At 45.5% G+C, this 144,179-nt stretch overlaps 2 protein-coding genes across 7 annotated transcripts; one reads left to right on the forward strand and one right to left on the reverse strand.

The window, feature by feature from the left end:
• Window positions 1-1,186: 1,186 nt before the first annotated feature.
• On the reverse strand, window positions 1,187-73,568 carry PGPEP1L (pyroglutamyl-peptidase I like). 5 transcript variants are annotated; one of them, XM_068272453.1, is made up of 6 exons: window positions 73,454-73,568; window positions 43,135-43,184; window positions 9,993-10,045; window positions 8,371-8,487; window positions 3,604-3,830; window positions 1,187-1,440 (listed from the first exon to the last, which is right to left on the reverse strand). In XM_068272453.1, the coding sequence occupies exons 2-6, from the start codon at window positions 43,169-43,171 to the stop codon at window positions 1,254-1,256; spliced, it is 621 nt and encodes a 206-aa protein (XP_068128554.1). In that variant the 5' UTR covers window positions 43,172-43,184; window positions 73,454-73,568; the 3' UTR covers window positions 1,187-1,253. The 5 variants fall into 5 exon arrangements, with proteins under 5 accessions (XP_068128554.1, XP_068128555.1, XP_068128557.1 ...); XM_068272454.1 differs by lacking the exon at window positions 73,454-73,568 and adding an exon at window positions 51,054-51,136; XM_068272456.1 differs by lacking the exon at window positions 73,454-73,568 and adding an exon at window positions 51,103-51,131.
• LOC137561188 (protein FAM169B-like) lies at window positions 50,713-120,059 on the forward strand. 2 transcript variants are annotated; one of them, XM_068272451.1, is made up of 8 exons: window positions 50,713-50,800; window positions 76,998-77,131; window positions 91,764-91,863; window positions 93,501-93,586; window positions 99,554-99,731; window positions 114,864-115,043; window positions 118,097-118,221; window positions 119,436-120,059. In XM_068272451.1, exons 1-8 carry the CDS (start codon window positions 50,752-50,754, stop codon window positions 119,634-119,636), a joined length of 1,053 nt encoding a protein of 350 aa, XP_068128552.1. In that variant the 5' UTR covers window positions 50,713-50,751; the 3' UTR covers window positions 119,637-120,059. The 2 variants fall into 2 exon arrangements, with proteins under 2 accessions (XP_068128552.1, XP_068128553.1); XM_068272452.1 differs by having other exon boundaries at window positions 119,439-120,059.
• Window positions 120,060-144,179: the final 24,120 nt, after the last annotated feature.

Consider the following 144,179-nt stretch of genomic DNA (forward strand, 5'->3'; position numbering starts at 1 on the left):
ATCAAAAGAAAGCTTTATTAGTGACAAGAAAAGGAGCCAAAATTCATTTAGGTGGTAGGTTGTATGAGCGAGCAATAAACCGTGAAAGCTGCAGTGGTCTGAATGGAAAAAAAGTGGCCGGTCCTTAAGGGGTAGAAAGCCCTAGGTCCTCAAGTGGTTAAAGTACTAATTCATTGTATTATCTGTTATGACCTTCTGCCTCCATTGACTATTCTCCTGCTTGCTGACTCTGTACCTCTGCCTATCTGATTCACGTTGCCGACCCTGCCTGGAAAACAACTTTGAATCAGTCTTCTGTCTTTGTACCTCCTCTGACTGTTCGTTGCCAACTCTGCCTGTCTGACCTCTCTATCCTCGCCAGTGGGCCTAGCCACTGGTGAGGGATCTGTAGCCGTCACCTGCTCCTCAGGTGAAGCGTTAATGTGTTACAGTCTTAGTCACCTGCTCCTCAGGTGATCACCTTTTCAGCTTGCCAGTGGCACCTGCTCCTCAGGTGTCTCTTGGCTACAGTACTGTCTGAATCACCTGCTCCTCAGGTGATTAGCATTGCAGTATACTTGTAGCTCCTGCTCCTCAGGGGTTCTTTAACAGCTACGCAGCCGGACTCGCCTGCTCCTCAGGTGATCCTTGGCTGCAGTATTGTCTGTAGTCACCCGCTCCTCGGGAGACCTTATCTTCCTCATTACTGTTGCACCAATCACTATCTCACATTGGTAGTCTTGTGTCTGGCTATACTCGCATTATTGGTGATACTGCAGATCACCAATAATCAGAAAATTTGTTTAGCTGACACCAATCGTTACAGCTACACGTTACAATGCAACGCTAACGTCGCACTGTGAATGTCGCATAGAGTTTTAACTGCTTTGCGGTAAGCTGTGTTATAAGACTTTATGCAGCGTCCTACTGTGAACCTAGCCTAAGTGGCTGTTCAAAAAGATCAGCTATCATTTTTTCTAAACTAATTACACATGCTCTATTGCACAACAAAACACTGTGGGATACCCTGAAATGCATGGTGTGAGTTGCAATTATAAAACAAAGCAATATAAATGTTCCCAGTCCCCTCTCCGTAGAACAGTACATGATGCAGAAAGATGGATCGAGATTGTTTCATTAGCGTTTAAAGTATGTGGCCAGCTTAAGTGTATTATTTTTCTGTTTAATCTATAATCAAGACCATAGATTGTATTTAAGATGCATTTATTTTAGCATTCACAAATGATAGAAGGGCTGGTACAAGGCGTGAGTCGTTATTCTCGGATATCTGGAGAATCTGGCTGGCTTGCTAGCTGTTTCAGCACCTTGTGAATGATCATTTGTAAAGCTTGTCCTAGCGTTTCTTTCGTAAATGTGGTTGATAATTGGGGCACATGAATAAACACAGCTCTGCCATTTCCATAGTACAAGGATATGTAATAGGCATATTCGCAGAGGTATCTAAAGGACATACAGACAGACAGATATTAATCAGACTTAGAGCAAACCTGAACTGAAAATAAACAAATTACCGTAATTGTGGGTGTAGTAGAAAAAAGAAGTAACTTTCCTTGAGTCGTATTCTCATATTCTAAAGTGGAAGTGCTTGGAGAAATAGCTGTCATATAAAGGGATGAGCAGAAATGCTGATTCTGACAGAATTTCATATTCTGTCAAGTGTCTCTCCGATTTCCGTGGAAATCTGAATTTCCAATTTCAGTGGAATACAGCAAGGAGAGGGCCAGCACATACCACAAAGGCTGCATCTGAAATGACCAACAGCTCACATGTGCAGCACCTATAATAAGCTATCTGCACACTTCGCATTCAATTCAGATGCAAATCCTATGCATAACTACTATTACTTACCATGCAAACGGGAAACTCAGGAATACAGGCTGGAAGCAGCTAACCTGGTAGTTACATACTAGCAAAATTATGAAAAGGGGGGAGGTTGTGCATCCCTAAAAACATGCTGCAATTGACTGGTTAATCGCTCAGGCATGCACCACCTCTATTAGGCTGAAAATGCATGCCCTGCGTCCAAAACAAATGCTACATTTATTATACTATGGAGGAACTTTAGCTTCCACTATAGTTTACATGCAAAGTATAATATACTGGATACTTGCTCCACGGTGAGGCAGACCTCTGGGCAAGTGGCCTAACCTAAATTAAAAACAACATATGTGCTGGTATTGCCTGGCCCTCTCTTTGCTGTCCATTAAAATGTAAGTTACACATTTTTGCTTAGCTGCTCCCAAGGTTATACATATATTGTTTTTAATTTGGGTTAGGCCACTTGCCCGGAGGTCTGCCTTACTGTGGCGCAAGAATCCAGTATATTATACTTTGCATGTAAACTATAGTGGAAGCTAAAGTTCCTCCATAGTATAATAAATGTAGCATTTGTTTTGGACGCAGGGCATGCATTTTCAGCCTAATAGAGGTGGTGCATGCCTGAGCGATTAACCAGTCAACTGAAGCATGTTTTTAGGGATGCACAACCTCCCCCCTTTTCATAATTTTGCTAGTATGTAACTACCAGGTTAGCTGCTCCCAGCCTGTATTCCTGAGTTTCCCGTTTGCATGGTAAGTAATAGTAGTTATGCATATGATTTGCATCTGAATTGAATGCGAAGTGTGCAGATAGCTTATAATATGTGCTGCACATGTGAGCTGTTGGTCATTTCAGATGCAGCCTTTGTGGTATGCGCTGGCCCTCTCCTTGCTGTCCATTAAAATGTAAGTTACACATTTTTGCTTAGCTGCTCCCAAGGTTATACATATGTTGTTTTCAATTTGGGTTAGGCCACTTGCCTGGAGGTCTGCCTCACCGTGGCGCAAGTGTCCAGTATATTATACTTTGCATGCAAACTATAGTGGAAGCCAAAGTTCCTCCATAGTATAATAAATGTAGCATTTGTTTTGGACGCAGGGCATGCATTATTAGCCTAATAGAGGTGGTGCATGCCTGAGTGATTAACCAGTCAATTGCAGCATGTTTTTAGGGATGTGCAACCTCCCCCCTTTTCAAAATTTCCGTGGAATGTTTTGTGTTTTTTTGTCAATAAAGTAAATTGAGTAAAAAAAAAATATATTTTTTTTGCAGAATCCGCTAATTTTTGCAGATGTACACGATTATGCGTAATCCGCATTTCCAATCGACAATTGCAGTAAAGTTCCACATTCTCTGATTGGTCTCATACTTCAGAGTCTTCTAATTGGGTTAAAAATTGTGTGGTAATCTGATTTCCGTGGTACAATACTAATTCTCTGATTGGTCCAATACTTCTGAGACTTGTGATTGGCCAAAAATTACTGAGTCTCGGTAATGCTGTATTCCACAGAATCCTGATTGTCGCATACCGATTTCTGAAATTTCGGAAATTCAACATTTTTTGTGAAACCAGAAGCTCATCCCTAGTCATATACCACTACCCATGGTAATGTATAGGCTCGCCACAACTATACGAGGATATCTAAACCTACAAATGAGTTATCACTATATGTCAATAATCCATTTTTGATTTGCAGCTAAAATGCATCGTTTTGTTATACTTCATTTATAACTTGTGTGACTGCACATACACTTTGTTACTACAGAAGTTGAGTTGGTCTTACCTTCCAGCATCTCGTGAATAGATAACATCAATCCCTGGGCATGAAATCTGTCTGCAGATGTTCTTCATATTAATCACTGAGGTTATTCTATCCGGTCCTTCCTGCAAACAGCATTCTTCTTGAGGCTGAGCACCACATATATCCCTGTCTGTGTAGCCTTTGTTTCTTCCACATTGCTCCAGGATGGCTGCTTTGGAAGAGGACATCATACCAACGTGCACACATAGCTGGGGAGGTTTGTCATAAACAGTGAAGAAAAACAGTACTTACATTCAAGTTATAAATGTAAATGCATAAAAAGTTTTAAAAATACCAAAATACTAAGCGGCTGGGAGTTGGTATTTTCTCCCCATGTTTTTCCTCTTGGAGTTCCTTTTTTTCTCCATAAACCAAAAATATACAGGTAGTTTAGATGGTTTCTTCCCAAAATTGCCCCTAGAATGTGGTAGAGACAGATTCAGTATACACAATATTTCAACAGTGCTTCCTCATCCAGTCACCCCACCACCCCTCTATGATATTATCAACTCACCAGATAACACACCTCTACATTATAAGTGGAGGGGGGCTTTGCGCAGGATGGTGAGAGGTTTATATCCACTGCACACATGCTAGAGTAACACTGTATTTAGGAGTGATATGCCACATTTCTGTTTGTAAGGGCCACCCGTCTCCCATCGGGAATGAAGTCGCGGACTTGTTTTTTCGAAATCTGCCCAAGTTCTTTAGAAAACTGCTTCCGTTGCCGTGGCCCACCCAATCTTAGCAGCCACCAATTAGGCTGCAGCTGGTAAGCTGGGGGCGGGCCGCGATAACGTAGATGAAGACCAGAGCCTTGACAGAAATTGAAAAAAAAAAAAACACTCAACTGCCTAAATGAACTATGTGCATCAGGTAAGTATTTAACCCTGAGAACCACCCAGTCCTGTATCATTAAGACAGAGCCTGGCATGTCAGACTCTGTTTGTTGAACTTTAAAGAGGAACTCCAGTGAAGATAATGTAATTTAAAAAATGCTTAATTTTTACAATAATTATGTATAAATGAAATATTTCATCTCCCTGATTTACATTCAGGCATTTATCACATGGTGACATTTTTACTGCTGGCAGGTGATGTCACTGGAAGGAGATGTTGCTTGCTTTTTTGGCAGTTGGAAACCACTTTTATTTCCCACAATGCAACAAGGCTCCCACAGTGTGATGGCAGGACTTCAGTGCTGTGAGGCATTGACATCACATGTGGGAGGGGTTTCGCCACAAAATCAGCCATACAGCGCCACCTGATGATCCGTTTGAGAAAAGGAATAGATTTCTCATGGGAAAGGGGGTATCAGCTACTGATTGGGATAAAGTTCAATTATTTGTTACAGTTTTTCTTTAAGTACACTTTAATCCTGCCACAAGAACCAGAACTAGGATTAACCACTTACAATTTAGTGGTGCAATATTTGGTGAGCTAATATCACAGAACAGTGCTGTGTTGACGAGCTGAGGAAGTCCTGCCGTAATATACTGATATTCTGAACTTTTGTGAATATTGTGCTCAATGATGTGTGTTGTAGGGCTGATCAATGAGATGCAAATAATTTCTCATTCCATTCAAATTTCATGTAAAAGTGAGGAGATGTAAATGTGTAGGTCTGAGTGGAGACAGGACCGAGTGGAGGAAAATTGAAATGTTTTTTTCACTGATTTTTAGGGACATAACATTTCAGGGACAGTAAAGCCTCATCTACACGGTACAATTTTCTATCAACCGGTGATCTGATAAGAAATTGCATTGTGTGTAGACGTCCAAGTTATTAAAGATCAATTTTGCGATAGATTTTGCATTAAGTACCCAAAATCTATTGCAAAATGTATCGCAATCCGATTGGACCGGTTGGAAATGATCTAATAGATCCGTGTAATAGATCCGATCTGACGTAAAATTGTACCGTGTAGATGAGGCTTTAGTGATTTGATCTGCCAGATATTAAGTTGTCTGTAAAGCATTGCATAAAAATGTCATCACTATGTAAACATTTAATAAGTGTTGCTCCTAGTCATTTAAAATAAATGTTAAAAATTAAATTGATAGCAGATATAATGCTGTCTCACTTTTAAAGTGTTCATTTTAGAGTAAATTCAGAGAACTTCATAAATCTGTGTATTGGTCAGGTGATGGCAGTAATCAGAGCTATTCTTGGAAAGGCTTGTCTAGACTCCTGCAGCATGCTCCACTCTGTGAACAAGATATTAGCCAAACAAGTCAGATGAATAGGTGGTGGGTCAGGGAGTCTGCTGCTGGTTCTGAATTAGAGACTGATTAATAATTGCCTCATATGCAGAGTATCATGCCTTGTTTACCGCATGGCAATGGTCTCTTAGGGGAATATTTATTACGTTCTGGCATGTGAAGTATTTTTAAAGTTTTAGTTTATTTATACTTTGGTGTTGGGAAAATGTCTTAGAATGCTATGTAGTTGTAATTTAAGCTCTATTTTAAAATACTGGCATGTGACTTATGTAATTGTTAGTCTGTACTCCATACTCTCAATTAGCGAAGGTGATAAGATCTTGAGAGGAATGGTAAGCAGTGTGCAACATAAAGAAGAGAAAGAGAACTGGAAGGACTGGGGAAGATTTTAGAAGTACATTTTAAAAACAGAGCTGTACACATTGTAGCTAGTTTACTATCAGCATAAGTAAGGTAATGTAGAGATTGTAAATAAAGATCATCACTGGCTTACTTTGTAAAGAAGAATATTCAGATTTATTTATATTAGATTGGCATTACTGATATTTTTCATATTGTCTGCTATTATGCAGGGAGTAATATCTGTGATTTTCCGATTTTCCTGTGAACTGCTACAGAGGTCTGGGTTCCCTGCCCTACCCTGGTCACTTTGTTGTGCCACATGCAATGACATCAAAGCATGCGCAATACTGGGGGACATGCAAGGAACAGAAGAGGCCAATGAGCAGCCTCCTCTCAAGTAAGAAGCCTGGGGGTGGTAATCTAGGGACAGTGTGGCTGCCAGATGTAAGCTGCTCAAATGTAGCCTTATTGTCTCTGGATGTTATTTTTTTGTGCCTACCACTTCAGGAGTAATTTTAGTCACTTTTTTTTACTTTAATGTATTTGTATACAGCTTGACAGTGATGGAAAGGATAGAACTTCTAATGGATTACCTTTGTTTTCTATGACCCCATTGAGATTTTTGCTCACTTTCTGCCCTAAACTAAATGACACTAGAACAAAAAGTGAGGCGAATTTCAAAATGTTACAGATGTCCCCAGAACAGGTGATAAGAGTAAATTATTGAACACCTGTGGGAACCTCTCACTGGAGACTGACAGGAGTTCCAACACTTCCCCACACTACGTAAAGCCAAAGAAAAGGTTTTTTGGACAGTTACACTTTAAATGCAGGGTTAAATGGGTGGGTGTGAGGTAAAGAAGGCCCCCTTCCACTACTCATAAATCAGTATAAAAGAATGTCAAGTCCTGCAGTAACCCTGACTAAAAGATCTGTCATCTTCTCCTCTGAAAACTAGTCAGATCTGCCTGCCTGTCACTGACCTTTACTGTGCAGAAGCAGGCTGCCAAGCTGCCTCTGAGAATTCTTTATTGAAAGTCTCCAGACCAACATGACTCCACTGCAATAAACCACCCTCAGTCATTCCAGGATTAAAGCATTTCTTACACCCTTTACACATACTGATGCTTACTGCTCAGATTTATACCAGACGGCTAAATATAGGATAGAAATGCTGAATGTGAAATGTCTTACTTGTCAAAAGATTTGTTTTATTCTGTTTAGTCACTCCTGTAATCCAGGTAACCCATCTGCTATTACAGCTCTAAGATCTCAACGTCATTTATACTAGTATAGAAAGTCAGATGTGTCCCCATATTAGGTAGCCCCCTTCCCAGTATAGATACTTATATGTGGCCCCTGTATTAAGTTGTCCCCTCTGCAGTATAGATAAACATATGGGCCCACTGTATTAAGTAACCCTCTCCCCAGTATAGATAGCCAGATGTGCCCCTAGTATTAGGTAGTCCCCTCCCCAGTATAGATAGCCAGAAATGCCCCCATTATTAGGTAGCCCCTTCCCCGGCTCTCAGTGGCGAGCTCTGCCTCTCCCCCACCCGACCTCCCTGCATTCTGTGATGAGACATGCAGAGCCAGAAATGTGGCCAATTTTTTTTTTTTTACACAGAACGCAGGGATTTCTGGCCATGGGAGCGACAATTATTGATTCTACCTGATCCAGCTGTCCAAAGCTTTGAATATGTTAAAAGGCATGTGAGCAGCTCCCCAAATGTATGGAAGATGGTGCTCTGGTAAGGTGAAGCTAAAATTTTAACTTTAAGTCCATGGAATGCTATGTCTGGTGCAAACACAACACATCCCATCACCATAAGAACACCGTGCTCAAAGTGAAACATGATGGTGGCAGCAGGGCCTGGGAAACTGGCCTAAGTCAAGAGAAAGCTGGATGGTGCTAAAGACGGGGATATTCTTGATCAAAGCCTGTGTCACTCTGCCAATTATTTGAGACTGGGACTGTGTTAAGGTTAAGTCAGTTTGAATGGTATGGATACATTATGCTCTTATGCTATTTCTTGTGCAGTGACCATGGCTGGCTAATTTGAGGATTATGTTTTTTTCCAATTTCAACAACAACCACATTCTTCCTATGTGTTTATACTGTCCGTGACCTAAACCACAACAAAATAGTTTTATGCATCTGTAGCTATATGACCATAAAATAACCTGAGGATGTAGCTCTGACCATATCTTTGCAATCCTTGTTTCCACTTCACTATATTTCACTTGAAGTTCCAGGATTTTGAGCTGAACATCTTCACCAAGTCCGAGCTTTTCTAGCTCCTGTTGAAAATATGGTTTAAAAATGTTTAGATAATGGTTTGCTTCCTGAATTTCTACAATACCTCTGGGAATTCTGAAAACAACTATTTGATTTGTTTTACAAGCTTTTAAAGATACATTTCAGAGGGCTGAAACCCACTAGAGCGATTTTTGAGCGTTTAGGTAGCGATTCAAAATGCTAGCGATTTCCCTTAACGCTCAGCTAATGTGAATGAATGGGCCAAATTCCAATGGAGAGATTGCGATTAGCAAAATTAAAAATGCAGAACATGCAGCATTTTTCAGCATTAGCGTTTCTGCAATGTAAAGTATATAAACACTGGCATAATCTCTCATGAATTGCTATACAGAGTGATTTTGCTAGCATTTTAAATTACTGCACACTGTAAAAAAATTTAAATTAATTGAAAGGACCAATCACAATTAAAAACGCTAATTGCTACACAATCGCTGGCAAAACGCTTACACTTTTTAAAATCACCAGAAAACGCTCATGAAATTGCTTACAAACGTAGTAGTGGGTTCCAGGCCAGAAATGTGTAAAGCAGCTTTCTCTGAACTGTTTCCAAGTTAGTTCCAAGAAATAAAAGTATATGCAAGAATTTATGCTCCTGACTGAAAGAACTGCTGCAAACTCCTGAAAAGAAGGACTGCTCCTGGCAGGAAAGACTGCTGTGTGCTCCTGGTGATAAGGATTGCTGTGTGCTCCCAGCAGGAAGGACTGTACACGCTTCTGGTGGGAAGGACTAGTGCACACTTCCAGCGGAAAGGACTGCTGCGCGCTCCCAATGGGAAGGATTAGTTAAATCTTCCAGCAGAAAGGACTGCTGCGCTCTCCCGACGAGAAGGACTAGTGAACGCTTCCAGTGGAAAGGACAGATATTTGCACCCAACGAAGGACACGGCTACTGTGTATTTCTTCTGATGGGAAGTACTGCTATGTCAGTGTGTTGACTTGTTGACAGTAAAAAATAAGTAACTAAATCAGCAGAAATCAGGTTTTCCTGCTATCGCTCACCCAAAATTAGCTTCTCTTTGCTGTAGCTCATAGTTTGTGCAGTTGTTTTATTTTGCTTAGCAATGCAGAGGGAATAAATTAAACGTATGTGTTTTTCGTAAAAAAATTGTATTCACCATCAAAGCTAATGTAATCATGCCTTCTGGTGTAGTGGCCTGCAACAGATACATTACCACTTACTGTAACCTACAGGGCTTACAAATACCTGAGATCTGTATACATTTCATCCAAAAATGTAAGTAGTCTCCCCCCCCAACCTGTGGATGTCTGGACCTCATTATGGCCCCCAGCACAACCTCCAACTACTCAATGGGCTGAAGTAGCTTCAAAGACTTAACAACTCATCTTGTGCAAGAAAGCTATTTTTCCCATATTTAACACTTCAAATGCTCATACAAAACATAACTTGCCACATTGGTCAAAGTGCATTCTCGGTCAGAATCAAATTTCAGTGGATATATCTGTGGACTATATAGACCAGTTTCACCTTGACTGCTTCCCAGCTGGAGTTCACAAGATGGTTCCTAAAAGGACCAAAACCTGGTAAAAGAAAGAAAAGAAGTGAGGGAAGGGAGTTCCCATTATTATTAACACCCCCCTCCCCCCAAAAAAACAACAACAACCTAATAGTCAAATAGTTTGGTTTAAACATAGCATATCATTAGGGCTCAAACCCACTAGCAGCCTTTTTTCTAAGCACTAATGATTTGAAAAAGCTCTTGCTAATGTAATGCTATGGGGAATATTTATAAAATCACTTCGCTCAAGTGGGATCACACTCATAGCATTACATTAGCAAGAGCTTTTCAAATCACAAAGCGCTCAAAAAAGGGCATCTAATGGGTTCCAGACCTAATGCAGTGTAAGAAAAAAGTTGAAAAAAGATATCCATTCATCGAGTTCAACTAGAAGGAACAAAAAAAAACCCAACAAACACAACATCCTGAAACTGTGTTACAGAGTGGAGAAATCCGTTGACCTATCTACTGAGGTGAGGGTTTCCCATGAGCATAGTGTCTAAGTGACCACGGGTCTTCGCCTGAGCATCCCACGAGGGATGATGGATTTTGCTGCCTAGTGCCCACCAGGTTACGCTCAAGGAAAGACCCTAACAATGAGTCAGAGAACAGACCACACCACATTACGGAAGATCGGTAATCCAGGTGAGAGACTGGAAGGATCATGCAATTGGACAGTCGGAGACAAGCAATGGTCAGGGCAGGTGGCAATGGTTCTGTAACGAGGTACAGGAAAGAGGTCGAGGTAGGCGACAATGGTTCTGGAACGAGTTCTTGAGAATAGTCAGGAATAGAGATGGCCTGAACTGTTCACCCGGTGAATAGTTCACTGTGAAAAACGCGTTTACGTCAGCAGGCGAACACATGGCATGTTTGACCCACCCCCTATACATCATAATGCAGCCAACCATAAAAACGCCAGCATGGCAGCCAGTTTACAGTCTGCCTGTAGTTGCTGTGAAGGAGACTAGGGACAGAGCTGTTCTGCAGATAGGGAAAGCTTTAGGCAGTCCTCTGTTGTGTTAAGGGTCGTGCTGCTGTGATTTCCTGTGGCCCTAGAATAATGCCCAGTGTTCAGTGGTAACAAACCCTAAATTCACAAAACGCTTAGGAAGTACTTGATTGGCTTAAACGACAGCACACCCCATCTTCTATCGCTTCCTCTTGGAACCTTGACACACCATCCTCCTACAGCTCTGATTCAGGCACCCCACGACTTATGACTCACCTGACTACCACCACCACTAGCACCACAGCTGGTTAAATTGATGTGTGAGAGGAGTTATTTACATATCAGTTTGGGGAAATTAGTGATGCGCAAGCACTATTGCCAGAGGATGGAGATAAGGATATTACACCTGATATGTCAGAGGGCTGGTGCACACCAGTGCAGGTCTGTAGCGTTATTTAAAAAAGCTTGGGGATAGAAAAACGATTGGCTAATGTACTTTAACCTCTTGAGGACCGCAGTGCTAAACCCCCCTACTGACCAGGTAAGTTTTAGTAAAATAAGCCACTGCAGCTTTAAGGCCAAGCTGCAGGGCCGCACAACACAGCACACAAGTGATTACCCCTCCCCCCCCCCCCTTTTCTCCCTACCAACAGATTCTCCCTACCAACAGAGCTCTCTGTTGGTAGGGTCTGATCGCTCCCCCCATGTTTATTTTTTTTTTAAATAAATATTATTGTTAGTTTTTTTTTTAATAAAAAAAACTGTTTCTTTAAATATCTTCCCTCCCTCCCTCCCCACAGCCAGCCAATTATGGCGATCGGCTGTCATAGGCTTCTGCCTATGAGAGCCGATCGCTCTCTTGTCCCCCAGGGATCGCAGCGCTGTACATGTAAATAGACGGCGATCACGCCGTTTAACAGTCTCCCGAGAGGCTGACTGAAGGCGGGGCGGAGCTCCGCCCCCCAAGCATTAGCTGGCCCCAGGATTTTACGCCAATCGGCGTTAGGCAGTCCTGGGGCTGCCGCCGCGGCCACGCCCATCAATGTGACGCGGTTGGGAAGAGGTTAATGGGCTGGTGCACACCAGAGCAGTTAGTTTTTTCCACAGAAGCAAACTCGGGGCTGCAGCATTTTTTAGATTTCTGAGGCGTTTCTGCCTCAATGTTAAAGTATAGGAAAGTGGAAAACCGCTCTGAAAAGCTAGATCAGAGCAGTTTTCCAGGCGTTTTTGTTACTGAAGCTGTTCAGTAACAGCTTTACTGTAACAAAATATGACATCTGCTACAAAAAAAAAAAAAAACACTAGGCATGTTTAGAAAACCTCTCTAAACATGCCTAGAATCGCTCTAAAAATCTGCTGTGATTTGGGTGCCTGCAAGAAGAGATGAAGAAGCTGACAGTTCAGATGGGGAGACAGAGAGAAGGAGGAGATAAGTTGGAAGCAGGGGCAGCTTGCAAGGAGCTAGAGGCACAGGCAAACAACATGTATCGGCACCTGGGGTCAGCCAGCCAAGACGCCTGCCAAATTCTGCTGTTACCATTACCAGAATGCCGTCCTCCCAAAGCTCACCAGTGTGGCAATTTTGTGTGTGTGTGCCTCTGACAACAGCAGAGCCATTTGCAACCTGTGCCATAAGATTCTGAGTCGTGGGAAGGCCACTTCCCACCTAGGTACAACTGTTTTGCAAAGGCACCCGATCTCCCATTACAAACCACAATGGGAGCAACACATGAGGATAAGCAGCACAGAAAGTCAAAGCCACACTCCTACTAGTTAAGCTTCTTCAACCACATCAACCTCTGCACTCCTTGTCTTTTTTCAACCACGCTCCACTCCACCTCTCACCTTGACCAGTTCCTGCTCATCTGCCCACAGTCAGGTTTCTGTGAAGCAAAAACACTGATAAAAACAGTGGCGCTCGCTAGAAGCAGGGATAAGGGTGCCTAAGCCTCAAAGGATCCTCACACCTTCAGATCCAATCCATACAGTAAAAAGGGTTGAAGGCTGGCACTTCCAAAAGTAGAAAAAGCTCTTTATTGAAGCATAAAATCAGTGGTAACACAGCGACAGCCCGCTGTTTCAGGTATTAGCCTTTCTTCAAGCTCTTTCAACCACAAGTGAGATAACAATCCTATCCAATCTAGCAAATTGTCCCCTAGGGATAGCATCCTTCACATGGGAAGGATGAAAACTGTCGTAATGTAACAAAGAGTTAAGGTCTGTACCCTTGGTATAGAGGTCAAAGATAAGGGACCGTCCTTCTCTAATAATGGTGGTATCTAAAAATGTCACTCGTTCTGTGCTGGTATGGCATGTAAGTTTGATCTTGCTGCAGCATTGGGACAGGTCCACCAAAAAGGTATTAAGGGTCGAATGTGGCCTCACCCACACACAAAAAATGTCATCTATATATCTAAGCCAACATCTAGCATGTTGCTAAAAAAGGCGATTAGAATAAATGAAATCTTCCTCATACAGACCCATGTAGAGGTTCGCATAGGATGGGCCACATTCGACCCCATCGCCGTGCCCCACAGCTGCAGAAAGAATTAATTCTGGAAAGAAAAGTAGTTACAACGTAGTACCACATTAAGCAATTCAATGGCAAATAAACGCTGTTGTTTAGATAAATCTGATCTTGTCATCAGGAACAAATCAATATCCTCTACACCCCCATCATGCGGGATGGAGGTGTAGAGGCTTTCCACATCCAATGTAACCAAGAGAAGATCTTCCTCTTCTAAATCCAAATCCCCAATCCTCTGTAGGAACATATAAGTGTCCCTAACATAGGATTCCAATGTCACCACCAAGGGTTGTAACAGCTTATCTAAAAACTGTGCAATAGGGACAAAAATCGAACCCGTGCCGGCCACAATGGGTCTCCCCGGTGGACGGCACGGGTCCTTATGTATCTTAGGTAAAGTGTAGAATTTTGGTGTGGCAGTGTTCTCCTGTACTAGAAACCTAGCTACCCCTTCATCAATGATTCCTGCAATTTTAGCCTTTTCAATAATGCTTTTAATTTTCCTTTGTATATGGATTACAGGGTCCTCAGATATTTTGTAGTAAATACGAAGGAGGCACTCAATTGGCTTCAAACTTGCGTTTTATCAAATCCCAGTAATACACGACATGTTTCGGGGCATATCCCCTTCATCAGGTGTACATACATTGAATGGCACACAGTGAATAAATACATACTTCTAACCACCACACCCTAAATTGGACCACCTCCATCTTGTCAGCTGACAAGTCAGCTGATCACTGACATCACACAGTCCAAAGTCTTGTTAACCCCTTAGGGCACTGATCAGAGGCATTACTATATCCGTCTACCTCGGTAAACCTGATTAACAAATCAAATTACTGCATCTTAGGTAAACCTAATACAGACAATACTGCGAAAAACTTCTGTTGCAAATACTTGGACCACAGATCCATCTTACCACCCTCCAACCGACACCCCCAACCAATCACGATGGTGTGTGTCCCATTAATACCTGGGGATTGGAGAGAGAGAGAGAAATTAAGTCAGTAACACATAATACAGCATCATAAAAAACATTTCAAGCTGAACATTTCATTCATCCCCTTGGGGTTGATGGACTCCAACTTTCTCATCCACCGGGCCTCCTTCTGTAGGAGAATCCGGTCTCTGTTCCCACCTCTCTGCAGCGGTGGTACGTGGTCCAAAACTAGCCATCTTAACTGTGACACCCTATGTCCGCATTCAAAAAAATGTCGGGCTACTGGGGTGTCACAGCTTTTTTCTCCTGGCTTATAACCACGAATGTCACCCTTATGCTCCTGAATCCTAGATTTTACTATTCTGGTGGTTTTACCCACATAGAACATCCCACAAGGGCATTTCAAGGCATAAACAACAAACATGCTGTTGCATGTATACATTGAGTTAATCTTTATTCTGACACCAGAGTATGGATGTTCAACATAAGCACCTTTTATAATTGCATGGCAGCAATTGCACTCCAAACAGGGAAAAGTACCCCTTTTCCCTGTCAGATCACCAATACATTGTTTCCTGGTTGACAGATCAACCCTGCTCACCCTGTCACGTATTGTTTTACCTTTCTTGTAGGAGAATAAAGGTGGCTCAGTGAATAACATTCCAAAACTTGGGTCATGCTGAAGTATGGGCCAATACTTCATAACGACCCCCTTAATCATTCCAGACTGTTTACAGAATGTCTGCACGAACGGGATCTTGTTTTTCCTCTGGTTGTTCCCCTGTCTACTACTATTCAATAGGTTATCTCTTGAGATTTGAGCCACCTCCTTCTCCACTTTCTCAAGCTCACCTTTCTTGTACCCCTTCTCTAGAAATCTGTTAGTAATCCGTTCTGCAGCAACCCTGTATCCATGGTCTGTGGATGCGACTCTCCTTGCCCTAAGATATTGCCCCTTAGGGATACCTTTCACCACTGCGGAGTTATGGAAACTGTCCGTTCTTAAAAGATTGTTGCGATCAGTCGGTTTCGTATACAAATCTGTATGTAACCCCTGGGGTGAAACCGAGATCGCCACATCTAGATAGTGGATAACCTCTGTGGAGTGTTCCAACGTAAATTTAATGGTTGGATGCGCATGATTTGCCTCATCCACCATTTCCCTCAGAGTTTCCACTGGACCCTTCCATAAAATTAGAATATCATCCACAAACCGCAGATACCCGTGTATCATGTGACAATATTTGGGATTCTCAATAAACATTGATTTCTCTAGTTTATGCATGAAAAGGTTTGCAAAAGAGGGAGCTACAGGGGACCCCATGCTCGTACCCTGTTTCTGTAAATAAAAATCATCACAAAATTTAAAGTCATTATGGACCACAGATCCATCTTACCACCCTCCAACCGACACCCCCAACCAATCACGATGGATGTGGTAGAAGATGCATTACTGGACACCACAATGAACCATCACCTGATATACTTTGTCCTCGATTGCCTAGAGTTAGTACTGAGGAATAATTACTTTAAATTTTGTGATGATTTTTATTTACAGAAACAGGGCACGAGCATGGGGTCCCCTGTAGCTCCCTCTTTTGCAAACCTTTTCATGCATAAACTAGAGAAATCAATGTTTATTGAGAATCCCAAATATTGTCACATGATACACGGGTATCTGCGGTTTGTGGATGATATTCTAATTTTATGGAAGGGTCCAGTGGAAACTCTGAGGGAAATGGTGGATGAGGCAAATCATGCGCATCCAACCATTAAATTTACGTTGGAACACTCCACAGAGGTTATCCACTATCTAGATGTGGCGATCTCGGTTTCACCCCAGGGGTTACATACAGATTTGTATACGAAACCGACTGATCGCAACAATCTTTTAAGAACGGACAGTTTCCATAACTCCGCAGTGGTGAAAGGTATCCCTAAGGGGCAATATCTTAGGGCAAGGAGAGTCGCATCCACAGACCATGGATACAGGGTTGCTGCAGAACGGATTACTAACAGATTTCTAGAGAAGGGGTACAAGAAAGGTGAGCTTGAGAAAGTGGAGAAGGAGGTGGCTCAAATCTCAAGAGATAACCTATTGAATAGTAGTAGACAGGGGAACAACCAGAGGAAAAACAAGATCCCGTTCGTGCAGACATTCTGTAAACAGTCTGGAATGATTAAGGGGGTCGTTATGAAGTATTGGCCCATACTTCAGCATGACCCAAGTTTTGGAATGTTATTCACTGAGCCACCTTTATTCTCCTACAAGAAAGGTAAAACAATACGTGACAGGGTGAGCAGGGTTGATCTGTCAACCAGGAAACAATGTATTGGTGATCTGACAGGGAAAAGGGGTACTTTTCCCTGTTTGGAGTGCAATTGCTGCCATGCAATTATAAAAGGTGCTTATGTTGAACATCCATACTCTGGTGTCAGAATAAAGATTAACTCAATGTATACATGCAACAGCATGTTTGTTGTTTATGCCTTGAAATGCCCTTGTGGGATGTTCTATGTGGGTAAAACCACCAGAATAGTAAAATCTAGGATTCAGGAGCATAAGGGTGACATTCGTGGTTATAAGCCAGGAGAAAAAAGCTGTGACACCCCAGTAGCCCGACATTTTTTTGAATGCGGACATAGGGTGTCACAGTTAAGATGGCTAGTTTTGGACCACGTACCACCGCTGCAGAGAGGTGGGAACAGAGACCGGATTCTCCTACAGAAGGAGGCCCGGTGGATGAGAAAGTTGGAGTCCATCAACCCCAAGGGGATGAATGAAATGTTCAGCTTGAAATGTTTTTTATGATGCTGTATTATGTGTTACTGACTTAATTTCTCTCTCTCTCTCCAATCCCCAGGTATTAATGGGACACACACCATCGTGATTGGTTGGGGGTGTCGGTTGGAGGGTGGTAAGATGGATCTGTGGTCCAAGTATTTGCAACAGAAGTTTTTCGCAGTATTGTCTGTATTAGGTTTACCTAAGATGCAGTAATTTGATTTGTTAATCAGGTTTACCGAGGTAGACGGATATAGTAATGCCTCTGATCAGTGCCCTAAGGGGTTAACAAGACTTTGGACTGTGTGATGTCAGTGATCAGCTGACTTGTCAGCTGACAAGATGGAGGTGGTCCAATTTAGGGTGTGGTGGTTAGAAGTATGTATTTATTCACTGTGTGCCATTCAATGTATGTACACCTGATGAAGGGGATATGCCCCGAAACATGTCGTGTATTACTGGGATTTGATAAAACGCAAGTTTGAAGCCAATTGAGTGCCTCCTTCGTATTTACTACATTGAACCGTGTGTGGAGTGGTGACCCACAGAGGGATTGTGCACCGGCAACATAGACCTGACTAGGCCTATTCCACAGGGACTCGCTGCAGTTTGCTTGTTCCTCAGATATTTTGCCATAAACTTCAACCTGAGCCAGCTGGCCCCTAATTTCCTCCTCGTAATAGCTACTGTCCAGTACTACAACGGCACCGCCTTTATCGGCGGGCCGTATAGTAAGTTCCGTTCTCTTCTTCAAACCATCCAATGCCAATCGGTCATCTCTAGTTAGGTTGAACTGCACTTTTTTCATCTGTTGTTCAGTCTCCAACTTCCCCACATCCTCCATGACCCGGGCACAAAAATTATCAATCACTAAATTGCCTGATGGAGAAAAATAACTTTTGTTCCTCAATCCAAGATCCTTGAGACAGAACATAGACTCTTCCACTGCCTCACGGGGACCGTCAAAATGTGGCATAGTCCCAAAAAAATACTTGAGTTTAATTGTCCTAAAGAATCTAAACAATTCCTGATCTAATTCAAAAAAGTTGGGTAGATTGGTAGGGCTAAAGTTGAATCCATAGTTAAGCACTCTTTCTTCAGTTGGTGTTAAAACATGACCAGAGATGTTAACTACTAATTGTGGTGACTCGATCAGGGTCTCTTGCGTAACTCCATTTGACTCCTTACTGGTTCTTTTTGTGCGTTTGAGCCTGGCCCTGCTCCCACTCTGCCTACTGCTCCTCTTGGTGTAGGTGAAGTTTCCCGTGAGGACAAAAAATCAGAGGTAGAAGATCCCTGATTACCTCCCTGTGGGGGACGAGGACGTGGTAACCTCCCTCTTGGTTTATTAGGCTTGTTGAGCCTCCTCAGGGTGTTGACAGGCACCATTTTTTGCCACAAGTATACATAACCCTCAGTATAGTCTTGAGTGTCACGATGGAATTTCAAATGTTTAGTTTCTTCAATGGTCTTAGTGTATTCTGCCAACTTTGCCGACAGCTGATCCACAAACGATTGCATCTCCTCTGCTGACAACAAAGCAGTTAATTGGGTGATAATGGCTATGCTTTTCTGTTCCAGGATTGAAAACTCTCAATGAATCCACTCAATCGTGAGGATCATGGTGTCAAAAGCTGCTTTATTCCAAATCCTCTCAAAAGTTGAGTAAAAATTTGGATCACCTCCAAACAACATAGGTGAAACTTGGGAACTTACTGCCCGTGGTATTTTCCTTGAACAGCAATATTCTGCAAGAGTCCTAGCATGCATGTCCAGTTCCACCCATTTCCTTTTGGTGGCCTCTAAATCTCGTTTGAGGGGTTTAATATCAGGTGTCTGTAGGAAGGTAGTCGCTTCACCAGCCTTAGCCAAGACATTAGCTGCATGCTCCTCAGTATAAGAGAAAATGTCTGGTATACCTCCAGACCCACAATCCCTGGCGGTGCTCATCCTCTATGGTGTGATCAGCTTGCAAAAACACTGATAAAAAGAGTGGCACTCGCTAGAAGCAGGGATAAGGGTGCCTAAGCCTCAAAGGATCCTCACACCTTCAGATCCAATCCATACAGTAAAAAGCGTTGGAGGCTGGCACTAGAAAAAGCTCTTTATTGAAGCATAAAATCAGTGGTAACACAGCGACAGTCCGCTGTTTCAGGTATTAGCCTTTCTTCAAGCTGTTTCAACCACAAGTGAGATAACACATACACACAACATATATAGTGTCAGCCCACCTAATTGTCAAATCAATTAAAATCTCCCACAGCCAATCATATTACCTGAGCTCTCCGGCGGACCTGAGTGGAGACTTCATCACTAACATGCAAAACATCCTAAAGAAATAGTATAACGGAGTGTATCGGCGCTCCACGCCGACAAAGAACCACCTCCACATTCCTAGTCGTTGCAGCAGGATCATTTGGGACTATGCCACATTTTGACGGTTCCCGTGAGGCAGTGGAAGAGTCTATGTTCTGTCTCAAGGATCTTGGATTGAGGAACAAAAGTTATTTTTCTCCATCAGGCAATTTAGTGATTGATAATTTTTGTGCCCGGGTCATGGAGGATGTGGGGAAGTTGGAGACTGAACAACAGACGAAAAGAGTGCAGTTCAACCTTACTAGAGATGAACGATTGGCATTGGATGGTTTGAAGAAGAGAACGGAACTTACTATACGGCCCGCCGATAAAGGCGGTGCCGTTGTAGTACTGGACAGTAGTTATTACGAGGAGGAAATTAGGGGCCAGCTGGCTCAGGTTGAAGTTTATGGCAAAATATCTGAGGACCCTGTAGTCCATATACAAAGGAAAATTAAAAGCATTATTGAAAAGGCTACAATTGCAGGAATCATTGATGAAGGGGTAGCTAGGTTTCTAGTACAGGAGAACCCTGCCACACCAAAATTCTACACTTTACCTAAGATACATAAGGACCCATGCCGTCCACCGGGGAGACCCATTGTGGCCAGCACGGGTTCGATTTTTGTCCCTATTGCACAGTTTTTAGATAAGCTGTTACAAGCCTTGGTGGTGATATTGGAATCCTATGTGAGGGACACTAATATGTTCCTACAGAGGATTGGGGATTTGGATTTAGAAGAGGAAGATCTTCTCTTGGTTACATTGGATGTGGAAAGCCTCTACACCTCCATCCCGCATGATGGGGGTGTAGAGGCCATTGATTGGTTTCTGATGACAAGATCAGATTCATCTAAACAGCGTTTATTTGCCATTGAATTGCTTAATGTGGTACTACGTTGTAACTACTTTTCTTTCCAGAATTAATTATTTCTGCAGCTGCGGGACACGGCACTGGGGTCGAATGTGGCCCCATCCTATGCGAACCTCTACATGGGTCTGTATGAGGAAGCTTTCATTTATTCTAATCGCCTTTTTCAGCAACATGCTCAATGTTGGCATAGATATATAGATGACATTTTTTGTGTGTGGGTGGGGAAAAGTATCAGACATCATTGGCATCTTTTAAGTCTGGGTTTTCCCAATATCCCAGAGTTTAGATACCTCCCTCTGTTTTCTTACAAAAAAGCCCCCACGATTAGGGATAAGGTATTCTATCATACACCAGAGTCTGGTGAGTCTGGCAGAAGGGTAGGGACATTTCCCTGTTTGAGCTGTCACCTCTGTGGACACATCACTAAAGGATCAGAATTTACACATCCTTCTAAGGGTACTAAGTTTAAAATCAGGGATCTATATACCTGTGAGTCGAGCTATGTGGTTAACTATTTGAAGTGTCCATGTGGCCTGGGTTATATAGGTATGACTACCCAAAAGATCAGAGATAGGATCTGCTCCCATAAAAGTGCAATCAGAAATGGTGACATGAAACAGGCGGTTTCAGCTCATTTTACCACTATGCATTATAGTGTTACTCAACTTAAAGTACAAATTATTGATGGGGTACCTATTTCTTGGAGGGGAAGACATAGTAGACTCAAGCAATTACTTAACCACTTGAGGACCCACCCTTTACCCCCCCTTAAGGACCAGCGCTGTTTGTTTGGATCTGTGCTGGGTGGGCTCTGCAGCCCCCAGCACAGATCCGCGGCCACACAGAGCGATCAGATCGCCCCCCTTTTTTTCCCCCTATGGGGATGATGTGCAGGGGGGGTCTGATCGCTCCTACCTGCAGGCATGTTGCGGGGGGGGGGCACCTCAAAGCCCCCCTCCGCGGCGACATTCTCCCCCCTCCCTCTCCTACCTGCTCCCCCGGGAGATCTGGGCTGCACAGGACGCTATCCGTCCTGTGCAGCCAGTGACAGGACGTCCCCTGTCACATGGCGGCGATCCCCGGCCGCTGATTGGCCGGGGATCGCCGATCTGCCTTACGGCGCTGCTGCGTAGCAGCGCCGTACAAATGTAAACAAAGCGGATTATTTCCGCTTGTGTTTACATTTAGCCTGCGAGCCGCCATCGGCGGCCCGCAGGCTATTCACGGAGCCCCCCGCACGAGCGGCTGCTTCCTGATTAATCAGCCTGCAGCTGGCGACGCAGTACTGCGTCGCTGGTCCTGCAGCTGCCACTTTGCCGACGCACGGTATAAGCGTGCGGTCGGCAAGTGGTTAAAGGGAATGTCCAAGCAAAATATAAAAATGAGTTTCACTTACCTGGGGCTTCTACCAGCCCCATGCAGCCATCCTGTGCCCTCGTAGTCACTCACTGCTGTTCCAGTCCCCCACTGGCAGCTTTCCGACCTCGGAGGTCGGCGGGACACATTGCGTACATTTTTACGCATTCCCGCTAGTGCAGGAACATTAACATGCGTACGTTAAAAAGGGGCGCTGGGAAAAAAGGGCGCCGGGTTTTTAACGATAAGCATGGATAACGTTTAAAAATGTATTGTACTGTATTTCGTTTAAAATTAATGTTTTTTAAAATTATAAATCATTAAATAATGTGCATTAAATCGGCAATTGTAAAAACGTTAATCTTTCGTTTAAATACTGAAACGTATAATAACGTTAAAAAAAAATAATTACTAAGTAACCCTCCCTGTACCTACCCCTAACCCCTAGACCCCCCTGTTGATGCCTAAACCTAAGACCCCCCCCTGTTGGTGCCTAAGTAACCCTCCCTGTACCTACCCCTAACCCCTAGACCCCCCTGTTAGTGCCTAAACCTAAGACCCCCCTGTTGGTGCCTAAACCTAAGACCCCCCTGTTGGTGCCTAAACCTAAGACCCCCCTGTTGGTGCCTAAACCTAAGACCCCCCTGTTGGTACCTAAACCTAAGACCCCCCTGTTGGTGCCTAAACCTAAGACCCCCCTTTTGGTGCCTAAACCTAAGACCCCCTGTTGGTGCCTAAACCTAAGACCCCCCCTGTTGGTGCCTAAACCTAAGACCCCCCTGTTGGTGCCTAAACCTAAGACCCCCCTGTTGGTTTTTTCGTTTAAAAATAATGTAAAAAAAAAAAATTTGTACTGTTTTTCGTTTAAAAATAATGTTTGAAAAAAATATTGTACTGTTTTTCGTTTAAAAATAATATTTAAAAATGTATAAATCATTAAATAATGTGTAATCATGAGAAGCAGTAATAAAACATTAAGTCTCCGGGCGCCGCTTTTAAAACGTTATTTTTCACCGGCGCCCTTTTTTCCTATCGGGCGCCCATTAAACGATATTTATTATAGGAGTGAATGGCGGCGCCCGATTTGTCCACTAGCCTCAGGCGCCCGAATTTACTGTTTCCCATTAACACATACATTTTTACGCGTTACTGGTTCAATGCGTACATTTTTACGCATTGAACCAGTAATGCGTAAAAATGTATGTGTTAATGTTCCTGCACTAGCGGGAATGCGTAAAAATGTACGCAATGCGTCCCGCCGACCTCCGAGGTCGGAAAGCTGCCAGTGGGGGACTGGAACAGCAGTGAGTGACTAGGAGGGCACAGGATGGCTGCATGGGGCTGGTAGAAGCCCCAGGTAAGTGAAACTCATTTTTTTATTTTGCTTGAACCTTCCCTTTAAGAGGGAGGCAGGGTGGATCAAGAGATTGGGTGTGCTTGGGGAGGGCAGACTTAACAGAGAATACGATTTGGGGTTCTGTATTTAATCTGTCTTGATATACTGCATGCTCTGATGTTTTTATGTTGCTCTTTATTACAGAGCTTTCATGTTGCCTGTGCTGGAGGAGTCTGGGTTGAGATATTGCTAACTTATATTCGGTGCAGCGGACTGGGTAAGTGATTTGAATGCTTGCTAGTTTTAAGCATGCCCGCGTTGCTAGGGATGCGCTGCTATGGATACTTTACCTTGCCGCTATAGACAGCGGCTGCTTTGTTTATATGTGACGTTATTGGTGTACGCCCCTGTGGGCGGAGCATTTACTATGTCACATACTTTGCTCTATACGCACTGAGTTTGCGTAGAGCTATGTGAAGACTCCTAACAGCGTGTCCGTGGTGACGTTGGCTGATTCTTGGTCACCTGATCCTGCTGCAACGAATAGGAATGCGGAGGTGGTTCTTTGTCGGCGTGGAGCGCCGATACACTCCATTATACTATTTCTTTAGGATGTTTTGCATGTTAGTGATGAAGTCTCCACTCAGGTCCGCCGGAGAGCTCAGGTAATATGATTGACTGTGGGAGATTTGAATTGATTGGACAATTAGGTGGGCTGACACTATATATGTTGTGTGTATGTGTTAACTCACTTGTGTTTGAAACAGCTTGAAGAAAGGCTAATACCTGAAACAGTGGGCTGTCGCTGTGTTACCACTGATATTATGCTTCAATAAAGAGCTTTTTCTACTTTTGGAAGTGCCAGCCTCCAACGCTTTTTACTGAGGTTTCTGTGAAGGCCATTTTTAAGCATAAGAAGCTAATGTCTCAGAGTTAGCCCCTTGCTGGGCATCTGACAGCTGGCTTGTCGGAACTCTTAGCCCTCCAGCTGTTACCATACCAGCTGGTGGACTCTGAGGCAGGGGCGTCGCTAGCCCTGTTTTAGGGGGGCACGTGCCCCCAATCTTTCCTGGGGTGCCACGGATCTTCGCCCGGCCGCCCCCTCTGTCAAGACTCAGCGGCTCCCTCCAGCCGCCGCGTCACTGACAGTCTCAGACCTCAGGATCAGGCGGCGAGCCGGCGACCAATCGTGCGGGCGCTAGGACCCAGCGCCCGCACTGATATGCGGAAGTGACATCACTTCCGCATATCGAGCGGGTGCGTCCAGTGCCCGCTCGTACATCTGGTCGGGTCGCCGCTGATCCTGAGGTCTGCTGAGAGGTAGGGGGGGAGCGGCGGCGGCTAGAGGGGGGGCCTCCCTGTCACTCACTCACTCAAGGGGCTCCCTGGCACGCACTCACTCCCTAAAGGGGCTCCCTGTCACTCACTCACTCACTCACTCAAGGGGCTCCCTGGCACTCACTCACTCCCTAAAGGGGCTCCCTGGCACGCACTCACTCCCTAAAGAGGCTCCCTGTCACTCACTCACTCCCTAAAGGGGCTCCCTGTCACTCACTCACTCACTCAAGGGGCTCCCTGGCACTCACTCACTCCCTAAAGGGGCTCCCTGGCACGCACTCACTCCCTAAAGGGGCTCCCTGTCACTCACTCACTCCCTAAAGGGGCTCCCTGTCACTCACTCACTCCCTAAAGGGGCTCCCTGTCACTCACTCACTCCCTAAAGGGGCTCCCTGTCACTCACTCACTCCCTAAAGGGGCTCCCTGTCACTCACTCACTCCCTAAAGGGGCTCCCTGTCACTCACTCACTCACTCACTCCCTAAAGGGGCTCCCCTGGCACTCACTCCCTAAAGGGGCTCCCTGGCACTCACTCACTCCCTAAAGGGGCTCCCTGGCACGCACTCGCTCCCTAAAGGGGCTCCCTGGCACTCACTCACTCCCTAAAGGGGCTCCCTGTCACTCACTCACTCCCTAAAGGGGCTCCCTGTCACTCACTCACTCACTCCCTAAAGGGGCTCCCCTGGCACTCACTCACTCCCTAAAGGGGCTCCCTGGCACTCACTCCCTAAAGGGGCTCCCTGGCACTCACTCACTCCCTAAAGGGGCTCCCTGGCACGCACTCACTCCCTAAAGGGGCTCCCTGTCACTCACTCACTCCCTAAAGGGGCTCCCTGTCACTCACTCACTCCCTAAAGGGGCTCCCTGGCACGCACCCACTCACTAAAGGGGCTCCCTGGCACGCACTCACTCCCTAAAGGGGCTCCCTGTCACTCACTCCCTAAAGGGGCTCCCTGTCACTCACTCACTCACTCAAGGGGCTCCCTGGCACGCACTCACTCCCTAAAGGGGCTCCCTGGCACTCACTCAATGCCTAAAGGGGCTCCCTGGCACTCACTCACTGCCTAAAGGGGCTTCCTGTCACTCACTCACTGCCTAAAGGGGCTCCCTGGCACTCACTCACTACCTAAAGGTGCTCCCTGTCACTCACTATCGGGGTCCCTGTCACTCACTACCTAACTGGAGGCGCCTGTCACTCACTAGCTAACCTGGGGGTCCCTGTCACTCACTACCTAACTTGGGGGGGCTACCATATTAAGGGGGCATTCTGCCTATTTATGTGAAATGCTGTCTATTTATGTGCCTCATGACTGCTGAATGTGTCTTGTTGGGAGCCTTATGATTTGTTGGGGGCCTCATGATTGCTGAATTTGTCTTGTTGGGGGCCTCATGATTTGTTGGGGGCCCTCATGATTGCTGAATTTGTCTTGTTGGGGGCCTCATGATTGCTGAATTTGTCTTGTTGGGGGCCTCATGATTTGTTGGAGGCCTCATGATTGCTGAATTTGTCTTGTTGGGGGCCTCCTGATTTGTTGGGGGCCTCATGATTGCTGAATATGTCTTGTTGGGGGTCACATGATTGCTAACTGCGAGACTATGGGAAAAGCTGAATCCTTATCATATGAGACAATAGCATTAAACCTACTTTTTTAGCGTTTTAAAACAGAAAGTAAAACTGGGAGGTTCTAAAAAATTGAATACATTTTTCAGGAGTAGGATGGATGAAATTGTTTATCTTCACAGTTTATTTTCAACTTGGATTTTCCATAATGTTCATGTATGAGTTAAAACGTTTGTACAGTATTTAGTTTAAATTGCTGTTGCCACTTTGCGATAGATACCGGTAAGTGACTTTTGGGTTGCAGTTTGGGCACTCGGCCTCCAAAAGGTTCGCCACCACTGTCCTAATCTGATGTCCCACCATTGCTAGGTTCATGTAAATTTGTCTCCACCCGTTACCACACCTATATTCTGGTCCATGGCCCACCCATTTTTTGGTGCGGCGCGATAAGCACGCCGCACAACGTGATCGTCATATTTTTGGCACGCTAGCTGCAGTGTGCTGAATTCTGCTGCCTACAGTATGTACAGTATACGCTGTTCTCTAGTGCTTGCACTGTGTGCTGATTTACCTCCAGTGTGTACAGTGTAAGGTGTTACTCTGTGCCTTTATTGATTGTAAACCAGCTGTATTGTATGCTGATCCCTGCTACTTTCAGTATGTACAGTATTAGCTGTAAAGCCTGGTACACACATACAATTTTGATTAGCCAATTTTAGCTCTGTTCATAAAATTCATTGTCTGTTGGCCCACTTACTGCACGGGGGTGGGAAATTGGGGGTCAGTGATTGACCAATCAAAATTGTATGTGCGTATACATCTTTGATCTATGCCTATACTGATTGTAAATGATCGAAATAAAGGACAGGGGGCTCCGTCCAATATTTCGATGGGCAGGCCCGTTATCCGTAGCTTACACCGCTGCTAAGTTCATGTACATTTGGCCCCACCCATGGCCACGCCCACTCACCGCATGGCCACGCCCATTTCTTGCCGCGGCGCGCACCTCCCCGCCTGGTGCCCACAGGTGCCACTGATCTCCAAGGACCCTAGAAACGCCCCTGCTCTGAGGCATTTAAAAAATTTGTTGCAATTGAGACACCGCAGTGGCAGGTACCCGGCACAAACTTTTTCTCCAAAAAGGCAATACCGAACCTGTACCGTAATGTGTAGAGCCAAGTTACCGCATCTCTGGCACACAGTGTTGGGGCAAGGGTCCATCTGTCAAATGATACCTGGTCACTGATACTTGGACCACTGAAAGCACAGTCAAGGAAGGTATATCACCTACACTGCACATTGGGTAAACCTGCTGACGGCTGGGAAGCATGGAATGCGTGGCTCTGCAGTGGAGTTGGTGAAAGCACAACAAATTGCACATAGGTCTGCTGCCACCTCTTCTTCTTCTCCTAAACCTCCTCCATCTTCTTCACTATCGTCCTCGGCTGAGTCCTCCTCTGCTGCTGCACCCTTCTCTACTACGACTGCACACCCCCAGCTCCACAGGGCCTATTCCACATCCCAGGTACGACAGTGTAACACCATCTTGTGGATGACTTTCTTCAAAGCAGAGAGTCACACCGGACAAGCACTCCTGTCCACTCCAAACTCACAGGTCGATCAGTGGCTGACCAACTGGAGATTTAAAAAGTGGTGTGTGACAACGGAAGCAATCTGTTGGCAGCATTGAATTTGGGCAAGTTAACACGTGACCGGCGTGGCAAATGTTCTTAATCTTATTGTCCAACGCTTTGTCTCTAAGTACCCAGGCTTTCGGGACGTCCTCAGGCAGTCCAGGAAGGTGTGTGGTCATTTCAGATGTTCATACATGGCCATGACGTGCCTTGCTGAGATTCAGTGGCGAAACAACATGCCAGTGAAGTGCTTAATTTGCGACAGCCCGACTCGCTGGAACTCCACGCTCATGATGTTTGACTGCCTGCTCCAACAAGAACAAACCATTAATGTCATCTGTATGATCTGAGTGCTAGGACAGGCTCTACGGAGTTGGGGATTTTTTTTGCCACATTACTGGACGCTCATGAGCAATGCCTGCAGGCTCATGCATCCTTTTGAGGAGGTGACAAACCTGGTCAGTCGCACCAAAGGCACCATCAGTGACCTCATACTATACGCTTTCTTCCTGGAGCGTGACCTGCGAAGAGTGCAGAATCAGGCCATAGATCAGCGTGACCAGGAAGACTAAGAGTTGTGGTTGCAATCACCACCAGAAGAAACCTTGTTGCCACCTGCTGTACCTGTGGCAATGCAGAGAGAGGAGTCTGAAGAAGAGTCAGAGGAGGAAGGTGGAAGACCAACCGGAACAGGGGACCCTTGGTATTGTACGTGGCTGGCAGAGGATGAGACCTTCAATGACATTAGTGAGAACAAGGAACGGGAAATGGCTACCTCAGCATCCACCCTTGTGCAAATGGGGTCTGCAAAATATGATGTACACTGCGTTTAAGGTTGATGTCACAGCAGGACGGGAATATAACGGGGAAGAGGTGCTAGTAATCCTCCTTCCATGGTCACGCTGGCAAGGAAAGGTGCTTTACCGATGTGTTGGTGACGCCAGACATGCTGAGTTTTTTTTAGTCCATTGCATCCCCACAACACTCCCCACAACCTCAGAGAACAACTCGACCGACAGGTAGCGGACTATCTGACGTTAACTGCTGATATCGACATTCTAAACAGCGATGAACCCCTGGACTACTGGTATGCAGGCTTGACCTGTGACCAGAGCTTTCACAATTTGCCATTAAACTTTTAGCTTGCCCCGCCTCAAGCGTCCTGTCAGAAAGGACCTTCAGGGCAGCAGGAGGGATTGTCACTGACGAGAAGTCACCTAGGTCACCAAAGTGTTGATTACTTGACCTTTATTGAGATGAATGAGGCATGGATCCCGAAGAGTTGTGACTCAGTCCTCACACAGCTGTCCTTTCTCTCTGCAGGCCGCATGACTACCCATACCCAGATGTCCTTCTTTGTCACCACCAACTGGGGTCCATACCTTTTTTTGGGGGGGAGGGGGTGGAAACATTTTCTACAGGTAAATCCTGATTGTTTTTTAAGGCAGCTAACAAAACCTAATTATTTTTTCTGGCCTCTGGTGCTACACAGTGGCTGCAATAGAAAAATGAAGGCATGTACTGTACATGTCAATTCCCCTACATGATCGTTACCTTGTCGTGGTAAAGGGGCTTGCATATATCAAATAAGCAATGACCTATATGAGTGTGTTGGCACACACAATATGATAAGGTTGTTGCTTCATTGTGGACAGAGTTAATTCGATCGGCTGGATAAGTTTTGGCAAAACCTTTTTGTGGGCCCGAACCTCAGAATCAGTGTTTTTTTTAGTCGCTTTACTTTCATTGAACTCTCTCAGCCTGACCATAGAGCCTGGAAAAACCGCATCGCCTGCACTCTTGTAAACATGCGCATAAGCACGGTGACCACTACACAAAGATTGCCGCCGAGAGGGACTAACATTTATGTCCTGAGGGTGTCAACTATTGACAAAGCTCTTTGCGGTTGTTTGCTTTGCGTTAAACGGGGAGTTTGGTCTGTCAGTGGGAAGCGGGCCCAACCCTTACACTACCTGATCAACATGTACTGTACATACACACACTGCACATTTTAAATTTTTGCATGTTAACCTGTACCATCCATCATGTGCAGAGTCAACATATATATTTTTTCAAAAAACAATACTTTTTGTTATGTAAATGCCAATGCCATGCCAACACTGTTCTGGCCTCAGCTGGCCTGTTCAGTTTAGTACGCATGCAGCACCAGATACCTAAGGGCAAGGACCTCACAGACCTGTTAGTGCTCAATTTTGCGTGGCTGAATGGTCACGTAACTAGTCTGTTCGCTCCATCAAACCGTTCTCCTTTCAGTTTAGTGCACATGCAGCCCCAGACACCTTAGGGTAAGGACATGAAAGACCTGTTAGTGCTTAATCTTGTGTGGCTAAATGGTCACATAACTAATTAGCATGGAGGAGTCCAAAATAAGGCCAAAAAAAAGTTAAGTCGTACACACACGCTGGTCTGTTTGTACCATCGTATAGTTCCCAAAACAATTTTTTTCTTTTTTTGCAAAATCATGAAGTTTTCCAAAAATACAAGTACTCGGTCAGACTGTAGATCAGCAATTGTGTTACGTCGTGCTGCCGACCCGACCCACCATTGAGCCTTCCTCCCCTTGGCGGCCCGGAGCTCCGGCAAACGACTCCATATAGGAGACATGTGCGACCTGGCTGCTCGGCGACAGCGGGTTACCCCGCGGAAAAACGGCACTCGAAGTCTGAAGTGCAGTGCAGAGGCGGAAGGTTACCTCTGCGCACTGAGATCTAATAAGACACGAGTGCTGTCCTCAATGTGTGATGATAGATGGTGGAAGCCATGCTTTTTGCTAGACCCGGAGATTAAACACAGAGAAGAGTGAAGTCTGCCACAGGAGGGGAAATTGTGCACACAAACTCAACAGGGGCCCCTGTAAGGAGGTATTACCTTTCTCTATAGTTCTATGAAGACCAAAAGCTGCTGGAGGTGCGAGTATGAGTAAGGTAATATAAGCGCTGTGGACTGCTTTGCTGTGCTTCGCTTTGCTACGCAGATAGCTGTGTATTTCCATGTCGCAGGACTTGCTGAATATCAGTTACCCTGGAAAAAAACCCTCTTTTTTTGAGCTCTCAGGGACCTGTTCCATCTCTAGTATTTCTCCTGGAAGATATTTTGGAAGAACTTTGTATATCTCCTCCCTATAAGGGCCCTTGTGCATGTCGTCGTAGCTGGTTGGTGTGTCTGATTGGGCAGTATGATGCAGTTTATGTACAACAGCGCTGTTGGTTTTAAAATGATGTGTCTAGGCACACTTTTTATGCTTTGATAAGTCACAAAGAAATCAATAAATTGATTACCCTTTTTCACGTCAATCCTGTCTCAGTGTAATTGATTGGTAAACAATTGTGGCGGTTGGGTTATATATACCTAGTGAAGGGCAAGGGTAACTGGTGTTTGACTGTCTTTATTTCCCCTCCCCCCTCCCCCAATGTACGTAGTTCAGCAATAACCAGAAGCAGGAAGCGTTGTGGTCGCAATCGCCACCAGAAGGAGCCTTATCAGTTGTCACCTGCTATATAGTGGCTGAAGCAAACATTTTAAAAAAAATTGTGTATGTACTGTATATGCCAATGCAAATACCGTTATGGCCTCTGCTACAGCGGCTGCTACAATTTAAAAAAAAAAAAACAGGTAAAGATGTTCTGGTCTCTGCTGCTGCGGCTTCAACATCATTTTTTCTAAATAGATAAACTAAAGCTCTTTGCGGTTGTTTGCGGAGTGGTAAACACGGCAATTGGTCTGTCAGTGTGACCCTGGCCTAACCCCTTACACTACCTACACTACCTGATGGACATGTACACACGCTGGACATTTTAAAGCAGCACTTTATTCCACAAATTTAGGAATGTACTGTGATTTCTGCCCTTTAGAGATTAAAACACGACTCTGTGTCAACTACGTAATTTTTGGTTGGACTTTTGGCATGGATCCCCCTCTCCCATGCCACGGTCCAGGTGTTAAACCCCTTGAAACAAGTTTTCCATCACTTTTGTGGCCAGAGACAGACCCTATAGGTTTTAGAATTTGCGTGCCCATTGAAGTCCATGGCAGTTCACTCGGTTTGCCTGTTTGTGAACCTTTGAAGCAAAGTCGCGTTCATGGACCGGAAATGTGATGTTCGGGCCATAACTAGCCAGGAACAAGCCAGGGTCAGGATACTAGGTATTCAGGATCAGAGTAGTGGAGAACAAGCAGAAACACGGAGTCAACCAACACAGGCCTAATACAACCACAAAGTGACAGAAGAATCAGCAATGGTCTCTGGTCAGAGCTCCCCTTTTATGATTTTTGGGAAGGTGGTCCTTTTAAGGGAATGGAAACTTAAAGAGAAACTCCGACCAAGAATTGAACTTTGTCCCAATCAGTAGCTGATACCCCCTTTTACATGAGAAATCTATTCCTTTTCACAAACAGACCATCGGGGGCGCTGTATGACTGATATTGTGGTGAAACCCCTCCCACAACAAACTCTGAGGACCGTGGTACTCCTGGCAGTTTCCTGTATGTGAACCCTGTTGCGTTGTGGGAAATAGCTATTTACAGCTGTTTCTAACTGCCAAAAACAGCAAGCAACAGCTACATCACCTGCCAGCAGTAAAAATGTCACCATGTAATAAATGTCAGAATGTAAATCTGGGATTTAAATGATTTTACAATGGGCAAACACTGACTAAATCATTTATACATAATTATTGTAAAAATGAAGCACTTTTTTATTACATTATTTTCACTGGAGTTCCTCTTTAAGTGCATCACTGCTAAGTAAACCGCATACAAGATGCTGTCAGTTCAAGGCTGACAATTAAAGGAGGAGGTTGTACTTCTATATAGCATTTACTGCCACTTGCGTGGGAGACAAAAACGCAATGGCACTCTTTACACCTCTCAGAATTGACAGCTATGCAGAAAGCTCTTCACCAAGCATAGCATTAGGTAAAAGATGTAAAGATACTGGCTGACAACACAACAATAATTATGTTCTTGAACCACCAAGAACATTACTAATTCCATAACTAATGCAGCTGAAAAAAAAGTATATAAAAACACACACACACACACACACACACACACACACACACACACACACACACACACACACACACACACACCACACACACACACACACACCACACACACACACACACACACACACACACACCACACACACACACACACACACACACACACACACACACACACACACACACACACACACACACCACACACACACACACACACACACACACACACACACACACACCACACATACACGCACACGCACACGCACACACACACACACACACACACACACACACACACACACACACACACACACACACACACACACACACACACACTTCTGCAGTGGTGGACACAGCCAGCAGCGCGCCCCTGTGCAAAATACCAATTGCGGGCCCCTGACAGGCAGCTAAAAGTGGGTGTGGCCATAACTAAATTGTGTGTGGTTACACATTGCATACATTTACCAATACAGTCTATGGCAGTGATGGCTAACCTTGGCACTCCAACTGTGGTGGAACTACAAGTCCCATGGGGCATTGCAATACTCTGACAGCTCTAAGCATAAGTCGGGGAGGCAAAGGCATGATGGGATTTGTAGTTTTGTCACAGCTGGAGTGCCAAGGTTAGCCATCACTGGTCTATGGCAACCTTCCCTGAGGCCCAGAAATATTTCTTGATGCATACATATGACAACTGCATTATACAGCTTCCTGAACAAAACTTAACCCCAATCCTACATCAAGACAGAGCATGACATGACAGGCTCTGTCTTTTATACTTGAAAGCACACCTGAGGTGAGAGGGATATGGAGGCTGACATATTTATTTCCTTTTATGCACATTGCATAGCTGCCCTGCTGATTCTCTACTTCTAATACATTTAGCCATAGACCCTGAACAAGCATACAAATCATATGTTTCTGACTGAAGTGTGGAGCTGACTGGAGAAAATGCAAATCAATCTAGGACAGACTACTCAAAGATGGTGCAGTCTGCAGTGGCAGTGTGCAATCTAGACTACCTGGCTGGAATCTAGTATACAGGCTGAGTGAACTAGAAGGCAGGAGGTGCAGTGGGAAGACAGGACAGTGGATTTTAAACAGATTTTTTTTTGAGGGTGCTCTGCAAGTACTAGATCCACTGCAGGGACAATTGACCTGCGGCGTGCTACGCGCACTGCGGCAAAAAATTGGCTTGTCCGTGTACTGAAAAGTGGGTGCGGTAATGACGAGTCATGAGCAGGGCCAAATGTACATGAACTTAGTAGCAGTTAGTAATTCATTGACCGTGGACATAAATGGGAAACTTTGAATGGAGCCCCTCTCCTAATAAAAAATGATGTCCTACTTCCTACTTACTATACATACAGCAGAGATTAGATTGTAAGATCCTCTGACATACCTCCCAACTTTTTGAGATGAGAAAGAGGGACACTTAAGCCACGCCCCTGCCACATACCTAATCACGCCCCGTCACACCCCTAGTCACGCATACCATAAATATTTTTACGAAAAATATGTTGTTTTATAATTCAAACCACACTGATCCTTTCTATGCTGGTTAATTTCCCTTCACATTAACATTTTAAAATTAGTAATATATCAATTTAAAGGATGGGAATAAAGTTTAGAATCAATCAAACACATTTTTTCATAGAGAAATATATATATTTACATAGAAAGAGGGACAAAGTCCTGAAAGAGGGACAAATGACAAATGAGGAGGAAAGCGGGACAGAGGGACAGGGCTCCCAAAGAGGTACTATCCCTCCAAAAGAGGGACAGTTGGGGGCTATGCTCTGAGGACAGCCAGTGACTATGTACTCTGTACAGTGCTGCATAAGATGTCAGTGCTATATAAATACATAATAATATGGTAGGGCATTAGACTATGACTATGGTAGGATTAGATTGTGAGCTCCTCTAAGGACAGTCAGTGGCATAACTATGTACTCTGTAAAGCAAGGGACTCAAACTCGCGGCCCGCGGGCCATTTGCGGCCCTCGATACAGTATTTTGTGGCCCTCGCCGGCAAAAGCTTCTTTATAGTTCGCTTCAGTGCTCCCAAGTAATCCGCCGCATCCCTGCCGCTAAACGAGGGCTGCAGAGCCCCCAAATCGCCCGGGTGGCAATCCGCCGGCATTTCCTGCCCCTCCTGACGTAAATCGGATCGCCGCCTCTCCCCGCCCCTCTCTGTGAAGGAAGAGTGAGAGGGGCGGGCAGAGGCGGTGATGCGCTGCGATTGTGTAATTCCTTATGCGGCCCAGCCTCATCCTGACTTTGCCTCCTGCGGCCCCCAGGTAAATTGAGTTTGAGTGTAAAGTGTTGCAGAAGTGTTGCAGAAGATGAGTGTAAAGTGTTGCAGAAGATGTCAGTGCTATATAAATACATAATAATAATAATAATATGGTAGGACATTAGACTATAACTATGGTACCTGCATGAGCCAGAAGATCTTGGTACATCCTACTACAAACCGTGACTGCACCCTGCTGTCAGACCAAGATCTTCTTTCACAGGCTCCAGTCATGCACTGCCAAGGTCCAGCTATGAAATTAGCTGTCAGAGTTCTGGTTCACCATGAGCTTGCTGAGCAATCTGTAACTCATATCCGGCTGGACTTTTGTTAAAATCCCAGTTCTGCCTGATGAAGCGGGATATTGCCCGTCAAACGTGTTGCAATATGTCAGTTTTTTTTTAAATAGAACTCTTTTTCAGTTTAAGGCCTGGAACCCACTACAAAACGCTATCGCTAATCGCAATCGCTAGTGATTGTATGAGCGGTTTGCAAGCTTTTTCAGGAGCGATCTTAAAAAGTGTAATTAACTTGCCAGCGGTTGTGTAGCGATTAGCGATTTTAATTCTGATTGGTCCTTTCAATTGATTTAAATTTTGTTACAGTGTGCAGTAACTTCAAAACGCTACCAAAATCGCTGTGTGCAGGTATTGATGAGCGATTACGCCAGCGTTTATATACTTTACATTGCAGATACGCTAATTCTAAACGCCAAAAATGCTGCATGTCCTGCGTTTGTGGTAATCGCAATCGCTCCAGTGGAAATTGGTCCATCCATTAACATTAGCTGAGCTTTTAGGGAAATCGCTAGCGGTTTGAATCGCTCCCTAAACGCTAAAAAATCGCTCTAGTGGGTTCCAGCCCTAAATCGACTTTTGAGTCTCTTTGTGGTGGGTACCTCCTTTTTAACCGCTTGCCGCCCGCGTCACGCCAGTGGGCGTGGCCGCGGCGGCAGCCCCAGGACCAGCTGACGCCAATTGGCGGAAAGTCTTGGGGCAGCAGTTTACGGGAGATCGCGCGCACGGTGCGCGCGCATCTCCCGCTTGGTGGGCGGAGCTGAGCTCCGCCTTCAGTCTCCGAGCGGCGATCGCCGCTCGGGAGACTGTTACACGGCGAAACCGCCGTGTATTTACATGTGCAGCGCTGCGATCAGCAGCAGCGCTGCACTGGGGACAGCCGTGTGACACGGCTGTCCCCATGGGGGACAAGAGAGCGAACGGCTCTCATAGGCAGAAGCCTATGACAGCCGATCGCCGTGATTGGCCGGCTGGGGGGAGGGAGGGGATTTAGAAAAAAAAAAATGGCAAAAAATATTTTTAAAAAAACAAACAAATATTTATAAAAAAAAAAATAAACACAGGGGGGGGGGGGGGGGGGGGGCGATCAGACCTCACCAACAGAGAGCTCTGTTGGTGGGGAGAAAAGGGGGGGGGGATCACTTGTGTGCAGAGGTATACGGCCCTGCAGCTTGGCCTTAAAGCTGCAGTGGCCAATTATGGTAAAATTAGGCTGGTCACTAGGGGGGTTTACCACCATGGTCCTCAAGAGGTTAAACAGTTTTTAACTATTTTATCCTCATCTGGCGCCTCTGTTTTACCAACTGTTCTATTTGTGATGACTAAATGTTTTTCACGAAAACGGAAGAATTCTTCTGTCTTTTTCCACTTCAGCTCAGAATGTATTATCCATTATTTATAAAATACAAAGCCCTAAACAAAAGAGGAACTTACGGATCCTATCCCAGGGAGATGGAAGGGCCACCAAAGCCACTATTTCCAGGCTAATTCCTCAGCATTGGAAGGACATGTACTACCAGGTTACAAGCTCACTCGACAACAGCGGTCTCTAATTCCTGTGTCAACCTAGCATCAACCTTTAATAGACCTGATCTGCAGAGCAACCACTTGGTGAAGTTTCCACACCTTCATCAAACATTACCAGGTAGATGTTTCCCTCAACCAGGACCAATAACTTGCCAGAAAGGTTCTGTTCTCAGCCTTGGGTAACATCTGTGGGCGTTATGTGGTGGTATACAGATTGTAGCTTTGTGGAAATAGGGAACCAGTATAGTGTACTCTACCTTCATTGTCTCTGAAGCCCCTTTGTGTGGACCCAGTGCAATGTTCTCCTGCATTGAAAGCATTTCTTCCTTGGTTATCTCTGTTTACCAAATCCTGGGCCTTGAATGCCCTCACACTCCTTTATCTGCCCTGCTTTGATATGTACCACGCATGTGCACACATTTATAAAAGCATGCTGGCATTAGCAGATGTGTGCATGCAATGCCTGCATATCTGTAGCAATACTTAATTGTGGTGTACACCTCAGTGGTGTACGCATAGAAAGCTATATGGCATGCATACTAATGTGGAATAGCAGCAGATCTTGAGGTAGTTCCTCTGACTGGAGTGGGAGACTACAACTTCTGGCACACAGAACTGGTGGGCATATTCTGTTTCTGCCACTTCATCAATGAGACATAGGAAAACAGATTACATTTAGTTGTTTATATTTTATTTAAAAAGAGAAACAAAAAAAAAACCACCCTATTACTAGCAATACATTACAATGCACAATGAAAGCAGCAGCAGCAGCAGCAGCAATGTTATGATAACTGTATGCTTCTGATAAAAGTAAGCTCCTGGTGGTGAAGTGGTTTACTATGGAATCCACGCTTAAAGAAAACCCATGTGTTGTCATATGGGAGGTGAGTATGTACTTTTCTTTTCTTCTGACAAGTAATTTTTGCCTACCAGAGTTGCACCTTAAGAATTAATTTCTTACTAATATTAAAGTTTATCGAGAAGATGTGGCCTAGTAAGGCCACATCTGGAATATGGAATTCAGTTCTGGGCACCACATTACAAAAAAGATATTGCAGTTTTAGAGCAGGTGCAGAGACGAGCAACAAAATTGATGCGTGGGATGGAAGGTCTCACTTATCGAGAAAGGTTAGATAAACTGGGTTTATTTAGTCTAGAGAAAAGACGCCTTAGAGGGGATCTAATTAACATGTATAAATACATCAGAGGGCAATATAATAGCTTGGCGGATGAGCTTTTTGTCCCTAGGCCTTCTCAAAGGACTAGAGGACATGATCTGCGCATGGAGGAAAAATGTTTTAGCCATTTATTTAGGAAAGGGTTCTTTACAGTAAGAGTGATTAAGATGTGGAATGCATTGCCACAGGAAGTAGTTATGGCAAATTCTATACCTGCATTTAAAGGGGGCTTAGATGCTTTCCTTGCGTTGAAAGACATCCATGGCTACAATTACTAGGTAATGCCTAATGATGTTGATCCAGGGATTTTATCTGATTGCCATCTGGAGTCGGGAAGGAATTTTTCCCTTTAGGGGCTAATTGGACCATGCCTTGTAAGGGTTTTTTCGCCTTCCTCTGGATCAACAGGGATATGTGAGGGAGCAGGCTGGTGTTGTACTTTATACTGGTTGAACTCGATGGACGTATGTCTTTTTTCAACCAAAATAACTATGTAACTATGTAACTATGTAAGATGTCCTGCTACTTTCATATCCAGATTCCATCCTCAATAGCTCTTGGCCTGCAGGCAGGATATGGAACCAGCAGGAGGGCATCAGCACTGCACCATATCTGTGATCAGGCTCGTACTGACCCACCGAACTACCGAGGAAACATTTCGGTGGGCCCCCTTTAACAGCTGTCACATGACCTGAGAGGGCTCCCCTCTCTCCTATATGGGCGGCCGCACCTATGGCAAAAACGGGCGGCAGCCTCTTCCTGGCCGCCCGCTGCCCCCCCGGCCGCCGCTTTCTCCCCCCTCTAGCCGCTGCTTTCCCCCCCCTCTAGCCGTGTCAGACCTCGATCAGGCAGTGACCAATAGTGCGGGCGCTAGGACCTAGCACACTGCACTGATATGCGGAAGTGACATCACTTCCGCATATAGAGCGTGGTGCGACCGGCGCCCGCACTTACTGGTCGGGTCGCCCACTGATCGAGGTCTGACACGCTGCTGGCTGCAAGGTGAGGGGAGCGGCGGCTAGAGGGGGGCTCCTGTCACTCACTCACTACCTAAACGGGGTCCCTGTCACTCACTACCTAATTGGGGGTCCCTGTCACTCACTGCCTAAATGGGGGTCCCTGTCACTACCTAAATGGGGGTCCCTGTCACTTCCTAACCTGGGGGTCCCTGTCACTGCCTAACTGGACTAGCAGTCCTTGTCACTCACTACCTAAATGGGAGTCCCTGCCACTTCCTAACCTGGGGGGCACCTGTCACTTCCTAACCTGGGGGCACCTGTCACTACCTAACTGGACTTGGGGTCCCTGTCACTCACTACCAAAACGGGGGTCCCTGTCACTTCCTAACCTGGGGGGCACCTGTCACTTCCTAACCTGGGGGTCCCTGTCGCTACCTAACTGGACTTGGGGTCCCTGTCACTCACTACCTAAACGAGGGGCACCTGTCACTTCCTAACCTGGGGGCACCTGTCACTACCTAACTGGACTTGGGGTCCCTGTCACTACCTAAACGGGGGGTCCCTGTCACTACCTTACTGGAGGTTCCTGTCACTACTTTACTGGGGGGGTCCCTGTCACTTCCTAACCTGGGGGGCTCCTGGCGCTACCTAAACTAGGGGGCACCTGTCACTACCTAAACTATCCAGGCCAGCCAGCCCAGCATCAACACCAGCCAACCAGCCCAGAATCACTGTCAAAAAGGCCACAGCATCACCACCAGTCAGGCCAGCATTTACTTCAACCAGCCAAGCACAGCCCAGCATCACCGCCAGCCAGGTCACAGCATCACCGCCAGCCAACCCAGCCACAGCATTACCGCCAGCCCGGCCACAGCATCACCGTAAGGCTTTTCAGCCCACACATCATCCCCAATCCAGCCAAAAACAGTATTGCCAGACACAGCAGCCAGTACAGGAGAACTGAGAAGCCAGGTGAGAGGTGCCTACCATATTAAGGGGGCATTCTGCCTATTTATGTGAAATGCTGTCTATGTGCCTCATGACTGCTGAATGTGTCTTGTTGGGGGCCTCATGATTGCTGAATTTGTCTTGTTGGGGGCCTCATGATTTTTTGGGGACCTCAAGATTGCTGAATGTCTTGTTGGGGGCCTCATGATTTGTTGGGGGCCTCACGATTGCTGAATTTGTCTTGTTGGAGGCATCATGATTGCTGAATGTGTCTTGTTGGGGGCATCATGATTGCTGAATGTGTCTTGTTGGGGGCCTCATGATTTGTTAAGGGCCTCATGATTGCGGAATTTGTCTTGTTGGGGGTCACATGATTGCTAACTGTGAGACTATGGGAAAAGCTGAATCATCACCATATAAGACAATAGCATTAACCCTACTTTTTTAGCTTTTTAAAATGGAAAATAAAACTGGGAGGTTCTAAAAAAAAGAATACATTTTTTTAGGAGTAGGATGGATGAAATTGTTTATCTTCACAGTTTATTTTCAGCTTGGATTTTCCATAATGTTCATGTATGAATTAAAACGTTTGTATGTAGTTTAAATTGCTGTTGCCACTTTGCGATAGTGACTTTTGGGTTGCAGTTTGGGCACTCGGCCTCCAAAAGGTTCGCCACCACTGTCCTAATCTAATGTCCCACATTGCTAAGTTCATGAAAATTTGTCTCCACCCGTGGCCACACCCACATTCTGGTCCATGGCCGCACCCATTTTTCGGCCCACCCATTTTTCAGTGCGCTGCGTGCGCCGCACAACTTCACCGAGATTTTAAGTGCCCCGCACCGCTTCTTCCCCACCTTTTTGGCCCCTCCCCTGGAAAATTTTCTGCGGATGCCCATTGCGGCCGGCCCGATGCCAGTGATGTCATCACCCTAGCCATGCGCACAGCCAGAGGCCCATAAGAAGAGGCAGGCATCATCATTCTGGCAACAAGCTCCGCCTCCGTCCGCACTGCATCACGCCGCCGCCTGGCGCCAGACAGACTGACAGAGGCCTGGCTGGAGACGCCGCAGGGGGAACGCCTGGCCCTAGCCTGGACACTCTGAGGACCCTGAGGGAGAGGCAGCCGCTCGCAGCCACACACTGTTTGACGGCCGCCGCCGCCCGCCGGGACCTGCCACGCTGCCAGTCAGGCTCCGCTGCCCTCAGGTCACGTGCACACACGATGAGCTCCTTTGTGTCACAAATTGTGTGTGTGTAGTGTTGGGGGGACGGGGAGGCTCACTCAGCCCACTGAGCCTAGGCCCAGCCACAGCCAGGAGAGTGGAGAGGGAGCCAGGGACTGCTGCCAACCTGATTGCATTTTGTGGGGGTATCTGCCGCCAACCTGTTTGCATTTTGTGGGGGTATCTGCCGCCAACCTGATTGCATTTTGTGGGGGGATATCTGCCGCCAATCTGATTGCATTTTGTCGGAAAATTTGCTGCCATTTCACTACTTGAATATTTTATCTAAAATGTACCTGGTCGGACCTAATCTCTGTGAATAACACCGCTACTTTTTTTTTTTTTTAAGTCTGCCCATGACTCATCATGACCACGCCGATGTTCCAGTGCTTGGTGACACCCATTTATTTTTGCTGCTGTGCGCCACATGTGGACATATTCCTATTGGAGACTGTCCTCAGAAGTGCTCACAATCTATTCCCTACCATAAAGTCATGCAAAATTTCTAGAGTACATGTGTATGTGAGCCCAAAATGGGGGGGGGGGGGGGGGGGAGGAGGAGAGGGGGCCGACCCCTAGGCTGAAACTTCCTTGGTGGGCCCTTATGTCCCAATCAGTAGCTGATACCCCCTTTCCCATGAGAATTCTATTCCTTTTCACAAATGGATCATCACGGGCGCTGTATGGCTGATATTGTGGTGAAATCCCTCCCACATGTGATGTCAGGACCATGGTTCTGACATCACACTGTGGGAACCTTGTTACATTGTGGGAAATAACAGCTGTTTACAGCTGTTTCCAACTGCAAAAAAGCAAGCAGCATCTCCTTCCACTGACATCACCTGCCAGCAGTAAAAGTGTCACCATGTGATAAATGGCAGAATGTAAATCAGGGAGAGGAAAGATTGTACAATGGACAAACACTGACTAAATCATTTATAAATAATTATTGTAAAAATAAAGCACTTTATTACCGTATATACTCACATATAATCTGACCCGCGTATAAGCTGAGGTACCCACTTTTCCCTCAGAAACCAGGAAAAAGTGACTCGTGTATACGCCCCCTCCACAGTAGCCAGATGTGCCCCCAATACAAGTCATCCTCCCTTCCTGTAGCCAGATGTACCCCAAGGATGATACAGCTGTTTCAAGGCCCCACTAGATGGCGTCATAAATATGAGACACATCGACTGCTACACAGTAAGAATCCCCTATTATTGCACCGCTGACACTTTGCTTGCACGCTCTGCTCCACAAACCCGGGGACACAGGTAGTCCTGAGCAGTGCACTCTGCACACCATGTTGCAGGGCAGAGCCGTCTCACCCACCAGGCAGCTATAAATTTCTGCCTAGAGTGGCAGGAGGTGCCAGGAGCGCTGCTGAGAGTTGAGAGAATAAATGCCTCTCAGCCCACTTAGGTTTCAGTTTACACAGCAGCAGCTAACAGCAGCGCCTGACTGGACTCATAACTGGATTCACTGACTGATTAATTCAGTTCCTTCAGCTCAATGATTCAAAGAACCACAGTACTGAGTCAGTGAGAGAAGGCTCGGAGTACAGCATCAGCTTCTGAGTCCTGACTCTTCACTCTGATTCACTGATTCATTCAGTTCCTCTCTCTGCTACTGGTAACTGAGTGGATGTAGCCTGGAGTGACAAAATGGCTAGAGACGCCCCTGTTGCAGGGGATGGGGGGCACAGCAGGGAGCCACTAACAAAACCTGTCAGTAACAAAGCCTGCTACGCCATCTGTTTTGCTCCACTGACTCGCAAATAAGCCAAGGGGGTAACTTTTCAGCACATTTTTTGTGCTGAAAAATTAGGCTTATACATGAATATATACAGTACATAATTTTCACTGGAGTTCTTCTTTAAGGCTTCTGTAGAGACCGCAGCCATATGATTAAAAGACGCTTGTTGCTCGGGAGGAAATCTATGGCAAATTTGGACAAGATACTAAAAGATGCTGGATAAGTGTAGTTGAAATGTTTACCTGTTACGACAACGAGATTTGAGTTGGGTTCCATCATTCAGAAGAGTTTCCTGTTGAATAGGCGAGACATGAAATGCTTGTAAAATAATAGTAATATAAATAATACTCCCTCATGGTTGGGGATAATTCCACTTTACAGGAATCAATATATTCCAGTTTACTGGAACATTCCTATCATCACAAATACAGTAAAAACACCTGTTATCCAGAACTCAGTTAACCAGAAGTCTCAAGCAACCAGAAAAAAAATTCTGGCCTTGCAGAATGCATAAATCTATTTTAAAGAGAACCTGTAGCAAAAAAAAAAGTTCCCCTGGGGGGTACTCACCTCAGGAGGGGGAAGCCTCAGGGTCCCAATGAGGCTTCCCCCTCCCCTGTAGCTGCAGGCAGTCCAGGGCTGTCTCCCCCGAAGTGTCCCGGAATTCTCCCTCGACAAGCCTGACAACCGTTGGTAAGCACTGATTTATTTTCCTTTCCTGGCTCCAGCGAGGCGCTGTTGTGGCTGTCCGCATGGAGATAGGCGAAAATAGCTCTGTCGGGTCCGCTCTACTGGGCAGGCGCATCCCCGCTGATTGGGGAGCTTTATTGCTGCCCCCGTGGGACCAAGGAGGACGGGGGAAGCCTCAATAGGATCCAGAGGCTTCCCCCACCCGAGGTGAGTACCCCCCTGGGGAGGTTTTTTCGTTACAGGTTTTCTTTTAACACTTCTTTATACAATAGTAAACGTCAAAGTTAAGTCTGTCCTTTTGTCCTAATTTGTTTTTAATTACTGTATTTCAACATTAATACAGAGTTTTTGGTAAGTATACAGTGTGGGGTATAGTACTGTACTTTGTTTTAGCCAGGTCTATTTTTAACATTGACTCTCAAGCAACCAGAAACTGCACTTATCTGGCATCAGCCAATTCCCAGTTGATGCTGGAAAGTAAGGATTTTACTGTACTTTAGAGCCAAAAGGAAACCATATATATATAGAAATAGATTCTTTATAGCAGCCATAAACTAAATTGAAAAAAAAAGCTGAGGTATTGACTGGTAAAGCCGCGTGGCAAGCCATTCCCCTCATCGGGTGTTGGCACCTAAGTGACTAAATGATAGTCTTGAGAGGGGAGGGAGGGACTATGTATATCCTGAACGCATCCTGAATATAACGGTTTAGGGCCCCTAAAATGCCAGGGCAGTATAGGAACCCCACAAGTGACCCCATTTTAGAAAGAAGACACCCCAAGGTATTCCGTTAGGTGTATGATGAGTTCATAGAAGATTTTGTTTTTTGTCACAAGTTAGTGGAAAATGACACTTTGTGAAAAAAAAATAAAAATCAATTTCCGCTAACTTGTGACAGAAAATAAAATCTTCTATAAACTCACCGTACTACTAACTGAATACCTTGGGGTGTCCTCTTTCTAAAATGGGGGTTCCTATACTGCCCTGGCATTTTAGGGGCCCTAAACCATGAGGAGTAGTCTAGAAACCAAATGTCGCAAAATGACCTGTGAAATCCTAAAGGTACTCATTGGACTTTGGGCCCCTTAGCGCACCTAGGCTGCAAAAAAGTGTCACACGACGTGGTATCTCCGTACTCAGGAGACGTAGTATAATGTGTTTTGGGGTGTATTTTTACACATACCCATGCTGGGTGGGAGAAATCTCTCTGTAAATTGACAATTGTGTGTAAAAAAAATCAAACAATTGTCATTTACGGAGATATTTCTCCCACCCAGCATGGATATGTGTAAAAATACACCCCAAAACACATTATACTATTTCTCCTGAGTACGGCGATACCACGTGTGACACTTTTTTGCAGCCTAGGTGCGTTAAGGGGCCCAAAGTCCTATGAGCACCTTTAGGCTTTACAGGGGTGTTTACAATTTAGCACCCCCCAAAATGCCAGGACAGTAAACACACCCCACAAATGACCCCATTTTGGAAAGTAGACACCCCAAAAGTATTCAGAGAGGGACATGGTGAGTCCGTGGCAGATTTCATTTTTTTTTTTTGTCACAAGTTAGCAGAAATGGAAACTTATTTATTTATTTATTTTTGTCACAAAATGTCATTTTCGCTAACTTGTGACAAAAAAATAAAATCTTCTATGAACTCACCATGCCTCTTAGTGAATACTTTGGGTTGTCTTCTTTCCAAAATGGGGTCATTTGGGGGTATTTATACTATCCTGGAATTCTAGCACCTCATGAAACATGACCGGTGCTCACAAAAGTCAGAGATGCTTCAAAATGGGAAAATTCACTTTTTGCACCATAGTTTGTAAAAGCTATAACTTTTACCCAAACCAATAAATATACACTTATTGGATTTTTTTTATCAAAGACATGTAGCACAATACATTTGGACAAAAATGTATATAGAAATTTTACTTTATTTGAAAAATGTCAGCACAGAAAGTTGAAAAAAAAAATCATTTTTTTGACAAAATTCATGTCTTTTTTAAAGAATATAATAAAAACTAAAAATCACAGCAGCAATCAAATAGCACCAAAAGAAAGCTGTATTAATGTCAAGAAAAGGAGGTAAAATTCATTTAGATAGTAGGTTGTATGACCGAGCAATAAACCGTTAAAGCTGCAGTGGTCTGAATGGAAAAAAGTGGGGTTTTAAGACTGCAGTCCTTAAAGAGACACTGAAGCGAAAAAAAAAATTATGATATTATGATTTGTATGTGTAGTACAGCTAAGAAATAAAACATTAAGATCAGATACATCAGTCTAGTTGTTTCCAGTACAGGAAGAGTTAAGAAACTCCAGTTGTTATCTCTATGCAAACAAGCCATTAACTCTCCGACTAAGTTTAGTCGTGGAGAGGGCTGTTATCTGACTTTTATTATCTCAACTGTTTTCTTTTCCTCTGCTAGAGGAGAGGTCATTAGTGCACAGACTGCTCTGAAAGACTCATTTTGAATGCTGAATGTTGTGTAATCTGCACATATTATAGAATGATGCAATGTTAGAAAAAACACTATATACCTGGAAAATAAAAATATGAGAATATTTTCTTTGCTGCTTATCTTCTAGTAATTATTCATAGTACACAACCAATTCACTATATCATATATTTTTTTCGCTTCAGTGTCTCTTTAAGTGGTTAACATTGCGTCTGTTGCGTCCGAGACAGCGGACAATATAAACGTATACCAACATAATGTAATTATATTTCTATGGTATGTTCACATCAGGTGTGGCTTGGTGGGTTCCGTCGGAGTAACGCGCAGCATGCTGTGCATTTATCGGACATGCAGTCGGCAGTGAAGCTTACTTTCAAGGTAGTGTATGGTTCACTGTATGTGTCGCATCACAGGTCTAACTTACATTGACAAAGCGTTTTTGGAAACAGCCAGCAGTTTATGGCAATCCAAAAGAGCTGTAGTGGGGCCTAACAGCAGAAAACACCTTTCCAGGTGAGGATCTGGAGTTGTAGGTTTAGGCTTAAGATCTACTCCCTAAAACCTATAACTCCAGATCCTCACCTGCAAAGGTGTTTTCTGCTGTTAGGACCCACTACAGCACTTTTGACAGTGTTTTTGCATTGCTGGCGATTTCCAAAAACGCTTTGCCAATGTAAGTGAATTGAGAGGAACCCACTGGAGCAATTGCAATCACGGTGTGCATCCTCATTTGCCCCTCTTATACTTTGAAAATCAGCCTGCTATCTATTGGTTTGCTGTGCTCTGGAGGTGACACCTGACTGATACATTCACCAGCTACAACCATGGTGAAGACATATTCAGTGTACTTTGGAGAAACATCTGACGAAGAAACAGGATGGTGATCTTACTGGCTGCTGGTGTTTGGACACACCCACTGAGGATTGACGCAGACCTGCTTGAGTGGCTGAGAGGTGGCCAATACCTCAGATGTGAATGCAGGCCCATTCCGGCCGCAACGTTTGGTGAGTGGGTACACAAAGGGTGGAATTGATCCCTAACTGTGATTGCTGACATTTCTCCTACGAAGTGGTTGTTGTGTTCACGGATGCAATCTTTATCCCAGCTCCAATACTCAATAAGAATTTGCTTATTTTTAGCCAGATTGGCTTTGTATGAACTGTATGCAGCGCTTGAGACCCACTTGACTCAATATTTGTACTTTGCTATGCACCTAGCAGGGGAGCGCTCTACGCTTTGATATATCTGGATTCTATTGTGAAATTTGGCTGAGTGCTAGTCTAGTGTTTGTATTTGTTACAGGGTCATTGCCATTTTTAAAATGGAGGACGGATCAATCACAGTGGTCGAACTGAACATGGGAAAGGAGAAAGAGATTGAGGAGTAGACTACACGGGAGGTAAGTATGAACTGTATATGTTTATGACTTTTAATTTTCAGTTCAGGTTTGCTTGAAATGGGTAATCACCCTAGGATAAGTAAGCCTCTGGATCCTACAGAGGCCACATGTGTTCCCTTCAAAAGGATAGGCAACAAGTGATTGTTGACCACTTGCGCATGCCCAGTAGCATGCTCCCGCTCGGGCAGAAAAAAAGCCAAACCCTTTCGTGTCCGTGCTACCGTGTGAGCCATCTGCGCCTGCACAGTAGCACAAACCCTGATTGGACTCGGCTATTTCCACCAATGTTCAATCGGGTCCGTGGTAGTGCACAAGCTCAGTGGCACTTCGGGACAGTGACCAGATTTTTCTTGGCTCAACCTGGGACGGGGGGACGGGTGTTGGAATTAAAAATGGGCGTGTCCATGACCGTGATGGAAAAATGGGCGTGTCCATGACATGGTTTGTACGAAGCGAACTGTAATGTAGCTCTGAGGCAGTTGGCCAGAGTTTCCTCCCAAAACACAGATAGGCAAAGTGGGAAGCAGGAGATTTGGGCGCATGAGACAAGTGGACAAAAAGGGCGCCCCATTCACTCCCATTATAAATATTGTTTAATGGGCGCCGGAGATTATTAACGTTTTACAAACGGCGCCCGGAGATTTTTAAGTTTTTATAACTGTGCTTGTGATGATTTAACTTTACAAAATGAGCCCGTGATGAATAGCGTTTATAAAGATACTAAATCACTATTTCTAAAACATTATTATCCACCCAAAAAAATTATTTACATTTTTTTATTTACATGTTTTGTTTATTAATGTTTGTAAAACATTATTATCCATAGGGGGTCTTAGGTTTAGGCACCACCAGGGGGGTCTTAGGTTTAGGCACCACCAGGGGGGTCTTAGGTTTAGGCATCAACAGGGGGGTCTTAGGTTTAGGCACCACCAGGGGGGTCTTAGGTTTAGGCACCAACAGGGGGGTCTTAGGTTTAGGCACCAACAGGGGGGGTCTTAGGTTTAGGCACCACCAGGGGGGTCTTAGGTTTAGGCACCACCAGGGGGGTCTTAGGTTTAGGCACCACCAGGGGGGTCTTAGGTTTAGGCACCAACAGGGGGGTCTTAGGTTTAGGCACCACCAGGGGGTCTAGGGGTTAAGGATAGGTACAGGGAGGGTTTTTAACAAACGTAAATATAAGTTTCAGTTTAGAAACAGGAAAGATTAACGGTTTAAGAATTGCCGATCTCATACACATTATTTAATGATTTATAAATTCTTAAAACACTATTTGTAAACGAAATTCTACACAATATTTTTTATAAACGATAATACTGCTTATCGTTTACACCACGCGCCCTTTTTTCCCGACGCCCTTTTTTGATGTACGCGGCAAAGTGACCCTAAAGGTAATTAGGCAATGTTCCCCAAACGCATAAGAAAGCAGTGTTCCCACAATGATGTAGTGAAATGGGAGATTTGCATCACGGATGTCAGTCCATGACATGACTATGTACTCTGTAAAGTTCTGCAGAAGATGCACGTGCTACATAAATACATAATAATAATATGGCGGGACATTAGACTTTGACTAGGCCAGGATTAGATTGTGAGCTCTGTCAAGGACATGACTACATTCTCTGTAAAGTGCTGCATTAGATGCCAGTGCTATATAAATACATAATATCGCAGGACATTAGACTATTGCTGAATCCACACCATACAATTTTTTGGCCGATCGACCTGCCGATCGATTATTTCCAACATGTCCGATCTGAAGATCGATCGATTTTTTTGGACGATTTTCTGACCAATTTCCGTAGCAATGAATGGAAATCGGTCAGAAAATCGCTAAAAAAATGGATCGATTTTCAGATCGGACATGCTGGAAATAATCTATTGGGCAGGTCGATCGGCCAAAAAAGTGTATGGTGTGGATCCAGCATTAGACTATAGTAGGGATTAGATTGTGCGTGAAATCTGCAGAAGCTGCTGATGCTACAGTATTAGCATACCATTTAATAATCATGAGCCCCCAAAATGCTAAATGCTGCAACAATAACCCCAAAGTTTCAAATGCAGTCTCATCAAATAATAACTGCAGCAACCATTACCTCCGACACATGAATTGCAATAACCGGTAAATGAGGCAAACATTATACACATAAGTATAAAATGGTGAGGCCAATATACAGACTTATATCTATTAAAACCAAAGCACAAAAACAATGTCAAGTTTTATACTTATACTTATTTATGTGTGCTTGCTACTTTAAGAATAGTGACCACACCCCCCTATTTAGGGGATGGCACTAGACTATTTAAACCAGTGCTTTGTACTATGCTGTAAGCTATGATTAAAGTGAACCTCCGGACTAAAAATCGACTCAGCAGCACTGAAAAGGCCTGGTGTTTCTTTAACAGTTTCACAGCATCAGAACTTTGTTTCTCTTATACAAGCCTCATTTTTAGCTGCACAGACGAAAACTGCCCGGGCAGTTTTCCCCTTATGCTGTGCAAAGCATGATGGGATTTCTGATGTTGTTGCTCTCGTTCTGCTGTTTTGGTGCAAATTTTCTTTTTTTACATTTTGAATTTGACATTTGAAGCCTAGCGTGTGCAGCTGGGAGGGGTTATCAGGACACAGGACAGTTGGAACTGTGTCTCCTGCTCCTTGTCACCTCCTTTCAACCAAAAAGATGGCTGCCCCCATGACAAAGATGGCAGCCCCCATGAATCACAAACATTTGCCTGTTCTTTTAAAACAGGGTGGGTAAAAAATTATATATATATATATATTTTTTTTTTACTTTTGTACACTTACTGATGTGATTAATAAACAGAGACTTTTTTCACCCAGCTATTGGTGTAGCGGGACCTCCCTCGTTTGCTAATCCCTACTACCATAGTCTTGTCTATGTATGTATCATGTAATGTAAGTATTGTAGTCTAGGACCAATGGAAGCCAATTAACTTATCTGTATGTTTTTGGAATGTGCGAGGAAACTGGAGCGACCGGAGGAAACCCACATTTTTTTTTTCTGTCCATAAAAATCACAGGTCTGCTTTAATCAATTTAACCCAGACATTTAGGCCATTATTAGACCATACAGCTTCCACCAAACACAGCTCAATGTAACAGGGAACAGTAGGAAACAGATAGTGGCACTGGTAAGCAGCTCACACTAGGGCACAGGGCAGGAGGGTTGGCTGATACACACAAGCAGCCTGCCAGGGACATTCCCCACATTGCACTGGGGAGTAACGGCAGCCTATAGCAGCTCAGCACTGACAGCAGCTCACAGGAGACGGCTGGACCCTCCCTCCGGATGTAATGATGGAGCTGGCGAGCGTATCCAGTCACAGAGGGGCTCGGGCAGGAGGTACACAGCGCACTGGTGGGAGTGTGTTGCAGTGTATGGGACTGGGACATAGTAGTGCTGTATAATGCGGCATAGAGCGCTCTCTGGTTCTGGAGATTACAGTCTCCCGGCACCAGCAGTCAATACATGACACTTGCTGTGTTGCCGTGACCCTCTGCGCTGGCGGCAATGCTTACTACACTGACTGTATTTATATATCGGGCTCTGTAGCCCTGGAAGCTGCTTTTAATTAGGGTATTTGAGAGGACAATAACATCTGTATAGAAATGTGCCCGTCACACGGCTGTAGTTCAGCTGCATACATAGTGCCAAGTTCAAGGACGTCTGTGTTTACACTGGAAACTACGGGCGTGCAGAGAGGAGCGCATGCGCAGAAACCTGTGTGTGTTCAAAACAGGGCAGGCTCAGTAGAACAATGTAACATTACAGTAAAATGTACACCCTCTACAGTGTTGCCATTTACCTCCTGTTCCTGGTAACATTACACACAGCATGTACACCTTCTACAGTGTTGCCATTTACCTCCTGTTCCTGGTAACATTACACACAGCATGTACACCTTCTACAGTGTTGCCATTTACCTCCTGTTCCTGGTAACATTACACACAGAAGCATCCAAGCCACTTATACTTTTGTATTCCACAGTGGTGTGTAAATGCTTTCTGGACATTCATTTTTTTATTTAAATATATTAAAATACTTATTCAGTTTGTTTATGTTCACTATATATTTTCATCACAAAGCTTGCTACAATGGATAGATTGTGACAAGATCGAGTACCCCGGGGTTGGGTTATTTGTGCTGTGTTTGAGGTCCTAGGTTGTAAGGAAAGCTTTCCTAAATATTTGTTTTCCACTTCTTTCAAATTTTTCTATGTCTATCTGAAATTGCACCATTCCTATAGGAAACATTACAAATAATTATTAACCACTTGAGGACCTAGGGCTTTCTACCCCTTAAGGACCGGCCACTTTTTTTCCATTCAGACCACTGCAGCTTTCACGGTTTATTGCTCGCTCATACAACCTACCACCTAAATGAATTTTGGCTCCTTTTCTTGTCACTAATAAAGCTTTCTTTTGATGCTATTTGATTGCTCCTGCGATTTTTACTTTTTATTATATTCATCAAAAAAGACATGAATTTTGGCAAAAAAATGATTTTTTTAACTTTCTGTGCTGACATTTTTCAAATAAAGTAAAATTTCTGTATACATGCAGCGCGAAAAATGTGGACAAACATGTTTTTGATAAAAAAAAACCCATTCAGTGTATATTTATTGGTTTGGGTAAAAGTTATAGCGTTTACAAACTATGGTGCCAAAAGTGAATTTTCCCATTTTCAAGCATCTCTGACTTTTCTGACCCCCTGTCATGTTTCATGAGGGGCTAGAATTCCAGGATAGTATAAATACCCCCCAAATGACCCCATTTTGGAAAGAAGACATCCCAAAGTATTCACTGAGAGGCATAGTGAGTTCATAGAAGATATTATTTTTTGTCACAAGTAAGCGGAAAATGACACTTTGTGAGAAAAAAAAAAAAAAAAAAAGTTTCCATTTCTTCTAACTTGCGACAAAAAAAAAATGAAATCTGCCACGGACTCACCATGCCCCTCTCTGAATACCTTGAAGGGTCTACTTTCCAAAATGGGATCATTTGTGGGGTGTGTTTACTGTCCTGACATTTTGGGGGGTGCTAAATTGTAAGCACCCCTGTAAAGCCTAAAGGTGCTCATTGGACTTTGGACCCCTTAGCGCAGTTAGGCTGCAAAAAAGTGCCACACATGTGGTATTGCCGTACTCAGGAGAAGTAGTATAATGTGTTTTGGGGTGTATTTTTACACATACCCATGCTGGGTGGGAGAAATATCTCTGTAAATGACAATTTGTTAATTTTTTTTACACACAATTGTCCATTTACAGAGATATTTCTCCCACTCAGCATGGGTATGTGTAAAAATACACCACAAAACACATTATACTACTTCTCCTGAGTACGGCGATACCACATGTGTGGCACTTTTTTGCACCCTAACTGCGCTAAAGGGCCCAAAGTCCAATGAGTACCTTTAGGATTTCACAGGTCATTTTGAGAAATTTCGTTTCAAGACTACTCCTCACGGTTTAGGGCCCCTAAAATGCCAGGGCAGTATAGGAACCCCACAAATGACCCCATTTTAGAAAGAAGACACCCCAAGGTATTCCGTTAGTAGTATGGCGAGTTCATAGAAGATTTTATTTTTTGTCACAAGTTAGCGGAAAATGACACTTTGTGAAAAAACACAATTAAAATCAATTTCCGCTAACTTTTGACAAAAAATAAAATCTTCTATGAACTCACCATACTCCTAACGGAATACCTTGGGGTGTCTTCTTTCTAAAATGGGGTCATTTGTGGGGTTCCTATACTGCCCTGGCATTTTAGGGGCCCTAAACCGTGAGGAGTAGTCTTGAAACGAAATTTCTCAAAATGACCTGTGAAATCCTAAAGGTACTCATTGGACTTTGGGCCCTTTAGCGCAGTTAGGGTGCAAAAAAGTGCCACACATGTGGTATCGCCATACTCGGGAGAAGTAGTACAATGTGTTTTGGGGTGTATTTTTACACATACCCATGCTGGGTGGGAGAAATACCTCTGTAAATGGACAATTGTGTGTAAAAAAAATCAAAAGATTGTCATTTACAGAGGTATTTCTCCCACCCAGCATGGGTATGTGTAAAAATACACCCCAAAACACATTGTACTACTTCTCCCGAGTACGGCGATACCACATGTGTGGCACTTTTTTGCACCCTAACTGCACTAAGGGGCCCAAAGTCCAATGAGTACCTTTAGGATTTCACAGGTCATTTTTGTTTCAAGACTACTCCTCACGGTTTAGGGCCCCTAAAATGCCAGGGCAGTATAGGAACCCCACTAATGACCCCATTTTAGAAAGAAGACACCCCAAGGTATTCCGTTAGGAGTATGGTGAGTTCATAGAAGATTTTATTTTTTTGTCACAAGTTAGCGGAAATTGATTTTAATAGTTTTTTTTCACAAAGTGTCATTTTCCGCTAACTTGTGACAAAAAATAAAATCTTCTATGAACTCACCATACTCCGTACGGAATACCTTTGGGTGTCTTCTTTCTAGAATGGGGTCATTTGTGGGGTTCCTATACTGCCCTGGCATTTTAGGGGCCCTAAACCGTGAGGAGTAGTCTTGAAACCAAATGTCGCAAAATGACCTGTGAAATCCTAAATTGGACTTTGGGCCCCTTAGCGTACTTAGGGTGTAAAAAAGTGCCACACATGTGGTACCGCTGTACTCAGGAGAAGTAGTATAATGCGTTTTGGGGTGTATTTTTACACATACCCATGCTAAGTGGGAGAAATATCTCTGTAAATGACAATTGTTTGATTTTTTTACACACAATTGTCCATTTACATAGAAATTTCTCCCACCCAGCATGGGTATGTGTAAAAATACACCCCAAAACACATTATACTACTTTTCCTGAGTACGGCGGTACCACATGTGTGACACTTTTTTGCAGCCTAGGTGCGCTAAGGGGCCCAACGTCCTATTCACAGGTCATTTTGAAGCATTTGTTTTCTAGACTACTCCTCGCGGTTTAGGGCCCCTAAAATGCCAGGGCAGTATAGGAACCCCACAAGTGACCCCATTTTAGAAAGAAGACACCCCAAGGTATTCCGTTAGGTGTATGGCGAGTTCATAGAAGATTTTATTTTTTGTCACAAGTTAGTGAAAAATGACACTTTGTGAAAAAAAACCAATAAAAATTAATTTCCGCTAACTTTTGACAAAAAATTAAATCTTCTATGAACTCGTCATACACCTAACATAATACCTTGGGGTGTCTTTTTTTTCTAAAATGGGGTCACTTGTGGGGTTCCTATACCGCCCTGGCATTTTACAGGCCCAAAACCGTGAGTAGTCTGGAAACCAAATGTCTCAAAATGACTGTTCAGGGGTATAAGCATCTGCAAATTTTGATGACAGGTGGTCTATGAGGGGGCGAATTTTGTGGAACCGGTCATAAGCAGGGTGGCCTTTTAGATGACAGGTTGTATTGGGCCTGATCTGATGGATAGGAGTGCTAGGGGGGTGACAGGAGGTGATTGATGGGTGTCTCAGGGGGTGGTTAGAGGGGAAAATAGATGCAATCCATGCACTGGGGAGGTGATCGGAAGGGGGTCTGAGGGTTTGGCCGAGTGATCAGGAGCCCACACGGGGCAAATTGGGGCCTGATCTGATGGGTAGGTGTGCTAGGGGGTGACAGGAGGTGATTGATGGGTGTCTCAAGGTGTGATTAGAGGGGGGAATGGATGCAAGCAATGCACTGGCGAGGTGATCAGGGCTGGGGTCTGAGGGCATTCTGAGGGTGTGGGCGGGTGATTGAGTGCCCTAGGGGCAGATAGGGGTCTAATCTGATAGGTAGCAGTGACAGGGGGTGATTGATGGGTAATTAGTGGGTGTTTAGGGTAGAGAATAGATGGAAACACTGCGCTTGGGTGGTGATCTGATGTCGGATCTGCGGGCGATCTATTGGTGTGGGTGGGTGATCAGTTTGCCCGCAAGGGGCAGGTTAGGGGCTGATTGATGGGTGGCAGTGACAGCGGGTGATTGATGGGTGGCAGTGACAGGGGGTGATTGATGGGTGGCAGTGACAGGGGGTGATTGATGGGTGATTGATAGGTGATTGACAGGTAATCAGTGGGTTATTACAGGGGAGAACAGATGTAAATATTGCACTGGCGAATTGATAAGGGGGGTCTGAGGGCAATCTGAGCGTGTAGGCGGTCGATTGGGTGCCCGCAAGGGGCAGATTAGGGTCTGATCTGATAGGTAACAGTGACAGGTGGTGATAGGGAGTGATTGATGGGTGATTGATGGGTAATTAGTGGGTGTTTAGAGGAGAGAATAGATGGAAACACTGCGCTTGGGTGGTGATCTGATGTCGGATCTGCGGGCGATCTATTGGTGTGGGTGATCAGATTGCCCGCAAGGGGCAGGTTAGGGGCTGATTGTTGGGTGGCAGTGACAGGGGGTGATTGATGGGTGATAGGTGATTGGCAGGTGATTGACAGGTGATCAGTGGGTTATTACAGGGAAGGACAGATGTAATTAATGCACTGGCGAATTGATAAGGGGGGGGGGGGGGGGGTCTGAGGGCAATCTGAGCGTGTGGGCGGGTGATTGGGTGCCCGCAAGGGGCAGATTAGGGTCTGATCTGATAGGTAACAGTGACAGGTGGTGATAGGGGGTGATTGATGGGTAATTAGTGGGTGTTTAGAGAAGATAACAGATGTAAACGATACATTTGGGAGGTAATCTGACGGCGGGTTTGCGGGCGATCTAATGGTGTGGGTGGGTGATCAGATTGCCCGCAAGGGGCAGGTTAGGGGCTGATTGATGGGTGGCAGTGACAGGGGGTGACAGGGGGTGATTGATGGGTGATAGGTGATTGGCAGGTGATTGACAGGTGATCAGTGGGTTATTACAGGGAAGAACAGATGTAATTAATGCACTGGTGAATTGATAAGGGGGGGTCAGAGGGCAATCTGAGCGTGTGGGCGGGTGATTGGGTGCCCGCAAGGGGCAGATTAGGGTCTGATCTGATAGGTAAAAGTGACAAGTGGTGATAGGGGGTGATTGATGGGTGATTGATGGGTAATTAGTGGGTGTTTAGAGGAGAGAATAGATGTAAACAATGGATTTGGGAGGTGATCTGATGTCGGATCTGTGGGCGATCTATTGGTGTGGGTGGGTGATCAGATTGCCCGCAAGGGGCAGGTTAGGGGCTGATTGATGGGTGGCAGTGTCAGGGGGTGATTGACGGGTGATTGATGGGTGATTGACGGGTGATTGACAGGTGATTGACAGGTGATTGACAGGTGATCAGGGGGATAGATGCATACAGTAAACAGGGGGGGGTGGTCTGGGGGGGGGGTCTGGGGAGAATCTGAGGGGTGGGGGGTGATCAGGAGGGGGCAGGGAGCAGGGGGGGGGGATAAAAAAAAAAATAGCGTTGACAGATAGTGACAGGGAGTGATTGATGGGTGATTAGGGGGGTGATTGGGTGCAAACAGGGGTCTGGGGGGTGGGCAGGGGGGGGTCTGATGGGTGCTGTGGGCGATCTGGGGCAGGGGGGGGAGAAATCAGTGTGCTTGGGTGCAGACTAGGGTGGCTGCAGCCTGCCCTGGTGGTCCCTCGGACACTGGGACCACCAGGGCAGGAGGCAGCCTGTATAATACACTTTGTAAACATTACAAAGTGTATTATACACTTTGTATGCGGCGATCGCGGGGTTAACATCCCGCCGGCGCTTCCGTATAGCCGGCGGGATGTTGCGGCGAGCGAGCGGTGACAGGCGCCGGCGGAGGATCGCGTCACGGATGACGCGATCGCTCCGCCCATGCCCTTAAATGGACCGCCGCCTCTGTGGGTGAGGCCGTCCTGCAGGGCTCCACTTCCCCGCCGCCCCTGTGTAGTGGGCGGTCGGGAAGTGGTTAAGGTGCCCATTAACGATACAATTTTTCATCAGATGCAGTCTTATGATGCACATTTTTACGACAAAGGGCTCGTTCTCACTTGAGTGGGAATCGCGGGATTCCTGCTCAAGGCAAACCGATAGCGGTTTTTAAAAAAACACTACAATATGTAACACATGCCAGTTTTCTCACATTAACCGCGTTAACCGCAAACATGTTAGATGCAGCAGTGTGCCGGCGGTTCGCGATTAGCATGCATAGCATCGCTAATTGCTCCAAAACCGCCGCAGTGTCCAGTGATTTTTCCGCGTTAATCGCGGGAAAATCACTCCCGCAAAATGCCGGTTTCGCGGTTTTAGATGTGAACGAGGCCTTAAAGTAATCGGAAGGTAATTTTCGATTGTTCCCATAGACAAGTCGATTAGGGCATTTTCTCTCTTCAAATACGATCGTATAATCCAACTTTCGGATCGTGGAAATTTTCGATTCCAATCAACCAAAGAATAATTTCTTAACATTTTTCACCAAACACTGTGCTGTGTTCTGTACAATTTGATGAAATATTGCGTCGAAAGATCACATCCGATGAAAATATTGTTGTGTTAATGGACACCTTTAGAGTTGATTGGAATATATGTAGATCTCCACGCTACAGGAAAATGAAGAAATTGGCAGATCAAAACCGAGGGATCGTTCCCACGCCGCCGTCGTCCTGTGCCTGCAGCTTCGGGAACGAGGTCCTGTCACTTACGTCAATCGGCTCCAGTCTATGCAGAAGAAGTGCGCTCTTTGCGTATCTCTCCAGCAGCCAATTGATGGAACTGCGGGGACCCGGTTCCCGAAGCTGTGGGCAGCAGAGGACGGCGGCGTGGGAGAAATCTAAGCAGATGGGGCTGGAGGGAGCCCCAGGTATGTATAAATCTTTTTACTATTTTGAGCTCTGAGTCCCTTTAAGGTACCCATACCCTACGTCGATTTCCTGTTGAAATACAGCAGATTCAATCACTGTGATCGAATCAGCTGTGAAATCGTTAACGCGGATGTTGACTGATCGACCGATTTCCATCCAAAATTGATCGATTCAGTTGATCTGTCCAGGCGGAATTTTTTGTGTGATCGCCGGCGGGTCGAGAGTGCATCGTTAGTGGCATTCGATATGGCACGACCGACGTAGCAGTAATATCACCTGTCCGCCAGCACGAGTCCATGCAGTCTCTTATTTCTTCTGGTGTCTTCTCCGTCTTCTCTTCACTTCCTGTCCTGTGAGAAGGCGAAGTTCAAACAGTAGAGCGCCCTCTGCTTGTCACAGGACGGAACACAAAGTGAAGGGGAGAACAGAGGACGACACCGGAAGAAGTGAGAGACTGCAGGTACCTGTGGACTCACGCCACCAGACAGGTAATATCATTAGGGCGGTGAGCAGGTGGCAGTTCCACAGGTTGTGAATGGATTTCAAGCTGAAATCAATGCAAAATCTTTGTGCAGTGTATGGGAAGCCAATAGATCCCTCTCTGATCAGATTCAATCAGAGAGGGTTTTATCTGTTGGTCGATCTGGTGGCAATCGACCAGTGTATGTTAGCCTTTACTCTCACTTTGTTAGGCAGAGGCAGCTAGCGCCATGTAAGACTCTCGCCTTGCAGTGCTAGACAGCATAGTGCCCTACTCTCACATTGCAGTGCTAGGTGACCAGCACAGTGCCCTACTCTTACCTTGCAATGCTAGGTGACCAGCACAGTGCCTTACTCCCACCTTGCAGTGCTAGATGACCAGCACAGTGCCCTACTCTCACCTTGCAATGCTAGGTGACCAGCACTGTGCCCTACTCTAACCTTGCAATGCTAGGCGACCAGTACAGTGCCCTACTCTCACCTTGTAGTAGGTGACCAGCACAGTGCCCTACTCCCACCTTGCAATGCTAGGTGACCAGCACTGTGCCCTACTCCCACCTTGCAGCACTAGATGACCAGCACAGTGTCCTAGGCTCAACTTGCAGTGCTAGGTGACCAGCACAGTGCCCTACTCTCCCCTTACAATGCTAGATGACCAGCACAGTGCCCTATTCTCACCTTGCAGTGCTAGGTGACGAGCTCAGTGCCCTACTCTCACCTTGCAGTGCTAGGTGACCAGCACAGTACCCTACTTTCCCTTTGCAATGCTAGGTGACCAGCACTGTGCCCTACTCTCACCTTGCAGTTTTGGGTGACCAGCACAGTGCCCTACTCTAACCTTGCAGCACTAGGTGACCAGCACAGTGCCCTACTCTCACTTTGCAGTGCTAGGTGACCAGCACAGTGCCCTACTCTCACTTTGCAGTGCTAGGTGACCAGCACAGTGCCCTACTCTCACTTTGCAGTGCTAGGTGACCAGCACAGTGCCCTACTCTCACCTTGCAGTGCTAGGTGACTAGCACAGTGCCCTACTCTCACCTTGCAGTGCTAGGTGACCAGCACAGTCTCCTACTCTCACCTTGCAGCCCTAGGTGACCAGCACAGTGCCCTACTCTCACTTTTCAGTGCTAGGTGACCAGCACAGTGCCCTACTCTCACTTTGCAGTGCTAGGTGACCAGCACAGTGCCTTACTCCCACTTGTCACAAGAGCCCCACTGGCCGTGAACACGCAAAACCGTCCGATCCGATTCTAGCACACAGATTGAGAGCTATGGACGCAATCTGCGTAGAATTGGCGGAGTTTGAGCGTCACGACGCAGTAGGGGGCCTGTGAGGTTACGAAAATACACTTTTACTCCAACCCAGGGGTAGATTTGCCACCATCTCTGTTTTCTATCAGCCCAGAGATAACTGCTAACTGGCTATAGACCTGTGAAACAAACAACCGGTTAAAACTGTGCAATTCCTATCTATCTATCAAAACAGTAGCGTCCCTTCGGAAGTTTAGGTCTCGTCTGTGTATACTGAATAGAAGGTTTTACTGAGAGGTAAAGACCTTTTAAAAAGCCTTTATTTGTTACAATATAAATAATTAATATATACAGACAATCGTGAACAATTAAACGATGAGAGACAGTGATAACACAGTACATAAAAGAAAAAGGGATAAAAAGAACGAATACTTATGATTCTGTGGAAAGTCCGTTCGGGAAAAGACAAAGTTCCTTTGTTGCAGTTAGTTCGCAATATGGCCGAACCACATGGCCGTTGCTCCGCCTGCAAGATGGCCACTGCTATTTCCCCAAGCAGTGGCAGTCTTTTCGGTATGATGGAAAGTGGGGGAATTGGCTGGGGGTCCTCATGCAATCAGTTTTGAGCACTGACATTTCTGGGCGGAGTCTCAAGCTCAGCCCAGGGGCGTGTCAGGCAGTGAGTTCTCAGGGGAGGAACTTCCAGCCATCCACAAAATATGTCCAATTTCATACCCCGCCGGGGTTTTGTCGCACATGCAAACCGATTTCATATTCAGATTGGGCTGAGAATACACGTTCATAGGACATCAAACTTGCAATATTTGGGGCGCACGGGGACCCCATTATTCATATCTCAGCCCCTGCTCGGGTTACCTGGCTATGTCTAGTATCACCATATTCTACAGAATTAGGGAAACAAAATTATGTAATTTTCATATTCCTCCCATGGATGGTATTTGCAAAATGTGACAAAGTTATCAACACCATGCATTCCATACTCAGTTTAGTCGGTGCCGTCAAGACTGGGAGGAATGTAGGTGTCAATAGACCTCATGCTGTGCTAGCTTCCCCTGTTGAATAGACTCTGTTGGTATTTCAGCTCTGCCCAATTAGCACATTAGTGTCACCAGAGCTTTTCCGGGAGCCTTAACAGGATTTCTTGCTAAACCAGGTTGCTTTAGCCATATGCTAACGCAGGCCCATTCAGCCCTCATGGCAAAAGGGGGGGGGGGAAGGCAGGAAGGAAAAACTTCTATTTTAAAAATAAAGAATGTCAGTTTTCCGATCACGGTTGCGATCGGACACTCGGCCGCGAATCCTCGGACGACTGGGCGTCGCCCGGCGTCACACCTCCCCCTTCCCGAGCTCTGCTCAGGGAGGTGTCAACAGGACGCCTTCCGTAGCAGCTATTGGCGCTGTTGGGTCGGGTTCCCCCTGACACCGCGACAGCCCATCAGCGTTTTGGTGTCGGCTGCCTGCTTTGTGTTGGATCGTAAAGTCGTACTGCTGCAATGACAGGCTCCACCGTAGGAGCTTGCCGTTGGTTCCAGCAGTACGGTTTAGCCAACTCAGGGGATTGTGATCAGTGACGATCGTGAAGGAGCGGCCGTACAGATACGACTGCAGTTTCTGTAGGGCCCACACGATCGCCAGGCACTCCTTTTCAGTTGTGGAGTAGGCTACCTCTCGGGGCAGGAGCTTCCGGCTCAGGTAGAGGATAGGGTGTTCATCCCCCTTTCCATCCACCTGGCTGAGGACTGCGCCGAGACCGTAGTCAGAGGCATCGGTTTGCACCACAAACCGACGACTGAAGTCTGGGGCCTGAAGCACAGGGGCGCTTGCGAGGGCCTGCTTCAAGGCCTGGAAGGCATTCTCGCAAGCGGGGGTCCAGCTAACAACCTTGGGGTGCTTCTTGCTAGTGGCATCGGTCAGGGGCTTCGCCAGTGTACTATAGGCGGGAACAAATTTCCTATAGTAGCCGGCGGTCCCCAGGAACGCCTGGACCTGCTTTTTCGTGATAGGTCGAGGCCATGCCAGGATGGCGTCCACCTTTCCCGTGTCAGGTTTCAGGGTGTTACCCCCCACCCGGTGACCTAAGTACTGCACCTCGGTCATGCCAATCTGACACTTACTCGGTTTAACCGTCAGATTGGCCATGGCCAGCCTCTCTAGTACCTGGGACAGGTGTTTGAGGTGTTCTTCCCAGGTGGGGCTGAACACCGCAATGTCATCCAGATACGCTACAGCGAACCCTTGCATTCCCTCTAGCAGGTCGTTCACGGCCCGCTGAAACGTGGCGGGGGCGTTCTTCATCCCAAAGGGCATCATCGTGAACTCGAAGAGGCCGAAATGGGTGATGAAGGCCGACTTTTGCCTCGCGTCAGGTGCAAGTGGTATCTGCCAATACCCCCGGCTCAGATCCATGATTGATAGGTACCTGGCTGATGCCAGTGTATCTAGCAGCTCATCAATGCGAGGCATGGGGTAGGCGTCTGTAGTGGTGATGGCGTTCAGTTTCCTGTAGTCTACGCAGAACCGAGTTGTCTGGTCCTTCTTGGGGACCAGGACAACAGGGGCTGCCCAGGCACTACTGGACTTTTGAACCACCCCTAACTCCAGCATCTCCCTCACCTCCTTCTGCATGTCCGCCTGTACCTCGGGAGAGACACGGTAAGCGGATTGCCTGATGGGGGGATGGGTACCTGTATCTACCCCATGCACCGCCATACTGGTCCGCCCCGGGATACCGGAGAAGGTGTGCTGGTACTGGCCCAGCACCTTCTGTAACTGCTCTTGCTGGGCTGAGGCGAGCTGTGGATTGACGTTTAGGTCGCCGTCCACATCTCGTACGTCAGCCAGCAGGTCTAACAGGGGGTCTGCCTCTCCCTGCTCTAACCGGCTGCACACTGGCAGCGCATACTGGGTCCTGTCATGGTGGGCCTTCAGCATGTTTACATGAAAGCTCTTCTGCTTCCTGCCCCCCATGTTCACTAGATACGTCAGAGGGTTTAACCGCTGCACTACAGTAAAAGGCCCCTCCCAGGCTGCTTGCAGCTTGTTCTGCCTCACGGGAAGAAGGGCATATACCTTGTCACCCACATCAAATGACCGCTCTCCAGCAGTGCGGTCGTACCATGCTTTTTGTTTGGCCTGAGCCTGGGCCAGGTTGTTGGTCACTACTGCGGACAGGGACTCCATTTTGTCCCTGAACTTGAGGACGTAATCGACCACGGAGACATCAGTGGGGTCGCCCTTGCCCTCCCATGTCTCCCGCATCAATTGTAAGGGTCCTCGGACATTCCTCCCATACAGGAGTTCAAACGGGGAAAACCCGGTTGACTCCTGCGGCACCTCCCTGTACGCAAACAACAGATGAGGCAGGTATCGTTCCCAGTCCCCACCTTGCGACTCAACAAACGTGGTCAGCATTTGCTTCAGCGTCCCGTTGAACCGTTCACACAGTCCATTGGTCTGCGGGTGGTAGGGACTGGAGACAATGTGCGTCATGTGTATCTTTTTGCACAGGGCCTCCATGAGTTCGGACATAAACTGGGATCCCTGATCGGAGAGCATCTCCGCAGGGAACCCGACTCGGGAGAAAATGTTAAGTAGCGCGTCTGCTACCTTGTCCGCCCTCAGGGAGGAAAGCGCCATGGCCTCAGGATAGCGGGTGGCGTAATCCACCACCGTCAGGATGTACCTTTTGCCACTGCTGCTGGGAGTGGGCAATGGTCCAATTATGTCGACTGCCACTCTGTGAAAGGGCTCACCTATGATTGGCAGTGGACACAAGGGAGCCTTGCGGGGGTTCCCAGCCCGTTTTACCTTTTGGCAAACAGTACATGAGCGGCAATAGTTGGTCACATCGATCCGCATCCTGGGCCAGTAGAAATGACCCTGGATACGGTCAAGTGTCTTGTGGATTCCCAAGTGCCCTGCCAGGGGAATGTCATGTGCGGACTTCAGCACATGCCCCCGGAAGGCACTGGGTACCACAAGCAACTTGGTACCCACACTTGTTTCACCTTCGGTGGGCTGTACAGGCTCGCTGTACAGCTTACCACCTTCCCAATATACCTTGAAGGTATCTTCATTCGTGAGGGGCTCCGAAGCCTGCCTTCTGAGTGCTTCGAAGCTAGGGTCAGTCTGGAGTGCTTGCACAAATGCAGCACTCTCGCTCTCAGCCAGCTGGCCCGTGGCATATGCAGTTAGTGGCTGAAGGCTACCATCCCTGTGGTCAGAGGAGGGGGAGGAGGCCGGAACCTCTTCCACCTGCTCTGAGCCCAGGTTCTGAGCAGCGCGGCTGCGTGTTACTGCCAGTACAGGTACACCTTCAGACTGGCACATACTGGCATTACTCACATCCTGGCTGCATGCATGAATTACAGTGACAGGTACAACAACATTTTCATCACAAACAATCGGTATATCAAACACAGGTACCTGTGACACAGGTACTATTGGACTCGGTACCCCTGGACTGGGCACATTCAACCCACCTCCCCCCTGTTCTTGCCCCTTGGTGCAAAGTACCTTAGTGTGGGCGGAGAGTCCGTCTCCCTCCTGGCAGTCTGAGGGGCTTGGGGCAGGTTCAGAATAGGACACAAGCTTGCCCAGGTCGGTCCCCAACAAAACTGGGACCGGCAGTTGGTCCAGGACCCCAACAACCTTCTCTTGAACCCCCACCCCCCAATCGATGGACACCCGAGCCTGGGGAATGCGAGAAAGAGTGCCCCCCACTCCAGTGAGGGTAAGGTATTTGTCAGGGAGGATATTTTCCGTCGGGACCAGGTGCGCACGCACCAGGGTGACATCCGCTCCAGTGTCGCGGAAACCGGTAACAAGCTGGTCGTTCACTGTAACCAGCTGGTGGTTGCTCGTAGCGGAGTGGATCCCTCTCCCACCTGCGAACATGACGTTGTTGGGTGCTCCCGGCTGGGGTGCGCTGGCTGGCGGCAGTTGCCGTGGGCGAGGTGTAGGTGGTGCAGGAGCTGGCGCGGTCTGCCTCCGCTCCGGGCAGTTAAACTTCATGTGTCCGGGCTTGCGGCAAAAGTGACAGGTGATGCCCTCTGTTACTGCAGGCCTGGACGCAGCAGCTGCGCTGGAGGGCCTCTGGGGCGCACGGCTCACAGAGGTAGGAGAGTCTGCAAAATTGTGGGACTGACCTCCTCTCCAGCTAGATGGGGCAGTCCTGCGGGTCTCCGGCACCCTGGTCGTTGCAAAGGTCTCAGCGAGGTCTGCAGCGACCGTCGCTGACGCCGGTCGGCGCTCCAGCACAAACTGGCGTACATCAGCCGGGCAAATGTTCAGAAACTGCTCCAGGACGATTAAGTCCTCCAGGACACCGTAAGACCCTTTAGTGAGGCCTAGCGTCCACTGGCGGAGTGTGGTGAGCAGACTGCTGACCACATCTTGATAAGAATCAGTAGATTTTTTCTGCCAGGACCTGAACCTTTTCCGGTAGGCTTCTGGCGTCAGCTGGTACTTAGTGATTATAGCCTCCTTTATAGCGGTATAATCATTGTCCTTTTCCACAGGCAGCTCTGAGAAAGCATCAAGCGCTTTGTAGCGCAGCAAGGGTGTCAGATGTCTGGCCCACTGGTCTTGGGACAGACGATACTGACGGCAGGCCTTTTCGAAAGACCTCAAAAACAAGTCAATGTCAGTGTCTTTTTCGATAATAGCAAATTTAAATTTTGCACTTACTGGAGCGGCAGTCCCTTCAGCAGGGAGGCTGGGCGTTGAACTCCGGCTGGCTTGCTGCACTTTCGCCATGTTCAGCTCATGCTGTCGTCTCTCCCGCGCCTCTGCAGATTGGCGTTCCTCTCGCTTTTGCTCCGCCATGTACTGCAGGTACTTGTCCACATCAGTTTCCATCAGCTTTTGCGATGCCTGCTGCATTACTGGATCAACATAACTGGACAGTCCAGTACTGGCCGGTTCCAGGCGAGTACTTTCAGGGGTTCTGGGGTCGGGGATCACACTGACAGCCTCCTGCGTATCTGTTGCCGCATTGCCCGCGGGTTGCTCAACCTCGGTACGCACAGGATCTTCAGTCTCTGGTTCCCCTCGACTTGCGTTAGATGAGCCGGTGTCCTCCACAGTGGACACCTCCAGCGTCCGCAGATTCTGGCTATCCCATCGGTACAAGTCCGTTATCAGGTCCTGCTGTTTCTTGCCGCGGATGTCCATGCCTCTCGCCTCGCACAGACTCTGCAGGTCGGATAGGACCATGACCTTGTAATTCCCGGACATTTCCGTGCCAAATAAAAGAAAACTTAGGGGAGGGGTACTGGTTACACAGTCTCTCTGTATATATGAAAAATATATTGCACTCAGTCACTACCAACGAATTAGTTCGTTTCTCGATAGGGCTAATTCGATAGCCCTACCTGAGATACTATCAGCACACACAGATCCCAAACGCTGCCGACCACTGTCACAAGAGCCCCACTGGCCGTGAACACGCAAAACCGTCCGATCCGATTCTAGCACACAGATTGAGAGCTATGGACGCAATCTGCGTAGAATTGGCGGAGTTTGAGCGTCACGACGCAGTAGGGGGCCTGTGAGGTTACGAAAATACACTTTTACTCCAACCCAGGGGTAGATTTGCCACCATCTCTGTTTTCTATCAGCCCAGAGATAACTGCTAACTGGCTATAGACCTGTGAAACAAACAACCGGTTAAAACTGTGCAATTCCTATCTATCTATCAAAACAGTAGCGTCCCTTCGGAAGTTTAGGTCTCGTCTGTGTATACTGAATAGAAGGTTTTACTGAGAGGTAAAGACCTTTTAAAAAGCCTTTATTTGTTACAATATAAATAATTAATATATACAGACAATCGTGAACAATTAAACGATGAGAGACAGTGATAACACAGTACATAAAAGAAAAAGGGATAAAAAGAACGAATACTTATGATTCTGTGGAAAGTCCGTTCGGGAAAAGACAAAGTTCCTTTGTTGCAGTTAGTTCGCAATATGGCCGAACCACATGGCCGTTGCTCCGCCTGCAAGATGGCCACTGCTATTTCCCCAAGCAGTGGCAGTCTTTTCGGTATGATGGAAAGTGGGGGAATTGGCTGGGGGTCCTCATGCAATCAGTTTTGAGCACTGACATTTCTGGGCGGAGTCTCAAGCTCAGCCCAGGGGCGTGTCAGGCAGTGAGTTCTCAGGGGAGGAACTTCCAGCCATCCACAAAATATGTCCAATTTCATACCCCGCCGGGGTTTTGTCGCACATGCAAACCGATTTCATATTCAGATTGGGCTGAGAATACACGTTCATAGGACATCAAACTTGCAATATTTGGGGCGCACGGGGACCCCATTATTCATATCTCAGCCCCTGCTCGGGTTACCTGGCTATGTCTAGTATCACCATATTCTACAGAATTAGGGAAACAAAATTATGTAATTTTCATATTCCTCCCATGGATGGTATTTGCAAAATGTGACAAAGTTATCAACACCATGCATTCCATACTCAGTTTAGTCGGTGCCGTCAAGACTGGGAGGAATGTAGGTGTCAATAGACCTCATGCTGTGCTAGCTTCCCCTGTTGAATAGACTCTGTTGGTATTTCAGCTCTGCCCAATTAGCACATTAGTGTCACCAGAGCTTTTCCGGGAGCCTTAACAGGATTTCTTGCTAAACCAGGTTGCTTTAGCCATATGCTAACGCAGGCCCATTCAGCCCTCATGGCAAAAGGGGGGGGGGGGGGAAGGCAGGAAGGAAAAACTTCTATTTTAAAAATAAAGAATGTCAGTTTTCCGATCACGGTTGCGATCGGACACTCGGCCGCGAATCCTCGGACGACTGGGCGTCGCCCGGCGTCACACCACTTTGTTAGGCAGAGGCAGCTAACACCATGTTAGAGACTCGCCTTGCAGTGCTAGACAGTCAGCATAGTGCCTTAATCTCACCTTGCAGTGCTAAGTGACCTGCAAAGTGCCTCACTCCCACCTTGCAATGCTAGGTGACCAGCATAGTGCCCTACTCTCACCTTGCAGTGTTAGGTGACCAGCACAGTGCCCTAGTCTCGCCTTGCAGAGTTAGGTGACCAGCACAGTGCCCTAGTCTCACCTTGCAGCACTAGGTGACCAGCACTGTGCCCTACTCTCACCTTGCAGTGCTAGGTGACCAGCAGTGCCCTACTCTCACCTTGCAGTGCTAGGTGACCAGCACAGTACCCTACTTTCCCTTTGCAATGCTAGGTGACCAGCACTGTGCCCTACTCTCACCTTGCAGTTTTGGGGGACCAGCACAGTGCCCTACTCTAACCTTGCAGCACTAGGTGACCAGCACAGTGCCCTACTCTCACTTTGCAGTGCTAGGTGACCAGCACAGTGCCCTACTCTCACTTTGCAGTGCTAGGTGACCAGCACAGTGCCCTACTCTCACTTTGCAGTGCTAGGTGACCAGCACAGTGCCCTACTCTCACTTTGCAGTGCTAGGTGACCAGCACAGTGCCCTACTCTCACTTTGCAGTGCTAGGTGACCAGCACAGTGCCCTACTCTCACCTTGCAGTGCTAGGTGACTAGCACAGTGCCCTACTCTCACCTTGCAGTGCTAGGTGACCAGCACAGTGCCCTACTCTCACCTTGCAGCCCTAGGTGACCAGCACAGTGCCCTACTCTCACCTTGCAGTGCTAGGTGACCAGCGCAGTGCCTTACTCCCACCTTACAGTTTTGGGTGATCACCACAGTGCCCTACTCTCACTTTGCAGCACTAGGTGACCAGCACAGTGCCCTACTCTCACCTTGCAGTGCTAGGTGACCAGCACAGTGCCCTACTCTAACCTTGCAATGATAGGTCACCAGCACAGTGCCCTACACTCACCTTGCAGTGCTAGGTGACCAGCACAGTACCCTACTCTCACTTTGCAGCACTAGGTGACCAGCACAGTGCCCTACTCTCACCTTGCAGTGCTAGGTGACCAGCACAGTGCCCTACTCTCACCTTGCAGTGCTAGGTGACCAGCACAGTGCCCTACTCTCACCGTGCAGTGCTAGGTGACCAGCACAGTGCCCTACTCTCACCTTGCAGCCCTAGGTGACCAGCACAGTGCCCTACTCTCACTTTTCAGTGCTAGATGACCAGCACAGTGCCCTACTCTCACTTTGCAGTGCTAGGTGACCAGCACAGTGCCTTACTCTCACTTTTCAGTGCTAGATGACCAGCACAGTGCCCTACTCTCACTTTGCAGTGCTAGATGACCAGCACAGTGCCCTACTCTCACTTTGCAGTGCTAGATGACCAGCACAGTGCCCTACTCTCACTTTTCAGTGCTAGATGACCAGCACAGTGCCCTACTCTCACTTTGCAGTGCTAGGTGACCAGCACAGTGCCTTACTCCCACTTTGTTAGGCAGAGGCAGCTAACACCATGTTAGAGACTCGCCTTGCAGTGCTAGACAGTCAGCATAGTGCCTTAATCTCACCTTGCAGTGCTAGGTGACCTGCAAAGTGCCTCACTCCCACCTTGCAATGCTAGGTGACCAGCATAGTGCCCTACTCTCACCTTGCAGTGTTAGGTGACCAGCACAGTGCCCTAGTCTCGCCTTGCAGAGTTAGGTGACCAGCACAGTGCCCTAGTCTCACCTTGCAGCACTAGGTGACCAGCACAGGGCCCTAGTCTCACCTTGCAGCACTAGGTGACCAGCACTGTGCCCTACTCTCACCTTGCAGTGCTAGGTGACCAGCAGTGCCCTACTCTCACCTTGCAGTGCTAGTTGACCAGCACAGTGCCCGAGTCTCACCTTGCAGCACTAGGTGACCAGCACAGTGTCCTACTCTCACATTGCAATGCTAGGTGACCAGCACTGTGCCCTACTCTCACCTTGCAGTGCTAGGTGACCAGCGCAGTGCCTTACTCCCACCTTACAGTTTTGGGTGATCACCACAGTGCCCTACTCTCACTTTGCAGCACTAGGTGACCAGCACAGTGCCCTACTCTCACCTTGCAGTGCTAGGTGACCAGCACAGTGCCCTACTCTAACCTTGCAATGATAGGTCACCAGCACAGTGCCCTACACTCACCTTGCAGTGCTAGGTGACCAGCACAGTACCCTACTCTCACTTTGCAGCACTAGGTGACCAGCACAGTGCCCTACTCTCACCTTGCAGTGCTAGGTGACCAGCACAGTGCCCTACTCTCACCTTGCAGTGCTAGGTGACCAGCACAGTGCCCTACTCTCACCGTGCAGTGCTAGGTGACCAGCACAGTGCCCTACTCTCACCTTGCAGCCCTAGGTGACCAGCACAGTGCCCTACTCTCACTTTTCAGTGCTAGATGACCAGCACAGTGCCCTACTCTCACTTTGCAGTGCTAGGTGACCAGCACAGTGCCTTACTCTCACTTTTCAGTGCTAGATGACCAGCACAGTGCCCTACTCTCACTTTGCAGTGCTAGATGACCAGCACAGTGCCCTACTCTCACTTTTCAGTGCTAGATGACCAGCACAGTGCCCTACTCTCACTTTGCAGTGCTAGGTGACCAGCACAGTGCCCTACTCTCACCTTGCAGCCCTAGGTGACCAGCACAGTGCCCTACTCTCACTTTTCAGTGCTAGATGACCAGCACAGTGCCCTACTCTCACTTTGCAGTGCTAGGTGACCAGCACAGTGCCTTACTCCCACTTTGTTAGGCAGAGGCAGCTAACACCATGTTAGAGACTCGCCTTGCAGTGCTAGACAGTCAGCATAGTGCCTTAATCTCACCTTGCAGTGCTAGGTGACCTGCAAAGTGCCTCACTCCCACCTTGCAATGCTAGGTGACCAGCATAGTGCCCTACTCTCACCTTGCAGTGTTAGGTGACCAGCACAGTGCCCTAGTCTCGCCTTGCAGAGTTAGGTGACCAGCACAGTGCCCTAGTCTCACCTTGCAGCACTAGGTGACCAGCACTGTGCCCTACTCTCACCTTGCAGTGCTAGGTGACCAGCAGTGCCCTACTCTCACCTTGCAGTGCTAGGTGACCAGCGCAGTGCCTTACTCCCACCTTACAGTTTTGGGTGATCACCACAGTGCCCTACTCTCACTTTGCAGCACTAGGTGACCAGCACAGTGCCCTACTCTAACCTTGCAATGATAGGTGACCAGCACAGTGCCCTACACTCACTTTGCAGTGCTAGGTGACCAGCACAGTACCCTACTCTCACTTTGGAGCACTAGGTGACCAGCACAGTGCCCTACTCTCACCTTGCAGTGCTAGGTGACCAGCACAGTGCCCTACTCTCACCGTGCAGTGCTAGGTGACCAGCACAGTGCCCTACTCTCACCTTGCAGTGCTAGGTGACCAGCATAGTTCCCGAGTCTCACCTTGCAGTGCTAGGTGACCAGCACAGTGCCCTACTCTAACCTTGTAGTGCTAGGTGACCAGCACAGTACCGAGTCTCACCTTGCAGCATTAGGTGACCAGCACAGTGCCCTACTCTTACTGTGCAGTTTTAGGTGAACACCACAGTGCCCTACTCTCACCTTACAGTGTTAGGTGACCAGCATAGTGCCCTACTCTAACCTTGCAGCACTAGGTGACCAGCATAGTGCCCTACTCTAACCTTGCAATGATAGGTGACCAGCACAGTGCCCTAGCCTCACCTTGCAGTGCTAGGTGACCAGCATAGTGCCCTACTCTAACCTTGCAATGATAGGTGACCAGCACAGTGCCCTAGCCTCACCTTGCAGTGCTAGGTGACCAGCACAGTGCCCTACTTTCACTTTGCAGCACTAGGTGACCAGCACAGTGCCCTACTCTCACCTTACAGTGCTAGGTGACCAGCACAGTGCCCTACTCTCACCTTGCAGTGCTAGGTGACCAGCACAGTGCCCTAGCCTCACCTTGCAATGATAGGTGACCAGCACAGTGCCCTATCCTCACCTTGCAGTGTTAGGTGACCAGCACAGTGCCCTACTCTAACCTTGCAATGATAGGTGACCAGCACAGTGCCCTACTCTCACTTTGCAGTGCTAGGTGACCAGCACAGTGCCCTACTCTCACTTTGCAGCACTAGGTGACCAGCACAGTGCCCTACTCTCACCTTGCAGTGCTAGGTGACCAGCACAGTGCCCTACACTCGCCTTGCAGTGCTAGGCAGCCAGTACAGTGCCTTACTCACTTAGCTATGCTAGGTGACCAGCACAGTGACTAAACGTTTGTACGCATGTTAGTAGTGGATGATTGGTGTCAGGACACCTTCTGGGGAAAAGACACAGGAAACAAAAAACACGGGAGCCCAAAAGTGTAATATGTTTAGTCAAAATTGTCAATGTAGAAGATAAGAACCTACTCACAAGAGTGGGTTGCAAGGGGGCAACCGACCATAGGAAGCAGGTGGAGACAATTAACCCGACTCCACTCGGGGAGGTCACTAAGGATCTGGATGCGGTCGCTCTCCTTGGAAAAAAGAAGGGAGGCAGATGTCCACCATGGTGTAAACCACATATGTTCTGCCTCCACCCCTCACACGGGTATCGTATGGGGGTTAGGGTTGCACTAAATGGTTTAAAGAGGCGCCCTGGTGGTATATAAAAGCGTTTAAAAGCAGGAGGCTCCCTTAGCTTGCTATTTCAATTGGCCTGGCACTGCTATTGGCCTGAGGAAGCGGGCTCAGACCCGTGAAACGCGTTGCCTGTGCTACCAATAAAATCTTTTGTCCCTACAAAGATTTGTCGTCCTTGAGGTAAGCAACCTCAAACCTTTCTCGGTTTTAAACTGCTTTTAAACGCTTTTATATACCACCAGGGCGCCTCTTTAAACCATTTAGTACGCATGTTAGGATAAAGCCACCTGATATTGACGCCCTCTGCCGATAATACAGCATGTGTACAGAATAGGGATGATCAATGAGATGCAAATTGTTCTGAAATTATGCAAATATTTAGGCAAATGTATGCAGTTTGAAAATGGACCAATCAATTTAAACACAGGTTTAAATTGATTGGTCCATTTTCAAGCTGCATATATTTGCATAATAATTTGCATAATTTTGCATCAACTCAGACTAATTTGCATATCTGTAATCATCCCTAGTACAGAAGTCCCCAACCGGCCAGCGATTCACCAGTCAGATCAACTTGGCTGAGCAATGACCAATGGCTTTGTTCTCGCTGTTTGTCCCACCCACAATGTGATGTCACATCTGCGTTGCTCCACCGGTCTCCTCCCCCATAGCAACCTTGTAAATATTAGATTGAAAGATTAGCGATGTCCTTCTCGATAAATCTTAACACTATGCAGCCAATAATCGCCCTTCGCTCTTCCACCTGCCCGCTCATCGAAGATTTGCCAATGTGCCCGATCACCTATCAATCAATCCATAAAGTGCTGGAAGTTGCTTGGTCCGGCATATTTGAGGGAATAGCTCATTGGCTAACTGTTTCATATTTTTACAGTGGCTCTTGAAATGTGGGTAGAGGCATGTGCTGTGTGTTATCCCCAGTCATGTGACCTCTAAGCAATGCAGCATTCCTTTTCACTAGCGACAGTGTGAATGAGATAACTTACTGTTAGGAAATGGCCTCTGCTTCTCGTGTTTTGGGACACTTCAACACTTTAATCTCACATCAGGCTGGCTGCTTTTTCTCTGCTGCCTGTGTATGAGTAGATACCCTACAGCAGGATCTGCTGGAAGGCATAAGAGGAAACTGACACTCAGTTGTAGCCCTGTAATCACCAAGGGAACACTCTGGAAGATGGACAGAAGGGGGTTGTTTACCAGCTCTCCTCTGTATAAGATGGATGCCAGTCATGCTCAGAGTCCCCTGAATCACAAGACACTTGTTTCTAATTTTATCCTTTAGGCAGCTATAATGTGTCCTGGCTACTATTACTGTAACATTTTCTCAACGTATTACCTTCATATTGCCAGAAGTCATAACAAAACTGCATTACAAAGCAAAGCTGCATTACATAGTAATCTACAGGGCAGTTTCTAGACTAAAATGCACCCAGGGCGAGGGTGTAAAGTTGCGCCCCCCCTGCGGAGCCAGGTATGGGTGTCTGCAGTATAGGTTAGCCAGGTCTAGTTGCACTCAGTATAGGTAGCCAGCTATAGGTCCCCCCCAGTATAGGTAGCCAGGCATAGGTGCCCCAGTATAGTTTCCCCCAGTATAGGTTAGCCAGGTAGGTGCCTCCAGTATAGGTAGCCGGTATTGTTGCCCACAGTATAGGTTAGATAGGCAGGTGCCCCTAGTATAAGTTAGATAGGTATGACAAGATATATATATATATATATATATATATATATATATATATATATATACACTGTACAGCGCTGCATAATATGTCGGCGCTATATAAATACTAAATAATAATAATAATAATAATAGGTAGGTGCCCTCAGTACAGGTTAGCTAGGTGAGTGCCTCTAATAGGGAGCCAGAATTGTTGCCCCAGCATAGGTTAGTTAGGTATGTCTCTCCAGTATAAGTAGCCAGTATAGTTGCCACCAGTATAGGCTAGCTAGGTAGGTAGGTGCCCCCAATACAGGTTAGATAAGTAGGTGCCCCCAGTATAGGTTAGATAGGTTGCTGCCCCCAGTATAGGTTAGATTAGGTAGGTGCCCCCCAGTATAGGTTAGATTAGGTAGGTGCCCCCCAGTATAGGTTAGATTAGGTAGCTGACCCCCAGTATAGGTTAGATTAGGTAGCTGACCCCCAGTATAGGTTAGATTAGGTAGCTGACCCCCAGTATAGGTTAGATTAGGTAGCTGCCCCCAGTATAGGTTAGATTAGGTAGCTGACCCCCAGTATAGGTTAGATTAGGTAGCTGCCCCCAGTAAAGGTTAGATTAGGTATCTGCCCCCCAGTATAGGTTAGATAGGTAGCTTCCCCCCAGTATAAGTTAGATTAGGTAGCTGCACCCCAGTATAGGTTAGATTAGGTAGGTGCCACTGCCCCCCAGTATAGGTTAGATTAGGTAGGTGCCCCCAAGTATAGGTTAGATAGGTAGCTGCCCCCCAGTATAGGTTAGATTAGCTAGGTGCCCCCCAGTATAGGTTAGATTAGGTAGCTCAGCTGACCGCCAGTATAGGTTAGATTAGGTAGCTGACCCCCAGTATAGGTTAGATAGGTAGCTGCCCCCAGTAAAGGTTAGGTTAGGTAGCTGCCCCCCAGTATAGGTTAGATTAGGTAGGTGCCCCCAGTAAAGGTTAGATTAGGTAGCTGCCCCCCAGTATAGGTTAGATAGGTAGCTTCCCCCCAGTATAGGTTAGATTAGGTAGCTGCACCCCAGTATAGGTTAGATTAGGTAGGTGCCACTGCCCCCCAGTATAGGTTAGATTAGGTAGGTGCCCCCAAGTATAGGTTAGATAGGTAGCTGCCCCCCAGTATAGGTTAGATTAGCTAGGTGCCCCCCAGTATAGGTTAGATTAGGTAGCTCTGCTGACCGCCAGTATAGGTTAGATTAGGTAGCTGACCCCCAGTATAGGTTAGATAGGTAGCTGCCCCCAGTAAAGGTTAGATTAGGTAGCTGCCCCCCAGTTTAGGTTAGATAGGTAGCTGCCCCTAGTAAAGGTTAGATTAGGTATCTGCCCCCCAGTTCAGGTTAGATAGGTAGCTGCAAGTAAAGGTTAGATTAGGTAGCTGCCCTCAGTGTAGATTAGATAGGTAGCTGCCCCCAGTATAGGTTAGATTAGGTAGCTGCCCCTCCCCCCCAGTATAGATTAGATAAGTAGCTGCTCCAGTAGGTAGGTAGGTAGGTAGGTAGGTAACCCCCCCCTTCCATAGTGGAGGGGGGAGCCAGCCGTGGGGAGGGCAGCCCGACCTCTCCCTCCCTTCCTCTCCTGTTTAGCCGGAAGCAGCGTGTTTATCAGCGTCAATACAGAGAGGAGTCCAGCGGCTAGTGAGCGGCAAGTGGAACGCAGGGAGGTAAGTTGTGACTAGCGCTTCCTGATACAATTACTCTGCATCAGAGTGGGGAGCACGGAGGGCGGCCCTGGAGAGGTAGGGAGGGAGAGGTCGGGTTGCCCTCCCCGCGGCTGGCTCCCCCTCCATTACAGCGCCCCCCCTTGCCAATAGCGCTCAGGGCGCCCGCACGGGTCGCACAGCCCTAGAAACGGCCGTGGTAATCTATCAATGTATTTGGTAGGGAGGAGGAGGTGCATGCTGTCCACCGTATAGCACTATGCCTGTTCTGTGACCCTAGAAGTATGAAGCTGAATGGCTATGTAGCTGCGAATGGCCCTGATGCATAAAGTAGCGGTAACATTGCTGTGCGCAGGTAGCTTGCTGCTTTTTTACCAGTACAATGGGGACAGTGTGCATTACCCTATCAGCATGGTGCACGTTATTATAGCAACATGCTCGTAACCCCCGGTAATGCATGTTGCGCTAATCAGGTACTGCTCTCTGCACCCCCTGCTGTTAATGCATGGCAATTTTTACCACTGCTTCGTGCATCAGGCCAATAAGTGTTAAGTAGAAAGGAGTTTATTCAAATAGGAAGAAAATGTAATATTACTAAATGTAGTATAAGTTGAGTGTTGGAGGTAGTTTTTTTGTTTGTCCCGAGACGAATTTGGCAAACCCCTAAATATACAACTGAAACAAATACTGTGTATAGCCGCACATAGACCGACCTGCAGATAAGCCAACCCCAAACTTTTACCGTTAAAAAAAAGGTCAAAAGTGTGTCCTGCCAATAAGCCCATCACCACTAAGCCCCAACGTAGAGCGTCCAATGGACGTGAGTATGTGCTGTAGAGTTTACATTTGAAGCATGGCTGTACCTATGGTTACTAAGGAGCTCTGGGCCCCACTGCTAGTTTGACATTGGGGCTCCCCCAAGCACTCTATATATAACTTTTTACCACCTGCCATAAACTTGTTAAACTCGCAATCTTCTCTAAAAGGATTAACACTGTGTACAAATTGTTTAAACTTTGAAATACCTGGCATGCTTGTATCATTCCTCTTTATTACCTTTGTTACTATCACTATGTTCCCAATATGCACCATTGGGCTGTCATGAAAAGTAATTTCGTTGTGTTACACCATAAAAATAAAGTGCTTGAATCCTGAATCTTAACTATAAGACTGTCATTTTTCAGAGCTTTGCTTCCCAGTGGACTGGCAGCGATCATCAGATTTGCAGAGTCTTCTAGAAAGCTCGGCACAGCACTATCTACGGATTACCCAGCAGCACGGTTACTCTGAGTTTTTCTGCTGTCCGGACGGGGAGAAGGTAGAAAGGACGAGTGTACATGTCTGATCTTGCTGTTTGTTTTGCAAACATCACTGTACAGTCATTCAATAGGAAATAACACCTTTATGTATCCACAAATAAAACAAGTCAGCTGTATTACCAAGTAACGTTATGGCGCCCCAGAACCACTTTTGGTAAAAACATTGTAAAATATAAATTGCCTATGTATAATCACTGTCCCTTGTTTAAGAATGCCTAACTCACAATGTATAAACAAATTAGGATTCCTGGCCACACTCCCGTTTCACTATGAGGTGCAAATAACGATCAGTCCACCAGAGCACCAGGCAGGACACTAGTATATCAAACCACATAGATCAGAACACTCCATTAAATGTAATTTGTTTTGCTCATTTATTGCTAAAGGTATCCAAACAATATAAAACCTGGTGACAAATACCAGACACTGGTGATATATAGGCATTAGAAACTTCCAAAAACCATCAACAAGCCTGCTGGTAACATTGTCCATTAAAGGAATACTGTAGGGGGGTTGGGGGAAAATGAGTTGAAGTTACCCGGGGCTTCTAATGGTCCCCCACAGACATCCTGTGCCCGTGCAGCCACTCCCCAATGCTCCGGCCCCGCCTCCGGTTCACTTCTGGAATTTCAGACTTTAAAGTCTGAAAACCACTGCGCCTGCGTTGCCGTGTCCTCGCTCCCGCTGATGGCACCAGGAGCGTACTGCGCAGGCCCAGTATGGTCTGTGTCTGCGACATGCGATCCTGGTGACATCAGGGGAAGTGAGGACACGGCAACGCAGGCGCAGTAGTTTTCAGCCTTTAAAGTCTGAAATTCCAGAAGTGAACCAGAGGCGGGGCTGGAGCATCGGTGAGTGGCTGCACGGGCACAGGATGCCTGCGGGGGACCATTAGAAGCCCCGGGTAACTTCAACTCATTTTCCCCCGGCCCCGACCCCCCCATACAGTATCCCTTTAAGCTGTAGGAAGGTCAGAGTCCATAGTCCACAGCAGTGTCCATTAGATCATGGCGACAGACACTGGCCTAGAGCTGTTTCAGGTGTACTGCCCGTCCTCAAGCTGATAAATGTGCACTCATTATAAAGCCCAACACAATCTGCCTAAATACCCATAGTGAACCAATCACAGTAATCCATAAAATTCAAATCCACCAATAAAATTCCTCAAAGAGGGCCTGATGGAAGATTGCAAACATCTAGGGAATCGCCTGACAGAGCAGGAAAATGATTATGATCCAGGTGGTTGGAAAACAATACACCCACATGGCAAACCCATGATGAGATCCACCAATAGTGAAGGACAAAAGTTGTAAACATATAAATTGGTTGTTATGACTACCTCACCACCGCATGCCTACTATCAGACAAAAAGTCCTAATCTGGTCTGTAAAAAGCACCATGGTATGGATGTAAACACCCATAAAAAGCGCTATGCCAGCAAATAAACAAGGCTACAGAATGAACACTGCAAGGCCCATATCGTGCTTAAGAGGCGCCGATCACATGACCAAGATCACCTGAGCGCGCATAAAGGTAGGCGTATATACGCAAAAAATTTGACGTGACCATGTGAAAAATGCCACATGATCATGTAAAAGAAAACATGTACTTTATTTTAATGCATCCCATCAGCAGGCAAAAACAGTGTTAATCTTTTGTTTTTTACCTGTGTAAGTCAGACTTTCTTCATAATACATCCATAACTTTTATTTATACTAAATTGTTTTTATGTATATACAGCTGTTTCAGGATATCCCCAGGCTCCAGCTGCGTGAAGTATGGCTATATATGATTTTGTGTATACTGTAGTAAGGCTAAGTGTTCTACACAAAATCACAGTGGCCTTAGGTCACCCTAACTTGACTGTTGACCGCTATTCCTTTAAGCTTTACCACAAACAGGTTTGTACAAACCCATACCGCGCACTGATCAGGGGCAAATACCTCAAAACACCTGTATATAAGTGGTATTATTAATTCAGTGTACAGTAAATAAGGACTTTGTTTTGCCTACTTTATTGAAGTCCTGCATTATTGGTGTTGCATCATGCCAAATTACCTTTTGTTTCAAGAGGTAATACTGTCCTTCATAATAAATAAGTCTGCATATTCTCATATATTTTCACATGCTGGCCCAGTGGCTCAAAAGCATCTCAGTCTCCCCAGTGCACCTCATTGATGCCAATATATAGCCAATGATTTGTCTGCTGTGCTGCAAATCCCTCTGCAGTCTCTCCTCCTGGTGATGGCCCTCTGACTGGATCTGATGCAGGCTGAATAAAACCTCTTGCCAGAATTTCAGCTACTGCAACAACAGATTAAAAATCCAATATTTTTCTGTGTGTGAAGCATACAGGAATGTTTGGAAACCTTTAACTAAGAACTGTAGTGAAAATAATATAATCATAGCTCTCAACTGTCCCTCTTTTGGAGGGACAGTCCCTCTTTGGGAGCCCTGGCCTTGTTTCCTCCTCCTCTGTCCCTCTTTCAGCACTTTGTCCCTCTTTCTATGTAAATATATATATATATATATATATATATATATATATATATATATATATATATATATTTCTTTACTAAAAAATATGTTTGACTCTAAACTTTATTCCCTTCCTTTAAATTGATATATTACTTTTAATTTTAAAATGTTAATATGAAGGAAAATGACCCAGGATAGAAAGGACCAGTGTGGTTTTAATGATAAAACATATTTTTTTACGAAATCTTTATGGTATGCGTGACTAGGGGTGTGATGGGGGCATGATCAGGGGTGTGGCAGGGGAGTGGCTTAAGTGTCCCTCTTTCTCATCTCAAAAAGTTGGGAGGGATGATATAATGAATAAAATGGATTATTGTTTACAACACGCACTTATAATTTATTTAGTCAGTGTTTGCACATTGTAAAATCTTTTCATCTCTCTGATTGACATTATAAAATGTATCACTGGTGGTGACATCTTTAGTTCTGCCAGGTGAGCATGTTTGTTACTGAGAGTTCTGTGCACAGAGGGAGATATTGCTTGCTTGGCAGTTGGAAAAAGCCATTATTTTCCACATTGCAATGAAGTTCACATACAGGAAACTGTTAGGACCTATATGGCATTACACTGTGGGAGGGGTTTGACCACAATATCAGCCACACAGACCCCTCTCTGATGATCTATTCGAGGAAAGGTAGATTTCTTGTAGGGAAAGGGTTATTTGCTACTGATTGGGATAAAGTTTAATACTTGGATGCGATATGTTCCACCGTACTGTTTGCAGTTTACTTTGTTGAAAGCAATAAAGATCTTTTGTGAGAAAAAAAAAAAAGTTCAATACTTGGTTACAGTTCCTCTTTACTTGTTTGATTCGGATCAGTGAATAATGGCGCACAGGGCCTATGCATAAAAATGGTGCCGCATTATAAAGATATGCTTATTGCTATTTATCGTTAGTACTGCATAATAGTGGCGCACAGGGAAAAAAGAAGAAAAACGGCACACAGTAACGTTATTTATCAATAGCGCCGTTCATATGCCAAACAGTAGACGTTATTGTGCACAGTAACGTTATTTATCAATAGCTAACCTACATAAGCCAAACTGCAGAAGGTATTTAACTGCAAAGTAGTGAATGGATTTAATGTAGCACTGCCAAGGTTAGCGTTAGGCACCACCCGGGCAGATTTAGGGTTAGGCACCACCAGGGAGGTCTTAGGGTTAGGCACCACCAGGGAGGTCTTAGGGTTAGGCACCACCAGGGGGTGCTCAGGGTTAGGCACCTCCAGGGGGGTGGTTAGGGTTAGGCACCACCAGGGAGGTGATTATGGTTAGGCACCACCAGGGGGGTGCTTAGGGTTAGGCACCACCAGGGGGGTGCTTAGGGTTAGGCACCACCAGGGGGGTGCTTAGGGTTAGGCACCACCAGGGGGGTGCTTAGGGTTAGGCACCTCCAGGGGGGTGCTTAGGGTTAGGCACCTCCAGGGGGTGCTTAGGGTTAGGCACCACCAGCGGGGTGGTTAGGGTTAGGCACCACCAGGGGGGTGCTTAGGGTTAGGCACCTCCAGGGGGGTGCTTAGGGTTAGGCACCTCCACGGGGGTGGTTAGGGTTAGGCCCCACCAGGGGGGTGGTTAGGGTTAGGCACCACCAGGGGGGTGCTTAGGGTTAGGCCCCACCAGGGGGGTGCTTAGGGTTAGGCACCTCCAGGGGGGTGCTTAGGATTAGGCACCTCCAGGGGGGTGGTTAGGGTTAGGCACCACCAGGGGGGTGGTTAGGGTTAGGCACCACCAGGGGGGTGCTTAGGGTTAGGCACCACCAGGGGGGTGCTTAGGGTTAGGCACCTCCAGGGGGGTGGTTAGGGTTAGGCACCTCCAGGGGGGTGGTTAGGGTTAGGCACCACCAGGGGGGTGCTTGGGGTTAGGCACCACCAGGGGGGTGGTTAGAATTAGGCACCACCAGGGGGAGTTTAGGGGTTAGGGATAGGTACAGAGAGGGTTCTGTGTGTTAACGCTAAATAACGATAAGGCTTTAACGTTAAATAGCGATAAGCAGCAAAAGGATTAGCGGCAACACCGTGCGCCATTATTCGCAGGCGCTATTTTGGATGGATCCGTTTCATTGTGCAGATAGGGTGCAGTGCTTCTATTTGTTAGTGTCATGCTTCACAAAAAATCAGTAATTAACAAAAACCTGGTCCGCGTGTAAAATGTGAGACTGTGTGGAAAAGTCATGCATGAAGAGAATGTTGCCCCTCATGCATGAAGGGGCAGTGTTATATGGACATCACTGTGAGCTGATTTATGGTAGTTTCATTTTTGTGACATGAACAGCAGGATAGATTTTGTTTGCTTTGCTCATCACTTATTTTTTTCACGTTCTGCAAAAGTAAATATTCTAACATATCCTACTATTGGGCAATGGAGAATGCCAATGTAGCGGAGTTCTTAGTGTGTTCAGGTGCTCTGCTTGTAATACAGGAACATATTTTATGGTCTCTCTTACAGTGTGGAGTTGCTGTGTTTACTCAGCCTGCATTTTTGTGACTACATGTTTTATGCCATTACTCCGTTGCTGATCTCTGTACCTAATTTCCAGTTGTGCAACCTTAAATGAATGTGTTTGCCAGTAAAAAGGCCCACCCAAAGTGTACAGCGTTCTGCCGCCTATAAGCTGAGAGACCCTGTTTGAACCTTGGCTGGATTTTTTTAATGCCTGTTTTGGAGTCCCCCCACGTCCCTCACATATTTTCAGTTTCTTAACTATATTCACCTCCTTCTGCTGTGAGGCTCTTCCTGAGTAGGAATTGGTATGAAGCTGTTTAGCATGCTTCCAGCAGCCAGGGGCTTACCAAAAACAACACTTTCTCTGATCGCCCTCTGCTGACTTTTATTGGTAGTGGTAGTAGGGCAGGAATTTCTTACGCTGGACCAATATACATCTTTGTGTGTTACATCTTTGGGTGTAAATTCAAAATAACTGCCTGTTTTCCTACCATCTGTATAACTATGTAACTTGTAGACTGTTGCCCTGAGCAATGTGTATTAAAAGAGTTCAAAATTTAAGGAGGAACTGTAACGAAACATAGTAGAAGGCAGTCAATTATCCTTGATACCCACTTTTGCGTTAAATAACCTGGTTTTAGCATCAGAAACACTTCCTATAGCTATATGTTGATGTATATTGGTGAGTAGCCCCACCTTCTAACTGATACTTAACCTAGGCGTTTTATGATGTGGAGCACACCCCCCCCCCCCCCCGAGAATTCTGGGAGACCGGATATCTTTCCTATTGGCTTTAGAATTCTCAGTAAATAAACATTCGGAAGAGGTCCCCTGCCAGCCCAGAACTAAAGATGTCGCCATGTGATATATTTTCAGAAAGTAAATCTGGTGGAGGAAATATTTTACAATGGGCACACTTATTAAACTATTTTCAAATTAATATTGAAAAAAAAAAACAATTTTACTCATGCTATTCTAACTACAGTTCTTAATTATTCAGTTCTATGTTGCCCGCTATGTCCTGCATTCGTACGGACTGGACTGTGGGCTCGAACGTACAGGTCAAAGATTGCAAACATTTTCACCGGATCGGGTTACATTTATCTAATCCATTTTTGTTTGTTGCATTATATTGTGAAAACGCCCTGCTGCATGCATTTTATGGACAGCACGGTATAATTAGGCATTATAAAAGTTAGTGTTATGTTGGGGGAGAGTGTTTTGCCTGTCAACTTCAATAAAACTCAGATGTCAAAAGTTCCCTTGGGGAACTTCCTGTTTCACACAATTTGAAATGCCTGTCATAACCCAGGGGTAGAGATTGGGGGCACAAACTCACCCAATTATTATTTTCCGATGACATATTACTGTTTTTAAACTATCCTCAGACTCAGCTGTCTCCCATTTTACAAGTTATATCAGAGGTGGGCTTGGAGTCAGGGTTTAAAATTAACAAAGCCAAAAGTGAGCTCCTATTTCTGTCTTGTAAAGCAGATGTACCGGATTCTACCCTTCCAGCAAAATTAGTTATTCAACACATCATCTACCTGGACATTAAAATAGGCAAAAAATCCCTCCTCTCTTTATGATATTAACTACCCTCCCCTGATTAAATCCATAGCTGACCAGCTTGTCAGGTGGAGCAACCTTCCCTTGGGATTGATGGGTCATGCCGCCTTCTATACCCAATCACGTAAGGTTAGGATTAAAGAGAATCTGTACTCTAAAATTCTTACAATAAAAAGCATACCATCCCTATTCATTATGTTCTCCTGGGCCTATCTGTGCTGTTTCTGCCACTCCCTGCTGCAATCCTGGCTTGTAATTGCCATTTGTAGGCAGTGTTTACAAACAAAAGGCATAGCAAGTGATAGGCTGAGAGTAGCTCATTGTGTGAGTCATACAGAGTGTGCAGGGGGCCTGGAGAGGGTGTGTATAGCTTCTATCCAATCACAAGCAGCACAGCACATTCCAGCCTGACTGCCTGAGCTGACAGACCCGACAGAGGAAATAAGATTAGATCAGATAACAGAGATAACACAGCCACTGTGCAACTAGGAAAGGCTGCAGTTAGACAGAGCACATTCGAACAGGTATAGGAACTTATAGGATAGAAGAAATAAGGATGAAAATTTTGTTACAGAGTCTCTTTAAGCTTTAACGTTTACAATTACCTAAAGGTCTGGGTGGCCTAAATATGCCTGATGTTAGATGATATAATATAGCCTGCCTTTTTCAACATGTTCGAGATTGGCTGCCATCTACTAACTACTACTTTAATTACTTATTGGAGAGAGAGGTTGCTGCGCCTGGGGCTCTGGCAGGACTTATCCATTGTAATTGGGCAGCTATGCCTACTCAGCTACAGTTTCATAGTTTGATCAAATACACTGTTGTAGCCTGGAGAGAGATGCACAAATGATTTCATCTTCCCAGGCATATAGGGCCTTAAACGGGCACCCCGGGTTTAGACCAGCTAGCTTGTATGAAACTTTGGGAGGAAAAGGGGGTAGAAAGGTTGGGGAATCTCTTAGATCTTAATAACCAATGATGGTACAATGATGGTACACTCCACGTGAGCTTAATTCACGCCGTATAAGACGCTCCAGAATACAAGACTTCTCGCTCGTGTCAGCTTGTACCGATGACACGTCATCAGTACAAGCTGACACGAGCGAGAAGTAGCGTGGAGACCGATGTCTGCATTCACCGCTGGCGCTTGGAAGGTAAGCTGCCGCCATACATTCCAACACAGGGGAGGCCAGGAAAGACGATGGGGAGGGAGAGGAGGCTAGCAGGGGGTAGCGCGGAGGTCTGACGTCGCCGCGGGAGCATTGATTAGGTAAGTTGCAGCTATCTATGCACTGCAGCACGGGGGACCAGGAGAGGCAAGGGGCAAGGGGGAAGCGGACAAAATGGCAGGGAATCCCCAACATGGTGGCGGGTCAGCGGTTTGTATCGGCGGGCGTTCGGAAGTTGGGGATTCCCTGCCTTTGCCGTTTAAGACGTAGGGACTTTTTCTCCCCATTTTTTGGGGAGAAAAAGTGCGTCTTATACGGCGACAAATACGGTAAGTATAACATACCAGTTAAACAAGATCTGCCACTAGTCCAGATTTGTTCTTATGTCAAACGTCACTTACGTGACATACGATCGATTGCTAATGGAATTTGACACTTTTTTGTCAAACCAGGTACAGAGAGAAAATCCCTGTCCATGATCCAATCAGAATTCCTCTACCTCAAGTCACAGGCTCTCTTGCAACAAAACATGAAGCTGTGGTCTAAGTACTTTCCATCCCACAGTTAGAGGAAAAATGATAGAAGGTAACAATGTAATCCGTAAGTGTAATGGATAGCGGAGATACCGCCACAGAGGCAGGCGGCATGGTGGCTATCTCCGCGTATCAGCCGGCAGCCTCTGCCGCGCAGTTACATGCTGCTGCTCTGCCTGGTCCTTCTATTGCACATAGATTGAGGGCTACGCGCGCGCGCACCAGGCGACAGGACCTTTATGCGAATGGAAGGGGAGTCAGCTGATCTGCCAAGTCAGCTGACTCCAACAGTACTTTGGATTGGCTGAGTGATGGGGGCGGCGCTGCAGGGCATCTCTGTATATAGTACTAGTCTGTCAGTTGCCCCGTGTTTTCTGTTGCGAATGCTAACGTGTTAGCGCTCAGACCCTAGTCAGATCCCAAAGTGTGCTAGAACCAGCTGGAGCTGGGGATCCACACTTAGCTAGATTCTGTTGATAGCTTAAAGTACTAATTGCATTGTATTATCTGTTATGACCTTCTGCTTCCTTTGACTATTCTCCTGCTTGTCGACTCTGTACCTCTGCCCATCTGATTCCTGTTGCCGACTCTGCCTGAACGTGACATTGAATCAGCCTTCTGTCTTTGTACTTTATCTGTCCGTACGTTGCCTACTCTGCTTGTCTGACCTTCCTGTCCTCACCGGTGGGCCTAGCCACTGGTGAGGGATCTGTAGTAGCTTTCACCTACTCCTCAGGTGAAGCTCAGCTGCAGCACTATCTGTAACACCTGCTCCTTAGGTGTCCACTAGCTGCAGTATAGTCTTAATCACCTGCTCCTCAGGTGATCAGCCTTTGCAGCACAGTCAGTGGTCCCGCAGGTGCCCACTGGCTGCAATATAGTCTTAATCGCCTGCTTCTCAGGTGATCATCCTTGCAGCACTGTCTGTAACACCTGCTCCTCAGGTGTCCATTGGCTGCAGTACAGTCTGAATCACCTGCTCCTCAGGTGATCATTGGCTGCAGTACTGTCTGAGTCACCCGCTCCTCGGAAGATCTCCTCTTACTCATTACTGTTGCACCAAACACTATCTCACATTGGTTGTCCTGTGTCTGGCTATACTAGCATTATTGGTGATTCTGCAGATCACCACATAATCAGGTATAGCATCTGTATTATTGGTGATACTGCAGATTATTATTATTATTTAGTATTTATATAGCACCGACATATTACGCAGCGCTGTACAGTGTATTATATATATCTTGTCACTAACTGTCCCTCAAAGGAGCTCACAATCTAATCCCTACCATTGCCATGTCTATATTACGTAGTGTAAGTACTGTAGTCTAGGGCCAATTTTTTAGGGGGAGCCAATTAACTTATCCGTATGTTTTTGGAATGTGGGAGGAAACTGGAGTGCCCGGAGGAAACCCACGCAGACACGGAGAGAACATACAAACTCTTTGCAGATAGTGCCCTGGCTGGGAGTCGAACCAGGGACCCAGCGCTGCAAGGCAAGAGAGCTAACCACTACGCCACCGTGCTGCCAGATAACCAATAATCAGAAAATCTGTTTTGCTGACACCAATCGTTACAGTAGGCTTATAGTAAATGAGATGTGGCGAGGCTCCCATCTTATCTTATCACGCCAAATATGTTTTTAATATCAAGCACAAAATCGGGCCTGAAGGTTACTCAAATGTATGTCCAAAATGTGGTTTTCGGGCATGTTCACACTACAAGAGCTTTTCCAATCGCTCTGTGATTTTAAAAGCTCCTGCTAATGTTATCCTATGTGAGTGTTCACACTGGAGCGATGTGATTTTGTAAAATTCCCCCATAGCATTGCATTAGCAAGAGCTTTTCAAAATCACCAGTGCTTAAAGGGAACCAGAGACGAAGCACCCTCATGTATTTTACCATATATATCAATGGGAACATGACAGTAAACACCTACCCTGCTCTCTGTTTCATTCTTCTCTGCTAAATCTGCCTGTTAACAGCCCTGATAAGAATCCCCGACTGAGCATTCAGTCTAGCTTTCCTGGAATTATAATAGCTGAGTCAGTCTTCTGTGATGTCTTTTTAAGCCCAAGTCTGCCCCCTTGTGGCTCTGCTTTGCTGCTATTTATCCTCGAAGCAGAAAAGCAGAGCCACAAGGGGCAGTCTTGGGCTTGAAAAGACATCACAGAAGACTGACTCAGTTATAATCATTCTGGTGAAATCCAGACTGAATGCTCAGTCAGGGATTCTTATCAGGGCTGATAACAGGCAGATTTAGCAGAGAAGAATGAAACAGAGAGCAGGGTAGGTGTTCCCATTGATATATATGGTAAAATACATGGGGGTGCTTTGTCTCTGGTTCTCTTTAAAAAGCTCTTGTAGTGTGAACAAGCCCTTCAAGATGCTAATATGGTACATTGTCTTTGGTCATGTCCTCTGATTAGTAAGTTTTGGGATAATGTTATTTTATTTGTCAATGTTCTCTGCAAAAGATCTGCGGTTAAGAGTCCTTTATTGTACCTATTCAGCTAAGAAGAAACTCCTGCTAATACTACTACTGTCATTGCCAAACTCACAGATCTCGCTCATTTAATAATAATCGCTGCACGTAAAGTAATCTATAATCTATGGATTTACCCTATAACCCCAAGTTTATGAGATCTCAAGGAGGAACTGTCTCATTTGATGCCAATGGACAGACTAGATGCCTTCTTACATAAAGAATCAAAGATCAAATCCTTCTTCAAAAGTTAGACGTTTTGTAGAAAGCACATTATCAGGAGCTGCCTTAACTTCATTTATGACTTGATTTATGACCTTTCGTCTTACCTCATGCTATGCAATACAGGTGCGCTGGGAAAACTAGAAGTCCCTACCAAACGAGATCAGTATATTGAGCTATCTCTAACCCCTCCTTATTGAGCCTCTTTATCTAAATTGATTTGCTTTGATACACTTCTGATTCTAATTGGGTACTAACAGATGGTACTTGAAGAGAGAAACAACTGGGGGCAAAGGTGGAAGAGGAAGAGGGGTGATTGAATTGGGGTTTGGGGATATTTCGGGGAAGGGCTTTTGTAATTCTTGTTGGTTACTTGTTATCATTTACATCCAAATGCAGTTGTATACTCTAGCTGTATAATTTGCTAAACTCTACGGAATTCCATGTTTTGTAATCATTTGGAATCAATCCTAATAACAAAATAAAATAACATTTTGTTTGAAATGCCTGTCATGAGGAGGAAAGAGGCTGCATTTCTGCAGTGTACCAGGCAGCATTTATTAACTATGTCCACCAGGCAAAATATGAATGTGAGGGACCTAAGAGATTGGCTGTGGGAGTTCCCAAATTTGTATGACAAGGCCCCCCACAAATATAAAAACATCCCCAGCTGGACTCAAAACACTTATAGAAATCATCAGCTACTGCTTTTGTCAACCTCTATAATTCTCGGGAAAAAGCTGCACCTAAAACAAGATGCTTTTGTCAAAACTGTAATTTCCAGTAAGGCTAGATTGTCTTTTGCCTGCTTACATCTTGTCCCAGAGAAAGCAGTGACCAGCGGTTAGAGATGTAGCTATTCGGGAGCACAAGACATTAGGGATGGTTTAAAGAGACTCCGTAACAAAAATTGCATCCTGTTTTTTATCATCCTACAAGTTCCAAGAGCTATTCTAATGTGTTCTGGCTTACTGCAGCACGTTCTACTATCACCATCTCTGTAATAAATCAACTTATCTCTCTCTTGTCAGACTTGCCAGCCTGTGTCTGGAAGGCTGCCAAGTTCTTCAGTGTTGTGGTTCTGTGATGCATCTCCCCCCTCCTGGCCCCTCTATGCACACTGCCTGTGTATAATGATCTCTTGAGATACAAAAGGAAGGATGTATACAGCCTGCTTGTGTATGAATGTATTTTCTATGTGTGAACATACTGTACATCAACCTACTTCCTGTTTTGGTGGCCATTTTGTTTGTTTATAAACAAACTTTTTAAAACTGTTTTTAACCACTTTTAATGCGGCGAGGAGCGGTGAAATTGTGACAGAGGGTAATAGGAGATGTCTCCTAACACACTGGTATGTTTACTTTTGTGCGATTTTAACAATACAGATTCTCTTTAAGGCCAGTATTTCCAGACTGGATGTTCCATCTGCTGTGCTTCACTCCATATGTCCACACAACCCTCTTCCTCCAGGCAACCCTACTGTTATCCACGTCCTGTCTTCCCTCAATCTTTGGGCCGCAGCTCCACCTCCTTCAACCAGCTGTTCAGTCACTAAGGACACAAGTGTATCTGCTAAGAACACTGAGGAATGTGTTTTATCTGCAAATAAAAATTGTAAAAAAGCTAAATTAATATTTTCCATCATTCTTTGCAGTGTATACAGCTCTACTGAGGGATTCTTTATTTCTTTTTTTTGTTACCATAACGGTCACGAACTAGTATATGTCCAGTGCAACGCTAAATACGCTTTTCTTGATAGTGTGTGCTTGCTACGTTATTGTGATAAATGTATTTCAGAGTCATTATTTGAAAGATCAGTTTTTGGAATACAACCTCTCTTCTTCAGCCTCCAGTGTTATTCCATGATAAGTAAAAATATATCCTCAACTTCCTCCACTATGTCACCACATAGTTTTAGATTGCCCAGCATGCTCATGGTGAACAAGAACTCCTAGGAGTGTGTAATGGACTGAAAGAGACCAAAAGCCTCCTTACTAAAATTATATGCAAAACACTTCTGTTTTGCACCACAGAATAAAGCATTGTTCTCCCCAGAAATTTATCTTCGCTAGATGGGGTGAAGCTGTAACTGAGTGGTCGAAAAGTAGGTGTGGCAAATATTGGGCGGTTCCACATACAGCTTGTTTAGTGTGTTTCAGTGCCTCACTTGTCTAATAAACATTTTCCTGGGCTTCCTATACTTTTTCTCAGCTTCATAGTGCTCTCCAAAGTATTTCCCACGCTCCCACTGTCCCATATTGTAATGTAGTCCAAGCACACACAAATCTTTAAGAGAAAGTCATGAAAGAAAGAAGGAAGCTTCCATTGTTGATGCTCCTTGGTAAATCCCATGGTTGCAGATATAATGCTGATTTTTTGACTTCATTCCCTTCTGACAGACTTAATTAGGATAAATATGAAGATCAGGAAGGTCAGAACTAGGGATTTCATACAAATTCTGCCGGATTTGTATGAAATTCCGTGGAATTCCGGATTCCGCCGTAAAAATTAAAATAATTGCAAAAGTAACCTTGTTTATCCTATTTGGTAGCCCATAGACACTATTAACTGTTCCCTTAGTCCTTTTCTTATTCCCTTCCTCCTTCCTCCCTTCCTTCTTCCTCCCGGAGGGAGGAGGGTCTCGTCTTCCAGGGTATTGTAGTATTTCAAAAGCCAGCTTACATACCTTGGCTGGGAATTGAACCCAGGTCTGAGTGCGTGGTAGGTAGCTCACTTCACCACTATACCACCACCAACACTACATGCTGAAGCCAGCCTAGCATGTACCATTATGATATATCCAAGATAAAAATTAGCTTGCTTAAGGATTTGTAGCATGTCAAAAGCCAACTCTCATTGGCTGGGAATAGAACCCAGGCCTACTGCTCTGTAGGCTGCTATCCTAACCATTATACCACCAACACAACACACTACAATGCTACATGCTGAAGCCAGCCTGTAAATAACATGTTAAGAAAGACTAATAGACACATTCAAAGCGAGCAGAGGCAATATAACAAACAGTATAGCAAAACATACATCTAAAGGGATATCAGGATGACTTTAACTATTGTAATGCTGTCTCTGCACAGGCAGATGACTAGCATTATAGCCATACCGCACTTTTTAGGTAGTGAGCAATGGTGTCTTCCATATGTCGCTAATAACATGTGTGCATACATTAAAGGCTTCACTTTGACAGTACTTTTTTCGTGCCCTTGGCTCTTGAGTAGGGCCGGAGCTACCATAGGAAAAAATGGGCAATTGCCCCAGAGCCTGTAGGGGCCCCCGAGGTGTCCCTCCCCCATCTTAATTGTTGCTCCCCAGGGACTCTGCAGAGTCTGTTAAGTTGGGAGGATGATTGAGGGGAGGGTCAGCAGCCAGCTCTGGGACCCAGGAGGGAAATTTGGCTGCAACAAAGGGCCCCTAATGAACGCTTTTTGGTCGGGGTGTCTGTTGGGGGGGCCCCCAGGCTAATTTTGCCCTATTGCCCAATTGTTACTTTAACCGTCCCTGCTCTTGAGTATTTTTGCTACACATAAATTAACAAAAGTATCCAGAAATACTGTAATAACACATCCTGAATTTACAAGTTGAAAGAATGATTTCAGTAATTTACGTCATAGCCTGGGATGATGCTAAAATATGCTTTGTCATTTTTTTCAGGTAAATGTAGATGGGAACAGTGTTCTGCACATGCCCTTATACCGAGATGAGGAGTCACAGAAAATGCTGCTCTTGGTTCACCCTCAGAGAAGAGATGAAGGTAGCATTCATATCATGTGCATTTGCGTGCACAGCCTTGATATCCCTGATATGATGTACAGTTAGACTACATTATTATTATTATTTGTATAGCACTGACATCTTCCACAGACCTTTAGGCCTTTTGCTCACTTGCACACTGCGTTGGCCCCTGTTACTCTTACACGCCACTTACCCTGCTGCAAGCCATGTAAGTCTATGGAGAGCTACTCAGTTCACGTGATGTAGTGCGCGGAAGTATCCAAATCGTTGCAATGCTAACGCAAATTTTGCAGCACATTACCGCATGATCTGTGTGCCTACCGCACAGATCATGCAACAATGCAAGTCAATGGGCGACGCAGCAAGTGTGCATGGCGGGAAGTGTGGAGCAACAGAAATCCCAATTACATAATTCCTGCTCGGCAGGGAGTATGTCCCTAGCCTCGGGTGGACCTATGCATTTGACCTTGTCGCCACACAGTGTAGCAGGGTCTTATGAAGCTCGCACCGCATCCCAAACCTCAGGTATGCAACTGGCCTGACAGAGTATATAGTCTTATCACTATCTGTCCCTCAGAGGTACTCACAATCTTATCCCATATGTCCATAATAGTCTAGGGACAGCGTTCGGAGGAAGGCAATCAACTTATCTCTATGTCTTTGGGATGTGGAGAAAACTGGAGTGCCCAGAGTAAACCCACGCAGTTAGGGGAGAACATACAAACTGCAGATAGAGCCCTGGCTGGGACTTGAAGCAGGGATGACTGCATGCTGTATGACAGCTTTTCATAGATAATACCTTAACATATACGATGTAATATGTATGTATGTGTATACAAACACACACCAGTATGTCTGGGTAGTGCCAAGCTAGCAACTGCCGTGGTGAGGTAAGGTAGGCTTAAACTGCACAGTATTTTTAATAAATTAGACATTAGATTTGATATAAATCTAATATAAACATTTACTAAAACTTTGCCATTTATGAGCAATTTGACAATTGAAATATTGATTGCTTGTTCTTTCCTGATTGGTGCCAGCAGGAGCACAGAGGGGGAACCCATGGGTGGCCGCAGTACATGATTGAGGTTCTCATTGCTTTGTGCACCATCAGGTATTACACAGCAAGCAGCTCCAGTCAGGAAATCAATATTAAATGGACACTTTGATATTTACTGTATTCAAATGAAAGACCAGGTACGGTAAATTAATGTCTCGAAGACTTGATCTATCACAAATTATATAGGGTGTGCCTAGCATTAGATAAGATTTCTGCTGGTGCAAGGTGGTATAACAAGTAAATGATTACTATCTGGAAAATATCAATTGTCTACCTGATCTACCGCTGATCTTTATTGTGTACGCCTTTAATAATGCATACAGTCTAATCCCTGCCAATATCTACTGCTGCTTTTGTGGTAACCCTGTTGGCCTGCCAATATTTTTTGGGTTGTGAAAGAAAACTGGATCACTTGAATGACTCCCACTTAAACACAGCGAGAACATTAAAAAGTGGTGAAAATGCAACCCATGACTTTTGAATTGTAAGGCATGACTTAGGAACCCTTATGAACTGTGCTAGATAATATTCTTCACAAAGCAGTCCCCTCAGTCAGTACAGTGCAGCTGGGTGACCCATTGTCTTTGTCTTCTCAGTACTGGCAGTCTATCTGAAAGACAGGTGGTGGTGTGTTGTTGACCTGTTGCACTCCTATTTTCCCATCCAGGAAGGTCTTAGGCAGGTAAGCTCTGTGTGGTAATTATTTCTTCCAGTATGAGACTAACTCAATAATATTCATTTTGGGTATTCTACTTTTGGATGAAAGAACCACATTGTATATTTCACTGGTCTTTTCAGCAGAGTTGATTTTTAAAGGAGATATGAAGTGAACCTGGATTCATTTTGTACATGGTAATTTTAAAACAAAGACCAGGAATTCTCCTATACGATTGGATGCTTGAAGAGATCACATATACTATAAATCTTGTAGCTGTTCACCACACAACTCCTTTAGTAAATCAACACCATTCAGGTAAGTATATTAAAACTGATGGTAAGGAAAAGCAAAGGTGTCATATTTCTACCCAACATGAAACAGGAAGTGAGGTGTAATCCAACTGTAGATAATACCTTAGAACATAAGCTCTGATTGATTGAACCGCTATTATTATTGATTTACGGTATATAGCCCCAGCATGTTTTGTAGCACTGGACAGCAGAATAAATCGTATAACATTACAATATACACAATGCAACAGTTAACAATACAAAACAATGTTGGATTGTTGGAACAAATCGGCTACAGATCTTTACATAAGGGTGGTAGATATATATGCACATTACATAGCATTAGGAGACAAAAAGGAAAAATAGCCCTGGCCATAGCCGGCCTTTGATATGAGCGACCGGAGCAGTCGCTCAGGGCGCCGGATTCCAAGGGGGTGCCTATAGCTTGTTGCCTATACTGAGGGCACCTACACCTGATTTCCTATACTGGGGGCACCTATAGCTGGCTACCTTTACTGAGGGCTCCAACACCTGGCTACCTATACTGGAGGCACCTATGCCTGGCTACCTATGGGGGGATGGAGACCTTCAACTGACTTTCTATACTGGGGGCACCTATGCTTGGCAACCTATATTGAGGGCACCTACACATGAGATCCTATACTGTTGTCACCTATACCTGGCTACCTACCTATACTGAGTCTGAGGGCGTTTGGGGGGGGGGGGGGGGGATAGCCGCACTGCGGTTATAACGTGTAGTGCAAATTGTCAGTGCTGTGCTATCATTCTAAATGGGGGGGAGGCGGCTAACTGTCCCACTGATTGTTTTTATTAATATTCCTGAAATGTTCTAGCTTTCATTTTTAAGTGTATTCAGGATAATGCACTCTTTCCATCCAGTCGTGGTTATTAATAGTATTTTTTCTTTTATACATACGTGATGTGTCACAGAGATCTGAACATTTGGCGTGATGTGTCACAACGTCAAAAAGGTTGGGAACCCGTGTGTGTGTGTGTGTGTGCGTGCGTGCGTGCGTGCGTGCGTGCGTGCGTGTATATGCACGTGGGAAAAGGATGAGAGGGGCACAAAAATCAGTTTTCACTCAGGACGCTGTGAAACCTCAGGCTGGCCCTGGCCAATTGGTCTTATGGTCTAAAGGGTTAATGGATGGGACAAAAGATGAAGGGAAGCTGTGCATGAGATGGACGGTTAAATTGTGGTCAGTGGCTAAGCTGTCCTAAGAGAGAGAGTATGCTTGCCTGAAGAGGCGAGTTTTCAGGTTGCTGCTGAAAAGGGTAAGTGTGTGTAAAATATTGTTTGTAGGACCATCCAGAGGTTTCTAACCTTTTGAGGTAAATATTGGAAATTTAATGTAAAACATCTTTATCCAATGGAAAAAACATTTGGGCTGCCTGCGTCCTCAGCTGATAGTTTACTTCTATCTGTGCCTGGAAGGGCCTTTAATAAATTCTGGCCTAGAACAAACATGTTGCTAGTGAAGTGTTGCCACATCCGCCTGACGTGCTTGTTCCTGGTCAGTGACTCATTAAGTAGTGATGGAGCAGCACCCTGTTTGAATCCTGACAGGTCCCATTGAAGTATAGAGTGAACGTAACTTTGAAAATGTGTAAATGACACATAAAAGTATTTTATTGCAGGTTAAATTCCTCCTCAGCCAGCTTTATTCATGTCTTAGGAACTCGTGTGGGTGTAAAAATTAATTTCTTTTCTACCTATGAAATCACAGCCACCACTAGCCTGCGCTGACTTGTTATTTGATGGCTGAGACCAGTGACTCATGTGTACAAGTATAACCTTCACTTAAAGGACTACTAATGAGAGCTGACACACTAAATTACACCTTCCCACTTTCCTAAATACTGCCAACAATTTCACATATTGTACATTTTCTTCTTTTTAATATGATGGAAAGAGGAGGGGTGTGTATTAACCCTTAGCAACCAGCCAGTGCTTTTCAACTAACTGCATAATACTGCTATCAGCATCTCTTCTTGTGAATCAATACTTAAGGGGAACTAAGCACCCTTTCTTTCCCTGGAATTTATCCTGGTTTCTAATAGCTATTGCAGCTGCCATGTTCCCCCCTCCCCTTCTAGCTGTCCTTATTTACAGAAGTCACAGATGATATCTTCACACCTTCCCTCTGCTGGATTCTCAGCATTATCGGCCAACTCGGCCAAGTTTCATCTGGCGTGTGTACAGGCCTTCAGCCTCAGAAACTCCAGATCAGTTTGACAATCAGACAACTGCCAAGAAGAGAAGAAAGAGTTAACCAGTTCCTTTCACTTAAAGGGAGCCCGTGGCGAGAGGGATATGGAGGCTGCCATATTTATTTCCTTTTAAACAATGCCAGTTGCCTGGTAGTCCTGTTGATCTTCTGGCATAAGTAGTGTCTGAGTCAAGACCCTGGTACAAGCATATGGCTAATCCAGTAAAATCTGATTTAGAGTACCTGATCTGTATATGCTTGTTCAGGGTATATGGCTAAAAGTATTAGAGACACAGGATCAGGCAGACTGCCAGGCAACTGGTATTGCTTAAAAGGAAATGAATATGGCAGCCTCCATACACCTCTCACCTCGGGTTCCCTTTAACATGGATGATTACTTTCTGGCAAATGTCAGGCTATCTCTGTGTTGCTCCCTATAGGGAGGAGTGCAGCATAATACCATCTTATCTAGTAATTTAGTTTTTCATGTTTCTAGTTTCCACCTGTCTGTTCAACTTTATTAGGATGACCTTTGTTCTCGCATATCTGTCTCTACCATATGTATACTAGAATAATTTAGTACTGTACCACCATTTTTATCTCTGTGTGTGGTCAGTCCAAGTTATTTCTTTATAAATACATTTATTTCTAATATCTTTAGTTCTAAAGACTTGTATACACAGTGGATAATACACAAGCCAACTTTTATCTAACGTGTGCCTAGTAATCCCCATAAAGACATGCATGCTTGGTTTAGCCAAGTAACATGTTCCATCTTATGGCGCAGGGAGGAAGAGCAGGAATTCTCCCACTGTGGTGGAATGTAGTGTTAGTATCATTCAGATGAAAAATTCCAAAAACACTTGCTGGCCCCCCAAGCAGCATCCGATCAATGATTCATGTGTTTCTAGAGCTGAAAGGCCCGTACCCAGCTTGCAAATCATCTTATGATTTTCCCAACGATCTGCGATTTTTATTTTTTTTTGAGCGATGAGCTGCTGTTTCCGCAATGTCACGCCGTGGATACAGTTGCACGATCACGCAAACGTTGCTTAGCGGATCGGATCTTTAAGATTCCCAACGACTCCCATGCAGAGTACAGTGATCACTTGAAGTCTCGTCACTCCCGTCGTGTAACATCGTGCATACCCACCGGCCGGAAAATGGATAGGGGGAACGCTCGTTGTCAGGGAGAGGTCGCTGGATCAATCTTCCTGTATCGCGAGGTGAGTACTTAGCTTTATGCTTATATTTGTCATGTTGATATCTGGTCGATTTGATCACTCTGATTGAATCTGCTAGAAATTGATGCCGTGGGTGACCCGATTGATCATTCATTCGATTTTTGAACTGGTCAATCACTCCAGATGGAACATATGGATTGGTGGCGGGTCGAAAGGTGGCGGCAGATCAACGCCCGTAGTGTTGCACTGATCAATCCAGCGCAAAGCTATGGGCCATCGATCTGCATTTCCATAGATTTTTAATAGATTTGATACTGAAATCTATTAAAATATGATCCTAGTGTGTGGCACCGATCAGATAGATTCCTGTCGGACTCAGATTTGATCTGACAGGGATCTATCTGATAGTCGAATCTGGTGGCCATCTATACTGTATGTGTATGGCCACTGTTAAAGTTTATGGTCAGTTTCCAAACTATTATACACATCATCCCCCACCAACCATACAAATGAAACCAGCTACCTTTTCAGAAATAATTGATGCCTAATTACCATTTTTGCAAACCATTAAATTCTAGTCACGTGACCTGCAGATGAGGTCACTGGAGGTGCTATTGTTTACTCTCCCAGCCAAATGGGTTGCCTTTTTACTCCTCCTATGTGGAAGGTCCAGGAGTGAGGGTGGGTAAAGCCAGCTCCCGAGTGCCTCCATTCTCCTAGGTCCTAGTGTTGTCCGGTTCATGAACAATTCGGATCTTTGATCCGAATCTCTTTTGTGAGTCGAATCATCCGGATCATCAAAATGAACGATTTGGTTCACAAAGGGGGTGGAGCCAGGAGTGGCATGCCCCCCTCTCAGCGGGCAGGGGGATCCTGGAAGCAGAGCAGAGATGGATCGCTCAGTTGGAGGGGAGCCAGCCTTGCAGGGACAGGTAGATGAGAGAGGGGACATGGGTGCCACTGCCAGATATGTGTAGAGCACACGTACTGGCTGGAATGTGCTGCTCATTTTAGGCTGTCTGTTCCGTAGTGCTGCATAGTGAACAAATGGGAAACTTTTGGCTCAGAAGCACAGCTCAGTAACTTTACAATGTGGGTAATGTGTGAAAAAAACCTTTCTGCTCTCTGCTCACCCCTCTTCGTCCACCTCCTCCCTTCTCTGTCCACTCCCTGCCCTTCTCTGTCCACCATTTCCCCTTCTCTGTCTGTCCACCCCCCTCCCCTATATTGTCCACTGCAGGGAAAGTCCTGTTTTGCTAGTCATTTCACCCCCAGAATGCTTCCCTAGTAAAATGATTCAAGATTCGGTTCAAAGATCCGGATCTTTTCAATGATCCGATTCGAATAATCTGAATCATTGAAAAGATCCGGACTTCCCATCTCTACTAGGTCCCCGGTAATCTGGCTCAGCCACGGCAGGCGGGCTCTTCTGCGCACGCCCGGAGGGGCCGGGCATGCGCAGAAGAAGCCGACTGGCGTGACTGAGCCAGATTACCGGGACCGGTAGCAGGAGAACAGAGGCACTCGGTAGGACGGCAAGGGACTCAGCGGTGCTCATGGGGCTGGAGGAAGTATCAAATCTTTTCTATTTGTCATCTCGGGTACACTATGTGGAACTATGTGCCGTTTTTTCATTGATTTTTTTAAAGTATTCCCACTGTACTCCTTATTGGGGAGATAACTGGATTTAGAATGCACCTTCCTTTGAACTATTTCTAGCTGATTTTGATGTCATCCCGAGTGAATTTGTGGTTCTTCTAAAATAGTTAAAACTAGCAGCACTGAGGGCCCTCTGCAACCCTCACTTGTGTGTATGAATTCCAACAACTCATTTCCTAAACACAGGTGATGTGCAAGTAAAAAGCTTTAATTAGGCTCCAGTAACACCACATTATAGCTTTCCTTCCTGAGTTTACAGCTGAACCAGCGCTTTGAAATTGTGAAATTCTAGTGTTTTGTTAAGCTGTCTCTTAGTGGAGGCCGCTATAATGAACGCTTTATATAAACATTTATAGCAGCCAACTTAAAAACAGAGAATATCGCCAGAAGTGTGAGCTTTATTTTCTTATGACCTGTATGTCTACTTAGTTGCTGCACGACACACTGTAACTGATTAGATAGTCCTAATGTTATTTCTTTTGTATTATCTCGCCATTTTCCCAAGTACCCCAGGCACAGATCGATCTTTCTATTAGAGATTGGCAGTGAGAACTGTTCTTGTCAGCAGCTTGTGATTGTTTGGCATCCAGTACTTCCCCTTCAGCAATGAAGTTTTTCATTCCCCAGGTCCAGACGTGCGGAGAAAGGATTGTCCTCTTTGTGCTGAATTGCCTGGTGTGTGGCTTTGCAGAAGGTGGTGGCCCAGGGAACAGAGTTTGCTTCCTTCCACACTCGGCAGGGGAGCTGGCTAAGATCCTCTGGCACCGAGGAGAGGCTGTGGCATTTTACACGTATAAAATCAAAGGTGAACTTCAGAGTATTACTGACTGTTAACTGTTTATCTGTGTTTTCTTTTCCTGTACTGAATGCCACTCTTTTGTGTTGTTTTTCTGTTAAGCCACATGCACGCGCTAAAAAAAAGTATTTTAAATGTACGATTATCAAACAACTTGAAGAAATTGGACAACTTTTGTCAAGACGACAAGGCGTTATCACTGATAAGAGGCGACCAACGACTGATAAGACGCAGCTCAAGTCAGTTCAACAGTTGGATTGACTTGAGCTGAGTCTTATCAGTCATTGGTCGCCTATTATCAGTGATAACGCCTTGTCGGCTTGACAAAAGTTGTCCAACTTTACTTGACAAAAGTTGTCCAACTTCTTCAAGTTGTTTGATAATCGTGCATTTAAAAGACTTTTGTTGAGCGCGTGTATGAGCCTTTACATAGTCCTTATCTGTAATTTGTTTTTCTATCATGATAAATGGGCTCTCCGATCAGACATGGCAAATATAGTGGTCATTTGGGTGCGGATGCTGGATTATACATTGCTAAAATGCTAATGCTGGGAATACACAATGACATTTTTCAGCAGGTTTATTGTCCGATCAATTTTACGATCGATTTCCATTCACTTTTACGAGAAATCGATCAAAAAACAGTCAAAAATCAGACCGGACATGTCTGCCAAAAAATCTCATGGGGTATTCCCAGTATTACTCTTGGTGGATTTTGGAGGTCAGGGGTTAATTTGGGTGCTGGCATACAGATGTGACACGTGATGGGGTGTTAATTGGAAGTCAGTGTTTTGGTGTTTGGTGAAAATGTTCACCAACACAGTGCTTGAATTTAGCACTGGCAGAATTCAGCACTGGCATGGTGAAAGGGGAGTAGGTGACTGGAGTTAAGAGATGGGAGGATAGTTTTACTGGTTACGGTTAGATGTCAGAATGGGTTGATTTTAAGGGGCCAACATGCTGCCGGACCGTAAACGAGTTGACTTCTGACCGCAAAGCAGGCACAGCGTTATTTATGTGCGGGGCCTAGAGTGGTGATAGGCCCCCAGGTGTCCCCCCCCCCCACTAATACTGCTCCCCAGGGTCCTTACAAAGTATTAGCTCAGCAAAGTGCTCTCGTAGTCACCTCTCCAGCTGGGGTGTTTCCTCCTTTGTGCTTCTGTTATCTACCGGATCCTGTGGTGACCCGACGTACATCACTGGAGTACAGGCACCAGGAGATGGTGGTGACCCGACGGTATGCATGTACCCACGTACATCACTGGGGTACAGGCACCAGGAGATGGTGGTGACCCGAAGGTATGCATGTACCCAAGTACATCACTGGGGTGCAGGCACCAGGAGATGGTGGTGACCCGACGGTATGCATGTACCCACGTACATCACCGGGGTACAGGCACCAGGAGATGGTGGTGACCCGACGGTGTGCATGTACCCACGTACATTACTGGGGTACAGGCACCAGGAGATGGTGGTGACCCGAAGGTATGCATGTACCCAAGTACATCACTGGGGTGCAGGCACCAGGAGATGGTGGTGACCCGACGGTATGCATGTATCCACGTACATCACTGGGGTACAGGCACTAGGAGATGGTGGTGACCCGATGGTATGCATGTACCCACGTACATCACTGGAGTACAGGCACCAGGAGATGGTGGTGACCCGACGGTATGCATGTACCCATGTACATCACTGGAGTACAGGCACCAGGAGATGGTGGTGACCCGACGGTATGCATGTACCCACGTACATCACTGGGGTACAGGCACCAGGAGATGGTGGTGACCCGATGGTATGTGTTAAGCTTGGGGGTGTAATCTCCACAGTCAGCATACAACACATAAGCTGACGTGAAGGAGGTACACACACCAGCACAAGGGATCAGGATATCCCCAGTTTAGTGGTGGAGAGGACTGACTCCAATAGGAGATTGTGGTGCACAGAGCCGGTGCAGATCCGAACAGCCACAAACAACACTTTCGTAATAACGTCTCAGCGCAAAGTAGCGTTGAGCGCATAAACCAGGACGGAGGAGATCAGGACAGGTAGACAGAATGAACGCTTGCTTAACTAGCCACTACTTAGTGACAGCAAGTGTCCACAATAAAACAGACTGGAATGAGGTAGCCAATGCGTTTGCAGCAATGGCGTGCCTCACAAAGACAGGACAGGATAGTCAGGAAATAGCAGGATCAAGATAGATGAACGTAACACAGATAAATATACAATAAGTATGATTTCCTAGAGTATTACAATTACAGCTATCAATGAAACTATTTGTAACGTCTGACTAACATATGTATATATCGGCAATGAACCGATATATGACATAAGCAGGAACTCTGACTAAGACTGGAGTAATACAGGGAACAGGACTCAGAAGGATTGGCTATCTCTTCACAGAGATGAACGCAATCCACAAACAGGACCAGGAACAGGATAACTAGCTCAGCGTGCTGGAACGCTGACTAACGGAACACAGGATATAAACAGTTCGTGTACGTATATATCAGCGACACTGATGTATCAACGTAACACGAATACAAGGAAAATAATAAACGTGCAAGTATGCGTATATATTGGCGATGAACCAATATATGACACAAGACAAGCAAAGTAACAACTTCTAGAACAAGAGCAGAACTAGGAGGACTCGCTGACCCCTTCGCAGGAGTCAGCGCAGTCCACACGGACCAGGAACGAGGTGGGGCACGAGCAGAGTAACAGACTGAATCTGAGACTATGGTAGCCCATCAAGCATTGCAGGAAGCAGTTCTTTATACTGAGGTCATCCAATGGGAGCAGACCTGCAGATTCCCACACAAGTGAATGGTAATTAATCACAGGCTGGCAGCAGGAAAAGGCAGACAATGATATGCAGCCTGCAGGAAAGGGATTGCCCCTCCATAGCAGCAGACAATGTTTGTTTACACAAAAGCATATTAAACTGTCATTAACTTCAGAGCGACTGCAGATGGAATCAGCAACTAGTTTAAGTGCAAACCAAACTATGCAAGAAAATGTATGTAATGACATCAGAACTGCTTGGGTTACAATACCACTGCAGCCAGCAGTAAACGCTGCAGACATGATCATAACATTACCCCCCCCCCCCCTTAAAAGCGGATACCAGACGCTTTTCAAAACTGAAATTCCCAACAAAACAATCTGACTGATAATTCATGATGACCGGGACAGCCCGGCAAGACCAAATTCCAGAATCAGTCCCCACAAGACTGGACCCATCAGAACCAGAACCTACAGAACCATGCCCGTCAGCACTACAAGCCTCAGTGTGATACCCATCAGAACCACGACTTCCAGAAAAAAGCCCCCAGAAACTCTCTGAGCGATACCCACCGCCTTCCCGGGACTGTCCAAAAACGCCAAAGCCTTTGCAATGCCCACCGGAACTGTCCCTACCAACACAAAACCCACCGTTGAACCAGTCCAAGGTACCAGGACAAGTTTCCTCAGAGATCTCCCAGAACACTTGGAAGCTCCAAAGAGATCCCCACAGGTCAGAACGCCCCTTAGGCTCACATGGAGAACCATCAAGAACCCCTATGGAACCCAGGGCAACTCTAGAGTCAGGGTCACAAGGACAAACATCAAGATCAGTGTTTTTAGGGACCAGAACCATCTCCGGGCATGCAGGCCAACCGGCAACATCAGAACATGTCTCCACTAGGGAAGCGTGTGAGCACGCCAACACAGACACACTTGGGCATTCTGGCATACGAAGCACATCTGGGCACACCGGCACAAGAGAGACTTCTGGGCATGTCAAGGAACTGCGAACCTCAAAGTCAGTCAAGGTAGGACCGAAACCAGGACTGGGCAAAAAAAAATCATCATGACTAGACTTCACAGTTACTGGATTCTCACAAAAAAATACAGGATCAGACTTAGATGTCTCTGATTCCAGCAAAGTTATTAACAAATCATGTTCAGGGGCATTTACAAGACAGGACAAATCTTCTGATGTATGCACCGAACTAGACAGGGTTCCCATAACTTCTTCTGGACTAGACAGAGACTCATCAAATACACTGGATTGGAGCTCATGAAGGGCTGCAAAACAAGTCAGTAGTGCAGCAATCCCCACTGAACCAGGCAAAACTGAGTAACTCACTGGACAGAAAGGGGACTCTGGAACTTCTGCCACACCGGCCAGAGAACCAGAATTTTCCAGGATACAGGGCTGGGTTTCAGAAACACTCATTAACCCGGACTGAAATTCTGAGATTTCTATTATTTTTTCCAGCGAGTCAGAATTATCCATGTTACAGGGCAAGACTTTTGAAACATTCAGAGGGCAGGGCTGGAGTTCCTCGGCTGTTACAACACTGGAGAGGGACTCAACAACATTGGTTAAATCAGACTGTGTAAAGGGCAAGGTATCTAACACACTTGCTGACGAGGACAATATTTCAATGGCTTCTGCTTCGCTGGGCAGAAATTCATCGAGTTTTATTAGAGCAGACTGTAATTCCAAAACAGCTGCTAGACAAGTGAATATTACTGCAACACCAACTGAGGTAAGCAGTGCCTCAGACTCCTCTGCTAGAGGGTTTAAAGTATCCAAAGTACTGGGTGAAGCATAAGACTCTGTGACCACAGCTTCACTGGACAGGATCACTGAACAGTCCATATTGCAGGGCAAAACCATGGAAGCACCTGCTGGACAGCATAATGATTCTGTGACCTGAGTTTCATTGGAGAGATCTACTGCACAATTCATGGTACAGGGCAAATTTACCGGAACATTTTCTGAACACGGTAATAATTCTGCGATTTCGGATTCACATAGCAGACGCTCTGAGTTATTCACGAAGCTAGAGTGAGGTGTAGAAACAGGGAGATCAAAACACAATGTTTGCGCATCTAAATCACCATTCAATTGTGAAATTGGAAAATTCAGATGCTGGGGTTCTGAGGTTTCTGGACAGGATTGCTGGGACTCGGAAACTGATGTAGTGCATCTATTGGCATCTGCTGGATCAGACAGGAGTTGAACTTTATTAACACAGGTAATTTCTGCAGAAGTGTTTGCAGAGACAGGCAAGATTTTTCTGGTATCTGTTTCACTGAACAAAGACTCATGAGTACTGGCTAGGCTGGACTCAGAAGTCAGCACAGGACCTCTGGATTCTCTGCTGAGAAATTTGTGCAGGGCAAAGTTAAGAAAGTATCAGTGGCTTCTGTTTTACTGGGAAGTAACACTGAGTTATCCATGGTACAGGGTGGAGTTACAGGAACATTCACAAGACATGGCAGGGACTCAGTAACTGGAGAAGTGGGACAGTCTCCAATTGACAGTGTGTCTTCCCTGGTATCAACTGATTGAATCGCATAAAAATCGTCCAAAATCATTTTCCACACATCGATCAATGGAGCCACAAGGTCATACCCACACACACCAGTTTTTATTAGGTTATAGGCAGACTTAATGCATGCATTCAATACTAATTCACTTTTTGCACTGTAAAATTGACAAAATGAACTCGAATCATTCTTCCATTCATTGACCAGAGCTTCCATCTCTCCTTTCTCAAATGGAGGATTCCAAGCATACTTAACAGGCAGATCACAGTTTGCAAATGTGGTTTTGGCAGAAACATACATTGGATTATTTAGCAGGCGATTGGCAGATTTCTTATTCCTAAGGATCTCCAATACCTGTAACAAGTGTTGGACTGTAGTGTATGCAAATTTTTCTTGCTGCACGAATAGATTGATTTGTTCAATACTCTGTAATATATCCTCATAATCATACTCAGATAATTCTTTTAAACAAAAATCTTTATTTTCCCTAGCCAGTGATGAAAGTTCATTAGTAGTTTCATAAGTCCATTTAACTCCCCTGAAAGACAATTGCATTTCATTATCTGTTAATGGCAGAATCTCATTGCAGGTCTGATGCGCAGTCGCTAAAGATAACGATTCTGCAGATTGGACACGTTTCTTAGAACGTTTGCGTTTTGCCTTTGACCTTGCTGTTTTTGGTGATTTATTCAAAGCTGCAGGAAAATTATCAGTAACACTTTCTACTTGCTGCTCATTCTTGCAAGCAATTGAAGGAGCAGCTGATTGGCCTGCTGCCAGGAGTTCATTAAGAGGAAAAGGCAATGGATCTATGCGCAACCAATTGTGAATTACAAAAGCTATAAATTGCAAAGGACTTTGTCTAAACTGAGTGTGATCTAAGACATCGATTGCCCAATCAAAAAGTTTGCCCTTAAAAAGAGCACAAACGATCCAATCAGACCAGGTAGAAATTGCAGAAGCCCGAAAGTCGGGATTGGCCAGAACTTTAACCAATTCTGATATAAATTTGTCTGTAACTTCAGGACCAAGCTTTTCAAATTTTTTAAAGGAGCAGGACCCCTGACAAACAGTGTCATAATTTCTGGAAATTCCCCCCACAATAGGGATTGGTAATGGGGCTACCATAATGTTAAGCTTGGGGGTGTAATCTCCACAGTCAGCATACAACACATAAGCTGACGTGAAGGAGGTACACACACCAGCACAAGGGATCAGGATATCCCCAGTTTAGTGGAGGAGAGGACTGACTCCAATAGGAGATTGTGGTGCACAGAGCCGGTGCAGATCCGAACAGCCACAAACAACACTTTCGTAATAACGTCTCAGCGCAAAGTAGCGCTGAGCGCATAAACCAGGACGGAGGAGATCAGGACAGGTAGACAGAATGAACGCTTGCTTAACTAGCCACTACTTAGTGACAGCAAGCGTCCACAATAAAACAGACTGGAATGAGGTAGCCAATGCGTTTGCAGCAATGGCGTGCCTCACAAAGACAGGACAGGATAGTCAGGAAATGGCAGGATCAAGATAGTTGAACGTAACACAGATAAATATACAATAAGTATGATTTCCTAGCGTATTACAATTACAGCTATCAATGAAACTATTTGTAACGTCTGACTAACATATGTATATATCGGCAATGAACCGATATATGACATAAGCAGGAACTCTGACTAAGACTGGAGTAATACAGGGAACAGGACTCAGAAGGATTCGCTATCTCTTCGCAGAGATGAACGCAATCCACAAACAGGACCAGGAACAGGATAACTAGCTCAGCGTGCTGGAACGCTGACTAATGGAACACAGGATATAAACAGTTCGTGTACGTATATATCAGCGACACTGATGTATCAACGTAACACGAATACAAGGAAAATAATAAACGTGCAAGTATGCGTATATATTGGCGATGAACCAATATATGACACAAGACAAGCAAAGTAACAACTTCTAGAACAAGAGCAGAACTAGGAGGACTCGCTGACCCCTTCGCAGGAGTCAGCGCAGTCCACACGGACCAGGAACGAGGTGGGGCACGAGCAGAGTAACAGACTGAATCTGAGACTATGGTAGCCCATCAAGCATTGCAGGAAGCAGTTCTTTATACTGAGGTCATCCAATGGGAGCAGACCTGCAGATTCCCACACAAGTGAATGGTAATTAATCACAGGCTGGCAGCAGGAAAAGGCAGACAATGATATGCAGCCTGCAGGAAAGGGATTGCCCCTCCATAGCAGCAGACAATGTTTGTTTACACAAAAGCATATTAAACTGTCATTAACTTCAGAGCGACTGCAGATGGAATCAGCAACTAGTTTAAGTGCAAACCAAACTATGCAAGAAAATGTATGTAATGACATCAGAACTGCTTGGGTTACAATACCATTGCAGCCAGCAGTAAACGCTGCAGACATGATCATAACAGTATGCATGTACCCACCTACATCACTGGGGTACAGGCACCAGGAGATGGTGGTGACCCGAAGGTATGCATGTACCCCAGTACATCACTGGGGTGCAGGCACCAGGAGATGGTGGTGACCCGACGGTATGCATGTACCCACGTACATCACTGGTGTACAGGCACCAGGAGATGGTGGTGACCCGACGGTATGCATGTACCCACGTACATCACTGGAGTACAGGCACCAGGAGATGGTGGTGACCCGACGGTATGCATGTACCCACGTACATCACTGGAGTACAGGCACCAGGAGATGGTGGTGATCCGACGGTATGCATGTACCCTCGTACATCACTGGGGTACAGGCACCAGGAGATGGTGGTGACCCGACGTTATGCATGTACTCACGTACATCACTGGGGTACAGGCACCAGGAGATGGTGGTGACCCGAAGGTATGCATGTACCCACGTACATCACTGGGGTGCAGGCACCAGGAGATGGTGGTGACCCGACGGTATGCATGTACCCACGTACATCACTGGGGTACAGGCACCAGGAGATGGTGGTGACCCGACGGTATGCATGTACCCACGTACATCACTGGGGTACAGGCACCAGGAGATGGTGGTGACCCAACGGTATGCATGTATCCACGTACATCACTGGGGTACAAGCACTAGGAGATGGTGGTGACCCGTCGGTATGCATGTACCCACGTACATCACTGGGGTACAGGCACCAGGAGATGGTGGTGACCCGACGGTATGCATGTACCCACGTACATCACTGGGGTACAGGCACCAGGAGATGGTGGTGACCCGAAGGTATGCATGTACCCACGTTCATCACTGGAGTACAGGCACCAGGAGATGGTGGTGACCCGAAGGTATGCATGTACCCACGTTCATCACTGGAGTACAGGCACCAGGAGATGATGGCCGCACAAAGGAAGCAGAGTGCCAGTTAGAGATGTGAATGTGAGAGCCCTTTGCTGCGCTGATACTGTGCTGGGGCCCGGGCATAGTAGTGGAGGAGGAAGGGGAGACCTACAATGGCTCAGAGGGAGTGATAGTACTGTTAATTTTTAGTTTTAAATGGTTTTTATTGTTTTGTCAAAGATGACAGTACAGCATACGCTTCAGAAAAAAAACCACACGGGTTCAGGGCCGGATTTCTGGCAAGGCCGCATAGGCCATGGCCTAGGGCACCAGAAATTTGGGGGCGGCTCATTGAGGGGCAGTAAAGCTGTTCTATGCAGCCATCCCTATCTACAAGGACAGCTTTAACCTTTGAACTCTCTGTCCTGTACTTGTGTCGTCCCTACAAGACCTGTAAGCTCTATCCTGCATGTATACTTCAGCTTAACTCTCATGGTGACTCAATGGGTCCATCATTAACGAGATGGCAAGCATAAAAGTTCTTAAGGAAAACATAACTTATAATCTATACGCATATTACTGAAATGGTTATTGTCTATGACTTCCAATGATGGAAAGTAAGTAGAATTCTCGGGCACATAGAGATAACAACCATACGTATAGTTGGCCTTGGGCGGTAAAAAGTACAAATCCGGCCATGCACGGGTTAACAATTGTATAAAAATATAAAGAAGCAAGAACATATGACATATAAAACAGATGATTAATTACAGAACATTGTAGAACAAGTAAGCACACGGTATAGCTCAAGGGTGGTACACACTTCTACTAATTGAGCCAACTAGCTTACAATTCTAAAAAGCCAAAGTTGTAGTGGATGGGAAGGAGAAACAAAAGCACAAACAATCTGGTTGATCTCCAGGTTTCAAACTGTATAGATAACATAGGGGTGGTAGCAAGAGTTTAAGCGCTGCCAAAGAAAAGGAGTGGTAACCATCAAAATGAGTGAAGAACAAAGGACAGGCCCATATTGTCCTGCCATGAGATCCAGGTTTTATGAAAATTGGGCAGTATATCTGTAATTTTCACTAGACTATGCTCATTAAGCATTAGTTTAAGTGAATTAAAGACAGAACGCTGGATATAAACTGAGACTTCCAATTAGTTGCCAAGTGTCTTTTGGATTAAGCAGCAATGTGTTGTATGAGGCAAAGGGTGAGGTAATTGAACCCAGGGGGCTTGTTTCCTAACAGCATGACATATGGTTCAATGCCAGAGACAAGTTTGTAATAGTGCTAATTTTTGACCACAGGGTTCACCAGAATCTTTGGGCTAACTCACAAGACCACCAGGTATGCCAGAGATCCTCCTATCGAGTTGCACCCTCTAAAATAGAGATTGAAGTTTGTTATTTGGACTGTGTGCAACCTAGCAGGGTTATAATAGCATCTATGTAAAAGCTTAATGGCTGTTTCATTTCAGGCATAGCAGGCGCTATTGTTAGTAAAGGTAGTGAAGCAATGAGCCCATCTTTCTTCAGAGAGGGTTGAACCAAGATCAGATTCTCACTGTCATTGATTTGTAAAGCCCAATCTACACAATACAATTCTTTATACGATTCGATTACGATTTTATTTAAGACCCGATTAAATCCAACATGACCGATCAGGATTCGATTCGATTCAATTCGATTTGCCATTGCAAAACAATAGCAAATCGAATTAAATCGGATCGAATCCCGATCGGACATGTTGGATTTAATAGAACCGTAAATAAAATCGTAATCGAATTGTATAAAGAATCGCATCGTGTAGATTGGGCTTTAGTGACGGTGGTGTAAGCTAATGCAGAGTAGAGGAAAGAAATAACATCTTTTTCAAGAAGGGAGTCTCCGCACCAATTTTGAAAGAGTAAATAGTTCAGGGGATCATTGGTGGTCTTTGCAGACCGCAAGAAATCAAGAAGCTAAAATTCTGGTTCTCTCTAAGGTGTCTTTCACACTGGCAAGGAAAGTCTATGGGCCATATCACAGTACACGAGGCACAGTGCGGTGCGCTGGAAATCCCTAATCTAACACAAGCGCATACCTACGTTACCATGCAACTCCTGTGGCGACGTGTGGCAGACCGGAAGTTGTGTAAGTCTATGGCGTCGCGTGTCTTTTAAAATGACTGCCACATGCACGGAAGTGTATTTTAGCAGTGCACGTCATTGATTCAGCCACATGCTGCCGGATGGGGATTATCGCATACTAACGTGGTAATCCCGAAGGCCTATTTTTGGCCGCACCGCTACTGCCAATACACAGTGTGAAATCTGCCTCAAAATGTCTTATTGGTAATAGTACAGGCCTGATGAAACTCTTGTTTAGGCATAGCATTAAAGTGCATCGGAGATAAACTTTTACTGTGTTCCTTTTATATAGTTTATAGGGCATTCCTCAAGCCAAATACTTTTTTTTTGTTTTGTTTTAATACTCTAATTCTCTATAAACTAAACAAGCCTAGCCCACAGCTTTTCCAGAGTGCCAAGGCACTCAGTCCCAGGTAGCAAGGGCTTATGGGAGCTCAGTCTGGGCAGGAGGAGGAGGTTACTAGCCAGAGATTTCAGAGGCAGAGGAGAGGAGGGAGGAGGAGAGGGACTGAATTTGTCACAGGCTGAGGGCTGGAGATGCTATCATCGTGCCTGTGTGTAATGTGACAAAAAGAACATGGCTGCCCTCATTGTATCACAGGAATAAATAATCATCTACTGTTGAAGCTGTTTGCAGCTAGATTTGCTGTGTAAACTATCTAAACTTTAGATAAGATATATAAACAAGTTACTTGTTATAATTCGTTTTTCATCTCAGATCCACTTTAAATGCCGGACAAAGTAGACCTTTGTCCACCAGCAGAAAGCAGAGTGGCAGTGGCCAGGAGGGAACTCAGGATTTGAAAAGAGCTCAATCATGCAACAGTTTGTAGATTGGAAGTGAAAATAGAAATGAGTTGACTTCCACATCTGGGAAGAATGGGCAGACGCAGGGAAACATATTGTTAGAGTAAGGATGTTAATAAACTTGGGCCACATGGTATATGTAAACATCAGTGGAGTCATGAAGGCAGATTCTAATGTTTTCCATAGTAGGACTTCCTATTTAGCACTGGCTGCATCTAAATGTGCTTGCTGGGCTGTCAGATTTTAAATGTGGAATGTACTACACATCAGTACAATCTATTCACTTGAATCTACCTGATATTATATTCTGCCTATCACTCTATCTATTACTGTCATCTGTCTATCACTAGAATCTACTTTTATATCTGCCAGAATCTGTTTATCATTATTTAGTCATTTTACAATTTTACAGTGCACTAATGGGCACACATTTTCTAGTCTTTACTTAATGTGAATCAAGATGTGTTATAGGAGCTTCACGGTGCATTATCATTCCAAATGAAAATTCAAATATATCTTCCATACTTTGGAGGCTGCAATCTCTCCTTCCTTTTACAAACACCAGTTTTTGGGCTTCAGGGCTTTGGTTATGGCTTTAGTTTTCTTCAGTAGATTGTTTACCATATACCTGAGACAAGGCGGCAGTCAGTAGAATGAGAACAAACGATCTGTATAGAGGTACTTTGCAATTGATTCAGAATGTGGTAAAGTCAGTTTAAACACACAGGCAGATTCTCCCTCACCTACTGACCAGACAGCAAATGTGTTTTTAACAGGGACAAAAAAAGTACTTTTTAAAATTAAGTGGGGAATAAAATCTCTGTTGTGTTTTTATTGCTATCTGTTGCTTCTTTTTCTGGTGACACCACCAGCTTAGCAAGTCAGGAAGTGTGTAGAATTTTTACTGTCAGGGACCTAGACAACGGTAATAACTTTGAGAGATGAGCTTTGTACTCAAACTTCCCATCCAGCTGCCAGCTAATTAACCAGCAGCTACTGGGACTGTGTGGCCTACTTTCAAAACTGCAGAAATTTGCATTCAATTTTCATGGAACATTTTCTTGCTCAGGTCTAATAATGTGGCAAAGGTTTGAACCCTTCATCTTACTATCCAGAACTAATAAAAAAAAATACTGCAGATTTTCTCAAAGAAGCCTCTAGATCAAGCTATTGGATTGTATTATTAGGTAGGTAGTATTAAAGGGAACCAGAGGTGAGCGGTACAGTATATGGAGGCTGCCAAATGTATTTACTTTTAAACAAAACCAGTTGCTTGGCTGTCCCGCTGATTCTGTGTCTCTAATAATTTTAGCCATAGACCCTGAACAAGCATGCAGTAGATCAGGTACTCTGACTCTGGGTTAGCCATATCCTTGTTCCAGGGTTTTGACTCAGACACTACGTATGCCAGAGGATCAACAGGACTGCCAGGCAACTAGCATCATTTACAAGGAAATAAATATGGCAGCCTTCATATCCCTCTCACCTCGCGTTCCCTTTAAATAATAGCAGTGAAGGATGGATCGCTACAACCACCGGTATAGCCAACAGGAGCCTGGGATCCCAAAGCATCAAAGATGGCAGTAAGTAAGGAGGGATGTCCCGCTACACCGGTGTAGGGTAAAAGGATCTCCAACTTTATTTAACACATCAGCAAAAACACAGACAACAGCTCACGTGTATTGGAGCTCTGCATGGCTCCTTAATCACCTTTAAATAATAGTACGAGGGCAACAGTTGGCAAGTGGCAACATCCCTTCAGTCTTTAGCATGGCTGCAGCACTTTCATGTATGAAGTCATACACCAGCAGCCTAGCAGAGCATGGCACAGCTGTACTGTGCAATCCATTACCTTATGTTACTTTAGCACACACAGCCCCTGGGCTAAATTCACATATCTGTTAATAGGAGCAATGCCCCTGAAACATATTCTATAAAAAGGGTAGGTATGAGCTGTTTTTATGTTCTCTGGGAAGCCAGTGCAAGTGCTATAATAAAAAAAAAACTATTTTAGAAAAACATCGGAGCCCCTGAAATGAAATGTTTTGAAAGGGAACGTGTTAGCTTGTGGTTGTTGCCAAGCTGTAAATGTGAAATGTTGTGGTGCTATGGTAAATAGAGTGTTTTTTCTCTCTGGCCAGCAACAGGCCCTTCTCCTTGAGCTTTGCCAGCACTTAATGATGCTTAAGTGACCCCTGTTGTCCAATAATGACATGTTTACTGTGAGTCTGCAGCAAGATGTCAGCTTGCTGAACATTGTTTGCGAGCGGCTGGGGCTGCATTCTTGCTTGGTGGTGTCAGTGTTTTTAACAAACAGGGTCATTTTTTGGCAGTGAGGTCTCCCCTGGCCTCCCCTGTGCCAAGGCCAGCATTAAAGCAGCAGAAATAATTACCTCCTGTTGACTGTCTCATCAGGCCTGAGGTGACAGCATCCACTGTGTGTTTTGACAATATGTGCAGTCTGCTGACAAGCTCAGGCATACAGTACACAACCTCCTGGCAAGCCCTACTCTTCTTAACCCCCTCGTTCTGTGTAGAGTTAATTATGTAAGTGGCCCATCTCTTTTTCCCTACACGACCTTTTTTAAAGCATTACTCATGTTTTATTTTTCTTCCCATGGGCAAGTTTAAAATCTAAAAATATAAATGTATATTAGTTCTACTTTACATAAGCATGCATGGGGTCCTTGCTTACCGGAACCTCAAAGGAAACCTGAACTGAGAGGGATGTGGGGGCTGAAATATTTATATCTTTTTAAACAATTCAGATTGCTTAAAGAGAAACTCCGACCAAGAATTGAGCTTCATGCCAATCAGTAGCTGATACCCCCTTTTACATGAGAAATCTATTCCTTTTCACAAACAGACCATCAGGGGGGCTCTGTATGACTGATATTGTGGTGTAACCCCTCCCACAAGAAACTCTGAGGACCGTGGTACTTCTGGCAGTTTCCTGTCTGTGAACCTTGTTGCATTGTGGGAAATAGCTGTTTACAGCTGTTTCCAACTGCCAAAAAAGCAGGAGTTCCTCTTTAACTTTCCTGCTGATCCTCTAGTTCTAAGGTCCCGTTTCCACTAGACGCGTTGCTATGGGGAAACCGCTCCACAATGGCCTCAATTCACTAACCTTAACTCCTGTCTTTAATAACTCTTCTGAGCTGTTTTACAGTTATCACCATGGTGATATTATTGTGATAACTGTAAAACCGCTCAGAAGAGTTATTAAAGACAGGAGTTAAGGTTAGTGAATTGTTAAACAAGGTGTGTATGAGATCTGCAGATCTTATAGACTATGAATGCATTTTGCAGGAATGGATCTTTTGCAGGAACAGATCTTTTGCAGATACTGATCTGTTGCATGTGTACAGCATCTGTGTGTGCAGCATCCTGCAAAGATTTCTATCTGATGGGGAGTTCAGCTCCATAGAAAAGACTGTGTAGTATGGCTCTCATACTACATGGAAGGGGGTAAAATTGGTCTGAGATCTTTCATTTATCTTTCAAGTGTGTACACACCATAAGACACAGGGCTGCACATGGAGCAAATGTAACCCTGATTATCTTACATCCTCTCCAGGAAGCCTGTATGATGGGAGCAGCCAGTGTTATATGCTGCCTGTGCTGGACACGATCTATGTGCGGCAGGAGTGGAGGAAACACGGGTTTGGAACTGCAATGTTACAGGACTACTGCCAGACATTTACCAGGGAAAGTGCTTTGGGAATCAGCTTCCCCTTATCTGCTGATATGTATCATGGTAAGAAAAGCAATGTGTGTTTGATTGGTTTCTTCAGAATATATGTTTCTTTAGTTGAATACCACTGGGGAGAATCTTGTTCTGCCCCTCCCTGCTTTCTCACATGCCTCTGTATAACTAGATAAGGACAGAATATTCTGATATGGGACAGAGGCATAGCTACAAATCATGAAGCCCCCCCAATGCTCACACCCTTTATCTTGCCTACTCCTGATGACCCTCACAGCCTGGGGGTCCATCTTGCAAAGGTCCTACAACAAGTGTGGCCATCAGAACCAAAACAAATATATCTACAAAAACGCCCAATCTGAAGGATGGACCCCTTTATTAAAGGGAGGGAAGTAGTAGTTGGGGCCCCATTACAGCTCTGGGCCCCCCTACAGTAGCAGGCTGCTCCCCTGTAGTTACGCCCCTGATATGGAAAGTGTGCTAAAGAAAAATACAAATCTCTTAGCTCAGTAATCATAATTGACTAATGGTTCTTTCATTCAGGCAGCTGAAGGTGGTGAATTCACTACATCTCAGCTGACAACAAGGGTGCCGTTCATTTTCCGGTCTTAAAGGTTAATAGGTTGGAATTGCTGCCACCAGGGATGGTCAGTGAGACACTAATTATTCTTTCTTGCATGCAAATTTAATGAAAATGGTATGCAGCTTGGGATTGGGCCAATCAGATGCACTGTCTGCTGAATGGCGTTGGCCCAATCTCATGCTACATGCAAGCCAGAATTATTGTCTTCTCATTGGCCATCTGTAGCTACCACCTGTACCACTGCTAACCACAAGCGCAGTGATTTTCTGACTATGCTTATGACCAGAGCTGAAGGTGACACCCAGAGGAGCACATTAAAACAAAGCCTGAACACAAACGCAGGAAAGCTCTGAATCACCACCAGCGGACGGTAAAAAAAAATCTCTGATATTTAAAAAAATAAGATTAGTTCCACATATTTGGGGGGGTCTGATCGCTCCTGCCTGCAGGCTAGTTGCGGGGTGGGGGGGCACCTCAAAGCCCCCCTCCGCGGCGACATTCACCCCCCTCCCTCTCCTACCTCTCCCCCCGGTGATCCGGGCTGCACAGGACGCTATCCGTCCTGTGCAGCCAGTGACAGGACGTCCCCTGTCACATGGCGGCGATCCCCGGCCGCTGATTGGCCGGGGATCGCCGATCTGCCTTACGGCGCTGCTGCGCAGCAGCGTCGTACAATGTAAACAAAGCGGATTGTTTCCACTTGTGTTTACATTTAGCCTGCGAGCCGCCATCGGTGGCCCGCAGGCTATTCACGGAGCCCCCCGCCGTGAATTGACAGGAAGCAGCCGCTCGCGCGAGTGGCTGCTTCCTGATTAATCAGCCTGCAGCTGGCGACGCAGTACTGCGTCGCTGGTCCTGCAGCTGCCACTTTGCCGACGCACGGTATAAGCGTGCGGTCGGCAAGTGGTTAAGGCTGGAGGGGAGCGCAGATCGGGGGACCCAGGCGAGGGAGGGGGGGGTCCGACCCCCTCTTCCCGCCGCTAGGCCCAATACCCCCGTCCTGCCAGCTACCCCTCCAGCTCCAAGGGGGGTTTGGGGGCGGCGGCGGTGGCAATTTTTTCAAAATTTGCCTCAGGCGACAAAAAGTCTAGGGCCGGCCCTGGTTCCCAACCTTTTATGAGGTATTGCCCCTTAGGGGAAGACGACTCACCCCTGTCGCCCCCCTTCTCTTAGTACGGTATACCCTTACGCCAGGTGGTGGTGCCAGTGGAGGGGGTAGCGCTGTGACCTTGCCAGCTAAAAATAGCCGGTGACTCAACTACTTTGCGCCAATTCCCTTACCGGTGTAATGTCAGCTATTGCAGCCCCGCACGTTGTGCAGCCCCGCATGCGAAGTAGGAGCCTGCGTCCCATTAAATTGTGCAGCCACGTAAAACGTCCTAAATATCTCCGCTTCCGCACCACGTACACTCCCGTAATTTTCAGGGGAGGGAGGGGACCCCCAGATCTAGCTCTGTGCCGAATTGCAGCCCCCGAGCCCCGCTGGTTCCCGAGACTGATTGCAGCAAACCTATCTCGGGAACTAGTGGGACTCGGGGGCTGCAATTCGACACAGAGCTAGATCTGGGCGTCCCCTCCCTCCCCTGAAAATTTCGGGAGTGTACGTGGTGCGGAAGCGGAGATATTTCAGGTAAATAATATCTAACTTCCCACTGAGCATGCGCGATACTCAGTGAGGAAGGCTGCTTCCGGGCTGCAATATCTGACATTACACCGGCGCGTGACCAACGAGCCCTGAGGAATTACGCAACTCTATCATGCACACTTGCATATTTTATACAGATCATATTTTTTGCCCATAATTTTCTTAAAAACGAGTGACACTGCGACACTTTATTTTTTCTGCCTTTTCATACTGATCACCCCCTGTCGCCCCCCCACAAATTTACCGCCCCCCCTTAGAACCCAAATCGCCCACCTGGGGGCGATCGCCCCCAGGTTGGGAACCACTACTGTAGACCAACCTCATTGGAGGTGAATGGCAGCCTCCGCGTGAGCCTCTGGCATGTTTATCTATTACAATGCACATCCTGGTTTTTAGGATACTAGAGCAGATCACATGGGCTGGACAGGAAGCTTGTCCTGTCCCCAGGGCTAAACCTGTATTTGTGAATATGTGAAACAAATCTTGATCTTAATAACAAAGACAGGATTTTTGTTGCAGGCCTTCTACGGCCAGCCTCACCCAGAAATGTCCCCCTTTTGTGTATCAGTAGAATCTGCAACTGCAGCCTGTGCAGCTACAAGGTGCTGCCAGTGTAACATTGTATAACACAGAATTGGGCTTGTGTTCCCATTTGTGATGAATCTAGAAGGATTCACAACAGAGCGCTGACGTGGATCCATTCAGATGCGTTGTGTAGTCTGTTGCATCTTTTTTTGTGCTGTATCACAGATCCATCCTCTGTGCCACTAGGGTCGCCAATTATGAAATAAACAGTGTTTATTTAGTAGGGTCCGGCGGTTTGTTGGCACAATGAAGCTTAGCTGGTCATGCAGCCATATTACTTTTGTGCTTCAGTCTGTCACAGATTTCTTGCGGATAATCCTAAAGAACAAGATCGACTGTGGGAAGTGGATGCTCCAGGTGACTGGAGCCAACGAGTCAACATATGGTTACAGATTCAGCTGGGAGAGACACCAGTGGTAAGTGCTCATAGCTTTTTACTTAGGAGAACCTTTTTTTAAAGAGCATTTCACCCCTGAATTTATTAAGTCTGCTTAGAGGTGATGTTGTAGATCAGCCCCAAGTAATTGGTAATTTAAAGTGTGCTTGAACTTTTGAAAACAAAAGAGATGGGAGAGTTCCAACTCAGACTATTGTTTTGAATACAAGTTGTGTTGCCTCTAGGGGGCTCTGTTGGTAGTCATTCAGATGTGGCCTAATCTTAGGATATGCTGCCATTTCTCCCCTGATGTCAGACTATTTCACACCTAACTTTTGTTTGTACAGCTAAAGCTCAATTCACAAGATTACCAATTATCAGTTTCATTGTGGTGTCCCTCTGTGACTGACTGCACTTTGGTCTTCTAGTGTAAACAAACTCCTGTCAGGGAAGCTCAGAGCCAGAAACTGTTTAGTTTCTGCAACAGCTGTCAAATGTCACTCAAGAGCCTCTGCTTTTCTGGTAAATGTATTCCCCAAAATGACTAGACATGAAGACAAGATTCTTTGGCTTGTATTCAAAGTTTTCTCCTAAGAGATAATTCTTCACTTTCTTCTGAATATAAATTTTCTGCAATTGGAAAAGTAGGTGAAAAGTACTGTCAAAATTATTATTCTCAGTATTTTCTTGCTTGCTAATGTCTTAAAAGGCATTGTATTGATAAGATGTAAAAATATCACCAAGGAGAATTCTTAGGAGAAAAAGTGAATTGGATCGGGCCCTTTAATCCCTTCTCAGTAATGTGAAATTATAGTGTGCAACAATCAAAACATAGGTTTTTTTGGTATGGTTATAACTGGTTAGTTAAAATAATGCTTAAAATACAGTTCACCACTCAATTCTTCAGTGGTGAAATAAAAATATACAGTATGTTAGTAGCAGCCACTACTTGTCCAACTAAAAGAGAAAAATAAAAACTCCGATGTGATCCCTGACAGGTCCTCTTATACCTCCAGGAAGTAAGAGATTTTGGTGACCTTGGCCTCACACATAAATGGACACCAGCCTCCTCCACTGATGCAAAGGCTGGAGGATGACATCAGATTGGGAACATGCCTAAAATAGAACAAATACATGAACATGAAATGCCTTTTTCAGACCTAGCCCTAAGCTGCTTATTTAGATGAGTTGTTTGTTATGTAAAATAGACTGCTCTTTGCATTACCACCATGGTGATATATATATATCTTATAGAAGATGGCGCTTCCTGCAGAGGAAATGCTGGAACCCACAGGAAAGGACTTACTGGGGATTCATGTTATGAGTATCGCTGATGAAGCCGTCTTCTACAACAAGATGAAGAGAGCTCAGACTGGGAAGAAACTGAAGAAAAGGGGAGTGAAGAAAAGAAAGAAAAAGCTGACAAAAGAAACCGGGCATAGTAAAATGTACTGAGATTTATCTGGTTTCTCACTAAGTATTTATAATGACAATTTACCTCTTCATTGAAAGTTCTCTGTGTCGCATCAGTAAGCATAGGGCGCTCACTCGTCTGTTCCCTTCATGCATTACATCCATCTCCTCAGATATAACAGAGCTCATAATGTAACATAAACAGAATAGTTCTGTCACAATAACACTTCTACAGGTGAAATATGAGTTTGCATTTCCAAATGCCAGAGGAGTGAAGGAGCTAACCGAGAGACAGAGCTTACATTTAACTATGAAATGCTTGTAAAGTGAAAATACAAGAATCTAAACTGTTGTAGTGTTCTAAGTGGCCAATTAACTTAAAGGAATACTGTAGGGGGTCGGGGGAAAATGAGTTGAACTTACCCGGGGCTTCTAATGGTCCTCTGCAGACATTCTGTGCCCGTGCAGCCACTCACCGATGCTCCGGCCCCGCCTCCGGTTCACTTCTGAAATTTCAGACTTTAAAGTCTGAAAACCAATGCGCCTGCATGGCCGTGTTTTCGCTCCCGCTGATGTCACCAGGAGTGTACTGTGCAGACAATGACCATACTGGGCCTGCGCAGTACAATCCTGGTGACATCAGCGGGAGCGAGGACACGGCAACGCAGGCGCAGTGGTTTTCAGACTTTAAAGTCTGAAATTCCAGAAGTGAACCGTATCTCATAGGAAGTAATGGCCACCTGTTTATAGACCCACCCCTGCGGAGCTGTGATACTACTTCCCCCCCAATCCCCTGAAGGTTTAGTATTGAGTATTGGCCAAGTATTAAAGGTTTAACTATTTGCTAACAGGGTGACTATTCTACATGGGGTGTTGCTGGCCTTTAAAAGTCACTTTTAAAGCGGACATGAACTCAGAACTTCCTCTCTGCTCTAAAAGATAAGCTAAACAACAGAATAATAACCTTTTTAAAGAAAAACATTTCTTTGTTACAGCTGATACAACTCCTGCAGTGTGTCTACTTCCTGCTTTCATGGCAGCAGACATAGGGTTAAGATCCTGGGTCTACAAATTAGCTGCTCAGCTAAGACAGCCAGCTGACACAGCAGAGAGATCACATTACACTTGTGATTAGTCACAGATGAGAAGGAATTAGACAGGCTAAACTCTCTAAATACATACAGGGTACATTTCTCTCTGTTTTCCTACTGTCCTGTGCAAGAGTTCAGGTCCATTTTAAGGAAACAGGAAAAGGTGGAATTTCACGTTAAAGCAGTTTTTTTTTTTAAAGTTTTTTTAATTGTTCTTAATGACTACTGATAGTGGGCTGAGGTCTGTCAGCTAGCATCTATGTGGTTGGTTCTTACTAGAGATGGTCAATGAGGTGTTACTAATTCTAATCCTCCATGGAAATTGTATGCAGTGGGGAAGTGGGCTAATTACAACTGGCAGAAAGTTCAATTGATTGGCACAGCCGAAGCTGCATGCATTTTGCATGGAAGGCTGAATTATTAGCATCTCATTGACTATCCCTAGCTCTTACTACCCACAATGCTCTGCACATTAGTATGATAAACTCAGGGATTATCATATACAGGAACCCTGAAGTGAGTGGGATACGGAGGCTGCCATATTTGTTTCATTTTAAACAATATCAGTTGCCTGGCAGTTCTGCTGATTTTTTATTTTTTTGACTGTGGTAGTGTCCTGAAACACCTGAAACAAGTATGCAGCTAATCTAGTCAGATTTGAGTCAGAGCACCTGATCTGCATGCTTGTTTAGGGTATGTGTCGTAGACCTAGTTCACACGAGGTCCGGAAACGTATCCGTGGCTCTGTTTGTCAGCCCGGATCAAAACCGGAGCCGCGGATAGCAATTTTAAAAATATCAGCCGTCTTCTCCCAAGAAAAAAACGGAACCATCTGCATTTTCGGGGACCCGTTTTCAAAACCTGAACGGACGCTCCGGATTTGCTGCATTTTCACGGACCATGGATACACGGAGGGATAGAGAAAAGCAATGGGAAAACGGATCCCCCTCTACACAGGCAGTTTTGGACACAGAATCGGATCAGTTTCTGTGTCACAGCATCGAGCGGTGGAGCGCAAGGTAGTAAGTTCCCCGCTCATCGCCTGCTACATTATATCGATTTTTTAATTATTTTTAAATTATTGAAACTAGCTGGAGGAGGAGCGGGGAAGGGGGGACCCAGGTGAGGGAGGGGGACGACGACGACGAAGACCCCCCCCCCCCCCCCCGCTGCCCGCTTCCTGCCTGCTCTCCCCTTCAGCATGGCGGCCCCACCATGCTTGCAAGGTAACATCCTTGCAAAAAAAGCCATTATTCTCAAAACGGAGAAAAAAAAATTGTTTACAAAAACGGATCCGTTTTAAATGTATCCATTCTGCAGGGGACAAGTGTGGACCTAACCTAACAGTATTATAGGCAGTGGATCAGCAGCACAGCCAGGCAATTGACATTGTTTAAAAGGAAATAAATATGTCAGCCTCCATATCCCTCTCACTTAAGGTGTGCTTTAAAGCATGAACTGTGTGATGCTATTTAATTTGCACAAATTTCATTTGAATTGTGTTTTAATATGAGTAATAATATCCATGTACTGTAAAATGTTTGAAGCTAATTTATGTGTGATAAATTTTACAAAGCCCTTTTTGAAGACTTTTCCTATTCAGGTTGTGAGACTCCTGAGTCCTGACACGAACATAGCTCATTACTCTATTTCCTTGCACCTTATCTAGGGATTGTTATGCAGTAGAATCCCTTTAAGTAAACTCCAAGGGACCAGGAAAAGTAGTTTACTATAGCAGAAGTTTATGTTATCAGAATTGGTCATACATTATATATTTATACAGACACATTTGCTGGGACCTAAGGAAGGAGTTTACTATATCCAGAGGTTTACTATATCAGAGTTTACTATAACAAGATTCTACTGTATCCTTTAAAGTGAACCAGAGACGAAGCATCCTCATGTATTTTACCATATAGTGGGAACATTAGAGAAAACACCTACCCTGCTCTCTGCTTCATTATTTACTGTGCAGATTGCTTCTTTCAGCCCAGATAAAATCCCGAGCATTCAGTCTGGCTTTCCTATAATGACTCAGCTATAATTATTCCTGAGCAGAGCCACAAGGGGGCAGGCTTGGGCTTGAAAAGACAGCACAGAAGACAGACTCAGCTATAAAGATTCCTGAACAAAGCCAGACTGAATGCTCAGGCGGAGATTTTATCAGGGCTGCTAAGAAGCAATCTGAACAGTAAATAATGAAACAGAGAGCAGGGTAGGTGTTTTCTCTAATGTTCCCACTGATATATATGGTAAAATACATGAGGGTGCTTTGTCTCTGGTTCCCTTTAACCACTTCAGGATTCTGCGTACGCTTAAGTACGCCCCTGAATCCTGAAGTGGTTTCCATGGACGAGCGGCCGTTCCATGTCAGTTCACGGAGGGTGTCTCCGTGAACACCCTGCGAGCCTCCGATCGCGGCTCGCAGGGTAAATGTAAACACACGGGGAAGATCTTCCCCGGTGTTTACATATATACGGCGCTGCTGCGCAGCAGCTCCGTAGAGGAGATCGGCGATCCCCGGCCTCTGATTGGCCGGGGATTGCCGGCATCTGATAGGCTAAAGCCTATCCCATCAGGCGCAGGACGGAAATCCGTCCTGCGCCGCTCACAGGGGGAGGGAGAGGGAGGGAAGGGGAAGGAGGCCAGGAAGCGCTGCGGAGGGGGGCTTTGAAGAGCCCCCCCCTGCAAGCGCAAGCAGCCGGCGGCGATCAGACCCCCCCAGCAGGACATCCCCCTAGTGGGGAAAAAAGGGGGGAAGTCTGATCGGCCTGGCTGCTAGCTGATTGGTGCTGCGGGCTGGAGAGCCCACGCAGCACCGATCAGCAAAACCACCCGGAACCCGGAAGTGGTTAAAGTAAAATTGAAGGGAGGAAAAATAAAAAGTCTGATATCTATGGAGAAGGAAGACTCTGGATCCATAGGTGAGTATCTACTTTTTTACCACTACAGATTTGCTTTTTTAAATAAAGGCAAGGGGTAATCCACTGACGTAAAAATGTTTGTTATTTAGGTGATACACAACTTCTTTTCGGGGTGTACTAAAGTCAAAGGGAGACATCTAAACATGCCGTGTATTACCTAAACATGCTGTGTATACTAGCTAAGCAAAGTTTATCCACCAGTGGAGTGTCTCCTCGGCTACAAGAAGATGGCTTGGTGACCCACCTGAGGAATTTTCACCAGCATCCAGCCCATTTTGGTCTGCTTGGGGACCACAAAAGGTTATTGATGCATTGTATTGATAAAATCTTTGCTATAGGATAGATACTTGTATACTGTGTAATATATACAGCAATCTCTGCGTAAAGCGATTTTGTGAGCATTTTGCGTTTTTCCTATACCTTCCAATTGTAGCAAAATCGCCTCAAAATGGTACAGGCAGCGCTTTGCTAAGCGGAAAGCAGACGAAACGCGCTGATATGAACTATCCCATTAGGATTCATTTCACAAGTGATTTTAGGGCTTTTTTTAATCGCCGGAGCTCAAAAAAACACAAAACGCCCTAGGTGTGAACGAGCCCTTATTGTTATTAGACGCATACAGCCAAGCGGTTTCCTTAGACAAATATTTTGAATAGGAGGGGTCAATCTTAGAAGCCACTTCTAAAATGTGAGTATCATAAGATGCCACCTTCTCAGGATATCAGGTCATCAAGTGCCTGCCCTGCCCCTGTACATCATCAGCTTTGTTTTTGTGAAATAAAAACGTCTTGTGTACAGCATTAGGCCTCGTTCACATCAGGGCCGTTTCTGTGCGCTTCTCACAGCACATTGCCCTGTGCGTTCAGCAAGGTATCGATTTTCCCATGTAATTAAATGTGCCTGGTTCACATTCATGTGCTGCGCTACAAAAACGTAGGGTTGCATGCATTTCTGTGCGTTGAGTTGTAAAGTGCACAACAATGTAAGTGAATGGGTCAGCTTTTTTAGCGCGTACAAGCGCATAGAAGCACATGCATTTTTTACCCTTAATTGAAAAAAAAATACATTTTCATATGAAAATAAAGCTTTATTGACAACTGCTACTGCTAAAATAATCAAAATATGCTTAAAAAATCCAAAATGAGCTAATGCTAAGCAGTGACATCCATTGCCAATGGAGTTGTTCAAATGTGTTCTCTGGAGTAAAGAACTAAGGCTGCGTCCCAACAGGTATGCTGCCGGACCGTTTCCTGGAGCGAGAGGCAGTGCACTAATGGACATGTAGAACTATGGGCACATTTACACAGTCCTTTTACACAGGATACTGTATTATCATCCCATGCATTTCACCAGCTGGCAGTCTGATGGATGAACCTGGGTTTGGCAGATAAAGTATCAGGTAGTCCTATAATACTGGTAATTACTTTTGGACTATGGTGAATGGTCCTGATCAAGGTGGAGGAGGAAGACCGAAGGGGAAGGCAGTACATAGACTTGGACTTGGTGATTGAAGGGTGGGGAGGGAGGTGACTTCCACCACTATGTCAGCAGCAGCCACTATGCCAGCAGCAGTAACAGCCATGCAGCAGCCGCTACCATGTCAGCAGCAGTAGCAGCCGCCACTATGCCAACAGCAGCACATGCTATGCCATTGAATAGCAGCTGCCACTATACCAGCAGCAGTATGCTTGCACACTGAAGGGCACTACACACATGGTCAGTATATGGTTTATTTCCAATGGATTTTTTTTTTTTCTACAAAATATAATAGGCATAGTGAACCGAGGGGCAATCAGCAAACATTGTGTTTATTTTTGCTAGTTCAGCCCCTGAGCTCAAGAATGGTGATGCAGCTCTTGGTCAAAATGTTTAGACACTCCTGCACTACAGGGTCACTTTTAAGCCAGCTTTGCTAGTTCAAACGGGAGAATATCTAAACTTACAACTGATACAGTATATGAGATTTTCCAATTTGAGCCTAACTTATGGTTATATATTGACCTCTAGTGGTCAAATAATAGAATACATTATGTGGAATAATACTGTATTTACCTTGGTGTTTGAATTGGGAAGCGTATAAACGGAATATCTGCACTGATAGCATGTTTAACTTTTCAAACCACACTTAATGCTTCAGCGGTTGGATACAGATTTAAAGGGTCGCATATGTGGAAGCGTTTGGGTAGAGGATTTTCGAAAGAAGAGAGAGGAACAGTATGTCCAGTGCTTTGGTTGTTGAGGCTGTTATTTTCTTCTTTTGCTAAAGTTAACCTGAGGTGTAAGTGATATGGAGGATGCCAAATGTATTTCCTTTTAAACAATATCAGTTGCCTGGCAGTCCTAGTACAATCAAATTGCATAGGGAGCCAAGGGATATGCAAATTACAAAGAATTTATTAAATATATCCAAATATTAAGGAAAGGTGGGGAGAAAGGCTGCGCATCCCTAAACCCCACCTTTCCTTAACTTTGTATTTATGTAACTGTCAGGTTAGCTGCTCCCAGCCCCTCCTCCTGAGTTTCCTATTTGCATGATAAGTAGTAGCAGATTTGCATATGATTTGCATCTGAATTGAATGTGAAGTGTGCAGAAAATCTATTTAGGTGCTGCACACTGAGCTGGTGGTCATTTCAGATGCAGCCTTAGTGGTATGCGCTGGCGTTCTCCTCGATATCCAAATATTAGCTTTAATATATATATGCCCCTTTATGCAACCCCTTTAAAGATTTAGTGGATAGAATTAATAAGATTATATGGGGGAACTTGGATGGTGTATTATTGGAAAGGAAAATGAAATTCTTGAAAGGTGATGTATATACAGTTCCACTTTTACATTTTACCAAAAACCCATAAAAATTTAAATACCCTCCCTGGACATCCTATCCTGTCAGGCAATACAGGCCCCCTGGAGAAGACCGCACAGTTTGTCGAATTTAAAATCAGATATTGTACGAAGATTTCCTTCGTTTGTTATGGACACTAAAGCAGTCCTTGCAGAGATTGAGGGTATGCGAATTGAGGAGAACTGGCTTCTGGTTGGGTTGGATGTTGAATCACTTTTCACATCCATACCCAACCAGAAAAGCTTAGAGGCATTGGGTTTTTATTTGTATCAAAAATATGAGGATCAACCTGAGCATGCTGAATTTATTTTAGATCTCATGAAAATGATCTTGGAAAATAACTTTTTTGAATTTAAGGGCAAGCTTTATCGCCAAAAGAAGGGTGTGGTCATGGGAGCGGCGTGCTCCCCGTCCTACGCGTGCCTCCACCTAGGATTTTGGGATGAGATGGAGGTGAGGGGCATGCATGGGTACCGGGAGTATGTCGCTTTCTGGCTAAGATTTGTGGATGATGGTTTTGTGGAAAGGGACCGAATTTGAACTTCATCATTTTGTGAGTGAATTGAATAGAAATGATCGAAATATCTATCTTACATATTCTTGGAGCCATCTAGAAATATCCTTTTTGGATTTAATGATACGGAAAACTGGAAATGTTCGGACAACTAGTACATTTAGAAAGGAAAAACATAAAGATAAAGAGACCGGGCACTGTCCTGTTGTTGCAAATTGTTTACTGCTTGCAGCCAGATGACATGCGGTATTGAATATAATCAAAGCATCAAACCTGTCAGGTGTCTTGCATCATAATTTCATAGATACATCCAGTGAGGCTTGCGGGGGGGTGTGGTGACCAGGGGGTGATGGATGTGCACGGATACGCACGTGAGCAAGCGCTACAGAGCGCGAAACGGCTGTTGTGCACATCCATCACCCCCTGGTCACCACACCCCCCCGCAAGCCTCACTGGATGTATCTATGAAATTATGATGCAAGACACATGACAGGTTTGATGCTTTGATTATATTCAATACCGCATGTCATCTGGCTGCAAGCAGTAAACAATTTGCAACAACAGGACAGTGCCCGGTCTCTTTATCTTTATGTTTTTCATTACAATGGGAACTTTTTTCTGTCTCTTCTAACTGTGAGCACGTCACTGTGCATAACATGTTTATGCGGCCGGAAAAGTGAGGACTTGTATATTTTACACCTGAGTAGGTGTTGCTCACCCTCATTCTCTGCCGGGTGCCCAGCCTCCATCCTTCCTTTTCTTTTTCCACATTTAGAAAGGATACAGCAGGAAATACCCTCCTGTCAGCAAAAAGCGCTCACTTGCCATCTCAAAAATGGGTGGTCCCAACAGGACAATGCATGCGATTACGCAGAAACTGTAGCGATACTGAAGACTATAAAAAAGAAGCAGATGGCTTGAGAGAGAGGTTGCTGTCGAGAGGATATCCTAAACATATTGTGAATAAACCCTATTACAAAGCATTTTCAAAAAGAAGGTCTGACCTATTGACATGTGGATCAGCACATTCAACAGATGGGGACGTAACTAGAATAGTGACTACGTATGGATCACATTATAATGAGATAAGAGATATATCAACTAAACACTTGGGCAGAGATCCAGTCATCAAAAATATTGTAGGTGATTATCCCCATATGACAGCAAGGAGAGGTACAAATGTATCTGATATATTGGTCAGAAGTGAATTTTGTGAAAAAGAAAAAATAGGGATAGTAAATGAAAAGGAATGTTTTGCTGCTACGACTGCTTGATGTGCCCCTATATGCAAGAGGGAGATCAAGAATTGCATAGATTGCGCTACTGAGAAAGTGACTTATCAATTGCAATGTACATGTAATAACATTTATATAGGAAAAACATATAGACCATTGAGAACTAGAATACAGGAACATGTTAATAATATTAAAGCTAAATGCGAAAAAAAAGTCCTGTTGCGATGCATTTTAAAAATGTCCATAACTCTGATCCTAAATATTTAAGAGCAATATGCACATATAAGTTGAATATCAGACGGGGTGACTTTGATGAACAATTATTGAAAAAAGAATCCTTATGGATATATAAATGCAATTCAATGCAACTGTATGGGCTAAATAGTGACATGAATTTGAAAGTGTTTCTATAGGCATTACTTAGCCTGCATTCTGAAAAAGGCCCACAAGATGGAGCCCTCAACAGCTCTTAGCTGTTATACGCAATACTTGTAACATAAGTGGACTGTCCGCACTGGAGTATAAAGGCAGGAGGCGGGCATGTCTACGTCATCATGTCTGAAGAAGCCAATTGGGCGAAATGCGTCACGTGAGTGTGCGTCATCATGCTGGTCCTCCCGTGCCTCCGCTCTCTTCCCCACTAGCCTGTGTACCCAGACGGCGCTGTTGTGCGAAAATCAAAAGGACATCACCGCTTGGATGAACCGTGGGGTATCCTGGTAGTGGCCATCAATACGCAGGCTACGTGAGTACTGGCTCTGCCGGCTGCATTAATAATAAGTGCATATGATTCGAGCTGTGCTCGTGCTGATGCATACAGTGCTGTGCTTTCTGGAGAGCATCGTGGAAAACCTGGCCGGCAATATCAGTCTCTTTGATGCTTTGGCTGCGAGGTTGTGTATATATATACACGTAATGAGAGCGTATTTCATTTGAAAGAGGCGTGCTGTAATGGCACACGGGATGGATTGAAGAGCTAACATTAATGACCAATATAGTAAATGCAATAGGATTGCCTTAAAAAAAGGGGCCCGAAGAAAGTATACCGGTAACTTGTACACCTATATATAGCTACTGGGTTAAACCTATTGTAGTATTGCTATATTAGAAGAGTTTTCATTGATTTTAAATGTGTGATTGCAGCTAATATTTGGATATATTTAATAAATTCTTTGTAATTTGCATATACCTTTGCTCCCTATGCAATTTGATTGTACAAAGTGTTTAAGATCATTATAGGTGAGACGGTGTTAATTAGTGGGAAGGTTGATATCCTCAAAAATTAGTTTTGCCTGGCAGTCCTGCTGGTCTATTAGGCTGCAGTAGTGTCTGAATTACACTACAAACAGGCATGCAGCTAATCTTGCCAGTTCTAACAATATTGTCAGAACACCTGACCTGCTGCATTCTTGTTCAGGGTCTATGGCTGTAAGTATTAGAGGTAGAGGATCAGCAGGACAGCCAGGCAACTGGTATTACTTAAAAGGAAATAAAAATGGCAGCCTCCATATCAATCTGACCTTGGGTTGACCTTGTGGGGTTTTTATGTTGTGAACATTCTACCTGCCGCTTCTTAGATCTGGACATCCAAGAACATTTACTGGATTTTAACTTTAAAAGAATAAATTAGCTAATTTTTGCATAGCACTTTCCTCTTGTAGGACCAAACAGACATAAGGAACAACAGCCACTCAGAGCATCACTGTCTACCGCTGGCATAAACTAGGGTCATTTTCTTAGGGGGAAGCCAGTCTGCCTTTAGTATGTTTTTGTTTCTAGTGCGGTAAATATGTCTGACTGAGCCTTTCTCGCAGTGAGGGGAGGGTGATAACCACTATGCCTCCATGCTGCCTGAAGAGAATAACTATTTTCCCTTCCTTCAGTAGGTAGGTGATATTTTTAACGCAGAGAGTTCCTGTGATTAGGCAGAAGATGCTGTTGGCCATAAGCTACCTACAGTATATCTGTTATGCCGCTTATGAGTTAGTTCAAGCACCCCACTTAAACCACATTCTCTGTTGTTTCTTTTGTCTCCTCAAGTTCACAGTTTGGAAGTCTGTGATGCATCCTGGCATGGTGGTGCCTCATCAAGCACTTAAAGAGAATCTTTAACTGAGGATTGAAATTCATCCCAATCAGTAGTTGATACCCCCTTTCCCACAAGAAATCTTTACCTTTTCTCGAGTAGATCAGCTAAAGCAGTCATGCCCAACCTACGGCCTGCCGGCAATTTGCGGCCCGCAAAGCCGGATTTTGTGGCCCGTGGAGGATTAGGGAACTGCGTCATAGGACGGTAAACAAGCGTACTCACGTCCACAATGTGACACGAGTACGCTTGCAACCATAGGAGGGTAAACAAGCGTGCTCGCGCTGTGATAGAGACCCTTGCCCATTGGTTGCTGGCTTGCTGCAGGAACCTCTCTCCGTAGGAATCAGCCTTATTCCTATTGGAGGGAGGTTCCCGCAGCAACCAATGGTTGAGAGGGCAGGACGGTACCAAATTACAATCTGCTGTCGGGCTCTCCTCTCCCTGACACTTTGCCGCGCTTGCCTCACTGTCTCTTTGCCGCTCAGGCCTCAATGTCTTTGATCTGAGCCCTCACTGTACTTTCTGCACAGCCAACCTGTGAACAACTTTTTTAGGCCCCAGAGACTGTGCTCCGTGCCGAACTTCACCTGCACCTCGACCACGGCAACTAATTGAGACCCTGGCTTATGGCTGAATACTAGGTCGCAACTCTCATAGCACTTGTGCTGGACACGGGGATCATCCTGAAAGCTGCAGGTTAAAGCACTAATCCCTGATCTCAATAAATGGACTAGAAAGACTTAACTCCTTTTGCTGCAAAACACAAGCACATAGAAACCTGTAACCACCAAAGTTGTTAAAACAGGATATTTGTTAACCAACTGCAGACATTTGCATTACACCAGGTGTTTCTTTGTTCTGGAACTTCTTTGGACTGGTCTTTATGCTAACCTATGACATGGAGTCTGTGCTTCCACTCTCTTGGCACAAGGGTACTTAGCAGTGCCAAGTGTGAATTGCTCCCTACTTCACCCCTCCCTTCCATCCTCCCCACTTTACCGGGTGTGCGCTGCAGCAGTGGAGACAATCAGTCACTGTCCGTCCACTCTCACTGTAGTCACTGATTGGATTGAGAATCCACTGTAATATCTATTTTGACTTAGACCACAGTGTAGCCATTGACACAGATACAAGTCTGACTACTCTGTGACCACTGGCAGGACTGGGTGTGTACTCTGGTTTACTCTGATAACCCTTTTATCCCTGTTTAGGGCAGGAATTTAATTGTTACTATTATGGGTTCCAGCGAGAGACTGAATAGCAGGGGTGTTGCTAGCCCTAAAGGTCAGTGACACGTTCCCCGGATCTATTCTGGGGTGCCGCGGATGTCCCCCAGGCAGAGTCAGCTGTGGTGCCTCAATGGCGGGCATGCTGGGAGCTGTGGTGCATCAATCGGGGGTATGTTGGGTGCTTTGGTGCCTCTATGTCGGCATACAGGGTGCTGTGGTGCCATGCTGGGCACTGTGATGCCTTTATGGGTGCGAGCTGTGGTACTTCAATGAGGCATACTGGGTGTTGTGGTGCCTAAATGGGGAGGCCTGTGGGAGCATGGGAGGGGTCCACTAGAGGATCAGGGAATGCTATGCGGGAACTGCCAGATAATCAGGCAGCAGGCCAGCCCAACCAGCAGAAAGCCAGACTAGCCAGCCCAGAAGCCAGGTATCTCTGCCTAGTTATGTTTAAGTGACACTGCCTTTTATGTGGTATACTGCATTTTTTTGGGGAGGGGGGGGGTTGTATTAATGGAGAGGGGGCTTCATCCAACATTTTGCTGGGCAGGCCTATGTAGACCACTGTGCCCAAAAGTGCCCGGGATCTTTTCTGGTCCTAGCAACGCCTCTGTTGAATAGTATGGGCGAGAGTTGACATTTTCTGCGGAACCGTTGGATTTGTACAGAAGTGAAGTGAGAGATAACTAGATTGGTAAAAAAAGCTATACAGAGAATATTAATATAGTTCACGAATTTCCCTTTAAAGGACTTACGAGGTGATGATATTAATCTATTTTTACTCACCTGGGGCGTCTTCCAGTTCCTAGAAGCCATTTCAGTCCCTCGAAAGCAGCTCTGGTCGGTGTCCCACTTGCCACCCGTAAAGATCGAGGTCCACACTTCTCCGCATCCACAAGCTCTGCCATGTACTGCACTTATGCTATACTGCTACTACTGAATACCTTAATAATTCATTTTACGTAAACCCAGAAGACATTGTCAAAAGCTTTTTTCGCTATAGCCAGCAAGTCTGGGGGTTGGTCTGCAATGGAAGCAGTGTGTATAGATCCAATAGCTTTCCTACCGTAATATCCTTAGTACTGGATTTCCCTTTGACTGCTTGTTCAGGCTACAAAAGTTGTCATAATAATAATTGGGGACAGATAATATTATAGAATTTTGGATAAGAGCTAAGATTTTGATTTAGAAGAGCAATTGGCTGAAATGAGCTGAGTTCTTGAGGGTGTTTTCCTTTCTTGTGTGCAAGTACCATAGAGGAGAATCTGCTACATGGGAATAATTTATCGTTTTGTATCATGTAGTTAAAGGTATGAAACAATGTAGAGCTGAAATCTTTATTCAGTATTTTATCAAATGCTGGGTCGAAGCAATCTCTGGATGATAGCTGAAGATTAGTGATGGTCATTGTCATGATATAGCAGCTAGTTATGATGTTGGGGTAATACAGAAGCATATTTTTTATTTTTCTGACTGTATCATATGTGATGTCAGCTACAGCCATTCTGGCTTTGGGGAAAGCTGGGTTTTGTTTGTATGGCAGAATGAAGTACTTTGAGCTTTTGTAGTCAGTTCCTCTGGAAGTTGGATGCTGCTAATTGAATCTCCTGTAGTACATTTGCATTTGAGGGGAAACCATAGCAGACAATCTCAGATGTGATTGTCTGTGTCTGTTTACAGGTAATTACAGGCAAACTGCTACCTGTAACAAAAATACAATCTTTTAATGTATAGACTAGACTATAGTTGCCTGTGGGAATTGTATTTTGAACGAACACAGGATTGCTTTGAAGTCTGCAAAGTGTGACAGGAAAAGCCTTGAAATTCGCATGTCACAGCTAGCCCTGATGTGACAAGGGGCTCGGCAGACTGTGATGTCACAGTCTGGGAAATTGCGTTAGTTGTGGGACTATGGGCCTATAAGAACCTGCACAGGTCCTTCACAACTTGTAGCTCTCTGGAGATAGCAAAGATGCTAGGGCTGCCCGACTACTGGTCGAAAGCGGCGTTCTCCCGCCAATGACGCTCAAATAACGCTGGTGACGTTTATTTTTCCCTGTTTATTTTGGTAAGCAAATAGCCTTGTGTGTATCGTTGTAACTTTTACTTTGTAACTTTTTTACTTCGTTTTTTGTATATATTATTTTCTGCATTGTTCCACTTTTTTTCCTGGAATATTAAATCGTTATTTAATAAGTTTGACTTCTGCTGTACTAAACTAACACTCATAACCTAGAAGAGACTGAAGTGTAACTGTGTATAAGTCCATGCCTGATTGCACGTTTGAGCAACACTACCGTGTAAGATTGTAATTGCATTGTGTGTATGGGGCACTTCTGCGCTCGACAGCAGAGTGGGAAGTCTCGGAGTGGCTGACAGTATTGTTCGGAACGACCTTTAGTGGTTTTGCTTCACTACAGTGTAAGATTGCAATTGTGCGTGTGTGTGGGGCGTTTGTCATATGTTGGCCTAAAGTGCGCAGCTGACCCAACGTACGAAAACGTCAGTGCGAGTAACTCGACAGCAGAGTGGAAGTATCTAGCAACAGCTAGTGGTGGCAGTGAGAAGTGTTCTGAGGGGTCACAGCCTGCTTCCCCTCTCGATCTGGTCAAACCCGCAGTCGGGAACCGTATACACAGGCGTGCCGTGGGTCGGTTCCTGACATAATTGGCTGGCAGCGGTGGGATTGTTTAGTACATTAGTACGCAGTTTATCTCGCTATTCTGAGTACTAAAGGCTGGAAGCTGTTAGAAGCGACTAGCCTACAGAAGTCTACTCAGTGCAGAATCTATATACTTTTTTTTTTGGTATTTTGCTTTACCTCTCCCTTTTTCTCTTTATTTTGCAACACGATGGATCAGAAAGCAACCAGCTATGCAAGACAAAGCAAAGAAATACTACTCAACCTGTGTGAGCACAAAGGCATCAAGACAGCGAGCGGCCAGACTAAGGAGCAGTTAGTTCGTGCCCTCGAGGAGAATGATGAGGCAGAGCAAGCCCGTGCTCCACCGCCAGCGGATGCAGCTCACAACACGTCAGAGGAGGAATCGCTCCCGCCGCAGGATGCGAGTGGAGACGATGTCCTGGATGATCCACCGAACACGGAGATGACATCTCTGGAAGCCGACCTACAGCTACTATGTTCGGCTGATCCCGAACTGCGCCTAAAGCTGATCCTACTGCACCGACAGGCAGAGGAAGAAAGAGCTGAATGGCGACGTCAGGCTGAGAGTGAAAGACCTCACCAGGAAAGGTACAAAGGATCCGGGCACCATCAATTGCAAACACCACGCTTTATTTCATCCCCACCAATAGACAGATACAGGTGTAGAGGGCTGATCTGACAGCTGTTTCGCAAGCAAACACGCTTGCTTCCTCAGAGACAACAAGCCCCTTGTGAAATGACACATTATATACAATAATACCAAACATAATTGCATGGAGTATGAGAACTATTTTTTGTAATTTCAAAGCGTTATCAAGCTGTTGAGTTCGCCAGAATTTCATAAAGTCCTGATTATCCTGGTATTCTATGGCCTCACTATATTTCCTGAAGCCTCTAGCTGCAATTTGTTTGTCATCGTAACGTTTCAGGGTGGCTACTGTCCAAAATAGTTGAACCTCTTTCTCGGACAGTTTACGTACTTTTTGTTCCACCACCTTCACAGCCAGCGCTTTACTTGACGCTGATCCTTGCACCGTATCCGTCAAGAATGTTTGCCAATCACTCCTCCCTTCCTGGACAATGGTGATACCTGTTGGAGTCTCAATCGCAGACGTTCCAGGTCTTTCTTCCTTTGATGTCCCAGGGTTCTGCATCTGTGCTCTGATTCCACGAAAAAATGTATGTAAACAAAGGTAGAAGAAGTGGACAGAATCGGCACTAGTTGCTGCTGGCAAACACGTGGGGGTAGGTGGTTAGTTTGATGTGCCTCTGGACAGTAGATTCAACACATCACCAGGAAAGGTACAAAGGATCCGGGCACCATCAATTGCAAACACCACGCTTTATTTCATCCCCACCAATAGACAGATACAGGTGTAGAGGGCTGATCTGACAGCTCGGGGCAATCTATCGGATGGATACATGCCCGGTAACCAGCTGACAGGACGGTACGGTGAGTAGACCAGCCCCCTACTTCTGGGCGCCGCCTCTACTCCATGCAATTATGTTTGGTATTATTGTATATAATGTGTCATTTCACGAGGGGCTTGTTGTCTCTGAGGAAGCAAGCGTGTTTGCTTGCGAAACAGCTGTCAGATCAGCCCTCTACACCTGTATCTGTCTATTGGTGGGGATGAAATAAAGCGTGGTGTTTGCCCCAGGCCAGATCTTCCCCTTCAGATGTTTTTAAGACCAAATGTGATGTGGTTTATAATATGTGTAATGTGGGGGCTCCCTCAGCTGCAGTGGTAACCCGCAGCGCTAGCCGGTCTACAGCAGAGGGACTGTTCACTGAAGTGGCAAATGTTGCTGGGTCAGCCACATTCACTTCAGAACCTGGCCCTGAGGGCCCAGGAGCCTCTCCGTCTGCAGCCTTCCTGGCGTGTGTGACAGGCAGCACTGAGCTCTCTGGGGATGTTCGATTTGACAGCAGCCTGGAACAGCTCAGGGGTCTGGCCAGCAGGTCACCAGCTGGGAGGGGCGGGCTGAGAGGGTTCTGGGAAGTTATTACCTCGGAGCTGTCCGAAGTGGAGGAGGCAGACCGGCAGATAATTGTTCCCCAAAGGGACAGAGTGGCTCCTGCCACTATAGAGAGAGTGCGTATAGTGATGGTCGGAACCTTTCCCCAGCTGCAGCACTGTCTCTATGGTCGCGAATTCACGGTCGTCACTGACTCTCATTCCCCTGGTTGGTTATGTCAGGTTGCCAAGGGCAATGACCCATTGCAGCAACCTGACCTAGCTTTCCAGTCGTGTAGCTTGGAGCTAACTGACAGGTGGGGAATCCTCGACAGGATGCTAAGGGGTTACCCCCTCAGGTCAGACTAACGGTGTAGGCGCTGGCAGGATGACCTGGGAGGGACATCTGCCGTGCGCCAATTTAAAGGAGGAGGTCTCATGATATAGCAGCTAGTCAGGATGTTGGTGTAATACAGAAGCATATTTTTCATTTTTCTGACTGTATCATATGTGATGTCAGCTACAGCCATTCTGGCTTTGGGGAAAGCTGGGTTTGTTTGTATGACAGAATGAAGTACTTTGAGCTTTTGTAGTCAGTTCCTCTGGAAGTTGGATGCTGCTAATTGAATCTCCTGTAGTACATTTGCATTTGAGGGGGAACAATAGCAGACAATCTCAGATGTGATTGTCTGTGTCTGTTTACAGGTAATTACAGGCAAACTGCTATCTGTAACCAAAATACAATCTTTTAATGTATAGACTAGACTATCGTTGCCTGTGGGAATTGGATTTTGAACGAACAGAGGATTGCTTTGAAGTCTGCAAAGTGTGACAGGAAAAGCCTTAAAATTCGCATGTCACAGCTAGCCCAGATGTGACAAGGGGCTCGGCAGACTGTGATGTCACAGTCTGGGAAATTGCATTAGTTGTGGGACGTGTACCCTCAGGCCCCAAATGGGCCTATAAGAACCTGCACAGGTCCTTCACAACTTGTAGCTCTCTGGAGATAGCAAAGACGCTAGGGCTGCCCGACTACTGGTCGAAAATGGCGTTTTCCCGCCAATGACGTTCAAACAACGCTGGTAACGTTTATTTTTCCCTGTTTATTTTGGTAAGCAAATAGCCATGTGTGTATCGTTGTAACTTTTACTTTGTAACTTTTTTACTTTGTTATTTGTACATCTTTTGTATATATTATTTTCTGCATTGTTCCACTTTTTTTCCTGGAATATTAAATCGTTATTTAATAAGTTTGACTTCTGCTGTACTAAACTAACACTCATAGCCTAAAAGAGACTGAAGTGTAACTGTTTATAAGTCCATGCCTGATTCTACGTTTGAGCAACACTACCATATAAGATTGTAATTGCATTGTGTGTATGGGGCACTTCTGCGCTCGACAGCAGAGTGGGAAGTCCCGGAGTGGCTGACAGTATTTTTCGGAATGACTGTTAGTGGTTTTACTTCACTACAGTGTAAGATTGCAATTGTGCGTGTGTGTGGGGCGTTTGTCATACGTTGGCCTAAAGCACGCAGCTGACCCAATGTATGAAAACGCCAGTGCGAGTAACTCAACAGCAGAGTGGAAGTGTCTAGCAACAGCTAGTGGTGGCAGAGAGAAGTGTTCTGAGGGGTCACAGCCTTGTTTTAGCTTGACTAAGGATGCTTCTCCTCTCGATCTGGTCAAACCCGCAGTCGGGAACCGTATACACAGGCGTGCCACGGGCCGGTTCCTGACAGTCATGTCTAAGAGAACTCGTGAAAAAGCATGTGACTTATTTGACCAGCTGATGGATTTGCAATGCTCTCATTAGCTGTGATCACATCTTGCTTTAGCATATGATCATGGCTAGCAAATCAGAGACTTCCATATCTATCTCCTGACCAAACTGATCACAAGCTTCTCCGCGTACATTTGAAATCGGCGCCGGTAGACTTGGGCGCAGGATTCAGCCGGTATATGGCTGATCCTACTTCTGCACAAGTCCGGCCCGTATTAATTACTATTCCCCCTCCTGTTCGCCATGGATAGTGAGGGAATGAAATAATTCGGCTTCCAGCAATTGCTGGATGCCGAATTATTGTGTTTTTTAAGCAACTTCAGCTCCGTCTTCTGAGCGCCGCTATAGACTGATTCCCATTACAGTCACTCACTGAGCGCAGCTATAGACTGATTCCCATTACAGTCTATGGCGGCGCTGGCTGCGACCAAATCTAGCAGTGCTGAAAAGCACTGCTCTGGCTTCTCCATGAGTTCTCCTAGACCAGGCATGGGCAAACTTGGCCCTCCAGATGCTAAGGAACTACAAATCACACAAAGCATTTGCCTTTATGAGTCATGACTGTGGCTGTCAGACTCCTGCAATGCATTGTGGGATTTGTAGTTCCTCAACAGCTGGAGGGCCAAGTTTGCCCATGCCTGTCCTAGACATTGCCATCATTACTGAAGATATCTCTGATGGTGAACCACTTCCCATTCTGCGACGTGAGTCTCATGTCCAAATTAGCAAATTAGATTCGTGGACATGAGACTCACATCCAGCACTAAAAACCACCTCAATCGTGTGTGCATGCGTGCGCCCCCTGTTGCTTGTGTACGACCGTGCACGTGCTTATGCACCCATAGCAGCAATCATTCAAATAAAGTAGTAACAGTAAAAAAATAAAAAAGTTAAATGTGTTTAATGTTAAAGTGCGATCAGATGTGATCACTAGGGCAACAGCTCGGTGACCCAGTGCTCTATAGATTCTATGTTGTTGCTTAGCAATGCATCTATACACACTGGGATCCACAAACTGTGTGCCCTGGTGATCACATGCAATCGCTACTAAATCGTTACAGATGCCAGGATGGTGATAATGGTATGCTACATGCCCAACTAGTGATGAAATTTGGCATATATACAGTATTGTTTTAACCAGGACAAGTCAAGTAATGTATTTTGAGGCATTTTAACACTGTGGCACGTCATGTAAAAATTAGAAAGAGTGAAACATGAAAAAAAAATAAAACATTTACGCCTAATTTTCCTTGATCAAATGCCTGCAAAATAAAACCATGCTTTTAAAAAAAATATTTCCTGAAGAAAGTCTATATTGCCATTCCAAAAATAATATATAGACATAGGTAAACAAGTTATTGCTGTATCAGTAGCGGCACAGCGGAAGTGCCAAAATTGTCAGGACTCTTAAAGAGGAGCTGTTAGGTATAGGGTCTCAGAGAAAAAAAACACATGTATCAGTAGCTAAATATTGGCTGTACTTACATTACATATGCATTTCACTATCCATGTTTGGATTTCACAGAATTTTTATATAGTATTTTGCAGAGATTGATGCTCCTGACAGCTCATAGCAGGTTCCATGCTTGACTGTCTTGTATGAAGCCAATTGTGATGTAATATCCTCCCTTACCCTGCTTCCTGATGATTCGACTCAGAAAAAGATCCGGATCAAAGATCCTAATGGTTCATGATCCGGACAACACTACTGTGCAGTGAATATTAATTAGCCATGTGGCTAGGAACAATAGCAGACTCCTGCAGTATACTCTAACTGAACATGTGCCCTGTGAACAGCACATTGATTTTTCAGTGCAGTGAGCTGGGCTGCAAGATACAAGCTGCTGTAACATGAGCCTGTAACTTCTCACTGTGAAAGCAGCCTTAGGGTGGGATAGGGAAATGAAGGGGAGGACCAAGGGAGTGCAGTAGGGAGAAGAAGCAGCCCCAGCATGCTTTGCAGTATCTGTTATGCGGCCTGCTAGCCTCCTTAGGAGCTTGGGAATAAAGAGGATTGCTATTCAGCAAAAATCAAAGTAAGAGAGATTTTTAACTTCAGTATTGCCTTTTTGGCTTCCCTCTAAACTGTTTAACACAGGAGAATAGAGGTTTAAATGAGCTTTTGCAGCCTGACAGTTACTCTTTACAGCAAACCCGAAGTGAAATTTCATTCAGTCCATCCAGCATTTGACTCTAAAACATGGATAGGAAAGCAAACCTGAAGCTAAATTTAAATAAAAAACAAATACCTATGGAGAGGGAAGACTCTGGGTCCTACAGAGCCTTTTTCTGTTTCTCTCCTGGTCCCCTCATTCCAATGCCGTTACCCCTGTTAGCAGTCTTCGACTACGTGAGCGCAACAGTATGTGCAGTATGGATCCACCTGTCTTCGGGAGCACTTGGGCTCTCCCACTCCCGAAGACTTCAGAAGCCTCTAAGGAGACTTTGACCGGCGGTGACAGCACTGGAGCGAACGGACCAGATAAGGAACGGGAAGGCTCTATAGGTCCCAGAGCCTTTGATCTCCATAGGTAAGTATCTGTTTTTTTAAATTAAAATTTAGTTTAAGCTTTGATTTAAGGGGTAAAAACCCAGGAATGTAAGGTTAAGTCGTGTTTTCAGATTTTGGTCTGATATTTTAGGAAACTGGAGGTGTTTAACCTCTTGAGGACCATGGTGGTAAACCCCCCCTAGTGACCAGCCTAATTTTACCATAATTGGCCACTGCAGCTTTAAGGCCAAGCTGCAGGGCCGTATACCTCTGCACACAAGTGATCTCCCCCCCCTTTTCTCCCCATCAACAGAGCTCTCTGTTGGTGAGGTCTGATCGCCCCCCCTGTGTTTATTTATTTTTTTTTATAAATGTTTGTTTGTTTGTTTTTTAATATTTTTTGCCTTTTTCTTTTTTTTTTAAATTCTAAATCCCCTCCCTCCCCCGAGCCGGCCAATCACGGCGATCGGCTGTCATAGGCTTCTGCCTATGAGAGCCGATCGCTCTCTTGTCCCCCATGGGGACAGCCGTGTCACACGGCTGTCCCCAGTGCAGCGCTGCTGCTGATCGCAGCGCTGCACATGTAAATACACGGCGGTTTCGCCGTGTAACAGTCTCCCGAGCGGCGATCGCCGCTCGGAGACTGAAGGCGGAGCTCAGCTCCGCCCACCAAGCGGGAGATGCGCTCACACTTTCCGCCAATTGGCGTTAGCTGGTCCTGGGGCTGCCGCCGCGGCCACCGGTTACAAAACCTATCCATGTTTTAGTGTCAAAAGCTGGATGGACTGTACAAAGCAGTGAAATAATCATTAAATATTTTAGAAATGACTTTGGAGCTATAAGTAGTTTTGCCTGCCGAGTCTTTCAATGTGAGTATAGGATTTGTTTTCTTTTCTTTGTTTATATGTTTGGTAATGTACAAGATTTGCTAGGTGAGCACTCCTCGTTGCTGTTATACTTTTTAGGTGAAATTTTCATGTTTATTTTGGCAAACTATACATTTGTCTCTATACTCTTGATAAGAAGTTTTATTTTGGAGTAGTCTGATATAGGACTGTTTGAAATTGCCCTTAGTTCGGCCAGAGGTTTGTTGTTCTCAGTTCTATTTTTTTTTTTTAACAGTAACAGATAAGTTGTCCTCATACAGTCACCTTAAATGCGTCCCAAAGGAACACTGAGCTTGATACTGAGTTAGTCAGCCAGGAGTTTTTAAGCCAGCTGACAAATTCATGAGAAGTTGATAACTGGTCTGGGAATTGCTCAAAAAAATAATTTGAGGAGTATGAGTTTATCATCAGTTTAATTAGAATGGCAGCATGGTCAGTGTGAAGAATATCACCTATGTTTGCTTGTATAACATCTGGTACTAAGTGTGTGGACACAGTCAATTCATGAAAAAGAGTTATGGCCCCTGAGAAGTAAGTGCCGGGTTTAGTGTGTGCCAAATGTCTCTCAGATCCAGCGAGTCACAGAAGTCCCTAAAGCAGGAAGGTGCATGGCCCCTTGTAATATTGTACGAGGATGTGGTCAGAGTCTCATCCCAGGCCTCATTCATATCTCCAGCAGCTATTACATTGCTGGTACTAGAGAACTGCACAAGCTCATTTCTCAAGAAGTTGAAGAAAGGTTTTGGGCGTACACATTATTTATACTGTAAATAAAGATCTGTATTTTAATTTTCAAAAATATGTACTGCCTTCATTATCTCTTTTTGACTAAATTAATTCAAATATTTTTTTTTAATTAACACTAAAACCTTGCTAGTAGTAGTTATCTCCTATCTAATTTCTAATCAATGTACAATTTTCTTGAATATTTAGATGGGTTTCTTGTAAGAGGGCTATGTCTGTTTGGAGGCTCTTCAGGTATGTGATCAGTGGCGTCACTACAATTCATGCCCCCCCCCCCCAGCAAAACTTTGATGGGGCCCTCCCTGTGTTAACACCCCGTCCCATACATCCCTTAAAGGATTTACGAGGTGAAAATCAGTAAAAAAGTTAAATACCTATTGTGCATTAACATCTTTGGGGGACGCCATCCGCGCCCCCCGGTCCATTCCGGCGCGTCTCTTTTATGCAGCCATGGCTCCTGTGGGGTCCCGACCCGATTCCTCAGGTCGCCTTCACCTGCCTCAATCAACATGTCCGCCGGGTCTTGCCGCGCCTGCGCTGTTCTCATAGTCGCAAGCGTGGCTGCGCAGCTCTGAGTCCACCTCCATCTCTGACCTCGTTCCTAGCGGTTTCGTGGATGTAAAGCACGCAAGACCGCCGGGAACGAGGTCAGAGATGGAGGCCTAAACCTAAGACCCCCCTGGTGGTGCCTAAACCTAAGACCCCCCTGGTGGTGCCTAAACCTAAGACCCCCCTGGTGGTGCCTGAACCTAAGACTCCCCTGATGGTGCCTGAACCTAAGACCCCCCTGGTGGTGCCTAAACCTAAGACCCCCCTGGTGGTGCCTAAACCTAAGACCCCCCCTGGTGGTGCCTGAACCTAAGACTCCCCTGATGGTGCCTGAACCTAAGACTCCCCTGATGGTGCCTGAACCTAAGACCCCCCTGGTGGTGCCTAAACCTAAGACCCCCCTGGTGGTGCCTAAACCTAAGACCCCCCTGGTGGTGCCTAAACCTAAGACCCCCCTGGTGGTGCCGGTACCTAAGACCCCCCTGGTGGTGCCTGAACCTAAGACTCCCCTGATGGTGCCTGAACCTAAGACCCCCCTGGTGGTGCCTAAACCTAAGACTCCCCTGGTGGTGCCTAAACCTAAGACCCTCCTTAGTGATCACTGTATTGTGTGTAGAATAATGTTTTAGAAACAGTAAGGGATCAAATATATTACAATTTACGTTATGTACTGATCGCTTTATTTTGTGAATAATAATGTTTTACAAACAGTAAGGGATAACATTTAAAATAACGTTTTATTGAAATAGGAAACGTAAATCATCCCAAGCAGTTATAAAACATTAAAAATCTTCGGGCGCCGTTGGAAAAAGTTATTATTCTCGGGCGCCCTTTTTTCCTGTTCGGCGCCCAGTAAACGATATTTATTATGGGAGTGAATGGCGACGCCCGATTTGTCCACTAGCCTCCTGCGCCCTTTTTTTACTGTTTCCGCCATTTTGGGGCATGGCAGTGCTCATTCACTGTTCTGTGACATGGCAGTTGTCATTCATCCTCCAGTGACATGACAGTGGTGATTCATCATCTTGTGACATGGCAGTGCTGTGTTAACCATTTCTAAAATAACAGTTGCCATTCACACTTGTATATTGCAGTGGGTTTTATCCCTGACCTAACAGTGGTCATTCACCCTTCTGTGATACTACAGTAGTACCTCAGCCTGCCCTGATGCCATGATACTGCATAACCAGTTCCTAAGACAGGGCAGTAGTCAATTAGTCACCTTTTTTGATCACCACTAGGAGTACAAATTGTCCAAAACGATGCTTTGTTTGTACACTTTGTACAACTCTGCTACACACCATTTTAACTGATGGTCATGCAGAATTGTAACACTTACACCTAGCATGCCTCATGTCAGATGTTTCACACTGTATCCACCCAGATTAATTACATTTAGCCACGACTATGACTTAAAGAGCACATACACTTATAGAATTTTCCTGCTAATATCTGGCAGATTCGATCACTGTGACTGAATCTGTTAAAAAAAAAAAATAGATGGCACAAATGGCCCAATCAATCGCCAGACCAATTTCTGGCTGTAATCAAATCTGTTTCTAGCACTGGATAGAAGATATCAAT

This window comes from Hyperolius riggenbachi, chromosome 3 (assembly GCF_040937935.1).
Source record: "Hyperolius riggenbachi isolate aHypRig1 chromosome 3, aHypRig1.pri, whole genome shotgun sequence".
Classification (NCBI taxonomy): Eukaryota; Metazoa; Chordata; class Amphibia; order Anura; family Hyperoliidae; genus Hyperolius; species Hyperolius riggenbachi.

Bases quoted from the DNA above. Each gene is read 5' to 3' on its own strand.
- PGPEP1L (XM_068272453.1), bottom strand. From the start codon at position 43,171: ATGATGGAACCCAACTCAAATCTCGTTGTCGTAACAG. The intron at 8,488-9,992 runs GTGAAACTGGTC...TATTTTCAACAG, and splicing joins CCAGCTGGGAAGCAGTCAAG to GAGCTAGAAAAGCTCGGACT. The intron at 1,441-3,603 runs GTAAGACCAACT...TATGTCCTTTAG, and splicing joins TATTCACGAGATGCTGGAAG to ATACCTCTGCGAATATGCCT.
- LOC137561188 (XM_068272451.1), top strand. From the start codon at position 50,752: ATGATGGAGCTGGCGAGCGTATCCAGTCACAGAGGGGCTCGGGCAGGA. The intron at 77,132-91,763 runs GTAGAAAGGACG...CATTTTTTTCAG, and splicing joins GCTGTCCGGACGGGGAGAAG to GTAAATGTAGATGGGAACAG. The intron at 118,222-119,435 runs GTAAGTGCTCAT...TATATCTTATAG, and splicing joins AGCTGGGAGAGACACCAGTG to AAGATGGCGCTTCCTGCAGA.